The following is a 124,039-nucleotide window of genomic DNA, read 5'->3' as shown; positions in this document are numbered from 1 at the left end:
GTTAATATAGAGTATTTGATATCCATATAGTGTGTTAATATAGTGTGTTAATATAGAGTATTTTATATCCACATATAGTGTGTTAATATAGTGTGTTAATATAGAGTATTTGATATCCATATAGTGTGTTAATATAGTGTGTTAATATAGAGTATTTGATATCCATATAGTGTGTTAATATAGAGTATTTGATATCCATATAGTGTGTTAATATAGAGTATTTGATATCCATATAGTGTGTTAATATAGAAAATTTTATATCCATATAGTGTGTTAATATAGAGTATTTGATATCCATATAGTGTGTTAATATAGTGTGTTAATATAGAGTATTTGATATCCATATAGTGAGTTAATATAGACAATTTTATATCCATATAGTGTGTTAATATAGAGTATTTGATATCCATATAGTGTGTTAATATAGTGTGTTAATATAGAGTATTTGATATCCATATAGTGTGTTAATATAGAGTATTTGATATCCATATAGTGTGTTAATATAGTGTGTTAATATAGAGTATTTGATATCCATATGTGTTAATATAGAGTATTTGATATCCATATAGTGTGTTAATATAGTGCGTTAATATAGTGTATTTGATATCCATATAGTGTGTTAATATAGAACATTTTATATCCATATAGTGTGTTAATATAGTGTGTTAATATAGAGTATTTGATATCCATATAGTGTGTTAATATAGAAAATGTTATATCCATATAGTGTGTTAATATAGAGTATTTGATATCCATATAGTGTGTTAATATAGTGTGTTAATATAGAAAATTTTATATCCATATAGTGTGTTAATATAGAGTTTTTGATATCCATATAGTGTGTTAATATAGTGTGTTAATATAGAGTATTTGATATCCATATTAATATAGTGTGTTAATATAGAGTATTTGATATCCATATAGTGTGTTAATATAGTGTGTTAATATAGAGTATTTGATATCCATATGTGTTAATATAGAGTATTTGATATCCATATAGTGTGTTAATATAGTGCGTTAATATAGTGTATTTGATATCCATATAGTGTGTTAATATAGAACATTTTATATCCATATAGTGTGTTAATATAGAGTATTTTATATCCATATAGTGTGTTAATATAGAGTATTTGATATCCATATAGTGTGTTAATATAGTGTGTTAATATAGAGTATTTGATATCCACATATAGTGTGTTAATATAGAGTATTTGATATCCATATAGTGTGTTAATATAGTGTGTTAATATAGAGTATTTGATATCCACATATAGTGTGTTAATATAGAGTATTTGATATCCATATAGTGTGTTAATATATAGTGTGTTAATATAGAGTATTTGATATCCATATAGTGTGTTAATATAGAGTATTTGATATCCATATAGTGTGTTAATATAGTGCGTTAATATAGTGTATTTGATATCCATATATTGTGTTAATATAGAGTATTTTATATCCACATATAGTGTGTTAATATAGGGTATTTAATATCCATATAGTGTGTTAATATAGAGTATTTGATATCCATATAGTGTGTTAATATAGTGTGTTAATATAGACATATAGGGCTATATTTTAACGGTCTGAAACGGAAGTGTCTTTGCGCAAAACGCAAGTCACTTTGTGGGCGGATCTTGGGCGCTGATGCTATTTTACCGGCGGGATATTTGACTGTTGCGCCAGGCGCAAATCTAAAATGGGGTGGTCTGAAGTAGCTACATTAATCATGGGTGTGGTTTGGGCGTAACGTGCAATAAACCAATCAGGTCGTCATCTCACATTCCCTTTAACAACAAGCACGCTTGTTAGAACTGTCAGCTATTGATTAGCAGAGTTAGGAACTGTCAGCTATTGATTTTTCCTCTTGACAAAATGTAATACAGAATTGTCACAAAGACATACTTTCCAATGTTTTGGGATCACTCTCACTGAATCACTAGATTATTAATGCATGGTTATATTTTTGCTATGTAGGCTACAATGTAATCTAACATTACCTCTCTATAGACAATGCATATCTTCTGTCAGTTAATCTCTTCTCTCCCGTGCTGCCGCTGGGGCATTTGGGTTAAATGGCATCGGCATGCAATTCAACATCACGTCTCCTTAAGTCATCTAATATTTCCTAATTTATGTCATCAACACATCCGTGATTCGTGAAAATGTGTACGCTAGATTTCACATCTTAATGGACACCACACTGTTTTCCCTCGAGTGGTAATATTTTTCTCTGAAATTATGTATGGTTTACCGAAATGGGAACTATGTTGTATACTGTAGATGAGTGGAGCAAAGTGTGCGTTGCGCAGCACAGGCGGCCTGTGAGAAACAAAGGATAGAGGGAACATAAAGCTTGGAGTTATTTCAGATGGGCTACAACAAGGTAGGCAAAATTCTGGTTAAAACCTTAGCGCAGCTGGAATAATGCTTAGGCTGATGTTAAAGCGCACGCAATGTTTAAAGGAGAATTCCGGTGTGATATTGACCTAAAGTGTATTGAAACATGATACCGAGTGTGAACGTATGTCTCATAGCCCATCTCGACTTGTCCCCTGCACTCCAAAATCTGGCGCTAGTTAGCCGATGCTACCAACAACTTTTTCAGTAGTGGTGCTTCGGCATCGGGCTAGCCATGCAAATAAATCACTGTTTTACACCCATTTACGAGGCTCAATGTATCTCCACACTTCATTGGTAGACTTCCTAGGGCCCTGACATTTAAAACGAGACATTGAGAACTTTGAAAAAGCACTGGTAGTTTACTTACAAGACGATTTATACAGACAGTATCTTCACGAAGTTTAACGTTTGCAGCCATCTTGAATTTAGTCACGATAAGTCGAGCAACGAGTAAGAATGAACAGGTATGATAAGGGATCAGATTCCAAAAATAATTCAGTGGAAATGCATGGATTCCAGTTTCTTCCAGTAGCAGCAACTGGAATCCATGCATTTCCACTGAATTATTTTTACCTTATTTGGCTCTGGCCTGTACATTTGTCACGCCTCAAAATTTACATACAGACCAGCCCACTGGTGCTCTGAGCCCAGGAACGTGAATGGAGAGCGAAGATGAGACAAACATTAGTTTAGCTGCCTGCTCGTTTACTTCCACAGGAATTATAAAGCAGACAGTTCTTCAAGGATATCGAAAATGAGCCACGGTCGTAAATGCAGTGTTCCAGGCTGAAACTTAGGCTACAAATAAAGCTGAGACTTTCCATAGTCTTCCCAAGGATTCAAAAGTTCGAGGGGCATGGATAATGTTTTTCTACCAGAAGATCCCTGTAAAGTTTGACACTCCGTTATTAATTTGCAAAACATTTCACCGAAGGCAGTTTTCAAAACCTTGTACAGTTAAGCAGGATTTGCTAAGCTGCTGTTACTGAAACGAGGGGCTGTTCCGACCGTAAGGTCATCACAACCGCATGCTGTAAGTATTACTCTGTCGCTAAGCAGTTATTAACCATGCTAACGTGTATCTAGCAAGTAGAATGTGTGATTTAGTTCATTGGCAAGGCTATTTAATTGTCCTGTGTGTCATTCGGATAAAACTAACTAACTGAAGCTGAGTAACACGATAGTTTGGTTGCTAAGCTGTAATATAACCCATACCCATATAACACATACGTTTTTGACGTCAGAAGTGGAAACAACTTCACGTTATCAATTCAAATGATATCTAGTCGATATGTTGAAAACCGTGTTGTCTAGATACAATGGATTTATTTGCACGTTCTTATTTTAGAACATTAGAAGAACGGCAGCATGCCAAACAGATGCCCCAAGTGTGGCATCTTGCGGGGCTTAGAATATTAGCAAATGCTTTTGCTGTGAGAACAGCTTGGTGTGTGCATGCAAAAGTGACTTTCACTTGTGTTACAACATTTCTGTTGTTTGGTTTAGGTTTTACCTAGCAGCCATGCACTTCAATGAGAATGCTGAGTCCCCACAACAGAAGACAGCCAAGGAGAAACTATGTACAGACTTGCCAAACAATTTGTAAGTTTAATAAAATATGTTTTTATTACAAACAAATCAAAATGTGCAACAGTATAGGCACTAAAAAGAACTTATCGATTCACACACAACAGGCTGTCTTAGACCTGATGCTACTGGTGTCAAAATCAGGGCCATACAATTTGTTTATTGTACAGTATACAGCCTACAATGCACTGTATTACAGTATACAATATAAGTCCTCTTTCTTGTCCTCTTCGAGATAATCAAAGACCCTCTTCCTTATTGGGATGCCGTCCAGCGGATTCCTGTGCCCCAGGACTTGTGTGCTCAGCTTGACAGACCTTCCATGGAGGATGCGGTTGCTGAACATGAGTCACGGTTCAGTCGAAAAGGGGTCTGAATCCAACGTACTGCCCTGAAGTATCCGGAAGCTCCCTCCATATGCGTAGCACCACACACGAGGGGATCATGACACGGACGCTTCCTCTAAGGAAACCCCAACTCCTGCTCACAAAAGACCTGTAGGCCAAGTCACTTCATTGCCTGCAACGAGAACAGGGTGGAAAAGCAATTTTTTTTTTACTATTTTACATCAGAGTATCACTGGACGATTGTTGAAAAAAAAAATAAAGTTGATCATTTTGTGGTGTTGATCAAACTGTGTTTTTGCAATATGCTGAACCAATAATGAATGTGTATTGGTTAAAAATATTTTATTTATATACTGTAACTGCTAACACTTGTATCAGATTGTCCTCACCTTTCCATTCCTCTGATTCTCAAACAGCCATGGTCAGCTCTGTAAATATTCATTGCATTTTGCAAAGAATATAGAGGCACAACGGATTGAGGCCATAATGGTCATTCAGGTCAGCTCCTCAGGAACCTGGGTCATTCTTTTAATAACCTGTAAAAACAAACATAATTTCCCTGCTGTTATTTTGTAATTTTGAATGAGCAGGTAGCACAAAGTAGCAAATGTCTCCAGTTTTAGTTACCAGAGTTGTAAGATCACATATTAGGCTACTACATGGAAAGAAGGTAATAATCTCAATCAGATGTCAGCAGGATAGTTACAAGATTACATTACACTGACTGTACCTACTGTATTTTAAACAGTGATATTTATAGGATTTTTGATTATTGTACTCTACTCCATTGTAGCCTACTATGTAAATTGCCCCTTGGGGATAAATAAGTGTTTTTGAATTGACACAAATTGGCCTAGTAATATTTTCGTTGACCTCGTTTCACTTCAGCCATAGGCTACAAACTGCACAGAGCTCCTGCCCAGCTAACTGGACGTCCCGTTGTAAGATCATACATTACTACATGGAAAGAACGTAAAAATCTCGATAATCAGATGACTTAATCAGCAGGATAGTAGTTACGCGAGTACATTAGACCTACTGACACAAACGTAATATTTTCATTGACGCGAGCAGTAGGCTACTCGTTTCACTTCAGCCATAACATTATAGCCTACGAACTGCAGAGCTCCTGCCCAGCTAACTGGACGTCCTGTTGTAAGATCGCATATTACCACTACAATAATGTATGTAACTCCTAATCAGATGACCTATTCACCAGGAGAATATACTTACTGACTAAAACGAGTACTTTCCTTGCAAGCAGCACTCCTTTCACTACAGCATAGCCTGAACTGCCCACGACGGGCTACAAACTTTTCAGCTAGTTTCTAACTGGACATCTTGACAAAAAATGCACAAGGGTACAAGTTGTAAAACATCTGTTTGTGTGCAAATGAATAACTTCTGTTGCTTACAATGCTAAAAACGAACCTAATGCAATGTTTAGCTTAGTCTACGACACTAACGTGCGAGTATTACAGCTAGCTAACTGGGCTACGTGTGGCAAACTCAAGTAAATGACAAAACTTACCACTCTGAAGTAGTCATTTCCAATCTATGGGCGACTGGTTGCTGCTCTATTTCAGATTCTTCCTCTGATTCAGGCTCAAATATGCTGTTCAACACCTATGTCTCCATAGTATTTCCACCTTGGCTGTTTCAGTGAGTGCTGTCGGCCATGTTTGCGTCTTTGCTCCGGAGCTTCGCTAGTTGTAAACCAACCAATCAGCACGCAGTTTATCTAAATATTCATGAGCATACCATAAAAGGAAGAAAACCTCTCGTTTCATTCTAGGGCTTTTAACCAGGTTTGCATTAGGGCGCATAGAACAGCACATATGCCATTTTCAGCCCAACCAATGTTACACACCCTATTCAGAGACCTTAAGGACCAGCACAAAATACCCTATATCATCATTCTATCCTATCACCCCTTTAAGGCAAGGAGATGCAGGTAAGCACATCATTAATGTCAGCCTTCTATTTATTGTCATCAAAACTGCAGAGGAACAGACAAGTTCGTAGGGCGTCTCTGGTGTCTGCAGACATGAGTGTGGCATCTGGCACAATATGCTGTGTGAGGGAGGGACTGACTGGCATCTGGCCCAATATGCAGTGTGAGGGAGGGACTGACTGGCATCTGGCCCAATATGCTGTGTGAGGGAGGGACTGACTGGCATCTGGCCCAATATGCTGTGTGAGGGAGGGACTGACTGGCATCTGGCCCAATATGCAGTGTGAGGGAGGGACTGACTGGCATCTGGCCCAATATGCTGTGTGAGGGAGGGACTGGGGAAATAATAAAGTAATGCAATAATACACTGGGGGGACAAAATAACGTTTTCACAATATTCTATTTTTTTAGACCCACAATCACATCAGCAGTGATGGTTTGCATTGATTTCCGAGGTGTTCACATCAGCAGTGATGGTTTGCATTGATTTCCGAGGTGTTCACATCAGTAGTGACGGTTTGGCCGCTGCAGAGAGAGCTTGTCTGAGGAGTCAGTAAACAGGCCTCAGGAGGTACAGTAGCAGGGGATATGTCGCCACTTAGTGGTGATAACAGAGAACTGCAGCTGCCCTGCTCTCACTCAAATTTATGCAGCAGCAGTATTTTGTGAAAGTAAAAAAATGTGTTATTTGATATGGGAATGTTCTTTCTATTCATCTATGGATTTTAAAGACAATAAGCCAAAACTGTAAATGTAATATAATCAGGGCTTTGAACCGGTTCAAGGAACGAAAACCGGTAACTTTTTGTATTTTACAGGGAACAGAAACGAAACCGGAAACGTTATTATTTTTTATGTTCTGGAACAGGAACACTTATTTAAAAATAATGGTAACCGGTTAATACCGGTTTTATTTCGTTCCTCGTTGCCTAATTAACTAAAAAAAAAAAAAGCAATTATTTTCCTGCGCACGTTACCATGACGGCTGTGGTTCACTTCCTGTGTGACATCACATCAGACATTCGCTGACTGAATGGAGAGAGAGCGGTGGATTACAAAGTCTCCACTCCACATCTTAAATAAGAGGTAAATTACGATCCATCGTTAATTAAAACGCTCATTCCAAACACAATATCAATAGCTATATTTGTCGACTCCACGTTAATGATGGACTAGTGAACATTTGGCTACATGGCCTTTCCCCCGACAGTTGGAATTTGTTGTTGCCCGAGTGGCATAACCACGTGGTTACATTTGTGTGGAAATTCTCTTTTAACAATAAACTACACATTTCAAATAATTGTAGGCCTATTTATTATTATTAATAATATAATAATTATTATTTAATAATGGTTGTAATATTACTACATTTGGTTTAAGTTGGATGAGAAAGATGTGACATAATTCTATAGCATTAAACAGCTGACAGGAACGAAATTAACCGTTCCGGGAACAGTATTTTTTTGTTCTAACCGGTTCGGGAACGTCAATTTATTGGTGGAACTCATAACCGGAAACGTTATAATTCCGTTTCTGTTCGGAACGAACCGATTGGGAAAAAAAAAAAAAAAAAAAAAAAAAAAAAAATTCGGTTCAAAGCCCTGAATATAATATAATCATATCATAAAGGTCACTGTTACGAGACACAGACTCAAGGCACAGAGAAGTCAAGTTCGGAGATTTTACTTGTTGGTTTGCAGGAATTCAAACATAGAAACTGAAAACAGGACTCTTCAATTCTCAGAGGAAGGAGTAGTTTCAAACATAGGAGTTACTGGATCAATTCAAAGGGAAACAAGGCAAGAGTCCAACGATGTCACAGAAATGCAAAGGTCCAAAAGGCAAACACAAAAGTCAACTTAACTCGTGGGTTTCTTCTCTGCAAGATTCAAGCAGCAAGGAGCTGAAGTCCGTGTAGCTCAGTGTGAAGTCAGACAATGAGTGAACAAACACAGGGGTTTACATAGTGCTGGCAATTAGGACAAACGAGGGACAACGAGGGCAGGTGTGGCCTGTTAGTAGACAGGGGAGAGTGAGCGGGAAGCAGTGTTTTCAGTAGAGTCAAGAGTGGGCGTGGTTGATGGAGAGCTTGGTGTGGCTGTGACAGTCACACACCCCATCCTCATCCATGAGACTGACGTGGAGCATGTCACCAGCTTCAAGTTTCTGGGTGTCCACATCTCTGAGGACCTCTCTTGAACACCTCTACCCTGATCAAGAAGGCTCAGCAGCGTCTCTTCTCTGTAAGGGGACCAAAGATGGTCCAACTGTCTCACTAATGTCATGGTTATAGTGTGCTGTGGGAGTGATATCTTTCTGATTAAGCACAGTTAAACTATATGTTCTACTGTTAAAGGAGAACTATGCAGGGCTCTCAAGTGTCACGCATTGAGCGTGACAGTCACTCATTTCGGTCTTTAGTCACGCACTACCGCCACACATTTTATTTCTCACGCAGAAAAACTACTAATATATGCCGCAGCGCCCAAAATTTCTATGGCTGCGCCGAACTTACTGTGGAACAGACAGGGATCAAGCGCGTCTCCCCTGGAGTTCTTAGACGAGTCTGCCACTAATCAGCCAATCAAAAAAAAAGAAAGGGGCTGCACAATAGCCAATCAGAAAATAGTACTATTGTATCTGGGTAAGATTTAACACAACAACCAATGAAAAAAAGCATACCCTGGATTTGTTCACGTGATTCTGCTACCGAAGTTTCGTTCACCCTCAGAGCAATGGAGCTTCGAGCATCACTTTGAGATGAAGTCATCTTTTAATGTTACAACAAATTCACAACTTGTTGGACACAAACAATGACAACTTGACTCCTGTTAGAGAATGTTTCCCAGATAATTAGCATCAGTTGTTCATGTCTGAAACTTAGCCAACAGTTACCTGCTCAGAACACATTTTCGTTATCACACGATGACTGACATATTGTCACATTATCAGGCTTAAAGTGTTCAGGAACCGTGCCTGACGTCCTCATAAATGTCTGATAACTTCAGGCACAGATTATTGCTTTAAGCCAGGGGTCTCAAACACCTGGCCCGCGGGCCAAATGCGGCCCGCGTCCGGCCCAATTCCGGCCCGCGACGTATGTCAAAATAATAATGTAATCCGGCCCTTGAGACTATTTTTAATTGCGACAAACAACGATACTGATTAAAATAGTCGATAGTTCCAAGTACGGTGACAAATCTCATTTGTACTCTGCTCCACTATGTGCTAGACATCCAGAGCTTCATTCAAACCCAAAATCGCTGCGCAAAGTTTTCAGGAAATACTTGTATTAGGCTACACGCGAGAAACACAAAGACATGCATTTGTAATGAGGGAGGGAAAGTAATCTCATCGCCATCTAGTGGTTGCGTTCCTAGAGTTTAGCGGAGTGCATGGGATTTTTTTTTAGAAAAAATATATCTCGGTGCACATTGGGATCTTAATTTAATGCCTTCCATATGTTAGGCACTGGGGTCACCTCTATTGCTTCAAGTGGTCATACCTTATTTTTAGGATCAGTTGAATTGTTTTGAGTTTTTGTCGTAACACGGTGATAAGGAACTACAGCTGCATGTGACTGCATCTGTCTTTCAAAAATGTCAGGTAGAAAGCAATTAAGCATCCTCTCATTTGCCCTGAGGAAAGCCCCCTAAAAAGTCCAGGTTAGTGGATGCTTGCACAGAGAAGGTGGGGGAAAGGGTAGGCCCATTATTGAATCGTCAGTGTCATGTGTCAAATATTTTCTTCTGCAATTCTGAGCAATTATAAATTATACTTATGCCCCATTTTGATTGTTTTGCCCAATATTGCACATCATACACTTAGGAGGGCATTGCTCCTACATACTTTGGCCTATAATCAAATGCCTGACCTCTTTGGAAAGCTAAGACACTGCAATTTTTGTGTGTGATGTACTGACAGAGTTATCGACAGGGAATGTGCCCCTTGCCTGTCCTCAAAATTTGAGAGCCCTGACTATGCAACATTTTCACAGCCCTTGCTGTCGAATGCGTCATCTGGTTCGACCGTGGAACTCCACAGCGGACTATGCTGCCCCCAAGCGGCTGCAGTTGTACTTACATTTCACCATTCACCATGATCGTGAATGAAGTGTCAATTTTTAACTGGGACCCACTGTACAGGGACAACTGCTCATAACTGGTCTGGAATGGTGTGATTTTGTTGTCTATGCAGAAGATGACATGTTCGTTCAAAGAATATATAGAGATGGCAGAATCATAAAAACAATGAAGGAAAAGGTTGATTACTTCTACTTTTACTTTTATCTACCAATGCTTTTGGCTTAAACAAATCCATTCCATTTACAGTACTTGTTTCAATCAGTTTTTTCAATCAGTTTAGATTTTAGTGTTCATTTTTACAAATCTATACAAAATGCACCTCTCATGTATTCTTCGCAGTCACTTTGTCTGAGATGACATTTTTCAGACTGGAATGTATATAAATTGTTTACCATAGAACATGTCACCTGCAATTTATTAAATTATATATTTTCTTATGTTCATGTGTTCTGAGATTATTCATTCGTATCTAAACACAGTATTGTGTAAGTGCTGCTTGTAATGACCACAGTGAAATACACAATGTGTTGTGAGAGCCTTAAAGAAAGGCTGTGCTATCATTTTATTTTAATTTCATTGTAGCAAAATTATGTATGTGTTCTATATACAGTCAATGGGAACGATTATAACAAACAGTTACAACATTAACAACAACAACAACTACAATATTATTTGAATGCTCTGCCCTCCACAGTACCACTTCAGAGAAATCTTGACACCTCTACTTAGACCAGGCTTTTACAAGTGGACCATTTTGGTAATTTAACAGAAGGCATGCTACTACATAGAGCTGGTTAATATTACCAAACATGTTTAGGGGGATAGCTGTGTCAAAGAATTTGTGCTCCTTCAACCGACGAATTAGCCGCTCAACATGCACCCTAAGGCGTGCGATAGACTGGGTCTCCCTGACCTCGTTTGCTGGCATCTGAGGTCTTCCGGCTAGGAATGCAGGCCTGTACACTTTACAAGGCACACAGTCATCCACCAGGAAGCCTCTGTCCACCATGATTGCCATATCCGGCCTGAGCAGTTTACATAGTCCTGACTCCACAAGGATCTGCTTGTCACTGACTGAGCCAGCAAAGAGGGGAGAAACAAAGGTTACAGCACCATGAGGGGCCATGCCAATCATCCCCTTCAATGTACAATGGGACTTGTAACTGGAATAAACTTTCTGGAGTAAAGGAGAGGAAGGTGTTTGACATCTGAGCTCTGTGCAGTCCAGGATCACTGTAGTGTCTGGGTAATCTTTGAACTCTGCTGGCAAGTACTCACTGATTTTGTTTTGGGGCATCCAAATTCGGTGTGAGCCAAGAACACAAAACAAAAAATTGCTCCACGTCTGAATGATCCTGCTTACAGTAGACTGATGTACCCCATACCGGTCAACCAGGTCTTTCTGCTTCAGTCCCAGGGCAAGGTAGTTCAGGAAGAGGAACAGTTCATCTACTGGCTGTAAAGACTGTGTCTGTACCATTGTTGTACTTTGCCTTGAGTCACCATCTGCAGCTCTTGTTCTGGTCACTCGAACCATGTACTGCAGTGATGGTTCGATGACTTGCCAAAACCGCATCAGGTGGTCATAAGATGAAAATCTGTAAATAACATAAGTAGGGAGCTTTTATTAAATCTACAATTGTACCATGCTCACAGGCCTACATATGGTTAGAGGTGAACCTGAGGTAGGATATAACCTGCAATTGTCTGCATAGGCATTATTTGTTCACATAGTCTACAACAGTAGTCTTATAAATTACGTATGAGAACAACATTTCCCATTCAGTTAGCTATAAGTTGTATGCTTCTGCTTGCTAGCTGTAGTCTAACTGTTACTGTAGCCTACATATTGAGCTGTCATGCAGCGTTGTGAATGATCATACAATGCATAGGCTACGCCTGTGCAAATGCTAATCATCAACAACAGCCATTCTGTCATTTCAGTTTTATGCTACATAGTGTAGGCTATGTTCATTAAAGCTGCAACTTAGACAAATGGACGTGCATACAGGAAAACAAATGCTACATTATGCATTTCTGAATTAAACAGACATAACACTATAGTTTCGCAGGTATTAGTATAGCCTATTAAATTACGAAAAAAGCTAGGTTTACATACCTTGTGTAAAAACGAATGTCTGTGTCCGAGCCACCAAATCGCTGTAACCCGAAACGTTGCGTGAGTGACATCTTCTCCAGCTGCTGCCTCAGCTGGGCAATGTGGTGATTTTATCTAGACATAATAACTTGTGTGTGTGTGCATACTGGCTTATTAGAAGCATGCTGGTTTATTAGAAAAGCATTCCATCTTATATAAGGATATTGTTTATGCAACTGTTATGCAACATTTACTGGAAGTCATGAGACTGAGCGGTCAGAGACTAAGAGTGAAACTGAGGAGGAATGGTAGTGAAAGTAAAACCAGACAGGGCTGAGAAGAAGTGGAGGGGTTTACAAGAAAAGGAGGCAGAACCAAAAGTGAAAGTACACATAGAACCAAAACAAACGCATACTCTGCCTGGCAACAGATTACACATAGGACCTGGTCACATGTATTCTGCCTAGTAACACACATTTTTTTAATGTTTAGATGAGAAGGGTTTTCCACCAATATCTCAAGTCCCAAAACGTTCTGATTGGCTAAAAGGGGCCTGGTGACGTTCCTGAGGATAGGAACGCCTCCCAGGCCCCTAAGAGCATAAAAGAAAGAGCTCAGACACATTCAGATCAGATCTCATCGGGGTAGCAGCTGCCACTCATCACTCTATTGCCTGACGGTCCAGTCCTGACGCTGTTTGGATTGTATTATCACTGCAATACGGTGAATAAAGGATCAACAGTCTTCAGCTTCTCTCGTCTTGGTGTTCTCCTTCGGGTCTTTGACATCAGAGTGCTAGTTGGATTGGAGGTTTCGGGAAGTGGATGATTTCCACGACAGATCTGGAGGGTCCTACCGAGATTTGAAAGGATTCAACAAGGGAAGCAGTTCCGTCCCGGGTGAAGCAGACTTCTCCAGTGCAGCTCTCCGGGCCCAAAAAAGGTAAGCACTTTTGCTTATTATTAGGGAGAGCTGTACTGTGGGAGTCGGTGGGTAGGCTGGGAAGGGGTGCTAACCTGAATCCTCAAAAGGATAGTGGAGACACAAGACAGAGATTGGGTTGTACTGTTGGTCTTTAAAAGGCGTTTTGTAATTTTAAGAACCGGTTAAAATAGTTTTCAAGGAGAAAACTGAGTCAGATGGCCATGTAATCATTTCCAAGGAGGAAATCTAGTTTTCAAGGAGAAAGCTAACATTTGTTTTAATTTCCAAGGAGGAAATCTAGTTTTCAAGGAGAAAACTAAAATAATATTTTGTGTGAAGGGAGCACGGGCTGCCGTAAAATATGTATGGTTCAGAGAAAAGAACGGGTTAATAGGTAAACTGCAATATTAGCTGTGAGTTAAATGTGTGAGACTGTCCTGAGCAAAGGGTGATGAACAAAATATATTTTATTATAATCTGCTGTTGTTTCTGTAAAAACTGAGTGTGCGCCGTTGTGTTTTCTTTTGTTGCCTGGGCATGGGCCCACAATAGATGCGAGACAAGCGTACATACAAATTTGAGGTAGAGGAGTTCGGCGAGGGAAGGAGGATCGCCACGCTGACAGACGGACGTCAAACTCACATAATAGAAGTTGCGGCTGCAATATTCATAAGAAGGTTGCACAGCAACCATAGTCTGAACATAAGGAGATTGTTACAGTTGTTGGAGGTCTATGCAGATGCCCCCCCCCGAGCCCCCTGTTAGAGCAGCGGTGCCCAAGCTTAGAATTGTGAGGGACCACAGGCCAGGGACCCTAGGAAAAGTCCTCTACCGCTTTGAAATCTCTGATGATTCAGGTGAGGAAGAACCGGACACAGACTCCCCAGAAGAGTTCACTCCAAACAGTAGCGTGAGAGAGGAGGAGGCAGACATTGAACCAGGGGAAGTAAGTGCCCCACCAGAAACAGGTTACAGCAGCCTAGGGTCAGAGGAAGAGGAGCGCCAGGAGTCAGGTCAAGGGGGTCTAGTGAGAGCTCCAACTCCCTATCCAGGCAACACCGTATCCCACCAGCTGATTCGCAGCCCATTCCGTATAGTTAACAGCCCAGCCATCCCCCGATATAGCTCACCGCCCTCTACAAGCTATAGCCCAACCAACCCCCGGTCTAACTCAAGCTACAGTCCAACTGTGCCCCAGCAGGAGGAGGTTCACGGCCCGACTGAGCCCCAGCCAGTGCGGGATATAGAACAGGTGCTGAAAGAGATAGTTGGCCGAGATAGAGGAAGGCTGGCCGATTTTATGAGAGAGTCTTTATCAGTGTCAGTGTTCTGGAACAAGGAAGGGAGCACTAGGGATAAATATTCAGTTCATGTTGACCACCTTGACAAGTACGGAGGAACCCACTCAAGACTAGGCACCAGCGTAGCGCCATTGGCACTGCAGACAGTAATAGAACAGGTAGGAAAGTTTGTGGGGGTGAACACAAGGCCAGTGGTTGACCAGCTCTTTGCCCCACCTGAGGGAAGGAAGCGCAAGTTTGAGAGGGATTCCCCAGCTGCAAGAAGGAGAAGGACAAATAGAGATTATAGATAGAAAGCTGGTGAAAGGGGAGGCACTACTGCAGGGCCTCTACAGCAACTGCTTGAGCTGAATAAACTCCACAGTAACGGCTTAGCAAAAAAAAAAAAAAAACTTGTAATCCGCGAACTTTGCTTAAATTGAAAGTGTTGTACCTGCTTCAATAAAATAAAGAGAAAATAAAGCCAATAAATGTACTTTGTAAAAACAAAATAAAAGGTTAAAAGGTAATCGTGGGTGAAGAAGTATTATTGAAAAGAAAAGATAAGGACTCAAAGCCCCCACTGATACAGCAACGTTGGTGAAATAGGAAGGATAGTTATAATATTAAAGTAAAAGCAGGGGCTAGAGAGAATAAACAGAGTAACGCCCACAAATAGCGAATGAACTTAGAAAGTAAGTGGCATATCACTTTCATTCGGCTACAGGATAATAAGTGGTGCATATTTACAAGAAACCGAGAGGGTCTCGTGAACGGAGCATATCGGTGCCACAGTTATACAGAGCTACTAGAGAAAATAGAATATCTGATAGGGAAAGCTTACCCGTTAGAATTAGGAACACCTATGGACACAAGGAGCGACGATAGCGATACATCGGATTAACAAAGCTCAGGAGCCTACTAGGCAGGTCCAGGAGAGACGTTGAAAGTGAATGAAACGTCAACAACAAAACATGATCTGGACCATAGATATCACTGAGTACGGCAAACACGATTGGGAAATAAGCATCCGAGACCGAGAGGGTCAGGAACAAGTGGGGTACGTAGGGCGGTTCCCCTTTGGGTGCAGATTTCCTTTCAGGTGCAGAAATCGGGACGAAATAGACGAGGAGGCAGCACTTCCCTTGGTGCATGAGCTGACCCCTTTTACCCTGCTGCAGGAAGAACCAGAAGGGGCACAGCCCCAAGCGGCTGGGAGCAAAGAGGGAGCCACATCTGGCAGCTCAGAAATAAAAGAGACGTGGACAATAAAGGTCGCTGAAAGCGGAAATAGAGGGTGGAACGTGAGCGCCACAAACAATAAAGGAGAAGTGCTCGAAGGAGGAAGGGCTGAACTAAATACTGTCCTTGAAGATTGGGGAGAGGTAAGGGACACCATATTATATACGGTAAGCGACCTCCGACTGGACTGGGAAGAGAAGGACCAGAACAGGTGCCAGAGGGAGAGAGAGAGGCAGGATAGAGGGGACTCCCTCAAGCGCAGTCGGAGGGAAGAAGAGGACAGGGAGTTTGAAAAGGACTACTTCAAGTCTATCTGGGGCAATAAAGTCCACCCCGTCACCGGAGACGCTGACATCTAAAAAGAAGGTGACACATCAGGCTGGCAGAAACTCAAGGGCTCCTTGGAGAAGGACAGAAAGGATTCTAAGAAGTATATGGAACAGGGACAGCAGAACGTGCTCTGGGCCATAGATATCGTTGAATACGACGAACACGGCTGGGAGACAAGCGTCAGAGACGGAGAGGGCCAAGAATACGTAGGATACGTGGGTAGAGTCCCCTTTGAGTGCACATTCCCGTATAGGTGCAAATATCGAGACGACATAGACCTAAAAGCAACGCTTTCTTTATTGAGGGAACTGACCCCTAATAGCCTGCCAGTGAGGAAGCAGGAGGAGCCACAGCCCCAAGCAGCCGGAAGTAAAGGAGAAGCTACATCGGGTGACCTGAAGATAAAAGAGAAGTGGACAATAAGAATCTCCGAGCACGGGAGTGACGGGTGGAGCGTGAGCGCAGTGAACGATAGAGGAAAAGCGTTTGAAGAAAGGAGAGGCAAACTGAATACTGTCTTCAAGGAGTGGGGCGACGTGCAGAACTCTATACTGTACTTAGTGAGCGACCTACGACTGGACTGGGAGGAAAAAGACCAGAATAGGTACAAGAGGGAGAGGAAAAGACAATACGAAGGGGACTATCGCATGTTCTGCACTGACCGGGAGGACATAGACGAACTGGACTACGGCAAAGATCTCCATTTCACCGAAGACAACGACCTCTAAGAGAAAAATGGCAACCAGAGTAATGACACCTCTGGAGGAAGTAGTAAAGGAGAATGCCATTGCTGAGAAAGACGTGAAGAGCATCAACCACAAATGGTTCCTAAGATACAAAGGAGACCACACAGCATGGCCGAAAGAAGGGTCACTCAACCCGACAATAATTGCTCAAATGAGGGAAAAAATCATGAACTACAAGGGCTATGACAAAGGCACACGGAGGCAGGAAAAAAGAGAGAAGGAATTGAATACTCTGGAGGCCTTCGCTAAGATATCTGAGAGAAAGAGAAGGCAGAGGGCGGACCAGAATGACACGCCGCCTACGACGCCCACCACAGAGAAGTGCCCCCAATTACAGCCCACAAAGAGAGAGCTGGACACCCTGACCCAAGCAGCAGAGCCAGGAGCTCCGCCCATGGAGGAGCCGCGTCCTCCCCCATACAGGGAAAAGGACAAGCTGTACCCGGAGGTGCCGCAAGGAGAGGACAACGTGCGGGAAATAATCCGGCGCCTGGAAGAGAGGGACCCACGGACCCTGGCAATACAAGCACCGGGATACGGGTCGCAGGCCCCAACGGTGCACCTGGCAGTGCAGGCCCCACTAATGGTGAAGGGGATCACACTGGAAGGGACCTGCGCGGAGGTGCTGAAAGAAGTAAAGAGAATAAGGTGGGAACAGGCCAACCCCCAGCCGAGACTACCAACATCTCAACCGGCGTCCGCACAGTCATCGCCACCATCATCCCCCACCAGGGAAACGCTCCCAGAACACCTTCTGGGAAGAACAGAGCCGGGTGGAGGAAAGGCGTGGGATGAAGAAGAAGAAGCTGCAAGGGAGTTGGAGGAGCAGGTGGTGAGTGACTTCCACACAAGCATAAGAGGTCACTGGGAAACAGACGAATCTCCAGTGACCAGCCCCCAAGAGCTCTGTTGGGAGGGCCAGAAGACGCGTGCAGGTGATCCAGAAGCTGGAGGAAGCGAACCCCTACGCCTTCCAGGCCAAAGGAAGGAGCAAGCCCCTGAGGAGGGAGAAAAGGAACAGAGACAATGGTATGGGAATCTGTGGGACCACCTGGAGACAGTCATGAGAAAGTGGGTAAAGGCCACAGGGGAGGAAGAGAGAGAAGCCCGAGATAGAGAGGCCCTGAAAACCCTGGCCTGGGTGAGGTCACAGATGGACAAGGAACCGGTGAAGGAGGGGTGCAGAGATTCATGGCGGAAGCTCGAGGAATACACCCAGATGTGCTGGAAGAAAGTGGAAGAAGCCATTAGGCAAGCGGAAGAAAGACACCGAAACAAAAGAAGAGAGGAACAAAGGGTTGAAGAATGGTATGAGGAAAAAATGGAGAGAATGGAAAAGGGTCTGAAGGAGTTGAAAGCCGCTAGAAGGATCGGATCAAAAGAGGTAGAACTGGCCGAGGAGATTATGGAGGAAATGACAGAGATGGAGAAGTGGGGAGACAAAGGGACAGGCCCAGGAAGCACGCCAGAGCATGCCAAGTACAAGAGGGCTTGCAGGAACTGCGGCGAGAGCCTGAAAAGAGAAATGACAGAAGTCCTAAAAAAAATGGAGGCCATGGGAGCGCAAGAGGAGAGAGAAGGAAAGCTCAGAGAAGAAGAGATGAAGAAGAGCGAGGAACTGAGAAGAAAACAGGAGAGTAGGGAAAAGGAGAGCCGTCAAGGACCCAGACGAGGGTCCTCCGACAAAAGGGGGACCCGCAGACTAACCTTCGAACTGACCTGCGGTCCAAACACGATAGCGGAAGAAGAGGAGGAAGATACGGACGGGGCAGACAGCCAGGCTGGCTCAGGAGAGGACTATGAGTCAGCGGAAGACGAGGAGGCAGGACTGAGAGTCGTAGAACGGTTCCTCGCAGAGCAAGCTCAGAGAGGACTGCTACAGGGTCCGAGGGGAGCGGACCCCTCAGTGTGTCTCGGCTGCGGAAGGATGTTCAAAGGAGAAAAGGGTGTGAAGGCCCACCAGCGACAAACAGAGGCATGTAGAGGGCGGGCCGGAATACTCCCAGTGATGATCCCACCCAGTGTGCTCGCCACAGGACTGTTTGGAATCAGCAGGGTGAAGAAAGGAGTGGAGAAAGGCCTGGACGAGATCAGAAAAGGAGTGCGAAAGGGACTCAACGAGATTGAAGGGGGAGTCAAGAAAGGCCTAAAGGAAAACAAGAAGGAGCTGGAAAAACTGGAAAAGGAGGGAAAGAAAGAAAGAGAGAGGGCACGGAAAGAAAAAGAAAGAAAAGAAGCCATCCCAGAGGAATCGGATGGGGAAGAAACGGTTGTGATGGCACCATTAATAACAAAAAACCAAACGGCCCACTACCAGCCATGGACCCACTCAGATGTGAATGGCCTCATTTCACGGCTCCCTGTCCTGCATGAGGGAGCGGGCAGATGGATAAGTCGGCTAGAATCAGAGACTCAAGGCCGAAACCTGGCCGTAGGAGATATAAAATATCTGCTCGGCCTGATATTGGGAAAGGCTGACACAGAGGCTGTACTGGAGAGAGAAAACCTAGGGCGGTTGATGGATGCCAGCAGAGACGCCCTGTGTTTTGATAGCGTCCGGAACGACGTGTGGAAGGCCCTAAGGGCAGCTTACCCCAACCACTACAGCCCCTCAGCCGTCTGGATAGAGAAACTCAAGGACAGTGATAACCCCGCAGCCTTCGTGGAAAGGGCAGCGCAGGAATGGACGATAAGGATGGAACAAAGACCAGAAGACTCAGGTCCCCTCACCATGCAGTTCAGAAGAGCGGTTATGGACGCACTGCCAAAAGAAGTCAGGACGCAGCTGGAAAGCGACTGGCGCCTGGCAGCCATGCCAAAAGAAGAATTCAGACTGGCAGTGGTACACCATGTAACTCTGTACAGACAGGGGAAAGACAAGGAGGAGCAACAGGAGAAGGAGGCTATAAGGAAGCTGACCCATGTACAGCTCCAGGAGGCAAAGGGGGCAAAGAAGGCAGCTACCCAAGCTCCGGTAATGCCTGCTACAGCTCCTACCACACAGCCACAGCCACCAGTAGTACAGCAACCAGTAATGCAACAACCTATAGTGCAACAACCAGTAATGATGCAGCCGCAACCTATGCAGCCCATGATGCAAACATGGCAACAAGCGCCATATGGACCCCCCCAACAGCAACAGAGACAACAATGGTACCAGCCAAGAGGCAGAGGAGGATTCCGCCAGGGAAGAGGAGGACAAGGCAGAGGAGGCTATGGAAGGGGACAATACCAAGGCCAGCAGAGTCAAGGAAACAGCATTCAATGTTGGGTGTGTGGAGGAACGGGACACATCTCCAGGGATTGCCCGACAAAAACCGGAGGCCAGAACAACCAAGGAGGACAGACAAATCAAGGACAAGTGCAAGGAGGGAATTATACTCCCCAACAAGGGAGAGCCCCACAGCAAATGCAGACGCCCTCTGGCCCAGTCTCCCCTTACGGGGGAAACTGGAATTGACGAGGCCCAGGAAACCCAGGGGAGGGTCAGTTCCCCGCCCTGACCAGGGGGGCTGACGCAGAACCAATGCTGCAGGTTCTAATCGAGGGCATGGAAGTCAAATGTTTAGTGGATACAGGGGCAACGTATACTTGTCTTCACCCAAAAGATGCCCAACACCTCCCCAGATCTTCAGGGAAGTTTATGAAGACAGTGGGTTTTTCGGGAAAAACGCAGCTAATTCCAATGACGGCTCCAGTATCGATCCAAATAGAAGACAAGGAAATCAGGATACCAGTCTTAATAGCAGAACACACGCCCGTCAACCTATTGGGACGGGACGCACTGTGCAACCTAAGACTCCAAATTGAGTGTTCCCCAACAGGAGTACAAATAACAGGGCTGGCAACCCAAATGGCCCTAAGGATAAGTGCCCCAACTCAAACTGAAACTCACCAGGTCTACTGGATTGGACAATTGGAGCCAAACATAGAGCGAGTAGTCTACAACGAGTATGCTTTTCAAATAAACAGCCTTCATGCTCGACTGAGGACGCCAAGATGCCCTTTTCATTGTACGATAAAATTCGACCAAACGCCAAGCAAGGAAAGAGAGGAAAGATGGAATAGGGACGTGAGTAAGTGGGGACGCATCCCACTCGACATACACGCACTGGTGGTGGCCAAGGAAGGAGTGGCCGCTGAGGTGAAATTTGCGGAAGGATGGGATCTAGGCTTGATCTTCGACATGCCTGGAACAATGCCACACATTACTCTAAGAGTGGCCAGAGGTCACAGAGCAAGAGAAATGGGCCCAGTGATGCTCAAGGCCCTGTGCGTCAAGTGGAAGGACACAGGAAATGATCGGCTCCAAACGGCTGTCAGTAGAGGAGGAGAGCCAATGTTCAGGATAAAATTGGACAACCCAGTCACCGTGTGGGGAGTCCCACAGATAATCGAAATCATGGACACAGAACCGCAGGAGAGAGAGGAGATACCATATGCTGGAGGATGTCCGTATGGGAACCAATTCTGCCTCTACCGCCTATTTCCGGGAGCGGGACGCCGCTGCTGGGACAAAACAAGACATGTACCATTCAGCAAAGAAGATGCGGAATGGAGCGCGTACATGCGACACCTGTCATGGTGCCCAAAGAAGAGGGCAGCACAACCAGCAATGTATCTCCCGGAGGAGGTTCATGACATACCCTACGTCAAGGGGTGCCCCTATGGCAACCCATACTGCATGTATGGCCTGCTGGGAGGAGCAGGATATCGATGCTGGGATAAGGAGAACCATGTGCCCATCAACAAGTCCGACCCAGAGTGGGAGGAATATAAGAAGTGCTACCTAGACGGCGAGACGGACAAGAAGACAGGGAGGCCGGGACCGACCCCCTGGAAAATGATGATGCTGCAAGAGGCGACAGAAACAGACGCCGAACGGACGGAGAGAATATTGAGAAAAGTGCCGCCTGTGGTATGGTCGCAAGGAGATGGTGACATAGGGCTGGTCAAGTCAGCAAGCCCTGTGGAGTTCAGACTGAAACCAGGAGCGACGCTGCCTTTCCAGCCACAGTACCCCATTTCAGCAGAGGCAGCTGAAGGGATAAGAGGGACAATTGAAGACCTCCTGGGAGCAGGAGTCTTAGAGGAGGTCCCAAGTGCAAGGTGCAACACACCCATATTTCCCGTGCTGAAGGCGGATGGAGTGCGATGGAGAATGGTCCAGGACCTCAGGCCCGTCAACGAACGCATTGAGGACTATCCAGCGGACGTCCCACATGCTAACGTACTAATGACCAACATCCCGGCAAGTGCAACAACGTTCTCCGCCATCGATCTGGTTCAAGCATTTTTCACAATACGGGTGGCCCCCGCAAGTAGGGAATTTTTCGCATTCAAGTATCAGGGCAAGACGTTCCAGTACACAAGGCTCCCACAAGGGTTCAAGCACTCACCGCACATCTTCAACCAAGCCCTCAAGGAGGACTTAAAGCACATCGCATGCCGGAGCACGATTCTGCAGTATGTTGACGATGTCTTGGTATGCTCACCGGACCAGGAGACGTGTGAAAGGGATACAGTCCACGTGCTGACCGTTCTGGCCGAAGGGGGGTACAAAGCATCAAGGAAGAAGCTACAATTTGCACAGCCCCAGGTGATCTACTTAGGTCGCCGGATCTCACATGGGCACAAGGGCATCGCCCCAGAACACATTGAGGCAATTACCAAGGCACCAAAGCCAAACACGGTGAAACAAATGATGTCGTTCATTGGACTCATAGGTTTCAGCAGCGACTGGGTGGAGTGCTATGAACAAAAGATAGCCCCACTACGAGCCATGATCGTGCAGGCTGGAACCAGCCACCTGAGGAATCGTCTCACATGGACAGTGGACGGAAACGAGGCGTTTGAACGCATCAAAGGAGAATTACAGCAAGCACCGGCACTTGCACTGCCGGATTACAGGAGACCCTTCTATCTGTACGTGTCGGTCAGGAAGGAAGCAGGAAAAGACGCATACATGACCGCAATCATGGCACAAACACAGTGCCATGGACGTGGCAAACAAGCAATTGCCTACTACAGCTCAAAGCTGGATGCGGTGGCCCAGGGCTACCCACCATGCTTCCAGGGTCTTGAAGCCGTATATTCGGCTTACGTCAAAGCCTCTAACATCACCATGGGATGGCCAGTGGTGATACACACCAGTCACGCAATAGCACAGTTGGTGGAACAAGGAAAATTCTGCGTGACGCCTCAGAGGCAACTGAGGTATTACAACCTGTCACTCTGCCCAGATGTCACTATAAAGGCATGTGACACAGCAGGAAACCCGGCGGATCTCATCCCACTTGAATATGAGGGCGAGCCATATGACTGCGTGGCTGATTCAATCACCTTCTCAAAACTGAGGGAAGACCTGCAGAGCGAGCCATTAGGACAGGGAATCACCTACTTTGTGGACGGCTCTAGCCATAACTATGACAACAAGACGCATGCGGGGTTCAGCGCAGTGCAGATGACAGGTCTAGAAACATTTGTGACAATTATGAGTGAGCCATGCACACAACCCTGTTCAGCGCAATTAGCTGAATTAAAGGCGCTGACAGCAGCGTGCTCTCTAGCGGAGGGACAGGATGCAACCGTACACACGGACAGCGCCTATGCCCACAACGTCTGCCATGTGCATGGCGCTCAATGGAAACAGAGAGGGTTCAAGAAATCGGATGGGAGCCCCATCCAGCATCTGGAGCAGATTCAGTTGTTGTTAGCAGCGATGATGCGTCCAAAGACACTGGCAATATGCAAATGCAAGGCACATTGTAAGGGACAGGACTACATTACTCTAGGGAATGCACAGGCAGATGAGGCAGCAAAGGAAGCGGCGTTGGAGGCTAGAAAGTCAAATGCCGCCCCTAAATCTCCACAGGATAACGAACCACATAAAATACTGCTCAAAAGGGCGGTGCACAGCGTGCCCTGCCCTACAAAATGCCCCTACCCTTACAACACATGTATGTGGTGCTCCCAATGGTGCGATGACGACCACGAGCACCAGGTAGATCCCGTCTGTTGCGCGCTATGTCAGAGGGCCAGTTGCCCCGAGTGCTGGGACAAGCCCTGTGAGGCCAGGTACTCGCCAGGCGTGATTGACCGTTTTTTTACGGCAACCGACACAGTGATACAAGCCCCAGTGGTCCGAACCTTGCCTGACGGACGGACGCTTAGAATTGTGGATCCCATGCTCACGCTTAGCGCTATCAAAGACGCACAGAGTGCGGCACCGCATGCCGAAACACTGCTGTGGGAGGAAAGGGGTGCGTCGAAAGGCAGGAATGGGGTGTGGAGGAGTCATGATGGAAGGGTGGTGGCCCCAAGTAGACTCCTTGATCTCCTCATTCATGATGCGCATGATGTGGATCATTGCGCAAGGGGGGAGGTCAAGCGGCAGATACTTGACAAAGGGTTCTGGGCCCCATGCCTTCAAGATCGCATCAATTACGTGCTAAGAAATTGCCACACCTGTGCCACACACAATTACAGAAACAACATAACAATAGGCATAGGACCACGGCCCCTGGGACACGTGCCACTCCCAGAGGGGCCGTTCAAACACCTGGTAATGGACTACATCGACATGGGTCGAACGGTAAACACGTACAAACACGTGCTGGTGATAATATGCCGCTACTCACGGTGGGTAGAAGCCTGTCCAAGCCGAGGGCAGGACGAGAAAACGGTAATTCGATTCCTAGCGAGGGAAGTGATACCCAGGTTTGGAATTCCAGAAATAATCAGTAGCGACAACGGCCGAGCGTTTACGGCCAACACGTGGAAAAAGATTGCGCAGGCGCTGTGCATCAAGACTCGGTTTGGTTGTGTTTACCACCCGCAGTCTCAGGGGATGGTCGAAAGGGCGAACGGAACGCTGAAAAATAAGATAGCGAAGATCGTCCGAAGCGCACATGACGATCCAGATCTGCCGAACTTAAACTGGGTCGACGCGCTACCAATCGCGTTGATGAAAATGCGTTGCGAAAAAAATCGAACCACGCATCTGACCCCGCACGAAATGGTGACGGGGCGGGCAATGCCCACACCACGGTTCAGAGGGGATCAGAGGCCTCCGCTGGAAATTCTAGAACAGGAAGTGAGCAGTTACATTAAACAGCTTTCTCAAGTTCACAGGGCAGTTTTCAACGAGCAGAAGAGAAGAGAGAGAGCTCGGGAGCAGAGGACCGATCCAAGTGGGAGACTGGGTGTACCTGAGGGTGTTTAAGAGATCGTGTCTCGACCCCAGGGCAGAAGGGCCCTACAGAGTGACCCAGGCTACCCCCCGGGCGGTAAGAGTGCAAGGATCAGATTTGTGGTATCACCTTAACTCTTGTTACAGGGCGGTCCCACCAGAAGGAGCAAGAGGTCCGGAGGAGTCGGAAGACGATGACGGGGACCAGGGCCCGCCAGGACCCCCACCAGACTCCCCCGGGGAGGATGATGGTGGTGGGGAACAAAGGGGAGGACCAAGTGCGCGTAGGAGTACGAGGCGGAGGATACTGCCGGCTCCTGCTGATGACCCTGGGCGCAATGTACCTAGGGTGCCTGCTGTTTTCCCTCCCCTATCTGTGCCTACAGGTGCTGGCAATGCTGGAGCCGAGCCAGGCTCGAGGAGGGGAAGGCGACATCCACCTGAGGTGGGAGCCACTCCCAAATCCCAAGTATCCAGACCTGCCACCGCCTCAACCAGCGGTGACCCACCAGCTGACCCCACAGCCCACCCTCATGCCGCGACCACACCCGACCTCACGGGGAGCAACGCCGAAGAAACGCCAGGGCCGGAAGAAGAAGCGCCGCCACCGCCACCACCGCACCAGCAAGGGAACGACACCATCGACTTTGGGGACTTCTACGCCGACTGGGATTACCCATACCCAGCCGACGCCCCCGCTGACGACCAGACTGGAGCACAGCCATCCGCCGCAGAGATTGCCGAGGCCCTCGACGCGCTCAGGCTACCCGCTGTCCTTACGCCTCCCCCCCGGACACCTCCTCGACAGGGCTCGCAACTTCCTGCGGAGCCTGTGGAGGGGCCGACGGACTCAGGGCACACCACGGGCGGCCCCCACTTCAGGGACAGCCACCCAGGGACCAGCCAAGAGACAAGACAAGTACTCCAAGGGATCGGCCTGGACGGCTCCCTCGATGCCCACTGGACTGGGGGCTTCGAAGAGGCCCTTGATTGGCCTCTCCGGAGACTCCCAGAGGACGACGAAAGCAACGAAGGGGGTACGGACTGCCACCCCCAATGACGCTCTGCGAGGGGACGAAGAGGGGCTGCTCGACGACAGTGCCCTAGACACGGACAATATTCTGTACATAGGGGAATCAGGAGGTGAGATGCCCACACCAGAGCCAGAAGCATCGGGAAGTAACGAGTACATCCCGGTGCGGGACAATGCAATGACTCAAAGCAAGAATGAGAGCAAAAATGTAAATAGTACAAGCACGCTTCCAGAAAACCTGTCAAAGAACCAGACTGATGGGACTCAGGCCAGGAAAAGAAGAAAGAGATCAACAAGCGCTCTGGAGGCGTGGGAGGACAATTCATGGATGCAATGGGCCAAGTACACAGCAAAGACAGTGAAGCCAGAAGGAGGGTGTTATGTGTGCTCAGCAGTGAGACCAAAGCTGACCATACTACCAGCACCGGGAACTGGAGAAGAGGATGCGGTATATCAAGCGTCGGGAAAGCAATACGAAGAAAACAAGCTGTCTCCTTTTGCATGTCTTGAGCGATTGGGAAGTGAGGAGTTACGTGAGGGGTGGACTGGTATAGGCCCCTTATATACAGAGCGAACAAAAGGAAAGGAAGCGCACAAGATCCAAGAAAATGAGGCAAGATGTAGAAAAGACTACCCAGGCATGGGAGCCAGGGTAGCAAGGAAAACCCACCGCCTTTATGACATACCAGAAGACGTAGAGTTTGAATGCTTTGAAGTACCCCCCACGGAAAACACAGTCAAGGGGGGCACGACGGATGTAGGAGCATTTGAAGGACGCTGCGCAGCAAAGTGGGTCCACGAATCCAACAGCCTCTCGTTTCGCCTGGAAGAGAGGAGCGAAAACGGGAAAAGGATTGGAGTCGAAGCAAACATCACGATGCTGAGTGTAAATTGGATGTGCGAACGGGATATTCCGCTGGCAGACTTATGGTGGGCCTGTGGAAGACGATGGGGACTGCGAAACACCCTTCCAAAATACTGGAGAGGAAAGTGTGCCAGGGTCACCTTGGCCCAGCAAACCTACATAGTCCCCTGGTCAGAACGCAACTCAACATTGAACTCGACCGGCCCAGGGGACAACCAGCAGGCACCCGTAAAAGGGAACCTGAAGAGAAGTCGAAGGGACGCCGACGATGGAGTATATATGGACGTATTCGGACAGCCCCACAACGTCCCGAGACAGTTCAAAGCCCGGGACGAGGTGCTCGCCGGGTTTGAAGCCGCCATCCCCTTCTACGGAGCATCCGTAGGCGTCGCCAAGAATGTTCAATGGATCAACTACATCCACTACAACGCCCTACTGTTCATGAATGCCACTATGGACGCGTTCAACGCATTTGATAGGAGGCTGAACGCCACCACAAAAATGGCAATGGAAACCAGGATAGCAGTGGACTGGATACTGGCGAAGGAAGGTGGAGTGTGCGCAATCGTCGGAACAGACTCGTGCTGTACGTACGTCCCAGGTGAAGACGAGAACATGGATGACTTCACAAACGCGATGAACAGGCTCAAGGCCGTCAACAAGGAGGCCCACGAGAACTCTGGAAAGGGACCGTCGTTTGCTGGAATCCCGGATATTTTTGCCCCCGTAACCCAGTGGCTAACGGACACCTTTGGGTCATGGGGGGGTAAGATTGTAGCATTTCTGGGAAAGTTATTGTTTGGAGCAGCCTTAGTGGTAGGAATGTTTTGCTGTATTACTCAATGTTGTGGTAAGGTTTGCTCCAAAGTGGTCGCTAGACAACTAGTGGTCCAAAATGCAAGGATGCCCTGGGACGAAGAGGATGCGAGTGAGAGGATCCTTTTAGTACAAACTAGTGTGGGACGAATAATGGAAAACGAGTTCAACGAGGGTCGTATAATGGAAAGCGACTTCCTCGCCCGGATGCTGGAGCAGGAGCGGAAGCAGGGGCAGGAGTTTCCTCCCCCGGAGTTCCCTCTCCCGGATATGTACGAGTAGGGGTGGGGTCCTGCGAGTCGCCCACCTCTGCACACACACTGACGCACACTCACATACACAATACTGACAGGTAATTCACAAGGCACATGACTGCACGCCCAGGTGACAGAATCAAGGGGATATTAGGGGCTGTGACCTGATACGAATGAGTCGCCTTAAGTGATCTTGATTCAATTTTATATCTTAGTGCTTCGCTATTCATAAACGGTAACTTAGGTTTTATGGAGGTTTAGCCCTCCACTGCAAGGCCATCCGAACCTGGATAGACGTAACCAAAGCTTGCTACTAGAAGTGATCACCTCACCCCAAGTTACCGCACGCCGGACCTGGCCCGCCTAGTGGTGTGGCAGGTGTGTGGCGCGGTCAGTGCTCGAGGACGGGTACGACCCCATTGGCCAGCAGGGGCAACCTAAGGCAGAGCATGGCGGCCCGTCCCCTCGGTGTAGCGCGCCTGCGGCCGGTGTGCTCACCCATTCTCACGCTAGTGTGAATGCCCGGAGGACTCCGGAGGAGAAAGGGGATGACGTTGCAAGTAACGAAGGGGGGTGTAGTGTGACGCATAAAGGCCAGAAAAGGGCCATATATACCATTTACTACTAAAGGAGCCATTAGGGGATGGGCGAGTGACGAACAGGATCATGAAATTGTTATGTAACTCCGATCTGGCACCAATGGCCGTTGCATGAAATTTCTTTATGCTCAAAGTGACTAGCACATTAGCCGCTTTGGGGACAAATCCGTCTCGGGTCCTAGCCATGTGTTCGTAACAAGGAATTGGTCGTTCACTTGCTCCAGGCGTCCGGGGCTCTTGATTTATTATTTACTCGCATACATAAGGTTTGCAGGACCCATGCGTCCGAGTAGGGTATAGATGAGTGACGGATCAGGCCGCACCAATGCCCTGCATTGAGTGCCATGAAGCACGGGGTTTTACCTGACCTCGTGTACTTAAGGTGACTGGTTGAAATATATGAGGTTTCAGGCCACTTTTGGGACATATCCGTTTCGGGTTCCAGCCATCATAAATGGGGGAGGTTTCACAGCTCGTTCTTGAACGAGCAATTGGTCTTTCTGTCACTTGATCTGGGCGTTCAGGGTTTGCTTACCGATGTTATTTACTCTCGTAAGGGCAGTAATGCCAACGCATTTATTACTAGTTCTGACATAAGGTTTAAGATTTTACGTACGCAATAAGGATTGTAGCAGTAGACACCATTCCCCTGTAACTCGCTCATGTGCACATAGCCTGAGGTGTCATGACAATATACGGGGTTATGACACACTCCTGTGTTTAAATATTGCTTATGCTGCATAGTGAGGCTGGTTCAGCCTCAAAGGGGGGAATATGTGGTGATTTTATCTAGACATAATAACTTGTGTGTGTGTGCATACTGGCTTATTAGAAGCATGCTGGTTTATTAGAAAAGCATTCCATCTTATATAAGGATATTGTTTATGCAACTGTTATGCAACATTTACTGGAAGTCATGAGACTGAGCGGTCAGAGACTAAGAGTGAAACTGAGGAGGAATGGTAGTGAAAGTAAAACCAGACAGGGCTGAGAAGAAGTGGAGGGGTTTACAAGAAAAGGAGGCAGAACCAAAAGTGAAAGTACACATAGAACCAAAACAAACGCATACTCTGCCTGGCAACAGATTACACATAGGACCTGGTCACATGTATTCTGCCTAGTAACACACATTTTTTTAATGTTTAGATGAGAAGGGTTTTCCACCAATATCTCAAGTCCCAAAACGTTCTGATTGGCTAAAAGGGGCCTGGTGACGTTCCTGAGGATAGGAACGCCTCCCAGGCCCCTAAGAGCATAAAAGAAAGAGCTCAGACACATTCAGATCAGATCTCATCGGGGTAGCAGCTGCCACTCATCACTCTATTGCCTGACGGTCCAGTCCTGACGCTGTTTGGATTGTATTATCACTGCAATACGGTGAATAAAGGATCAACAGTCTTCAGCTTCTCTCGTCTTGGTGTTCTCCTTCGGGTCTTTGACATCAGAGTGCTAGTTGGATTGGAGGTTTCGGGAAGTGGATGATTTCCACGACAGCAACTTCATCCCGAAGACTCTCATTCTCAGTGACCACCAAGTCCACAAACGCAGGGTCCGGCCTTGAACAATAATCATGATCGCTGGCACAAAGAGGGCCAACAACTTTGTCGGTCTCCATCCTCTCCTGTCTGGTTCTGATCCGCTCCTGTACCCCTTGTCTCACTTTCCCGAGAGAGAAGTTATTCCAGGGAAACAAGACAGGAACAGCACCTGCTTTAGCCTCCTTCTGCCCCCTTCAGCCGCCGGCTCGACGACGTCCTCTGACACAAAGTGTCGACTGCACACACGAGTGTGGTGAGAGATCACAAACTTTTCTCTTCTGATCTTCACAATCCATGTTTGACGTTGTTGATGGTCGGAGGGGAAAGTGTGGAAGCTGAACGACGAATTAAATTTCGCTGACGACGAACACAGAGGTACACAACAGTGCTCAGCTGTCGTCGTCCCCTCACGACGCTGAAATTTATATGACTTACTCATCACTTTATTAGGCCTACTGCTATGAAATAACTATACAACTATACTAAACTACTATACTTCACTACTATAATATATATTTACTGTCCTGTCCTGATCGTATCCTCTCACAAATGTACTGTCCTGACCGTATACGCTACCTCATACACATTCAAAGATGCCGCCACGGCTGTTGCTAACATTCCACCGGAAATGAATGAACTGGCCTACATTGTTGCGGAAGTTCTAAAGAGCCTACCGTGCATAAAGCGAATTGACCCAGATTGTATGCTTAAAGCCTGAGGCTGCAGGTGGCCTGAACACCTGCCATAGGATTCTAATTGCTTAACAGCCGTATTATGGTGTCACAATCGGCAATGTTAAGTCTATGGGGATTTTTAAAAAGTTTTTCTTTAATAGTTTAAAAAGTATAAAAGTTTCAAAGTTGAAAAGTCATACCAACCCGATCTGTTTGAAGACCTACGTAACAAAGTTTGAATGAAGTTTCTAAGTTAAACTGTTCAAGAGAAATAGCGTACGGAAAAAGTGGTAAGCGGAATAATAATAATAACTAGAAAAGCATTTCCTGAAGGAAATACAGTGCATGAAAATGCAAAAAATATGATGTAAAATATCATACAGAGTAAAAACAAACTATATTGGTTGCTAGGTAGATGAGGTTTAATATAGTTGGAATGATTGAACGGTTAAATAGGTGGATAATTTAAATGGTTAAATTATTTAGGTAGATAATTGACGATAACTGACAGTTGGAATGGCTCTAATGTTTGCTAGCAGTTATGCTAACTATGTTAACAAAGATAATAATGTTAACCAAGTTACTATGCTAACTAGCATGCTAACAATGTTAAAATGCTAAGTATGCTAACCATGTGACTTAGCTAACTTAGCTAATCATTTTTAGCAGTTATGCTAACTATTCTATCTAACATGCTAACTATGCTAACCATATTACTTAGCTAACTTAGTTAATCATGTTTAGCAGTTATGCTAACTATGCTAACTAACATGTTAACTATGCTAGCATGCTAAATATGCTAACCATGTGACTTAGCTGACTTAGCTAATCATTTTAAGCAGTTTTTAAAAAACAATGCTAACTAGCATGCTAACATGCTAACCATGTTACTTAGCTAACTTAGCTAATCATTTTTAACAGTTTTGCTAAAAATGCTAACAATGTTAGCAATGCTAACATGCTAACCATGCTAACTAGCTACAGTGGGTAGGAGTCATCCCAGATAGCAAGGTGACATTGATATGATGTTGATTTTCCATCCAAATCATCATTTTGGTTGAGATTGAAATCTCAATGGTAAATAGACATTGAATCAGCATTACAATCCTGACAAAACCCCGACAGTGCATGAGCATAGATAGAGAGACATCAAAACAATATTGGTTTATAGTTTATATTGCCATAATCGATAGAGCATCGATACATAGAAAAGTCATGGATGTATGGTTTACTGGGAAATTTTGACGTGGTGATTGAAAAGTAGTGGATTTTTAGTTGACCGCGTGACGACATTTGAACTGTCCGGCGGGAGATCATTTTGAGCTACGGTTCAGTCAGACCAACCGTGTTCAGCTCTCTGTCAAGTTCGCCGCTCCACCTTAATGGTAAGCAAGCATTTATTTATCTAACGATAATGTTTCAATGTGAAATTGTACTACATTAAATTCGGGCATGTTTACAGTCTATGTACATCGTAGCCTACTGTCTAACTTACAAACTCATTCATGCTTGAGTCAACTTAGGCTAGCTACGTTATCGTTGCTGGTCAAATTAATGTTTTACGTTAACGTTAGCAGTTCATCATAATGTTATGTTAACGTTAACGTTACTCGGCAGTCTGATTTATAATTAGGCCTTCCTTAACGTTAGTTGTCAGTAAGTTAGAGTTTATTATATTCATATGATTTACATATAATGTTTGTTGAGTTTAAACTTTTACTGTCAAAATGATAGGCTGAAGATGATGTGCTGCTGGCTAACGTGAACCATTACTTACCAGCTAGCTAGCCTAAGTTGACTCAAGCACAGGCTCGGACTGGTAATCTGTACAACCGGGCATTTGCCCGGTGGGCCGGTCCATATGTGGGCCGGTGACCTCCGGGATTTTTTTAAATTTATTTTTTTTAAGTTATTTAGCCTATTTGCGGCCCGTCATGTAGACCTAGGCTTAGCCTATAAATGCAGTTGCATCCATTTGGATTGGGGGGTGACAGGTCAATCATTTTGGCCTCTTCATGACAGGTTCAGTGTGTGTTACGATCGCGCCCCCTGCCCCACCCCTCAAGTGGATTTGTCCAAGCAGCCGCTTGGTTTGTGGGGAAATATAGCCTACGAGTCCATGCATGGTAGCCTAGGCTATATAAGTGCCCTCCGCTGGCTGGTGTTCACATCATCGCAGTTTAACCGTAAACAGCAATCAGAGGTGTCTAATTTTATTCCATAAATATATTGTTTTCATAGACGTAAGTTGCACGCGCTACGAAGAGCTTCCATTTACTGCACCATGTAGGCTACTGTAGTGCGGTTTGTCTGTCAACATAAAAAAATCTCCGGGTACCTACAATTTTCGCACAACTTGGTGGAAAAGTGTAGCACAGGTTAAAGAAAATGCTGTAACTTTAGGCTTAGGCCTACTCATTAAAATCAACAGAGAGCCCACTACCTGTATATTGTAACCCAAAACATAAAGACATGTCAAGATAGGCTACACAGTGCAGCTACTGGCCATTTTGGTCCCCTAACTGATGAAATACAGTATTAACCTAAGTATGTCATCATATGGCCAACTATAAAGATGTAATCTGCCTGTTCCCAGGGATGGGTAGTATTTCTGAAACATGTAATATGTGTTTCAAATGCAAAATAGTATTTTGTCATTTGTATTTTATTGGGTTGAAGGAAATGGCTCTGTATTTTGTATCAAAATACTTTATTGGTGTGTATTTTTGTATTTTAAAAATACTGCAAAATACTAAATGTGAAAAACACAAAAAAAGTAGATACTACAGACAGGTGTAATGAATAATTGGTAATTAGGCAACAATGGTTTATGTTTATCGCAATCAGCTAATGTGAGAACAGCTGTGTTCAACAGCACTTACAGATTTTCAGTGACGGCTATTGCTGAAGCATCAGCCCTGGTCTGAAGCACTGGTGTGAAGTGGTACGCAAGTAAAGATGAGCAAGTTGACCTTTGCAAGTTCACATAAGGACACTGACAAAGGCAACCATGTCCCATTGTCTCCATGCCAATCTTTAACAGAAAAATGTCAGATATCTCAACCACAATGACATCAATAGATGGTAAGGTGTTGAGTGTGTTTGAATTCCCTTCCTTGTAGCATCCTTTTCTGCATTCCACAGTGGGGAGAAGTTCACCTTGTTTAATTAAATAACAATTCTATTTCCTTATTAGCTGCATACTTGAGGTTGGAGATATTAAGGCACGTCAAGTCTCTCACATACTGGAACTTCAAGATACATAGCCGTATGATTTTCTTATTCAGTTCTGCACTGGACTTGAATTACGAATTTTGGCACAGATACACAATTGTGCCTATTGATTATAATGTGGTTAATTGAAAGCTCTGTCAGTCATTTGGATAAGCATCAGCTAGATGACTAAATGTAAATGTAAATTCTTGAATTATTCTTAATTTTGATCACACTACATGAACTTGCATATGGTATACGACAGGGGCCAAATTGTATTGTTTTTTACTATATAGTTTTAATAGGCTAAATGTTTGGGATAAAAAAAAACTTTTTTTGCAGTGCTTCCATACTTCCTTGAAAAAAGTATTTTGAGTATTTTCTAAATACAAAAATACAGTATTTTATTTTGATACATACGTAATATGGTTAGGCCTACTGTATTTTGTAGTTTATTTTAATACATTAAAAATGAGGGTATTAGGTATTTTATTTAGAAATACATTCTGCCTGCCCATCCCTGCCTGTTCCCAGCATTAGCACAACACTTTGCGATGATTAGCTTGTCACCTGTGACGATATATGGTAGGCCTAAGTGACTGACCTATCTGGGTACACTCAACACCTTACCATCTATTGATGTCATTGTGGTTGAGATATCTGACATTTTTCTGTTAAAGATTGGCATGGAGACAATGGGACATGGTTGCCTTTGTCAGTGTCCTTATGTGAACTTGCACAGGTCAACTTGCTCATCTTTACTTGCGTACCACTTCACACCAGTGCTTCAGACCAGGGCTGATGCTTCAGCAATAGCCGTCACTGAAAAGCTGTAAGTGTTGTTGAACACAGCTGATTGCGATAAACATAAACCATTGTTGCCTAATTACCAATTATTCATTACACCTGTCTGTAGTATCTACTTTTTTTGTGTTTTTCACATATAGTATTTTGCAGTATTTTTAAAATTACAAAATTACTATTTTGCATTTGAAACACATATTACATGTTTCAGAAATACTACCCATCCCTGGGAACAGGCAGATTACATCTTTATAGTTGGCCATATAATGACATACTTAGGTTAAAACTGTATTTCACCAGTTAGGGCACAAAAATGGCCAGTAGCTGCACTGTGTAGCCTATCTTGACATGTCTTTAAGTTTTGGGTTACAATATACAGGTAGTGGGCTCTCTGTTGATTTTAATGAGTAGCCTAAAGTTACAGCATTTCTATCACAATTGACCAGACTTTGACCTTTTGTCTTCTTTTAACAAAATTCTGGCTATGATTGTTCCTTGTATTGCATCATGAGCCATCACTGCACCTATTGCATTCTACTGTAGCCTTAAGCCTAGCTCAGTCATTATGTTGTACCACATCACCCTCCATTAGAAGTGCAATGAGCTGCATTGAGCATAATAAACTGCATTTAGAATTCCAAATCCATATTTCCAGATATTTTGGTAAAGTAACTTAAAGGTGCCATGTGTAATGTCCGCCAAAAAATCAATTCATACTCCACATTCCATAAAAGATGGGGCAGTATACCTCCAGAAAGTGAGTTGGTCTACCCTAGAGTAACAACCGAGACACGTGTATTGCAGTTTGGCTGGCGGTTATGTTGCCCGCATACCGCCTCCCATGGCCGAAACTGGTATTATGACACCTGTCGGGCTGTGGCTAGTAATTTAGCATGCTAATTTAGGTTGATCTCTCTGCAGCACTATACCTTGTCATTTTTTTAATGACATCATCGCCCTTATTTCTTCTCATTCTTTTGATGCGTGTAGCTCATTTTTTGGATATTTTTACCTCAATTCTTACACATGGCACCTTTAAAAGTAATACAATAGTAGTGTAATGCCTTACAATTCAGAGACAGTAATATTATAATGTAATGAATTACTTTGAATAAGTAATACATAATATATTACGATTTTGAAGTAACTTGCCCAACACTGATTAAACCACATGTCACTGCTTGACTAAATAAAAAATATAGGCTACTGAACATGCATGGAGATCGTCATAGTTGACAGAAATTACGATACTGATTATATAATAACCTATAGGTCCAAATCTAAATGTTTGGGTTCAGTTTATGAAGTGTTGCTACAGCATGATACTGTGTGTTTGTTATTTATGGGGGGGAATCAGGGGGGAATTTTGGTATCGGTGGGCTTGTGTGTGTGTGTGTGTGTGGGGGGGGGGGTCGTCGGTCCAGTAGTGGGCCAGTCCAGGAGAAAATTGCCAGGGCCGAATTTTGTTCCCAGTCCGACCCTGCTCAAGCATGAATGAGTTTGTAAGTTAGGCTACGATGTACATAGACGGAATATGATTATTCTAAAGTTTCACTTGTAAGTAGCCTTCAGTTTAACATATTTATCTAACACTGTATATCTTTCTTCTATTTCTGTTAGGTGCCGCTTCACTCAACTGGATGGTCAGGCTGACTGCAACCGTAGGCCTACTGAATAGATGGCAGGAAAGCACAGCACACGGGAATTTATAAATGAAGAAGAGTGAATAAATGCACTTGCTTTTCAAACTGATAACAAGTTGTCAATGGTTATTTATGCAAGCTTGTGTAGCCTAAACCAGACATACCTAGGCCTAGCCAAATGTATCCTGGCTGTAGATAAAGCAGGGTATGAATTTCCCAATATTTTGCCAGATTTATAGTGGTTTACTGTGGTTTAATATGAATTGAAATACCATTGAAATCGCATTGATCTTTAGTTTGGTTGTAATTTCAACATTGTTTCAATATTTATTTTAATTGAAATACAATTGAAATTCCGCTGGTCTATAGTTAATAAATCAACATTGTTTCAATATTAACTGAGGGTGCAAACTGATGTTAAATCAACATCGAAATCCGACATTGATTCAATGATTTATGGTTGACAATGTAATGTTGATTCTACATAGTTTCAATGCCCGTCTGCTATCTGGGATAGTTGATGACAAGTAACAGTTACAATGGCTGAACAGTTCAAAAGTTCAGTAGTTTAAAGGGTTAAATTGTTTAACAGTGAAATATTGTAGTGAGGACTTTTATTTTGAAACAGTTTTTGGCAGAGGAAGCAGTTGAATAGGGTGTGTAGTCTTAATAGGGCCAGTTTGTATGCTTAAAGCCTGAGACTGGCAGTTGATCCAGGTGGCCCGAACACCTGCCATAGGATTCTAATTGCTTAACGGCTCTATTGTGATGTCATCAGCCCATGTTAAGTCTATGGGGAAATTTTGAGTAGTTTTTAATTAATAGTTTAAAAAGTATAAAAGTTACAAAGCTGAAAAATACATAGCACCCATGTCCTAAGTAAGACCTACGTAACATAGTTTGAATGAAGTTTCTACGTTAAACGGTTGAAGCTGCATTAAATGCGTTAGAAGAAGAACTAGAAAAGCATTTCCTGAAGGAAATACAGTACATGAAAATGCAAGAATATGATGTAAAATATCATACAGAGTAAAAACAAACTATATTGGTTGCTAAGTAGATGAGGTTTAATTTAGTTGGAATGACTGAACAGTTAAATAGGTGGATAGTTTAAATGGTTAAATTATTTAGGTAGATAGTTGACGATAACTGACAGTTGGAATGGCTCTAATGTTTGCTAGTAGTTATGCTAACTATGTTAACAAAGATAATAATGTTAACAAAGTTACTATGCTAACTAGCATGGTAGCATGCTAACTATGCTAACCATGTTACTTAGCTAACTTAGCTAATTGTTTTTAGTAGTTTTGCAAAAAATGCTAACTAGCATGCTAACATGCTAGCATGCTAATTATGCTAACCATATGACTTAGCTAACTTAGCTAATCATTTTAAGCAGTTTTGCTAAAAATGCTAACTAGCATGCTAACATGCTAGCATGCTAACTATGCTAACCATGTGACTTAGCTAACTTAGCTAATCATTTTAAGCAGTTTTGCTAAAAATGCTAACTAGCATGCTAACATACTAGCATATTAACTATGCTAACCATGTTACTTAGCTAACTTAGCTAACTAGCTACAGTGGGTAGGAGTCATAGTTGATGACAAGTAACAGTTACAATGGCTGAACAGTTAAAAAGTTCAGTAGTTTAAAGGGTTGAATTGTTTAACAGTGAAATATTGTAGTGAGGACTTTTATTTTGAAACAGTTTTTGGCAGGGGAAGCAGTTGAACAGGATGTGTAGTCTTAATAGGGCCAGTTTGTATGCTTAAAGCCTGAGACTGGCAGTTGGTCCAGGTGGCCCGAACACCTGCCATAGGATTCTAATTGCTGTGATGTCATAAAGGCCCAATGTTAAGTCAATGGGGAAATTTTGAGTAGTTTTTAATTAATAGTTTAAAAAGTATAAAAGTTACAAAGCTGAAAAATACATAGCACCCATGTCCTAAGTAAGACCTACGTAACATAGTTTGAATGAAGTTTCTACGTTAAACGGTTGAAGCTGCATTAGCTGCGTTAGAAGAAGAATAATAACTAGAAAAGCATTTCCTGAAGGAAATACAGTGCATGAAAATGCAAAAATGCAAAGATGTGAAATTGAATTCAGATGTAAAGTAAGAGATTCAATTTATAATATAGTTCATGCACCACAATGAGGGAGTAAGAGAGAGAGAGAAATTTAGTTTTAACATCCAATGTCATTTTCCTTCATATGGTATCAAATGAGATCAGTAAAAAATATATGGATTGTTTGTTTAATTGATTAATGCAATATATAATTTTAAAGGTTATGATTTGTAGACAAACTTCTATTTCAAATTGTCAGCGTGTCAGCTAGTTGGGGTTGATTGGACAGCCCTTAAAAGATGGGGTTAGTTCAGTGCCTTTTGAGCCCGCCAGCATTGGTTGTGTGAGAGCCATGGATGGCTGTGTGTAGTGTGTACAGTATGTTTTATATTGGGTCTTGTCCTCAGCTGCTGTCATGCTGTGAGATCTTGACCTGCTCATTTTAAAGGTACTGTACTACAGTGGTAGTGTGTGCTGAGTGCCGCAACTACTCTCCCAGTGGGGAGATTGAGTGACTATGATGTAGCACATCCTGGCCTAGTGTGGCAAAAAGGCTCCTCGCGGGGAGTTTGTGTGGCCATTTTATAGCCTGGATGGCTTGTTTGTTTGTTGATTGTTACGGTATGTGTACATTGTCTTGGGCCAAGCCTACAATTACCTTAGCTTTGTTATTGTCCGTTTGAACTTTTATTTTGATTTATCAATAAACCGGTCAATTAATTCATTTACTTCCTTGTTTGTGTTTTCTACTTACAAGGTTGGTAGTTTGGTAGGTCAAATGTTCCAAACAGTCTTCTTTTGCTTTATTCATTATTTGCTGACACGTTTTCATGCATTGTTGGTGTTTCTGGATTGAACTTTTAGTTTAAATCAGCAGAATTCTTCATTTTGGACTTCAGTAGATGTTTGTCCCACTACATTATCAACATGATTACATTAAATTGGTTGTTCATACAGTGTTCTATTAGCATACTGCATATTTACCATTATGTTGTATTGCACCTCTGGACTGTCATCTAGTTGGCAAGTTTCATTGCAATTAAATGCTATGCCGATTCTAAAAAAACAAGAATTGCCCTTAATAATGCTGAAAAGCAAAAGTTACTTTATTAGTTTCCCCAGGGAGAAATTTGACCTGGTCACCAGGAAAATTGCTGCAATAAATGCTAAACAGATACACAACCAGCACAAAAAAAGAAAAAGAAAAAAAAACGTTAAAGGGAAAATGTTCAGTAAACATTTGGGCTACTCAAAATGTGCTGTGTAAATTGCCATCCTTCATGTATTATTCTATTCTATACGTTACAAATTTTCATAAACATCCATGCATTCAGTCTTACAAATACCTTCATTTATCCATTCATAAATATTCATATATTCAATCATAGATATGCATTAATTCCTGTATTCATAACCATACATACATTGTCAGTCATAAACATACATTCATTCATACATTCATTGACATACATTCACCGAAAGGGAGAAATGAGTGTTTATACCTATTATATTTGCACAAAGGAACACTGTAATGTCTAACAATCAATCTTTAGTAGTGAGTCTGAGACACTCAAGAAGATATTTGCAAGTAAAAAGGCTTTATTGAGCTTGACTATCAATTAAAATTGTGACAGTATGTTTTGGTCAAAGAACAATCAATCTAGCAATCAATATTCAAATTTATTTTATTTTAGTTAACTCTGCATAATATACTTTGTGTAACTTGTTTAATGTTGATCTGTATTTGTCAGCTCCACTATAAAGGCACAACTCTTCCATGAATACCTCCCCTCCTTGTGCTTTTGACAACCTCACACACCGTAGTCTTCTCTTCATTGTAGTTTAAATTTTGTTTTAATGCTGTAGTTATAACTGCTGTTTAAAAGTTTAAATGTTACAATTCTTGAATGTTAATAGCTTAAATGTAATTATATTGTTGTAGTTATAGCTCTGTATCTTAAATGTTTAAATGCTTCAATGTTAATAGCTTAAATGTTATTCTATTGCTATAAGTCGCTTTGGACAAATGCATCTGCCAAATTAATGAATGTTATCATACTTCTTGACACACCATGCACATCGATATTTCATACATTGTGTCTAACCTAATTCTGAAGCTGATATAATGGATTGGAGGAATGTAAAATTAGCTGATGTATTTAAATTAATGAAGAATACAGAAAACAGGATCATGATAACTGTAATATGTTTGTAGAACACCTGAATGGGCACAGTGCTGAGGATCAGAGATGAAGATATTATCCAACAACCTGTTCTTCTCAGTGGTGGAGGTGGTAATGAGATTTGTGAATCCTTTTGACTGGAACAACTCATAGATTGGCTTCCTTCCATTGGTCAACATGTCCTCATTAAAATCCCCACAGACTATAACTGGACTATCAGCAATAACATGTAAAGACTCCAGTAGATGGCAGAGATTTGGCAAAAATAGATTTGTATTGTAATCCGGCGGTCTGTAAATCACTGCAATTAATAGTGGAACTGGAGCAACAACTTTCAATACCAGGAATTCGAGATCAGTCACACCCTGTATGTATGGAATGTGATGGGCTAGAACATGGCTTTTTACAAACATAGCAACTCCCCCACCATTTTTCTGTACAAAATGTGAAAGAGTAGTGTATGACACATGTCTATTGCGCTTATACATTTGATAGTTCTCCAACTGGATATTTTCTGGGACAAATGTGCCAAAAAGGTGTGTTTCAGTAAAGCACAAAATATCTGCGAGGCACAGTTCATGATGTCTCTTCACGTCATCGATGTGGGCTGACAGTCCTTCAGTGTTGTGATGGACCAGTGTTAAAGATGGTGATCTCAGAGTGGGGAGGCAGTGAAGAAGGGGCATGGTGTTTCCAAATTCAACTTTTTGCATACTGTCCACAGAAACCGTGACTTCTGGATCAGCATATATTTGGTTTTCATCAAAATCAACTATGTGTAGACCATGTAGTGAGGTCGTTCTGCTGAGAGCAACGTATGCCATACCAGGTTCAAATATGCGCTGCAACGAGACCACTGCAGAAACTGTCGTCATGCCTTGACATTTGTGTATGGTACAACCAAAGGCTAGAGTCATTGGAAATTGGTGACGAACCACTCCCTTTTTACTAAGAGGTTCCTCTACTCTTTCAATGTACACCAAATTGTCCGGTCCTTCTGGTCCTTTATTGCGATGTCTTTGCCCTGCATTGGGACTGTCCAATTCAACACCAAGCATTTTTACAAGTGATCTGCCATCTTGGTCGTGATAAACAATTTTACCAATCTTTCCAAATGAACCATTCACAAGTCCATCTTCCACATCTATGTTTCTCATGAGCATCACACGGGCACCGTTAGCAACTTGTAGTCTGTCTGGTAAATCCCCTTTACGTCCTTCAAAAGGTGCTCTCTGCCTTTCCATCCGACCAGTTTGTAGATCTTTCTTATAGTCATGTGCATTAATGTTGACCAGTTCAGAGTATAGAGCAGATATTGTGTTTGCATTGTGTTGGTTTACTTGTTTATTTGTAGCAAAAACATGCAGAATGTCTTTGGGACAGTCATCAGCTTGACATATGGCCTGGCCAAGTAGAGCTCTGTCTGCTTCAGATAATGCCTCTCCTTTGCGTTTCACCCTTATCCTGTTGAGCAGCTCAGCAAATGGCACATCATCTTTCTGGCGCATGATTTCTGTGAGAGTGACTACTTGGAATCGATCTTTCCAGATATCAAGAACATGATCCTCAAACACACAGAGAGGTTTGGCTTTACCAGGGGGACTTATCTGGTTGAAATCACCACAGGCCAGGATTGAGACTCCGCCAAAGGGTTTCTTGCTGCCTTTGATTTCTTGCAATCTCCAATTGACATATGCAAAGAGTGATTTTGATATCATGGACACTTCATCAATGACAATTATTTCAACATTGGACAAGGTTGCTCTCACTTCATCTAGACGGTTTCCAAGGCACTGATAAGGTGGTTTAAGGCTTCTTGGCAGTTTCAGGACAGAATGCAGTGTCTTGCCAGATATGTTAAAAGCTGCTGTGCCGGTAAATGCTGTGAGAAGGACAGTGGGCATGGACATGTCTCTTTCCTCTGTGATGCGGGGTAACTTGCGGAGTATCTTTGATGCCTCTGAGTAGATGCATTTGATAAGGTGAGATTTGCCAGTTCCAGCTCCACCAGTGACAAAGTAAAAAAACTGATCGGCACTCTGTCCACACACTCGTCTCATGCACCACTTACGCACTGTATAGAATATAGATGCCTGCGTTTGATTTAGATTTTGATACATGTTACGGACTACAGTAGGGTCTATTTGAGGAGCCTCAAACATTGGTGCTGCACTTCCTCTGTCTGTGGTACTTGAGCTATATTCAGGAATGTCATCCCGTTCATTCATTTCGTCTGGATTTATTTCCTCACGCTCAGAAATGCACTCAAGCCGAAGAAGCTCTGTCTCAGGTGCAAGTGTTGTCCATGCATCCTCCATAGGTCCATTTTCTTCTATGTTCTCAATAGCTTTCTCTATTGCATCACTGTTCTTTTCAAATTGTGACCTGTTCTCCTTGACAACAGAAACTACTCTCTCATTATAGTCTCTTCCAGGAAGACGTATAGAACCCGATGTGTAAAATGACTCATATGTTGGAAAACCTCTGGGTTTCAGCTGTGAATCTGAACGATAAGGGAGGTACAGTTTGAGCAATGTGCCATAGAATTTCTCTGGAGCTTTTTGCTCAGAAAATCGGGCATATCTGATAATGGCAGGCTTTCCTTTCGTTCGCTTCTGAATGAAGCCCATTTCATTTTGAAGTGGCAAAACCTTTTTTCCTTGTTTCTGCCTTCCATACACAACTCTATAAGTGGAAGCAAACTCTGCCATAAACATTGTCGCAAACTCTGGTGTATCTGGTCTGTTTTTGTATTTGTCTGCCATTCCGGACATCCAAACATTCTCTGAATCAGGGATTCTGTCATTCAGGTACCTTAAAGGGACGCTCATTTTCAAAGCATTGTCATCAGTGGGTATAAATATCACGTTTCGAGAGCAAGACTTCAGTTTCAAGCTACAGACTCGTGCAACAGCCTCTTGAACACTAACCTCTCTGTTTTTGGAGTATGCTTGCATGATTTGTTTCATTTCCTCACAGTCAGAGGTATTGGATTGAGAACTATCAGTGACAACTCTTTTCAAATACTCACTCATCTCATGTTCAGCTTTGGAAATGTATGACAAGATGTACATCAGACAGGAATAAGGGTTCAGGATGAACTGAATATCAATGTTTGCATTCCAGGCCCTTAACAAATGTTCATTATAGCCATTAATCCAGCAGTCTTTTGGTTGACGTTTCATTACTAGCACGCTGGATGTTGTTAATGAACTGACACAGTTTAGGTATTCCCTATAGCTTAAGTTGCATTGGGCAAGTAGCTGTGGGATGCTTTCAAATGATGTTGTTGGATTATTCAGCAATTCCCATAAAGGCCTCAGCTTATTTTTGGCGTCTTCAGGAGACATGGAAGAGCGGTCATGATCAGATTCATCGTCAGATTCGTCCATGAGCTCTGCTGGCATTGGGCGTGTTATAAATGTGCTCTCGACAGGCTGTTTCGGAAATCCAAACCGACAGTGCTTATTTCCTTTCTTACATGACTTGGAGTGCCTTTTGCTGTGGGTTTGCACCTCTGTCACTATTTTGAAAAGCTCAGGGTCTGTATTTGGGTCAGGCAGCTGACATGTTATGTACTTGTCCACAAATTCACACACTTTCTCATCTGGGTCCTCCTCAAATACAGGTGCGTTCTTACACCAAACCAACATATGTATATGAGGCGAACCTCTAGCTTGATACTCCACTCGAAAAAAGTAGTCAATGACCTCACCGATGGGCTGTGCTGGTGACAAAAGTAGGTGTCTGAGAAGTGCATCAACACGCTTGTCAAACATGCGCATGGTGGTGACAGGGTTGCTACGTAGAATCTCACATTTTGATGCCCAGTCGAGCTCAGAAAAGTCAACCTGCTCTCCTTGCTGTGCCTTTATTGTTTGTATGACCTCTGGCCATCTCATTTCGGCAGCACTAAATGTACAGAAGAATGTTGGGGTACCCAGCTGGCGAAGCATTGCAAAGAGGTCTCTGAGGGTTTTTTCCCAGTAGGCAGGTGTTCCTCTCAAAGGCTGCATGAATCGAGTGGCATCTCTGTTGCGTACCAGTTTTTCCACTTCACGTTTGTCTTGGAGCATTCTTGCAGTGATTTTGCGTCCATCTCTGGTCATAGGTTTTCCTTTACGCAGTTGAATAGACATAGAAGACTTTGCCAAATGCATTTCTGCGATAAATTGTGCGAAAAAAATATAATTGGAGTCGAAAGCAAATCGATTGTCAACACAAAAGAGACGTGCATTGAAATATCTGCTTGGCGATAATTTCATTGGTCTTTGTGTTTCATCCAAAGTGTTCATTCCAGTGGGGAACTGCACAGGGAAAGCCATTGCCTCTAGTTTAGGAACTCTGAAAAAACTCACTGGTCTGTTTCCTTCAGCTGGTGCCACAGTGAATATACCTTCACCAAATGTTATCATTTCCTGTGCAATATCAGCTGGCTGTAAGCATGAATCTATAGAGCATCCACCATTTTGCTGACTTGTGTCCTGCTCAGTGTCAAGTGAATCTTGGTTATCATGTAACTCATGGGTTTCATTATTAAGCTGATTGCCTGCACTATTTATCTCTGAATGTCCTGGGTCAGTAATGTCACACTCATCCACTGCATCAGTCTCCATTAGATCAACCTCCCCTGCAGCACTGACATCATTTTCATCTGTCAAGCTACTCATTCCATCCTCAAAAGCTTGTGTTTCATTAGTTATGGTTATGTCCTTGTACTCTGAATGCATCTCTTTCAGTTTTGATAAGGCACGTAATACTTTGGTCATGTCTACAGTTTGGAACTGGTAATGCCCTGTATAATTCATTCTTCTTTTCAACTTCACTTTCAAAAGCTGCGACTGACTGCTAGGTCTAGGCAAAGCATTGACTGTTGATTCAATGTCTGAAGGTACGCAAACAATTCCACCATGTATTAATTTCTGCTGGCCTTTGGGAAGACTGATTATTTTTGCAAATGGTATGTACCGTGCAATGATGTGCCTTTCAAGTATATTAAGATTACTGAGCTCTGGAGGAATTGGTGATAGCTCTAACAAATTGTTTACAGCAATGGCCGGCATTTTCCCCATCTTCAAGTTTTCATGACAGCTGTAACAAATCCACTCTGTCTTTTCATCTGGTGCACAACATGATTCAAGTGCACTGCACTGCTTGCTGCATGTAGGCCTATGTAAATATTTGCCTGTTAAGCATCGATCAACCATGGCTCGATTATTTTTATAACATTCATGATTGCACTCTTTTACCTGATTATAAAACAAAGCTCTGTGACACACTGTGCAAACAAAAGTAGGACCGTTCTTTACATCCATTCGAAAAGATATGATGGCATCATGCAAAAGGGTGCTTTCTGTTGGTGTTGACTGTTGTTCAACCTCATGCTCTGATTGAAGTCGAGACAGGCGTGTAAGATTTCGGTATTTACGTTGTATATGTAAAGCACAACGCATTTTGTGAATCATTCTCTGGAAACTGTTATTTAGGCCCACACCTGCATTCTTCTTTTTTTGTAGAGAACGATAATGCCTGAATAAAGGGTCATTTCTGTATCTGTCATTGTAGGTTTTATTTGTTTTCTGCCTGTATGTTGGATCATTTGCATAGTGATGTTTCATGGTCAACTTCTGTCTTGAACGATACGCTATATCATGGGCATAACGTTTCTGTACGTAAGCCTGTTGTCTTGCTCTAAAATTCAGGTCACTTGAATAACGCTTATGTATGTAAGCCTGCTGTCTTGATTTAAAACTCGGGTCACAGGAATAGCGGCTGTTGATGTATAACCTTTTTTTTAACTTATAGGTAGGTTCATGCATGTAACGGTCTCTGAGGTGCAATTTCTTACTGTGTTGAATGCAGTTTGCATACCTCTTTCTTTCATATTAAATTTTTTTCATTCTATTCTGTTCATAATATTTTCGCTGTCTTATTCTGTTGTTCTCACTGCAGGGCATATCCTTTTGTGCTTTGGCAGCTTTTCTGCGCCTGCGATTCTTATTACATTTAGTAAGTGAATTCTCAGAAATGGCTGGAGCTGGGAACTCAGCAGTCCGAGCAGGTTGCACATTGTCAGTGTGGCTCTCTTGTTCATTATTACACTCAGATGTAAATAACACTGGCATTAACTCATAAACCCATGCATCAGATGATTCAAGTAATGTCCAGAATGCAAGCAGATGATCAATCACATCACTCAAGCTGACAAAGGTCAACATCACAGCAGTGCCATTGTTTGCTGGAAATCCATGAGGTGTTCTTGAATGTGGATCAAAAACTCCATATTTATCATCATCTCTAAACAAAGCTATTGTTGAGCTACCTACAGTTAGCAGTGCAAACTTTACATCATTTGACAAACAATGCAGTCTTTCAGAGAGCTGTAGGAAGTCCACACCATCAGGTCCATCTTGCCTCAGATAACCAAACCGTGACGGGCACTTTTCAATATGATACATCTGTCCATAGATCTCAACACTATCAGGTAATTCATCAAGAGCCAAGTGGTCGGGTGCTTCATTGCCTCCCGCGCTCAACCTTACCAGTGCTTCACTGTACATCAAGTTACTTTTTTGCAAAACGTAGTCAAGATCATCACTGTTGAGCTCAGTTCTGTAATGGAGAGTTGCCAGAAATACCAGGGAATTGCAGGTGCACTGCTTGTTACTGTTGTTCCCATACCTTACATCACGTTGGCTATGAGTTGCTTGAACACATGTGATGGCTCTCTGCTCCATGTTCATGCAGAAAACACTAGTTACCTCATTTACCTGTTCTCTCTCATTCAAGTCACTCTGGTCTAATGAAGACTGATGTGGTTCAACTTCAGAGAGGTCCAACTTACGCCAACGTCTCTTTTGAGCCTCTGAGCGACGGCCTTTCCTTGGCATGTTTCAAAATGCTACAATCTTCGCTTAATATAGTCTACTGGTCAAGTTTACTTAAGTCTAATATGGGTTGTACAAATTATTGTTTATCAGATTATACAATAGCACTTACTGTTCTACTCACAGGTTACTTAATCTGAGTATACAAAAACAGTTGAGATGAGATTGAATGTTAATTAACTCAATATCCAAACACTAGTATTTATTTCAGTGGTTTATTCCAATAAATAGAGGGCCCAAAAATGAAATGTTGCTAAGCAAAGAATTAAAACAAAATGATTACAATATGTTTGACACCCAATAAATAACAAGCTGGCTGTCAAAAGTACAAAATGCCAATTTTCACCTTCACACACAATATTTACTTTAGTTTAATTATTGATTAAATTCTGAATTTATCCTCAATTTTATCTTAATGCGTATTTTGTTTATCAGTGGCAATTCTGAATATGGCACTTGAATGGCTAGGTAGAGGTAACACTTGATGACACTGATGAAGAATGAGAGGAAGCTCTTGAGATGATCAGTTTTATGCAGAACTAGGATGGAATCTCGAAGTCCTCACACAGCTCAGGTTCAGTCTTGCAGCACAGCCCAGGTCTAAAAGTAGGCATGTAACAGCAAAGACAACTTTGACAGGTATTATTGATATATATATAAACGTTAATTTAAAGGAGGTTTCAGTCTCAAAATGATTCCAAATAGGGTTCAAAGGAGGTTTCAGTCTCAAAATGGTTCAGAATTTAAAGGTTTCAGTCTCAAAATGGTTCCGAATAGGATTCAAAGGAGTTTTCAGTCTCAAAATGGTTCAGAGTTCAAAGGTGGTTTCAGTCTCAAAATGGTACAGAGTATAGTAGCCAGGTATGTGTGATCAGAAAGTGGTCAATTCTTGTCAGTAATATGTTTGCAGGTATGTTTAGAGTGGGTTTGCTGGTTCAGAGTGATATTCAGAGTCTCAATATGATGCACAGTAGTATTCAGAAAAGGATTCAGTTTCAAAACGGTTCAGAATATGATTCAAAGGGGGTTTCAGTCTCAAAAGGGTTCAGAGAATCAAAGGCGGTTTCAATCTCAAAGGCGGTTTCAATCTCAAAGGCGGTTTCAATCAAAAGGGTTCAGAGTATAGTATGTGCAGTCAGATATGTTCTCAGCAAGTGTTTGGTTCTTGTCGTAGATATGTTTGCAGGTAGGCGTTAGTGGGTTCTGTTGTATATGAGTGCAATGTAGTGCAGTGCAATGTAGTGCAGGGTGTGCAGACGATGACAGGCAGCGTCACAAGTGACACGCAGACACCACTCTGACAGGGCTGGTCTGGAACAAGCCTAAAAGGCAAACAAAGAAGAAAAAAACAACACACGTTAAACACTTCCAAAAATAAGCAGCAACACACACAGCAACATAGGTTGGTTTTAGTGATGTATGATGAATTAAGTGAAGTGAACAAAGAAAACAAATACAAAATTCAGCACAGCAGTATATTATGCAGAGCAGGAGCATATTTTGTAGGCAGCTGAACATTCGATTGTAGTCATCTTTTATGGGTTAAAGAAAAAAACAGGACTTATGTGATGGTTGATTGTTATGATTATGTGATATGATGGTTACTTTTAATAAAAAGAAAAAGTTTGTAGTTGTCAATGCCGATATGGTAGGCATTCTGCCATCAAGACAAGCAACCTGCAAGTCAACTAGCCTCCATAAGTTACAGTAGGTCTACACCAAATCAGTGAAGTAGCTATTTTTCTTCAACGTCAATAAAAACACAATTTACATGTTTGTGTAACCAAAAAAGTGTAAGCAAGCAGCATAGCTGGTCTAGCAGTAAAAATAATTAAGATGACATACCTGAAAAGTCTGCAGCACAGCAAGGGAAGACAGGATGGGAGATGGGAGTCTGAGTATTTCTGTGGCAAAGACTGCCGCACAAGGGAAGGTGGAGATGGAAAAAGTCTTTAAAAAGACTATTGCTTGCTGTTGTGAATAAAGAAACGTGTGAAATCGTGACCACTGCTATAACATTACAATGCAACACAAGTATGTTAATTTAACAAAAGGCAGCACTACTTCTCATATGTGTGACCAAAAGTACTCAACACAAGTATTAGGGGCACACTTAGAAATAAGTTTGTTTGCTGTAACATAAGAATCAGAAAATGATTGGACTAGTAGGTTGATATGTCTTTTCTCGCCACCAAGTTAGAAAATATGTGATAGCATTGGATTCAGGGTAGATTTTTGTGTTTTATTACCCTGTTGTCCATTGCCCATATGGAGGTTTATATTACAGGCATGTTGGCAACATCTAGCCTACGTTATGTGCTTAACGTACTAGTTCAAGGCATACCGTAAAACGCCTCATTGGCCAATTGTTTCTCTATGGAGACGCCTTCATTTCGGTCTCGGCTTCACGTTGTGGCCGGCGCCGGCGTTTTTAATGCGACGCTCAAAGTTTACATTTGTTTAACTTTGACCCCGCTGGCGCTGACCTTTCAGTGTTGCTGCAATGTTTTAACGTAGCTGCTAACTACCGACAGTTTCCAAATGTCAGACTTCACCAATCAACTACTATAACGTTACCCGACCAATGGTCGGACATAATTCATAGAAGTTGTTTTTGACAACACATACGTCGAATAAAAGTGATAATGAACGTCACACAAAGTACACGTCTATTGAAAGTAAATAATAGCAAGACATAACGTTAACTTAGTTAGCAGCCAAACTTTACCTCAGATAGCAATGTAGAAGTCCTAGCTCTAGCTAACTACGTTTCAATAATTTCCAAATGACAGACTTTGTGTCAGCTAACGTTATGGTACGAATTGTCGGAAACAATTCGTAAACATTGTTTTTGACAACATAAGTCGAATAAAAATGATATGATTAGAGTAATTTACGTGGTCGTTAGAGTTAACCGTAGTGCTAGCTCGAAAGTTAACATTAACGTTAGCTAGCCGCTAGGTACCAGGCTCATTTAAGATAGCTATCGATACAAAGAACGCTGTTGACCTTACCAAAATACCTCTAGTGTTAACGTTAAGAGAATAAAACTTACTTTTGTGGTAATGTGAAAAGTCCCGGTAACTTCAGGGCGAAGTTTTTGAAGGCTCCAAACTCGACAGAGGCGACGAGACCACTCAATCAGCTCAGGCACAACGACAGTGAAGCTAGTGGAGTAGACGAGGGATTGATTCCGAGTCAAAGTAAAGGTGTCAAGCGCGAGACTAAGCGACGTCATTGACTGAAGAGCATGGGCAGGTTTGGTCAAGTCAGGTCACTTAATGCACAACAGAGTTGATTCAAAGTGCTTTAAAATAAACAAAATAGTAAAAATAAACAAAATAATAAACAACAATAATAATATCAATAATAATGGGATTAAACTAAAGTAAAACAAAATAAAACAATTGTCAGCAATCAAAATGATGGTGGTTTAAAAAGACAAAAAGAAAATGATATAGGCCTAGTGTAATCAAATCAAATTGAAGGCTGGGCAGTTAAAATAAACGAGGAACATTATCAGAGAATATTAAAGGCTAAGGAAAAAAGTATAATCACACGTCTTAGTTCCAATGAGTAAACTAGCTGCAGCATTCTAGATCTAGTTGAGCAAACCAAAATAAAGCGAGGTACAATAGTCAAGTCTTGATGTAATAAATGCATGTAATGAATGCGACCAGAGAGGGTTGAAGCAGAGCAAAATATTGCACTTGATGCAAACACTCCAGCAGACAGTTTGGAAGTAAACATATACTTATGAAAGTATTGTTTAAGAGTTGTAGGGGTAGATTAGGCGAATACAACATTATCTGACTTTATCAAGCCGGCTACAGCCGCCTGCAGCCTGCAATGCATTTTAGGTCACATGACCTTGAGTTATTGCGGGAAGTGGTTGAAGAGCTGTGCACGAGTCTCGACACATCGTCATGATGTCACATACTGTAATTTCTGACACAAATCGTACTGAAAGATTTGTTCAACTTCTTCTGCTGTGGTCTTATGCTCCTTCAATTTGAACCGGCAGATCTTGTCAGTCAGATGGACTCAGTTAGAGTTCATCTTGAATGTGCCTATTGATACTATGTTCCAACAAGCAGAAGACAAAAATAAAATAGTAAAAGATCAAATTATGTTTCAGCATTTCAAACGACTATCTTCTCCAATTTCACCAGTGTTACAATTTATTTTTTCCTTTCCTATTTCACTTAAAATGCTGCAGATGGTGTGTAAATTTAAGTTTCATTCTTTTCATTTTAATTTAATTTTACAACAGTAAATCAGGTCTTCCTAAATCATCTATACAGCTCTAATGTTGAACTCATGCACAAGCAGATATTCCAGCTGATTTAAGTCTGGTTTAAGTGAACAAGAAGCAGATGCGGTTAACTCGGGTTAGTAGAATAGCTTCAGCCTCATGTTAAAGTTGATGCTACTTCAGACAGGCTTAATCATGTTGGTTGTTATGTTGGTTGCTAGGTTGTCATTTCGAGAATGGTTGCTAGGCTTTTGCTTGGGTACATTAGGTGGTTGCTAGGTTGTTGCTAGGGTACTTATGGTGGTTGTTATGCTGGTTGCTAGGTTAATCATGTCAGTTGATATGTTGGTTGCTAAGTAGGTGGTGGTTTAATATAGCTGTCTGGAGACATAGCTGATGACAACTGACAGTTGGAATGGGTGAAGTTGTTATGGTGGTTGCTAGGTTGACATTATTGTGGTGGTTGCCATGCTGTTGCTAGGTTAGTTGTGGTGGTTGCTCAAAGTCAAAGTCAAAGTCAAAGTCAGCTTTATTGTCAATTTCTTCACATGTTCCAGACATACAAAGAGATCGAAATTACGTTTCTCACTATCCCATGGTGAAGACAAGACATATTTTACCAATTTAAGTCCACAGACAAACATAACATTCAACTAAACAAAAAAGTAAGTAAATAAGTAAATAAGAGGGCACATATAATAATGAAAAAAATAAGAGCAGCAAAATTTGGTTGAAATTGTGCATAGACAGTCAATAAAATACTAGTGCAAAGTCAGGCCAATAAAAGGCTTGGGTAGTTCTGTTTGACCTAAGTAAGAAAGAAAGTGGCATAGTGGTGCAAGTTATGTAAGAGCAGCAGGACAACAACAACAAGTTGTAAAGTGTACAAGTGTGCAAGTGTGCAAGTGGAGTAGTGCAGGCGGCCATTGTGGGTCCAATGTCCAGGAGGTTATGTAGCTGAGGGTGGAGGGGGGAGAGGAGGGAGAGAGTTCAGCATCCTTACAGCTTGGTGTATGAAGCTGTTGGTGAGTCTGGTAGTGCGGGAGCGCAGGCTTCTGTACCTCTTCCCAGAGGGCAGTAGATCAAACAGATTGTGAGCGGGGTGACTTGCATCACTCACAATTTTGGTCGCCTTGCGGGTGAGGTGGGTGGTGTAAATGTCCTTCAGGGAGGGGAGTGAAGCACCAATAATCCTTCCAGCTGTGTTCACTATGCGCTGCAGGGCTTTCCTGTTGTATTCAGTGCAGCTTCCGCCCCACACAGCGATACAGCTGGAGAGGATGCTCTCAATGGTGCCTCGGTAGAATGTGGTCATGATGGCTGGTGGAGCACTTGCTCGCCTGAGTTTCCGCAGGAAGTACAGGCGGCGCTGAGCTCTCTTCGCCAGTGATGCAGTGTTGGTGGTCCAGGAGAGGTCTTCACTGATGTGCACCCCCAGGAATTTGGTGCTGCTCGCTCTCTCCACCACAGCACCGTCGATGGTCAGTGGCAGGTGTTGGGTGTGACCTCTCCGGAAGTCAACAACAATCTCTGTGGTCTTGCTGACGTTCAGCAGGAGGTTGTTGTCCCTGCACCACGTGGTCAGATGGTCGACCTCCAGCCTGTATTGAGTCTCGTCGCCCTTGGTGATGAGACCCACCAGAGTTGTGTCGTCAGCAAATTTCACTATGTGATTGTTGCTGTAGGTTGCAGTGCAGTCATGCGTCAGCAGGGTGAAGAGCAGCGGACTGAGCACGCAGCCTTGGGGGGCCCCTGTGCTCAGTGTGATGCTGCTTGAGGTATTGTTGCCAACACGTACTACTTGGGGCCTCTGACAGAGGAAGTCCAGTAGCCAGTTGCAGAGGTAGGTACTGAGTCCCAGTTTGTCAAGTTTGCAGATGAGTTGTTGTGGTATTATGGTGTTGAATGCAGAACTGAAGTCTATAAACAGCAATCTCACATATGAGTCTCTTTTTTCCAGGTGGGTGAGGGCTGGGTGGAGGGCAGAGCAGATTTCATCCTCTGTGGACCGTTTGGCTCGGTATGCAAACTGGAAGGGGTCCAGGGTGGGGGGGAGAATGGATTTGATGTGTGACATGACAAGCCGCTCAAAGCACTTCATGATGATGGGTGTCAGTGCCACGGGGCGGTAGTCATTGAAGCAGGATGGAGCAGTTTTCTTCGGCACAGGTATGATGGTGGCAGCTTTGAAACATGATGGGACGATGGCTTGCTTCAGGGAAGTGTTAAAGATGTCTGTGAAGACATCCTTAAGCTCCTCAGCGCAGTCCTTCAGCGCCCGACCTGGGATGTTGTCTGGGCCTGCTGCCTTACGGGTGTTGATAGCAGCAAGTGTCCTCTTCACGCTGTCGGCAGAGAGGCACAGGGGCTGCTCATGTAGAGGGGGATGGGTCTTCTGTGGGCAGGTGCTGTTTTGTGCTTCAAAGCGAGCAAAGAAGCGGTTCAGGTTGTTGAGCAGAGGGATGTTGCTCTCACAGCTCTGTGGCGCGGGCTTGTAGTCCGTGAGGGCCTGAATGCCCTGCCATAGGCTTTGTGCGTTCCTGCTGTCTTTGAAGTGGGTGGTTATCTTGTGAGTGTATTCCTTTTTTGCTTCCTTGATGCCACGGGACAGGTTGGCTCTCGCTGTTCTCATGCCAGCTTCATCCCCAGCTCTGTAGGCTTTGTCTCTGGCCCTCAGCAGCCTGAGGACATCCCCTGTCAGCCATGGCTTCCAGTTAGCCCGAGTGATGATGTCTTTTGTGTGGGTCATCGATGCACTTGGTGATGTAAGAGGTTACAGTGTCTGTATACTCCTCTATGTCTGTCCGGTTGTTGTAAGTGGCTGCCTGCTTAAACATTTCCCAGTCTGTTGTGTCAAAGCAGTCTTGGAGAGCATCGGAGGCTCCCTCAGGCCACACTTTTACCTGCTTACGAACCGGTTTGTTCGCTTTTACCCTTTGTCTGTATGCGGGCATTAGCATAACAGTGATATGGTCTGAAAGTCCAATGTGGGGGAGGGGGGTGGCTTTGTATGCTCCTTTGTGTGTAGTGTAGACCAGGTCCAGGATGTTATCTCCTCTTGTTGGAAAATCAACATGCTGGTGTAGCTTTGGAAGTACAGTTTTAAGATCAGCATGGTTAAAATCTCCAGTGAAGATGGTGAAACCGTCTGGGTGTGCCGTCTGTTGTTCACTGACAGCCTGGTACAGTTCACTAAGAGCCGCGTTCTTATCGCTGTTGTTGTTGGTAGGCGGGATGTATACTGCGACTAGCAGAATCGCAGTAATTTCCCTTGGTAGGTAAAAAGGACGGCACTTTATGATCATAAACTCTGCCAGTGGTGAGCAGTGTTTGCATACTACTACAGTGTCCCGGCACCATTCGTCACGGATGTAAACACAGATTCCTCCTCCTCGTGATTTACCTCCCTTTACAATGGTCCTGTCTGCTCGATAGCATGCTAGCTGCTCCAGTTGTACAGCAGAGTCCGGAATGTTGTCATTTAACCAAGTCTCAGTGAAGACGTGCACACAGCAGTTACTTACTGTCCGGTTCGTTGATCTCAGCAGTCGTATGTGATCCATTTTGTTGTCCAGTGATCGTACATTTGCCAGGAGAATGGATGGTATGGCTGGGCGAGTTGGGCTGGCCGCTAGCCTGGCCCGGACGCCTCCGCGCTTGCCCCTCTTCTGCTTCCTCGCACACCGCTTCCGACGCTTTCTTTCCGGGGGAGGAGTAGCAGGCGAGTCCGGTGTTGTTGCAGGCCGGAGTAGTCCGAGTTCCTTTAGCGTCTCTGTTGCAAAGTCCAGAACGCTGCAAAACTTGCTTTTGCAGATGTCAATTAAAAACTGCCTGCTGTAATTGTAGTACGACGTAGTAAGACGAGACGAACACGTAAAACTTTCGGACAAACACTTTTTAAACGAACAAAAACACCGTACGGTTGGGATAGAGAGAGGTCGCTGCGTGTGTACGCGCCGCCATCTTGATCGGTTGCTAGGTTGCTATGCTGGTTGCTAGGTTAATCTCATTGGTTGCTATGTTGTAATTGTGGAAGTGGTTGCTAGGCTGTTGCTAGGGTATTTGACATGGGTGCTAGGCTGTTGCTAGTTTAGTTGTGGTGGTTGCTATGCTGGTTGCTAGGTTAATCTCATTGGTTGCTATATTGGTTGCTAGGTTATAAATGTGGAAGTGGTTGCTAGGCTGTTGCTAGGGTACTTGAGGTGGTTGCTAGGCAATTGCTAAATTAATTGTGGTGGTTATTATGCTGGTTGCTAGGTTAAACTCATTGGTTGCTATATTGGTTGCTAGATTGTGACTGAAGTGGTTGCTAGGCTGTTGCTAGGGTATTTCACATGGTTGCTTGGCTGTTGCTAGGGTACTGGATGTGGTTGCTAGGCTGTTGCTAGGGTAGTTATGGTGGTTCCTATGCTGTTGCTAGGGTACTTGAGGTGGTTGCTAGGCTATTGCTAGGTTAGTTGTGGTAGTTGTTATACTGGTTGCTAGGTTAAACTCATTGGTTGCTAGGCTGTAACTGTGGAAGTGGTTGCTAGGCTGTTGCTAAGGTATTTGACATGGTTGCTAGGTTGTTGCTAGGGTATTTGACTTGGTTGCTAGGCTGTTGCTATGGTCCTTGAGGTGGTTGCTAGGCTGTTGCTAGGTTAGTTGTGGTGGTTGCTATGCTGGTTGCTAGGTTAAACTCATTGGTTACTATATTGGTTGCTAGGTTCTAACTGTGGAAGTTGTTGCTAGGGTATTTGACATGGTTGCTAGGCTGTTGCTAGGGTACTTGAGGTGGTTGCTATATTGGTTGTGAGGTAGATGAGGTTTAATGTAGTTGGAATGCCTGAACAGTTAAATAGGTGGATAGTTTAAATGGTTAAATTATTTAGGTAGATAGTTGACGATAACTGACACTTGGAATGGCTCTAATGTTTGCTAGTAGTTATGCTAACTATATTAACAAAGATAATAATGTTAACCAAGTTACTATGTTAACTAGCATGCTAACAATGTTAAAATGCTAAGTATGCTAACTATGTGACTTAGCTAACTTAGCTAATTATTTTTAGCAGTTATGCTAACTAGCATGCTAACATGCTAATTATGTTAACTATGCTAACCATGTTACTTAGCTGACTTAGCTAATCATTTTAAGCAGTTTTGCTAAAAATGCTAACTAGTATGCTAACATGTTAGCATGCTAACATGCTAACTATGCTAACCATGTGACTTAGCTAACTTAGCTAATCAGTTTAAGCAGTTTTGCTAAAAATGCTAACTAGCATGCTAACATGCTAGCATGCTAACTATGCTAACCATGTGACTTAGCTAACTTAGCTAATCATTTTTAGCAGTTTTGCTAAAAAATGCTAACTAGCATGCTAACATGCTAGCATGCTAACTATGCTAACCATATGACTTAGCTAACTTAGCTAATCATTTTTAGCAGTTTTGTTTAAAATGCTAACTAGCATGCTAACAATGCTAACCATGTGACTTAGCTAACTTAGCTAACTAGCTACAGTGGGTAGGAGTCATAGTTGATGACAAGTAACAGTTACAATGGCTGAACAGTTAAAAAGTTCAGAAGTTTAAAGGGTTAAATTGTTTAACAGTAAAATATTATAGTGAGGACTTTTATTTTGAAACAGTTTTTGGCAGAGGAAGCAGTTGAACAGGATGTGTAGTCTTAATAGGGCCAGTTTGTATGCTTAAAGCCTGAGACTGGCAGTTGATGCAGGTGGCCGGAACACCTGCCATAGGATTCTAATTGCTTAACGGCTCTATTGTGATGTCATCAGCCCATGTTAAGTCTATGGGGAAATTTTGATTAGTTTTTAATTAATAGTTTAAAAAGTATAAAAGTTACAAAGATGAAAAATACATAGCACCCATGTCCTAAGTAAGACCTACGTAACATAGTTTGAATGAAGTTTCTACGTTAAACGGTTTAAGCTGCATTAACTGCGTTAGAAGAAGAAGAAGAAGAACTAGAAAACGCAATTCCAGGGAATTACCAGTGCATGAAAATGCAAAACATATGGTGTGAAATATATTGTTAAAACAGATGATGTGCTAATTGGCAACCAACATGATGAGGTTTAATATAGTTCAAATGACTGAACTAGGTAGATGAGGTTTAATATAGTTGGAATGACTGAACAGTTAAATAGGTGGATAGTTTAAAAGGTTAAATTATTTGCTAGGTAGACAAAGTTTAATATAGTTGGAATGACTGGACAGTTAAATAAGTGGATAGTTTAAATGGTTAAATTATTTGCTAGGTAGATGAGGTTTAATATAGTTGGAATGACTGAACTAGGTAGATGAGGTTTAATATAGTTGGAATGACTGAACAGTTAAATAGGTGGATAGTTTATATAGTTAAATGATTTGCTTGGTAGATAAGGTTTAATATAGTTGAAATGATTGAACGGTTAAATAGGTGGATCATTTAAATAGTTAAATTATTTAGGTAGATAATTGACGATAACTAACAGTTGGAATGGCCCTAATGTTTGCTAGTAGTTATGCTACTATGTTATCAAAGATAATAATGTTAACCAAGTTTTTTTGCTAAAAATGCTAATTAGCATGTTAACTGCTAGCATGCTAACTATGTTACTTAGCTAATCATTTTTAACAGTTTTGCTAACTATGCTAACTAGCATGCTAACATGCTAGCATGCTAACTATGTTAACCATGTTACTTAGCTAACTTTGCTAATCATTTTTAGCAGTTTTGCTAAAAATGCTAACTACCATGCTAACACGTTAGTGTGTTAACTATGCTAACCACGTTACTTAGCTAACTTAGCTAATCATTTTTAGCAGTTTTGTTAAAAATGCTAACTAGCATGCTAGCATGCTAACTATGCTAACCACGTTACTTAGCTAACTTAGCTAATCATTTTTAGCAGTTTTGTTAAAAATGCTAACTAGCATGCTAACATGCTAGCATGCTAACTATGCTAACCACGTTACTTAGCTAACTTAGCTAATCATTTTTAGCAGTTTTGCTAAAAATGCTAACTAGCATGCTAACATGCTAGCATGCTAATTATGCTAACCACGTGACTTAGCTAACTTAGCTAACTAGCTACAGTGGGTAGGAGTCATAGTTGATGACAAGTAACAGTTACAATGGCCGAACAGTTAGTAGTTTAAAGGGTTAAATTGTTTAACAGTAAAATATTATAGAGAGGACTTTTATTTTGAAACAGTTTTTGGCAGAGGAAGCAGTTGAACAGGATGTGTAGTCTTAATAGGGCCAGTTTGTATGCTTAAAGCCTGAGACTGGCAGTTGGTCCAGGTGGCCCGAACACCTGCCATAGGATTCTAATTGCTTAACGGCCGTATTGTGATGTCATAATCATAATGTTAAGTCAATGGGGAAATTTTGACAGTTTTTAATTAATAGTTTAAAAAGTATAAAAGTTACAAAGCTGAAAAATACATAGCACCCATGTCCTAAGTAAGACCTACGTAACATAGTTTGAATGAAGTTTCTACGTTAAACGGTTGAAGCTGCATTAAGTGCGTTAGAAGAAGAAGAATAAGAACTAGAAAAGCATTTCCTGAAGGAAATACAGTGCATGAAAATGCAAAAATATGATGTAAAATATCATACAGAGTAAAAACAAACTATATTGGTTGCTAGGTAGATGAGGTTTAATATAGTTGGAATGACTGAACAGTTAAATAGGTGGATAGTTTATATAGTTAAATGATTTGCTTGGTAGATAAGGTTTAATATAGTTGAAATGATTGAACGGTTAAATAGGTGGATCATTTAAATAGTTAAATTATTTAGGTAGATAATTGACGATAACTAACAGTTGGAATGGCCCTAATGTTTGCTAGTAGTTATGCTACTATGTTATCAAAGATAATAATGTTAACCAAGTTTTTTTGCTAAAAATGCTAATTAGCATGTTAACTGCTAGCATGCTAACTATGTTACTTAGCTAATCATTTTTAACAGTTTTGCTAACTATGCTAACTAGCATGCTAACATGCTAGCATGCTAACTATGTTAACCATGTTACTTAGCTAACTTTGCTAATCATTTTTAGCAGTTTTGCTAAAAATGCTAACTACCATGCTAACACGTTAGTGTGTTAACTATGCTAACCACGTTACTTAGCTAACTTAGCTAATCATTTTTAGCAGTTTTGTTAAAAATGCTAACTAGCATGCTAGCATGCTAACTATGCTAACCACGTTACTTAGCTAACTTAGCTAATCATTTTTAGCAGTTTTGTTAAAAATGCTAACTAGCATGCTAACATGCTAGCATGCTAACTATGCTAACCACGTTACTTAGCTAACTTAGCTAATCATTTTTAGCAGTTTTGCTAAAAATGCTAACTAGCATGCTAACATGCTAGCATGCTAATTATGCTAACCACGTGACTTAGCTAACTTAGCTAACTAGCTACAGTGGGTAGGAGTCATAGTTGATGACAAGTAACAGTTACAATGGCCGAACAGTTAGTAGTTTAAAGGGTTAAATTGTTTAACAGTAAAATATTATAGAGAGGACTTTTATTTTGAAACAGTTTTTGGCAGAGGAAGCAGTTGAACAGGATGTGTAGTCTTAATAGGGCCAGTTTGTATGCTTAAAGCCTGAGACTGGCAGTTGGTCCAGGTGGCCCGAACACCTGCCATAGGATTCTAATTGCTTAACGGCCGTATTGTGATGTCATAATCATAATGTTAAGTCAATGGGGAAATTTTGACAGTTTTTAATTAATAGTTTAAAAAGTATAAAAGTTACAAAGCTGAAAAATACATAGCACCCATGTCCTAAGTAAGACCTACGTAACATAGTTTGAATGAAGTTTCTACGTTAAACGGTTGAAGCTGCATTAAGTGCGTTAGAAGAAGAAGAATAAGAACTAGAAAAGCATTTCCTGAAGGAAATACAGTGCATGAAAATGCAAAAATATGATGTAAAATATCATACAGAGTAAAAACAAACTATATTGGTTGCTAGGTAGATGAGGTTTAATATAGTTGGAATGACTGAACAGTTAAATAAGTGGATAGTTTAAATGGTTAAATTATTTAGGTAGATAGTTGACGATAACTGACAGTTGGAATGGCTCTAATGTTTGCTAGCAGTTATGCTAACTATGTTTCCAAAGATAATAATATTAACAAAGTTACTATGCTAACTAGCATGCTAACATGCTAGCATGTAAACTATGCTAACCACGTTACTTAGCTAATCATTTTTAGCAGTTATGCTAACTATGCTAACTAGCATGCTAACATGCTAGCATGCTAACTATGTTAACCACGTTACTTAGCTGACTTAGCTAATCATTTTTAGCAGTTTTACTAAAAATGCTAACTAGCATGCTAACATGCTAGCGCTAGCATGCTAACTATGCTAACCACGTTACTTAGTTAACTTAGCTAATCGTTTTTAGCAGTTTTGTTAAAAATGCTAATTAGCATGCTAACATGCTAACTATGTTAACCACGTTACTTAGCTGACTTAGCTAATCATTTTTAGCAGTTTTGCTAAAAATGCTAATTAGCATGCTAACATGTTGGCATGCTAACTATGCTAACCATGCTACTTAGCTAACTAGCTACAGTGGGTAGGAGTCATAGTTGATGACAAGTAACAGTTACAATGGCTGAACAGTTAAAAAGTTCAGTAGTTTAAAGGGTTAAATTGTTTAACAGTAAAATATTATAGTGAGGACTTTTATTTTGAAACAGTTTTTGGCAGAGGAAGCAGTTGAACAGGATGTGTAGTCTTAATAGGGCCAGTTTGTATGCTTAAAGCCTGAGACTGGCAGTTGGTCCAGGTGGCCCGAACACCTGCCATAGGATTCTAATTGCTTAACGGCTCTATTGTGATGTCATCAGCCCATGTTAAGTCTATGGGGAAATTTTGAACAGTTTTTAATTAATAGTTTAAAAAGTATAAAAGTTACAAAGATGAAAAATACATAGCACCCATGTCCTAAGTAAGACCTACGTAACATAGTTTGAATGAAGTTTCTATGTTAAACGGTTGAAGCTGCATTAAGTGCGTTAGAAGAAGAATAATAATAAAATGCCTTGGAAGAACAGTACAGTGCATTTTCATGCACTGTAATAAAATGCCTTGGAAGAACAGTACAGTGCATTTTCATGCACTGTAATAAGAAGAAGCCTAGGAAGAACAGTACAGTGCATTTTCATGCACTGTAACTAGAAAAGCATTTCCTGAAGGAAATATAGTGCATGAAAATGCAAAAATATGATGTAAAATATCATGCAGAGTAAAAACAAACTATATTGGTTGCTAGGTAGATGAGGTTTAATATAGTTGGAATGACTGAACAGTTAAATAAGTGGATAGTTTAAATGGTTAAATTATTTAGGTAGATAGTTGACGATAACTGACACTTGGAATGGCTCTAATGTTTGCTAGTAGTTATGCTAACTATGTTAACAAAGATAATAATGTTAACCAAGTATGCTAACTAGCATGCTAACAATGTTAAAATGCTAAGTATGCTAACCATGTGACTTAGCTAACTTAGTTAATCATTTTTAGCAGTTATGCTAACTATGCTAACTAACATGCTAACAATGTTAACCATGTTACTTAGCTGACTTAGCTCATCATTTTAAGCAGTTTTGCTAAAAATGCTAACTAGCATGCTAACATGCTAGCATGCTAACCATGTGACTTAGCTAACTTAGCTAATAATTTTAAGCAGTTTTGTTAAAAATGCTAACTAGCATGCTAACATGCTAGCATGCTAACTATGCTAACCATGTGACTTAGCTAACTTAGCTAATCATTTTTAGCAGTTTTGCTAAAAATGCTAACTAGCATGCTAGCATGCTAACATGCTAGCATGCTAACCATGTGACTTAGCTAACTTAGCTAATAATTTTAAGCAGTTTTGTTAAAAATGCTAACTAGCATGCTAACAATGCTAACCATGTGACTTAGCTAACTTAGCTAATCATTTTTAGCAGTTTTGCTAAAAATGCTAACTAGCATGCTAACATGCTAGCATGCTAACTATGCTAACCATGTGACTTAGCTAACTTAGCTAATCATTTTAAGCAGTTTTGCTAAAAATGCTAATTAGCATGCTAACTATGCTAGCATGCTAACATGCTAGCATGCTAACTATGCTAACCATGTTACTTAGCTAACTTAGCTAACTAGCTACAGTGGGTAGGAGTCATAGTTGATGACAAGTAACAGTTACAATGGCTGAACAGTTAAAAAGTTCAGTAGTTTAAAGGGTTACATTGTTTAACAGTGAAATATTGTAGTGAGGACTTTTATTTTGAAACAGTTTTTGGCAGAGGAAGCAGTTGAACAGGATGTGTAGTCTTAATAGGGCCAGTTTGTATGCTTAAAGCCTGAGACTGGCAGTTGATCCAGGTGGCCCGAACACCTGCCATAGGATTCTAATTGTTTAACGGCTCTATTGTGATGTCATCAGCCCATGTTAAGTCTATGGGGAAATTTTGACTAGTTTTTAATTAATAGTTTAAAAAGTATAAAAGTTACAAAGCTGAAAAATACATAGCACCCATGTCCTAAGTAAGACCTACGTAACATAGTTTGAATGAAGTTTCTACGTTAAACGGTTGAAGCTGCATTAAACGCGTTAGAAGAAGAAGAAGAACTAGAAAAGCATTTCCTGAAGGAAATACAGTGCATGAAAATGCAAAAAATATGATGTAAAATATCATACAGAGTAAAAACAAACTATATTGGTTGCTCGGTAGATGATGTTTAATATAGTTGGCATGACTGAACAGTTAAATAGGTGGATAGTTTATATAGGTAAATGATTTACTTGGTAGATAAGGTTTAATATAGTTGGAATGATTGAACGGTTAAATAAGTGGATACTTTAAATGGTTAAATTATTTAGGTAGATAGTTGACGATAACTGACACTTGGAATGGCTCTAATGTTTGCTAGCAGTTATGCTAACTATGTTAACAAAGATAATAATGTTAACCAAGTTACTATGCTAACTAGCATGCTAACAATGTTAAAATGCTAAGTATGTTAACCATGTTACTTAGCTGACTTAGCTCATCATTTTAAGCAGTTTTGCTAAAAATGCTAACTAGCATGCTAACATGCTAACTATGCTAACCATGTGACTTAGCTAACTTAGCTAACTAGCTACAGTGGGTAGGAGTCATAGTTGATGACAAGTAACAGTTACAAGTTACAGGTGAAAAATACAAAGCCCACATGTCATAAGTAAGACCTACGTAACATAGTTTGAATGAAGTTTCTACGTTAAACGGTTGAAGCTGAATCAAGTGCGTTAGAAGAAGAACTAGAAAAGCATTTCCTGAAGGAAATACAGTGCATGAAAATGCAACAAATATTATGTAAAATATCATATAGAGTAAAAACAAATAATGCAGATATAGTTGCAATAGTGTTGCTAGGGTACATATGTTGGTTGTTATGCCAAATTAAGTGGTTGCTATGCTGGTTGCTTAGGTAATCGTGTTGGTTGCTATGGTGGTTGCTAGGATATTTGACATGGTTGCTAGGCTGTTGCTAGGGTATCTGACATGGTTGATAGGCTGTTGCTAGGGTACTTGAGGTGGTTGCTATTCTGGTTGCTAGGTTAGACTCATTGGTTGCTAGGTTGTAACAGTGGAAGTGGTTGCTAGGCTGTTGCTTGGGTATTTGACATGGTTGCTAGGCTGTTGCTAGGGTAGTTATGGTGGTTGTTATGCTGTTGCTAGGGTACTTGTGGTGGTTGCTATGCTGGTTGCTAGGTTAAACTCATTGGTTGCTATATTGGTTGCTAGGTTGTAACTGTGGAAGTGGTTGCTAGGCTGTTGCTAGGGTATTTGACATGGTTGCTAGTCTTTTGCTAGGGTACTTGAGGTGTTTTCTAGGCTGTTGCTAGGTTAGCTGTGGTGGTTGCTAGGTTAAACTCATTGGTTGCTAGGTTGTAACTGTGGAAGTGGTTGCTAGGCTGTTACTAGAGTATTTTACATGGTTGCTATATTGGTTGCTAGGTAGATGAGGTTTAATAGTTGTGCCGGGGCACACTAGTGTGCCGTGAGACAGTGGCGATTCTAAACATTTTTAACAAGGGTGGCACTAGTAAGGCACTGATTAATTCAAGGGTGGCATGAGGCAAAACATCCAGATAAACAGAAACAGGCTCAAGATGTGAAATTAGCACAAATACATTAGGGAAACCAGATGCAAACACCATACTCATAAATTGAAGGACAAAAAAACACAAATACCTTACTCTCACATAAAATGTCTTTGTATTTGAATAAAATGTAATACAAACATATTAAAGTTAATTATCTAAGTTGCCTGTCACTGGGCTATGCTGTTCTAAAACAAATTCCATCATGGGGACATTAAAATATAATCAATTTTATTATATTACTGTAAATGAAGATATACAAAATATACTCATCCAAGACATTTCCCCCACTCTATGGCCATCTATTTTTGTAGCTGTTACATTAATTGGACCTGCTTTTTGTCTATTTTCTCAAGAAACTCTTGAGGTTGGTATGAAGGAGTGTATTGTGTATGTGAGCAATTTCATCTTCCTGAATCTCAATATTATGATCACAACAAGTCTGGGCAAATTATTATTAATTACATTTTCACGTGGGGTAACTTGTTGCAGGGCAACCATAACCGGTTCCATGTCTTCCGATTAGATGATTAATCATCAGTTCTCAAGAAACTTGAGGTTGGTATGAAGGAGTGTATTGTGTACTGTATGTGAGCGAACATTGTGCACGTTGCACATGGTGCAACTTTTTGCAGGGCAACCACATAACCGGTTCCATGTGTTTGAATTGGATGACTTCCATGTGTTTGAATTGGATGACTAAAGTTCTCAAGAAACTTATCTGCCTGAATCTCAATATTCTAATCACAACAAGTCTTGGCAAATTACAAGTGAGCACCAGTGCTGCATTCATTGTTTTGCACTTTTATAATCACATCACCAAAAGTAGGTTATTGGTTTTACCAAAAGAATTTGGCACTATTTTTAAACTACAAACCTATAAAGTATTTTGATACAAAATATGATGCCATTTTTTTCCAACTAAATAAAATAAAAATGACATACACAAAACATACTATTTTGTATTTTACATACATGTATCAGACATACTGCCTATCCCTGGCTGTTGGCTGCAGCAACTCAAGCTAGGTAGTACTGATTGTTTTGTGTTTGTTTTGTGTTCATGTTAGTTTTGATCCAATTTGACAGCTTTGCTATGTTGCCCACCCAAAATTTCTACCAGCCCACCCAAATATAGTAGCCTAGCCTAGGTTAGAACCAGCCCTGCATGGAGACATATTTTACGATAATAATGGAGAAAATGTTAGCCAAACTTTTTGTTAACGGAATCTCCCGACTCTCATTCATCTATTTGCGCAACATCCCACATTCTGCCTTCAATCCAGCAAGACAAGTAAAATAAATGTTTTTTTTTTTAAAGCCGTCATCGTCATAGACACGATATTTAGGCTACCTCTGTTAAGCCTACACAAAGTTGCGTATTAAGGAGTATTTCCTGATCGGGGAAACCTTTCGTTCCGCAGTTCAATTGTGCCACAGGCCAATAAAGGCAAGCGTGTTTGCCACTTACAGTGATGGCCAAAAGTATTGGCACCCATGCTAAAGTTGACTGAAAAGAGGAATATAAAATCATCTTTTGGAAATTGATCTTAATGCCTTAAGTGAAAAATGAGGAAATATCTAACCTTTAAGGACACCAATTTTCTTAGTGAATGAATAATGTATCATAAATAAATAAATGTTCTTCCTTAAATTACAGTTGTCATAAGTATTCCCACCCCTATGTTAAATTCCCATAGAGACAGGCAGATTTTTATTTTTAAAGGCCAGTTATTTCATGGATCCAGAATACTGTGCATCCTGATAAAGTTACCTTGGCCTTTGGAATTAAAATAGCCCCACGTCATCACATACCCTTCACCATACCTAGAGATTGGCATGGGTGTTATTTCAGTTAGCCTATTAGCTGGTTTGATTTGCATTGAGCTCAATGAGCATCAAACTAGCTAATAGGCTAACTGAAATAACACCTATGCCAATCTCTAGGTTTCGGTAGACTTAATAGAGCCATATTGTATGCTTAAAGCCTGAGACAGAGTATATAGTTTAAAAAAATGTAGATAGTGTAATGGATGTTGATAGACAGAAAGTTGAATGGATGTTGATAGGCAGATTGTTTAATGGATGTTGATGGATAGTTTAATGGGTGGATGAGTGAATGGTTTGAAGAGGATGAATGGATAGAAAGTTGGATGAAATGTGCCTTATATCCTTGTAGAATGGAGAGACACAGAGAGAGTTGGCCTAGGTCAGCAGAAAGCAGTTGATACAGGTGCAATCAGTTGAACTGGCCCTTTGATGGGGCCTAGACGAAAAATTGGGTATTTTGCACGTTTATTTTGTAAGCATTGCGCCCAGGGGTGTGGCAATTAACAACCTAGGGAGGGGCCTAGCGCGTTGTCTAGAAATCGCTATCTTACACCACCTAAACCTGGTCAGAAGTCAATGGCGAGTTGTTCATATGCTATTTTAAGAGCGCATGTCACCAGTCATATTGGCAGGTGCACGCACCATCCTTCTATCATTCATGAACGCACACCAGCGCACATTTGCAAATTGGTAATGACGGTTAAAAGTGATTAGGGGAGAGGCGAGAGTGTATCACTTCACTATCTGACAAAAGGACCCTGAACAAACTGATCAACATCTTGGACAATGAGTGTCACCCACTCCACAGCACTATTGTCAAACAGAAGAGCCTGATCAGCTGGAGACTTCGCTCACTGCCTTGCACAACTGACAGACTGAGAAAGTCATTTGTCCCCAGGGCCATTGAACTGTTCAATGCCTCACTTAAGGGAAGAGGAGAGATAGACTTCTCTGCATAGTCTGTCTGCCTCTTCATCCCCTCCATGTTTGGTACTGTCTGTCCACTAGCCACTTGTACCACTGTCTTGCGTGCTATATTAGCACATTAGCACATATGCATAACCCCCCCCCTCCATGCCACAGCCGAACTGTGGCCACACTTATACATTTTCTTAAATAGTTAAATATATAGATATATAGACTTTACTTTACTTTATTTATGCATTGTTGCACTGTTGACTTACTCATTTGCACTATCACCATGACCACTATCACCATTGCACTACCACCATTACACTCATTCACACAGAGTACCTTACCATACCTTACTATGCACAGAGAATCACAGGCTCAGTCCCTGCCTCAGTCATTGCAAGCGCCTCTGATTTATTAATCACCACTATGTGGATACTGTTTTTAGAATTGATTTAGATTAAGTGTTAGTTAGTATAATTTGTATTTTAGTATATTTAGCATATTCTTTATCTTCTACTGTCCTTACTGCTTAGTTGTGTTTTTATATTATACTTTAATTACTCTTTCTGCTGTTAAAGAATGTGTTTGTGTTGTATGTATGCTGCTGCTGAGACCTTGAATTTCCCCTGGGGATCAATAAAGTATCTATCTATCTATCTATCTATCTATCTAAACTATCCACTTATTTAACTGTCCAGTCATTCCAACTATATAGGTCTTACTTAGGACATGGGTGCTATGTATTTTTCAGCTTTCTAACTTTTATACTTTTTAAACTATTAATTAAAAACTAATCAAAATTTCCCCATTGACTTAACATTATGATTATGACATCACAATATGGCCGTTAAGCAATTAGAATCCTATGGCAGGTGTTCGGGCCACCTGGATCAACTGCCAGTCTCAGGCTTTAAGCATACAAACTGGCCCTATTAAGACTACACATCCTGTTCAACTGCTTCCTCTGCCAAAAACTGTTTCAAAATAAAAGTCCTCACTACAATATTTCACTGTTAAACAATTTAACCTTTTAAACTACTCAACTTTTTAACTGTTCAGCCATTGTAACTGTTACTTGTCATCAACTATGACTCGTACCCACTGTAGCTAGTTAGCTAAGTTAGCTAAGTAACATGGTTAGCATAGTTAGCATGCTAGTTAGCATTTTTAGCAAAACTGCTAAAAACAATTAGCTAAGTTAGCTAAGTAACATGGTTAGCATAGTTAGCATGCTAGCATAGTTAGCATAACTGCTAAAAACAATTAGCTAAGTTAGCTAAGTAACATGGTTAGCATAGTTAGCATGCTAGCATAGTTAGCATAACTGCTAAAAATGATAAGCTAAGTTAGCTAAGTAGCATGGTTAGCATAGTTAGCATGCTAGCAATGTTAGCATGATAGTTAGCATTTTTAGCAAAACTGCTAAAAATGATTAGCTAATTTAGCTAAGTAAAGTGGTTAGCATAGTTAGCATGTTAGTTAGCATTTTTAACAAAACTGCTAAAAATGATTAGCTAAGTTAGCTAAATAACATGGTTAGCATAGTTAGCATGTTAGCATGTTAGTTAGCATTTTTAGCAAAACTGCTAAAAATGATTAGCTATGTTAGCTAAGTAATATGGTTAGCATAGTTAGCATGCTAATTAGCATTTTTAGTAAAACTGCTCAAAATGATTAGCTAATTTAGCTAAGTAACGTGGTTAGCATAGTTAGCATGCTAGCATATTAGCATGCTAGTTAACATTTTTAGCAAAACTGCTAAAACTGATTAGCTAAGTAACGTGGTTAACATAGTTAGCATGCTAGTGTGTTAGCATGCTAGTTAGCATAGTAACTTGTTTAACATTATTATCTTTGTTAACATAGTTAGCATAACTGCTAGCAAACATTAGAGCCATTCCAACTGTCAGTTATCGTCAACTATCTACCTAAATAATTTAACCATTTAAACTATCCACCTATTTAACTGTTCAGTCATTTCAACTATATTAAACCTCATCTACTTAGCAACCAATATAGTTTGTTTTTACTCTGTATGATATTTTACATCATATTTTTGCATTTTCATGCACTGTATTTCCTTCAGGAAATGCTTTTCTAGTTAGAGTGCATGAAAATGCACTCTACTGTTATCCGAATTATTCTTAATATTATTATTCTTCTTCTAACGCTTTTTGTGCATTTAATACAGCTTCAACCGTTTAACTTAGAAACTTCATTCAAACTGCGTTGCGTAGGTCTTACTTATGTGACTTCAGCTATGTATTTTTCAACTTTGTAACTTTTATACTTTTTAAACTATTAATTAAAAACTACTAAAATTTCCCCATTGACTTAACATTAGATTATGACATCACAATAGAGCAACTAGAAAACGCAATTCCAGGGAATTACCAGTGCATGAAAATGCAAAACATATGGTGTGAAATATATTGTTAAAACAGATGATGTGCTAATTGGCAACCAACATGATGAGGTTTAATATAGTTCAAATGACTGAACTAGGTAGATGAGGTTTAATATAGTTGGAATGACTGAACTAGGTAGATGAGGTTTAATATAGTTGGAATGACTGAACAGTTAAATAGGTGGATAGTTTAAAAGGTTAAATTATTTGCTAGGTAGATGAGGTTTAATATAGTTGGAATGACTGAAAAGTTAAATAGGTGGATAGTTTAAAAGGTTAAGTTATTTTCTAGGTAGATGAGGTTTAATATAGTTGGAATGACTGGGCAGTTTAATAGGTGGATAGTTTAAATGGTTAAATGATTTAATAGGGAATTATTGTAGCGAGGACTTTTATTTTGAAACAGTTGTGGAGAGAGGAAACAGTTGAACAGAATGTGTAGTCTTAATAGAATGATTATGAAACAGTTGAAGGCAGAGGATACAGTTGATGGGAGTCATAGTTGACTGACAGTTACAATAGTTGAACAGTTGATAACAGTTGAACAGTTTAAAAGTTGGATAGTTTAAAGGGACTTTTAATTTGAAACAGTTGTGGGCACAGGAAGCAGTTGAACAGGATCTGCAGTCTTAATACAGCCATATTGTATGTTTAAAGACTGAGACAGCCTGAGACAGTGGCTGCAGGTGGCCTGAACACCTGGCATAGGATTCTAATTGCTATTGTGATGTCATAATCCAATGTTAAGTCTATGGGGACATTTTAGTAGTTTTTAATTAATAGTTTAAAAAGTATAAAAGTTACAAAGTTGAAAAATACATAGCTGAAGTCACATAAGTAATATCTACGCAACACAGTTTGAATGAAGTTTCTACGTTAAACAGTTGAAGCTGTATTAAACGCACAAAAAGCGTTAGAAGAAGAATAATAAGAAGAAATCGGATAACAATAGAGTGCATTTTCATGCACTCTAATAAGAAGCCTAGGAAGAACAGTACAGTGCATTTTCATGCACTGTAATTACCCCCCCCCCCCCACACACACACACACACACACACCTGATTTAGGGGATAACACTGTGAAGTGTCACCCACATACAGCCTTGGCCTACTGGTTAGCGCTTCGGACTTGTTACCGGAGGGTTGCCGGTTCGATCCCCAACCAGTAGGCACGGCTGAAGTGCCCTTGAGCAAGGCACCTAACCCCTCACTGCTCCCCGAGCGCCACTGTTGTTACAGGCAGCTCACTGCGCCTGGATTAGTGTGTGCTTCACCTCACTGTGTGTTGACTGTGTGCTGAGTGTGTTTCACTAATTCACGGATTGGGATAAATGCAGAGACCAAATTTCCCTCACGGGATCAAGAGTATTTATACTTATACTTAAGTAATGCGTCATTAAGAAACGTATACATACGTTTCCCATAGGAATGAATGTAAAACATACCCTCCAAAACGAGACCTCCTGAAATTCAGAAAAATTAATAAATTGATATCGGGCACCGTTATTACCATTGGTAGACCATAGGGTAGCTGTGATATAAATGCTGTGACGAAATTCGAAGTGTAAGTGCTAGTTAGCATTTTTAGCAAAACTGCTAAAAATGATTAGCTAAGTTAGCTAAGTAACATGGTTAGCATAGTTAGCATGACTACTAAAAATGATTAGCTAGGTTAGCTAAGTCACATGGTTAGCATAGTTAGCATTTTAACATTGTTAGCATGCTAGTTAGCATAGTAACTTGGTTAACTTTATTATCTTTGTTAACATAGTTAGCATAACTGCTAGCAAACATTAGAGCCATTCCAACTGTCAGTTATCGTCAACTATCTACCTAAATAATTTAACCATTTAAACTATCCACCTATTTAACTGTTCAGTCATTCCAACTATATTAAACCTCATCTACTTAGCAACCAATATAGTTTGTTTTTACTCTGTATAATATTTTACATCATATTTTTTGCATTTTCATGCACTGTATTTCCTTCAGGAAATGCTTTTCTAGTTGACACTTGAGATGTTATTGTACCTAAATGGCTCCAGTGCAGTAACACAACCAACTAGGTATTCTCCCTTGACTCCAGTAAAGCAGGTTCAGCCTCTTCTAGTGGGAAAGAAACGCTGTTTTAGCCTTGGCACTGGTCCAGCAACTTACCAGAAGCCCTTATGTGATACAAGGATACAAGGAAGTTTATTGTCACATGCATATAATTACTGGAAGTAAGAAATGCAGTGAAATTATGGGGGGGGGGGGGGGTTAAGTGGCAAGGGCTGCATAAGAAAGGTGGGGGAGGATTGGGATTGGGGGGGGGGGCACCAACAAGGAGCACCCAAGAGCAACAGGGGCAAGGAAAAACTCCCTTAAACCTTGGGCAGATCCACGGCTCAAGGGGTTAACCCAACTGCCAGGGGTCTTGGTGTGTGTGTTGGGGGGATGACAGGGGAGATGGGATAGTGTGCTGTGTATGTGGGGAGAGGGCAGTGTGCAATATGTGTGTTGGAGAAGTTTCCTCATGAGACAATGTGCTGTGTATTGGGGGGGGGGGGGGGGGGGGCAGTGTGCTGTAAGTATGTTGGGGATGTGTGTTGGAGAAGCTTCCTGAGGAAATAATGTGCTGTGTAGGTAGGGGAGAGGGGGGGGGCAGTGTACATACTGTATGTATGATGTATGTGAGTGATGACAGTGAAGATGTGTGTGTGGGCGGGAGGGGAGTGGAGCAGTGACTGTGTGTGTGTGTGTGTGTAGTGTGTGTGTGGGTAGGTGGGGGCAGTGTGCTGTAAGTATGTAGAGGATGTGATGATGATGATGGTGATGAAGACCATGCCCTGGCTCCAAACCCATTGGCACATCCCACACCCAGCTCAGCATCCTCACTATAAAAGCAGCCAATCAGCAGGTGCTCAGGCAATCTTGGTCTCTCCTCTGAAGCACAATGCTGGCAACAAAGCTCAGTCTGGTGGCCTGTAAGTCATATTTAATCTGGTATTGATTATTTTAGTCTGGTGGTAAATCATATTTAATCTGGTATTGATTATTTTAGTCTGGTGGAGTAAAAGTTTGATTTACTCTGTTATAAAATATTTTAATGTGATGGCCTGCAAGTCATATTTAATAGGTATTGATTATTTTAGTCTGGTGGCCTGTAAATCATATTTAATCTGGTATTGATTATTCTGTAAATCATATTTAATCTGGTATTGATTATTTTTGTCTGGTGGCCTGTAAAGAGGGCTTAAAGCAAGGACAAATGATGTACCTGGAGTTAATATTTTTTAAAGCTGTTACAAAACAATGACCTAACTTTCAAATCTTTAAACTGTGATCAACACTGAAATCAGACAGTGAATGAGGACTTTAAGCCCTATGTAAACCTCCTTCACTCTTTTGTTGATTATTTCACTTTTGTCTGATGGCCTGTGAGCCTCTTTCACTCTTTTATTGATTATTTTAGTCTGATTGCCAATTTGTCTCTTTCACCCCGTTATTGGTTATTTCAGTCTGTCACCCTCTAATGAGGCCTTCAACTGCTATTAGAAATAGTGTAATATAAACACATGAATACTTAAACAAAGTTGTATTTATGAGTAATTGCTAGATACTCAAACATTTCTCTGATACACAAATTGTGATGTTGGGAGGACATGCCAGTATCAGAAATGGCTAGGAAGGACGTCAGTCCCAGTAATGATAACTTCTGTTCTTCTGTGATAGTGTTGGTTGTCAGTGTTGAAGTTTGTGTCCTAGTGTTGATGTTTGATTGTGCTAACTCTGTTCTTCTGTCCTAGAGTTGGTGTTTGTGCTAACTCTGTTCTTCTGTCCTAGTGTTGATGTTTTTTTGTGCTAACTCTGTTCTTCTGTCCTAGTGTTGATGGCTGCATGCTCGGTGTACACTGATGCAAGTGAGTGATTTTGCTGATAAACTGAAACTTTGTTAGAAAAGGGTGAAATATTGTGTAGGTTACACAGCAAAATGTCCAGAAAATGATTACATGTTGATTTTCAAGTGAATTAATTCATAATTAGCTGTGATTTTGAGCAATATTAGAAGCCCCAAAATGGTTTTCCATTTACAGATTGATTGTATCAAAGTCAAATGATGTCATTATGTCACTGCATTTCTCTCAGATTATCGTGCTGACTTTGTTCTGAGCAGGCGTCACAGTATCTCACATGACTCTTAACCCTTTTCCATCGCATTTCTGTTAAATTCATTCTCGCTAATCCACCGCAAGAGCGAGTGTATTAAATCAGTTAGAGTGTTGTCAATTTGTTTCCATCAACCGTGCCGCACTTGGTTTTGCCCTCCTTACCCAAAATCACAGCCAGTTTAAAAGCTTTTAACAACATGTGAAGCCATGTTTAGTACTCAAAGCCCCAGGTTGTAAAGAAAATGGAGTAAAAGTGAAGATGTAATATGGGTGTTGAGATGTGGGATGGGTGTTGATATGTAACACTGGTGTTAACTGATAGAGTTATGAGGGCCTCTTCACACTCTGGGTGTTGATATGTATTAACTGAGAGAGTTATGAGGGCCTGTAACACTCTGGGTGTTGATATGAACACTGGTATTAACTGAGAGAGTTATAAGGGCCTTTAACACTCTGGGTGTTGATATGTATTAACTGAGAGAGTTATGAGGGCCTGTAACACTCTGGGTGTTGATATGAACACTGGTATTAACTGAGAGAGTTATGAGGGCCTCTTCACACTCTGGGTGTTGAGATGAACACTGGTGTTAACTGAGAGAGTTATGAGGGCCTCTTCATGTTGTGCTTTCTGTGTGTCTCCTACAGAGAGCAGCATTGCCTGTGAGCACACTCCAGTCAACCTGACCTGTGGTGAGTACAGCCATCTCTCACAGTCACAACCAATCACAAACACAGCTCAGAGGTCACATGGTCTCTCAGAGCCAATCACAAACGCAGCTCAGTGGTCATTGTTTCTCTCAGCCACTACTCACTCACAATCCTCACTCAGGAGTCACATCTCTCAGAACCAATCACAACCCCACCTCAGAGATGTTAATCTCTCCTACAATGTGTACCGGTAGTTTGCTGATTCACAGCGCAGACATCCCAAGTCTCCCGGAAGTTCCGGGAGTCTCCCGCATATTGATAGCGGCTCCCTGACGCCCGCAAATTAGATAAAATCTCCCGGAATCTAGAGTGAGCGATCAAGAGCGCGCATGCGAGACCGCGTGTGCATCTAAGTGTAGCGCGCACACGAGGGGAGAGAGAGAGAGAGGTGGTGCGTGTGTGTCTGAGTGCATCAAAGACAGAGAGCATCCTGATTGGCCTGTTTCACTAAATCAACCAATCAGTTTTCAGTGTAGGCGGGCTTTTATGTCTTTTCTCCCGAACTTAATTAATCAGTTCAGTAGAAACAGGAGCGTCATGGTAGAGTCAGTGCCTCAAAAAAAGGAAAATGTAAGACCCATTTCAAAGTGTAGGCTACCCTTGTCTCATAAGAGTAAAACATAATGATGGACCTAGTCTTGCACGCTGCACTGTTTGTAAACAGTGACTTTAGCATTGCCCACAGCGGGTTAAATGATTGCAAAAGACATGTTGAGGTGAGTTTAACAAGTGTCAATTCATGTGCATATTATTCAGGCCTATAGCCTACTAGATGGCTAGTTGCCAAGGCTACATGAAAAGACCAAACTACCAAATCTACATATTTTATTTTCCCAATTTCTATCTATAGGCCTTCCTTATTTGTTGTACTGACATTATTGTATAGGCGAAAGTTTTATTTTTTATTTTTTTTTGGGGGGGGGGGGGGGGGGCTTCGTGATGCCTCCCTGAAATGACTTTTTGCAAGTTGGGATGTCTGACAGCGTAAACATCTCTCTTTTTACCCATCAGAAACTGGACAGATCGTTGTTTACGCGGCTAACTACGGACGAACAGACGCAACCACGTGCCCAGGTGGACCTATTCAAACCACCAACTGTGCTGCCTCAAACAGTCTCTCCATCGTGGCAAACAGGTCAGTTTCTAAAGACCTTGCTACAGTTGCCTGGTTTAACCTGATTCACTACTTTATTTCACTTCTTAAAAATAGTCTCACCACTCACAAATCATGATTGGTAAACATTTCCATCTTCCAACATTGACCATGGATTCCTAAGGTTACTTCCTACTTTGCCTAACTGATTCTGAAACGCATTGGCAGTCAGGAAACAATGTATTAGGCCTACCTTTACGGTACATTAATGTACACATTCTTCTGACTGCATTTTGTTGATGGTTGCAGGTATTGCTACTGCCGTTTAATACGAATTAGTACTGTAATAGGGTCAGTCAGGGATTTTGCAGGAAGTGTTGTTTGTGTTTATATTTAAAATTATTACCAGATGCTTTTGTGCAAAAAAAACATACTCTATATTTCTATATTTTAACCACAGACAAAACAAAACACGCTAGAGAGGTAGCTCACTGTTATCTTCAGTATCCCCCCAAGAAATTCCATGCAGGGTTTCATTTTTGTTTGGGGGACAGGCTGCCCTCACATTGTTTGGGGTCCAACAGTTATTACGACATAGCGTTATTACGACAACCCTCTATTACGACATGCCTCTATTTAGACATGCCCCTACTCCGTTTTTTTTTAGTACCACTATTGCGACATTACCAATCCTCATTTTCAATTTATCTCTGCAGTACCTGTATCCTATCAAATTCCAACATCCTAGATGCATGGGTGAGCTGTAGTCATGTCATCTGCACCTGCAGCTACATCAACAATCCACCCGCCATCCACTCCAAACAATGTTTTTCCCAATAATTGATATCGGCACACATTTCAGTCAAAACCTTAGGTGATTTTGAACTGGCCATGTGAATAAATGTTACACATTATGTAAAACACAGGTAGCTCTCCTCATTTTTATTCTCTAAGCTCTCAGGGGAAAAAGGTTGGAAACTCCATGAATAAAACAAACTCTGTGCGTGCAGGCCAGGCTACTTAAGAAGCATGAATAAGGCTCTAGGACCTGAAGTTTGGACTTTTTCGTTACAAACATAGTCCTTGACTGATTCTTGTGTGTTTTGAGGGAATCTTTTTTATATCACGACTCTCGTGAGACAGCATCAAGAACAGAATAGGCTAATCTATAGCACACCCGCTGTCCAAACCCCTTTCGGGAAAACTAATTGACTGAAAGAAATTACATATTTTTGTGTCGGTATGGTTAAATGAACCCCATGATGGTCATTGTAGAGCAAACAACCTACTTTACATTTCATTCGTTGTCTTCATCCTTTTTTTAAATTCAAAACAATTCTTAGGTATCCATAGGCTACTCAAGTTTAATTACCACCAGACACATCACCTAGGTTATATGCTCTCTCTCTCTCCAAAATCTCTTACTCTGAGATGCACGCGCTATAGGCTATAATTTAGGCTACCCGATATTCAATTGTGACTCACTAATCAACTTTTTTTAGCTCTTAAACACAAAAAATACACTGTTCAACAGAGCTAACCTTTCAGTTTCATTCGGTTAAAGTTCTTGTGCGTATGCTATTAGGCTATAGAATCCAATCCAGTCGATGCCCCTGCTATTTATCAATGTAGCCTTTTATTGTTTTTTTGCCATAAATCATCTGAGCTGTGATGAAATCGTGTGTTGTTTAAAGTTGGGACGATTACTGTAGGCCTAGGCTATACTGCCCATATTGGAATAAAAAAAATAAAGGTCCACCCTACTTCGCAAAAGTCCACTCTGTTGAAAAATCCTGGCTACGCCACTGTTAATGACCTCATGTCGGAATGGCAGGACGTTTGAAAAAAGGTCAAGTGCCGCTACTCCGACAATGGAAAAAAAAATTGCAGTAGTGGGACGCTTGAAAATTAATGTTAATGCCGCCACTTCGACAATTAGACGCCAATGTCTACACTGTAAGTAGCGGCATGTTGGAATAGCAGCATGAAACCACATTGTTTGTTTCCAGTTTTTGGAGCCTGGGCTGCCTACAGTAGTATAAGAGAGAGTTTGTTGTGTTTGTTGTGTTTGTAGTGTACTGTTAACAGTGTGCAAATTTAACAGCAACAGGAGTTGACTCAAAGTGTGTTTCAGGTGGAGCAAGTGAGTTGAGGATAAAGCATAGATCAGAAGGAGTGAGTTGAGGATACGAGTGAGTTGAGGATACAGCATAGATAAGGAGTGAGTTGAGGATACAGCGTAGATAAGAAGGAGAGAGTGAGTTGAGGATACAGCATAGATAAGAAGGAGTGAGTTGAGGATACAGCGTAGATAAGAAGGAGAGAGTGAGTTGAGGATACAGCATAGATAAGAAGGAGTGAGTTGAGGATACGAGTGAGTTGAGGATACAGCGTAGATAAGAAGGAGAGAGTGAGTTGAGGATACAGCGTAGATAAGAAGGAGAGAGTGAGTTGAGGATACAGCATAGATAAGGAGTGAGTTGAGGATACAGCGTAGATAACAAGGAGAGAGTGAGTTGAGGATACAGCGTAGATAACAAGGAGAGAGTGAGTTGAGGATACAGTGTACAGTAGATAAGAAGGAGGAGCAAACATTTAAAGGGGAATCACAGAGGAATTACGTAAATGGATACATAAAATGGATGAAATATGAGGATAAAATAAGGAGTAAATATGGATAATATGGAGCAAAACCTGTTCCATGTCTGAACATTTTGTATTTTCATTTGAACTGTTGAATTGTATTAAAACAAAACATTTTGAATAGTATATTTTGAAACGAATTAGCTTGGAACTATATCCCAGTACATTTTTTTAATTTAATTAGGTACATTATCCTCACTATCCTCAATACTCTGCACTTCAACATTCAGTTCTCTGGTAACTAATTGATAACTAATAATCATTAGTATTCTTAATTAAGACTTTAATTAACAAATGTGTGGTCCAATAAACATCTCAGGATCACTATCAGGACAACTAGGAGCTCACCTAGAGCTGTGTACAGGCTGCTGGTCCAATCTGCCACTCTTTATCAACAGGTGTGATGGAAAGACTTCCTGCTCGGTGCAGGCCTCCAACAGCATCTTCACTGACCCATGCATTGGCACCTTCAAGTACCTGAACATCTCATATAGCTGCATCAATACCAGTGAGTACAAACACACACACACACACACACACACACACACATGCACACACAAACACACACAGACAAAAATAGCTTGTAGCAGTGGGTGTAGAGCTATCAAAATAAATCGCTATTTTCAAAACGGATCAGTCTTCTAAAACGGATAATTCCGGCCCTAGATTATGAATAAATCCTAAATCATGTTGTAAAACCCAACACAACCATTCACGCTGACCGCACTTTATTCAATATCAGGAAAGGGCAACATTTGAATGATATTTAATAATTAATCTGCGAGCCGCATGCAGCCCTCCTCACTCAGTGCTGCACGCGGATTAATAATCAATTATCATTACAATATTGGTTTCTACCACATCGGAAACGGATCAGTAATCAAATGTCATTACACTATTGGTTTCTACCACATCGGAAACGGATCAATAATCAAATATCATTACACTATTGGTTTCTACCACATCGGAAACAAATCAATAATCAAATATCATTACACTATTGGTTTCTACCACATCGGAAATGGATCCTTATCGTAATGTTGTCGTACCAGATGATCTTTTTGCAGAATTCAAAGGCAAACCTATGTGTTTAGTATGTTTGGAAACGAAATCAGCCTTGAAAGATTTCAGCTTAAGTCGCCACTACAACACCACACACAGAGATCACTAAAAGTAGGGAACACCAGAGCTTCTAGCCATTTCAAAGGAAAGATAGACTACACAACAAAAGAGACTACACCACTTGGGCAGCCGTGGCCCACTGGTTAGCACTCTGGACTTGTAACCGGAGGGTTACCGGTTCGAGCCCCGACCAGTGGGCCGCAGCTGAATTGCCCTTGAACAAGGCACCTAACCCCTCACTGCTCCCCGAGCGCCGCCGTTGAAGCAGGCAGCTCACTGCGCCGGGATTAGTGTGTGCTTCACCTCACTGTGTGCTGTTTGTTCAAAGTCAAAGTCAGCTTTATTGTCAATTTCTTCACATGTTCCAGACATACAAAGAGATCGAAATTACGTTTCTCACTATCCCACGGTGAAGACAAGACATATTTTTCCAATTTAAGTCCACAGACAAACATAACATTCAAGTAAACAAAAAAGTAAGTAAATAAGTAAATAAGAGGGCACATATAATAATGAAAAAATAAGAGCAGCAAAATTTGGTTGAAATTGTGCATAGACTGTCAATAAAATACTAGTGCAAAGTCAGGCCAATAAAAGGCTTGGGTAGTTCTGTTTGACCTAAGTAATAAAGAAAGTGGCATAGTGGTGCAAGTTATGTAAGAGCAGCAGAAGTGTTGTGTTTTCAGGACAACAACACCAAGTTGTAAAGTGTACAAGTGTGCAAGTGTGCAAGTGGAGTAGTGCAGGCGGCCATTGTGGGTCCAATGTCCAGGATGTTATGTAGCTGAGGGTGGAGGGGGGAGAGGAGGGAGAGAGTTCAGCATCCTTACAGCTTGGTGTATGAAGCTGTTGGTGAGTCTGGTAGTGCGGGAGCGCAGGCTTCTGTACCTCTTCCCAGAGGGCAGTAGATCAAACAGATTGTGAGCGGGGTGACTTGCATCACTCACAATTTTGGTCGCCTTGCGGGTGAGGTGGGTGGTGTAAATGTCCTTCAGGGAGGGGAGTGAAGCACCAATGATCCTTCCAGCTGTGTTCACTATGCGCTGCAGGGCTTTCCTGTTGTATTCAGTGCAGCTTCCGCCCCACACAGCGATACAGCTGGAGAGGATGCTCTCAATGGTGCCTCGGTAGAATGTGGTCATGATGGCTGGTGGAGCACTTGCTCGCCTGAGTTTCCGCAGGAAGTACAGGCGGCGCTGAGCTCTCTTCGCCAGTGATGCAGTGTTGGTGGTCCAGGAGAGGTCTTCACTGATGTGCACCCCCAGGAATTTGGTGCTGCTCGCTCTCTCCACCACAGCACCGTCGATGGTCAGTGGCAGGTGTTGGGTGTGACCTCTCCGGAAGTCAACAACAATCTCTTTGGTCTTGCTGACGTTCAGCAGGAGGTTGTTGTCCCTGCACCACGTGGTCAGATGGTCGACCTCCAACCTGTATTGAGTCTCGTCGCCCTTGGTGATGAGACCCACCAGAGTTGTGTCGTCAGCAAATTTCACTATGTGATTGTTGCTGTAGGTTGCAGTGCAGTCATGCGTCAGCAGGGTGAAGAGCAGCGGACTGAGCACGCAGCCTTGGGGGGCCCCTGTGCTCAGTGTGATGCTGCTTGAGGTATTGTTGCCAACACGTACTACTTGGGGCCTCTGACAGAGGAAGTCCAGTAGCCAGTTGCAGAGGTAGGTACTGAGTCCCAGTTTGTCAAGTTTGCAGATGAGTTGTTGTGGTATTATGGTGTTGAATGCAGAACTGAAGTCTATAAACAGCAATCTCACATATGAGTCTCTTTTTTCCAGGTGGGTGAGGGCTGGGTGGAGGGCAGAGCAGATTGCATCCTCTGTAGACCGCTTGGCTCGGTATGCAAACTGGAAGGGGTCCAGGGTGGGGGGGGAGAATGGCTTTGATATGTGACATGACAAGCCGCTCAAAGCACTTCATGATGATGGGTGTCAGTGCCACAGGGCGGTAGTCATTGAAGCAGGATGGAGCAGTTTTCTTCGGCACAGGTATGATGGTGGCAGCTTTGAAACATGATGGGACGATGGCTTGCTTCAGGGAAGTGTTAAAGATGTCTGTGAAGACATCCTTAAGCTCCCCTGCGCAGTCCTTCAGCACACGACCTGGGATGTTGTCTGGACCTGTTGCCTTACGGGTGTTGATAGCAGCAAGTGTCCTCTTCACGCTGTCGGCAGAGAGGCACAGGGGCTGCTCATGTAGAGGGGGATGGGTCTTCTGTGGGCAGGTGCTGTTTTGTGCTTCAAAGCGAGCAAAGAAGCGGTTCAGGTTGTTGAGCAGAGGGATGTTGCTCTCACAGCTCTGTGGCGCGGGCTTGTAGTCCGTGAGGGCCTGAATGCCCTGCCATAGGCTTTGTGCGTTCCTGCTGTCTTTGAAGTGGGTGGTTATCTTGTGAGTGTATTCCTTTTTTGCTTCCTTGATGTCACGGGACAGGTTGGCTCTCGCTGTTTTCATGCCAGCTTCATCCCCAGCTCTGTAGGCTTTGTCTCTGGCCCTCAGCAGCCTGAGGACATCCCCTGTCAGCCATGGCTTCCAGTTAGCCCGAGTGATGATGTCTTTTGTGTGGGTCACATCATCGATGCACTTGGTGATGTAAGAGGTTACAGTGTCTGTATACTCCTCTATGTCTGTCCGGTTGTTGTAAGTGGCTGCCTGCTTAAACATTTCCCAGTCTGTTGTGTCAAAGCAGTCTTGAAGAGCATCGGAGGCTCCCTCAGGCCACACTTTTACCTGCTTACGAACCGGTTTGTTCGCTTTTACCCTTTGTCTGTATGCGGGCATTAGCATAACAGTGATATGGTCTGAAAGTCCAATGTGGGGGAGGGGGGTGGCTTTGTATGCTCCTTTGTGTGTAGTGTAGACCAGGTCCAGGATGTTATCTCCTCTTGTTGGAAAATCAACATGCTGGTGTAGCTTTGGAAGTACAGTTTTGAGATCAGCATGGTTAAAATCTCCAGTGAAGATGGTGAAACCGTCTGGGTGTGCCGTCTGTTGTTCACTGACAGCCTGGTACAGTTCACTAAGAGCCGCGTTCTTATCGCTGTTGTTGTTGGTAGGCGGGATGTATACTGCGACTAGCAGAATCGCAGTAATTTCCCTTGGCAGGTAAAAAGGACGGCACTTTATGATCATAAACTCTGCCAGTGGTGAGCAGTGTTTGCATACTACTACAGTGTCCCGGATGTAAACACAGATTCCTCCTCCTCGTGATTTACCTCCCTTTACAATGGCCCTGTCTGCTCGATAGCATGCTAGCTGCTCCAGTTGTACAGCAGAGTCCGGAATGTTGTCATTTAACCAAGTCTCAGTGAAGACGAGCACACAGCAGTTACTTACTGTCCGGTTCGTTGATCTCAGCAGTCGTATGTGATCCATTTTGTTGTCCAGTGATCGTACATTTGCCAGGAGAATGGATGGTATGGCTGGGCGAGTTGGGCTGGCCGCTAGCCTGGCCCGGACGCCTCCGCGCTTGCCCCTCTTCTGCTTCCTCGCACACCGCTTCCGACGCTTTCTTTCCGGGGGAGGAGTAGCAGGCGAGTCCGGTGTTGTTGCAGGCCGGAGTAGCCCGAGTTCCTTTAGCGTCTCTGTTGCAAAGTCCAGAACGCTGCAAAACTTGCTTTTGCAGATGTCAATTAAAAACTGCCTGCTGTACTTGTAGTACGACGTAGTAAGACGAGACGAACACGTAAAACTTTCTGACAAACACTTTTTAAACGAACAAAACACCGTACGGTTGGGACAGAGAGAGGTCGCTGCGTGTGTACGCGCCGCCATGTTGTGTTTCACTAATTCACAGATTGGGTTAAATGCAGAGACCAAATTTCCCTCACGGGATCAAAAAAGTATATATACTTATACTTATATACAACAGAGCCTTTTTACCAGAGCCACAATTACGCAAAGGATAAACATGTTTATTGTTGAAATGTGTAATACTTTTTTTGTTTATGTTAAAAGTTCATTAATGAATAGAAGCAATATTAAAAATGCATTTGAGTATAGAAAATATTAAATTAAAGCATGTTTGTTTAATACACATTACAGGCACAGATACATTACACGCCTAGATATATTTTGTTCTTCTCTAAAATTGAAGCTTTAACTCTCCTATATCCCAGTAGTGGAAGTGCCAGCAACAATAGATGATTTGTGGCTCTATCGTCAAAGTTGCCCATCCCTGCTCTATGTTACTACCCCCTCTATCGTCAAAGTTGCCCATCCCTGCTCTATGTTACTACCCCCTCTATCGTCAAAGTTGCCCATCCCTGCTCTATGTTACTACCCCCTCTATCGTCAAAGTTGCCCATCCCTGCTCTATGTTACTACCCCCTCTATCGTCAAAGTTGCCCATCCCTGCTCTATGTTACTACCCCCTCTATCGTCAAAGTTGCCCATCCCTGCTCTATGTTACTACACCCTCTATCATCAAAGTTGCCTATCCCTGCTCTATATGACTGCATTTAGCGGACGTTTCGGCTAAACTCTAATAACTTGACTATTATTCTACTTTGCTACGGAAATTCAAACAGAAATGTCGGACGGCAATGATATTTGTCATTCTTTATTATTCCTGAATAACAAATGGTAATTTAACACTGACAGTCGGAGGCTTTCTGGTGGAGAATCCTCCATCGCTCTGTCACCGACTCGTATTCCCTGGCTTTCAACCATGCTGCCCGTTGACGTAAACATGTTGTTCATGTTCATCAGTTCCGAAGTGGGGCGTGGCATTTGCATTCAAGGCTACAGACCCCAGAAACAGCCTATTCCGAAAGGGACTGAAACAGGCGAGAATAGAGCTGGTGATAATGTGTAATCTGAGAGGAATTTTGGGCAAACAGCTTCAGGGACATGTTTTGTGCAACACCTAGGCCTATTTTGACTTGTTGAAAAAAAAGTATAATATGGGACCTTTAAAGTTCCCATGTGTAAGAACTTCTCCCATCTAGTGTTTAGGGATTATATTGCAACCTAATAAAACTACGGTAGTTATCGCACATCAAACACATAACACCCAATTCATACCAAAGATCCACGTCAAGACGAAACTAGCCAACTAGCTCCGCTGGTGGGAAACGCATGGGACTCATTGCGCTGCCGCTGTCCTATTGCGTGCAGAGGGAATTTGAAAGACAACTGATTATCCTGCCCCTCGGACTGAGCACTGCGAACGGTGAGTGCCCAGACCCTACATTTTAATGTGGGTCTGGCTCGTCAGGCTACTGTAGCCTTGTTATGACCGCCGCGCAGGGAAGCGGCGGTCATATAGGTTTAGTCAGATTTATTTTTTTTTTTAAAAATTTTCGCATGCCCAAATTTCCGTCAATGATTCCCGGGACACTGAAAGACCGGGGTACATGAAACTTGGTGGGCATGTAACCCCACATGGATAGCATGGAACCATCGTTTTTCGTTTTGATCTGTAGCCCCCCTGCTGGACTGGACCCCCCGAAAGGAGGGTAGGGCAGACACAGTTTTCTGTGAATATCTCGAAAACCGTAGGGTTTAGGAGGACCATTTTTTTTTTGTATGTTGATCTCAAGGGGCCATGTCAACCCATTCCATGTGCACACATGTGCATAAACAGATACACACGCACACTCATACATTTACAGTAATCATACGTATGACACATACTCACACAGTAGACATATGTACGCATGCATGCACATGCACAAACACACATACGCAGGGAAACACACAAGCACGCACATACACACACACACACACACCCACACACATAAACATAAACTTGTACACGCACACATGCACACAATTCAAGAATTTTTCCCGTCATCTACTTCCTGAATTTTTGGTAATTGATACCCGGGACACCGAACCACCGGGGTACATGAAATTTGGTGGGTATGTAGCCCCACTAGACTTTTACGGAAAAATTTCATTTCGTCCCCTTCGACCACCACCCCCCCCCCCCCCACCCCCCGTGTTCTCTGTGAATCTTTTATGGTATGTTGGTCTCGAGGGCCCACATCAACCTGGCTCATAATCACTCATTTGTGATTTGCACCCCCACCCCCCCGGTAAAAAATTAAAATGCAATAGTATTCTGCTTTAATCGCCCCTATCTTCAGTTAAGATGTTCAGAACTGCACCAAATTTTATGTGTATGATTGACCTGGCATTCTCTGGGGGTATGCCAAGTTTCGTAGAATTTCATAAATGGGGGGGTCTAAAAAACTTAGGTTAAGTGTACATTTAGTGACTGTACACTCATTGGCCTGTAAATGGCGGTGCACACATATACACATGCACACACACAGGCACCCACATACTATCGGTATTAGAACGGCCGATACATAATTACAAATTCAGTAGGATTAAAAGAAAGCCAAAATAAATATTCATCATCATCATCATGGCTGCATTTTCAGTATTGGCGATAAGTATTCGTTTGTCCACTAGATGGCGCATCGTTGCAGTGAGACGTAATTTTGTTGGAAGATAAAAGTGGGTTGGAAAAACAATGGACGCTTCTTACAAGGACTGTAATTTACCGCAGCGAACATCTAATAAGGATAGGACGATGTTCACATGAAGTGTAATTCCCATTTCTTCTTGAAGCCGAAATAAATCTGAGGATGCTTATCGGACATGCTTGGTTTTTACTGCAGGTACGTTAATCTTGTAATATCAATAAGGACCTAGGTAATGTTACCGTTAGCGTTGGTTGAGTGATGGAGGCCCATTTGATTGATTGCATTTGTAGAAAACTATAAATGCGGTTATACCAAGCAAATTGATAGCAGCACTGTTTGTATCTTTCGACTGTCATTTATTGCACGTGCTACAAAATCATTCTGTGCAATGGAAGATTTACCAACGTTACACCGGTCTGATACATGTGTGAGACTGAGACGCCTGTTTATTTTGTTTTAAGTGCGTGCAGGGTGTGAGAGGGGAATCGATGTGATTTGATTCCAGCTTGGTAGTTGTAGTCTGTGAAATTAAAAAGCACGTGTGTGTGAAGTATCCAAACAATGACACCTTCATTTCATTATGGCTGCTTTAGCAACACACCTTAAGCTACTGTGTAGTGGGTCCCATTTAGAAGTGACTACTTCATTCGCGCTTTCCTTGACTCATGGAGCTGCGTGAATGTTATTACAACTTTTCGCCACGATATGGCAGTTTAAGTCCGCTTGATACTGTAAGGTTTAAGCCATTGGTTTCCAAAGGAGATTTTATTTGTGTCGCCAGCATAGCCTATTGACAATTTATGTTGTAAATAGGCCTACCTTATAATCCTACCTGTAGCTTAGGGAAGCTAACAGCTTTCTATTAGGATCTAGTTTGTTAGTTACCGTTTTGTCATAACTCCCTGATGCATTTTTGCATTTAGAATAGCCAGAGCGTGTATATCTCAATCGGAAAATTAAACAATATCGGGTGCCTATGGACTAGGCTGGGTGAAATGTGTATGAACAGTCTAGCGACGCATTTCATCAAGGCCCATTTGGACATGTCAGTTATTTGCACCACTGGTTAGATGTAAAACAGCATTTCGTTTCAGACTACTGTTACTTAATTTGTGCATTAACAATAACGTTTCAGACTACTGTTACTTAATTTGTGCATTGACAATAAAGTATTACATGAACTAAAGATGACTAAAATCTTATGTAGAAGAAGAAACATTCACAAAAAATCCATCCATCCAAAAATGACCTTTGTTTTTGATAGCTGTGGAAAATGGCATGGAACTGACAGAGATGTTTTTGTTTATAAATACATAAAAAAAAAAAAAAAAAATAACATTATGCTGATACCTTTTGCTTTTCCCAAATACAATGTAGCCTACAGGTGTAAGTGACCTTTCATCAATCCAGTTGCAATGGATGAACTGTGATGAACTGCCCTACTTGTGATTGTTTAGAGATTTTAAAGGTTTTATAACAATGTTACATCTTCTTTGGCTATTCTACAATCTATTCACCTTTTCAGCACCAGTAGGCTACTTTCTGTGCAGCCGCACACACACACACTCAGGCATGCCAAACAAGCATACACAAAAGTTTCAAGAGTGGGGGATGGAGTAAAATATGGAGACAAATTGAAGTGTGATTTATTTTCGCGGAACGGATGTACAGGACTGCGCGGCGGTCATATTTTGTACCGCTATGCGGTACATCTAGTTTTGGTTTAGAATGGCCGCCACTTCAATAAGGCAAATTGAGAAAGTTATAAGGGCCTCTGGGTGTTGATATGTATTAACTGAGAGTTATGAGGGCCTCTTCACACTCTGGGTGTTGATACAGTGGGCAGTGCTTCGACTTGGCCAGCTTCCCTCGCGGTCCGCGCGTGGGATCACGCGACTTTAATTTGTATTTTTCCAGTGAAGCTGCAAAGACGCTGCAATAACCGGCAGAGGTCTCAAGTGAGCAGGGTGTCTCGTAAAAAGAAATAGAGCTGGAAAACCCTACACAGACTTCTACGACGGAGTATTAGGGCCACACATGAAGGAAAAAAATATTTTTGCCATGACGAGATTAAACTCAACATGTCGACTTTAAAGTCGCCATGTCAACATTAAACTCGACATTTCGAGAATAAAGTTGAAATGTAATATCGACTTTAATCTTGACGTATCGACTTTAATGTCGCCATGTCGACATTAAACTCAACATTTCGAGAATAAAGTTGAAATATCATGTCGACTTTAATCTCGAACGTGTTGACATTAAACTCAACATTTTGAGAATAAAGTTAGTTTGGAGAGAGAACGACCGCTCGGGACGATTGAAAGGGAGGACGAATGAAACAAAGTGCAACAATGATTCAGAGTGTTTGAGTGCAACAATGATTAGACATAGGCCTATATCATGTGGACAAAACATAGAACATATTAACCTACGTTGCTCAGCCAAATACTTTGCTGTTAGGTCCTTATCACGGAGTTACAGGCGATAAATGCGATGGTCAAAAGTAGCCTAAACGTCATAGCGGTTTATTTATTTATAGGCCTATTATTAAAGTGTTGTTCTAAACATTTAGTTATTGCATCTAAATGTTCAACTTCATGCTTATGCACTAGAGGCATACTAGGCGCTCTCCCCAATCCTAGACTTTCACGTTGCTTGTTTGTAATGGATGCAAAACAGCCCATTGCTGAATGTCTATGGAGGGACGAATGAAGCTGTCCTCCCGACCACCCCATGTAGGCTAGTAGCCTACTTGCACACATATGCACACAAAGTGCATAAATGAAGTGCATGCACATTCTCTCACGGGATCAAAATATGCTTAGGCTATACCTGTGTTTCTAGCCTCCTATAGGCTACGTATTGCAGGTGAGACATGGAAAAGCAGTTTTAGAAAAATGAGTTTTGCCATGTTATCCTATGGAGAGTGACGCCCGTGGGTCACGAAGGGCAGTTATTTGGATGTGCAGTAGCCTTAACCACGTAAAACAGAGTGAAATAACATTTTGTATAGAAACATTATATCATTGGATACATATATTTTTCTAGCTATTTAGCCTAAACGGCATAGTATTTCCATAACCGCGAGACAGCACTTCACGATGACGGCAATGATAGTTAACAGACAAGACGCAATCTATCTGAATATCTGCAATATAACCTATTGAAGCCCATTTTTCATGTAACATATTGTGTATTAGTGTAGGCTACATAGCTTAAACTGTGAGGCTAAGTTTAAACAGTAGGGCCTATTGCGAGTTTAATGTCAGCATGTCGACTTTAAAGTCGACACGTCGAGATTAAAGTAGATATGATATTTCAACTTTATTCTCGAAATATCGAGTTTAATGTCGACATGTCGACTTTAAAGTCAACATGTCGAGTTTAATCTCGCCATGGCAAAAATATTTTTTCTCTTCATGTGTGGCCCTAATACTCCGTCGTAGACTTCACTACAGACTTTAGCAGACTGGTTTAGAAATAATTTAATAGCCAGAAATATGCCTGCCCTGCCCTAATAAAGAAATATTTGGTTAACGGCGAGTGAATCCCGTTTGCAGCCGTAAAAGAAATGCAGGACAAATTAAATATTCTGTTTTTCTCCGAGTGCAACGATGATAGACAGACATCATTTGGACAAAATGTAGAGCATATTAACCTCCGTTGCTCAGCCAAATGCCTTCCTGTTACGTCCTGTTATCACGGAGTTACAGGCGATAAACGATTTTTGATGGTCACAAGTTTACTTCATTAGCGTTTATTTTTTTTGATTATTAAAGAGTGTTTTACATTTAAAGGTTTGACTTCGTGCTTATTCAGAAGAGCATTTAGTGCTCTCCCCAATCCCAGACGTTCACATTGCATGTTTGTTTGTAATGGATGCAACCGCGAGATACTATAGGCTACGCTTGTCATAGGCACCGATACCGTGGGTGCTCCGTCTCTCGGGCACCCACTGAAAACATCGAGCACCCACGTGTGCCAGCTTACAGTCCCGGCTAAATTTACATTAATTTAAAATCAAACATCGCAGTTCATGTTAAATTCAGCATCTCTCATAATGTGATTGGATATGTTGCTGTCAATTCCCTACTCCATACTAACCACCAATGAGAGCGTCTCTCGTATGAAAATTCCTGACACTTCCCACCTGAAGAATTAACGCAAGGCTTTGTCGGGTCTTCAGCCCCGAATGTTTAAAATGTATATAGCCCTGAATATCATTTTAAAAGTAGTCTGACAAAGCTTATTGTTTTGTGACACAGCTAAACACTGGTACCTCATTGAACGTCTATAACAGACAGCTTTATGCGCAGGGGAGAGAGCGCGCGCGCACTGTGCTTTATGATTGTTGGCTTCTGATGGTATCTTGCTAATTCACTGAACTGCATTAGGTGACACAAATGGTATTGCCTTTATCTTATAACTCCTTGTCTGAGCGACTACCAGGCCTATGGTTTTTAAAAGTCAGATGTTCCCTGACAAAGACATTTGAAAATTATGAATGTTTATTGACTTGAAAAATACACAAATTTTTGCAAACTCCCTTCATTCAACCCTTGAAGACATCGCGGTCTGGTGCGCTATGTAGATAATTTCTCGTACCATTCAGTTTCTCAGAATGTAGGTTTACTAGGCCTACAATAACGTCATCACCAAATACATCTTTTATTTTTAGTTGATCAACCACAAAGAGTAGCATAGGCCTACTGTGCACAGTGCACTGACGACTGTAGCAGCCCAAGGTAACCAGTTGTTGTGGATGAGAGGCAACCCCTTGTTTCAGATAGCCTGGACAACATGTTACCTGGGTGTTGCCTACGTTATTAATTATTGGTAGCCTACAATAGTTAATTAATTCGCGTAACATATTAGTTGGCTCAAAGAGTAGGGAATCAGGATGGAGAGAGTCACGTGTGTGTTGCTTTTGCGGGATCGAATCCAGTTTAATGCTAGTTTTCAAAACATATATTTTTTTACATGTCTTTTGTCCGAGTGGCTGTAATGTAGCCGAGTGCTCATGGCGTATGAAAAGCGACTTCAAACCGCTTAAAACAACTCGTTTGTGAATGTCTGACAACTGCTGCAGCGCATGCACGCGCAAGGAAACCAGTAGGTGGAGAAACCAGAAGGCACACAACACCGGAGAGCACGATTCATTGGCGCTTGCATGTTCGGCCGTATGTCTACGAGCGCACCTGCCTACCATCAGGCTACTCAGCTACTAGATAAATAATTTCCCCTGTTTGTATGTTCACTCCAAGTTGGCCTACCATAACTTACCAACTCTGCACTGTAGACCCTAAACTGGCTATTTATATTTTTCTGTGAAATAAGCAAATGTAGGCTATTTGTTCAACTTTATGAAGCAGAATGCACTAGGCTACTTGGAACGTAACACATTTGACAAAGGACAGATGTATGTTTCTAGTGACAAAATATTAACTTTCAGTGTTTTACGATGTCTTTGTCATGGGGAAGTGTTTTCCCCCATATTTATTCTAGGCTACTGTCAGTGACTGCCGCGAGAGAAGCGGGTTCTACGTTTCGTTCATTTCAGTGACTGACGCGAGAGAAGCGGGGTCTGTGTTGTGTTGCGTTGCGTTGGGTTGCGTTAATTTATTTTCATTGGGCATGCCCTGCCGTAACGTCCACAGCTCTTCAGTTCCGACAAAGCCGAAATTACTCCTTTTGAAACAATAAGTGTCGCTTGACGGGGGGATCCCAAGCAGCTTTCAGCCATAGGCTAAGGTTACTTTGAGAACATTTCCTAATTTACCCAACACTAATATTCAAAATGTTGAAAACTATTTCGGCATAGCCTATAAGCAGTTTAATTAAATGTAATGTTAGTTGTAAACAAACGGGCTACTAGGTGAGGCTTGGCCTCACAGATGCGCTCGTGCCTTAGATGGCAAGAAAAATCTTAACGATATAGCCTAGGCTAGGCCTATTAACTGACCACCCGATTCACGTTGGCTGGGGGGCAGGGGGGCCATCAGACATTTGTGCCCAGTTAATCCGACCCTGCCCCAGCGTCGGCGTCAAGGGCGGGCCATAGGGGGCCGAAATTACTCATTTTGAAACATTTGTATGGTTATATTGCTTGACTTAAATCCCAGAGAGTAGGCTACCGCACCCCACAGTGATGGGCCTTTAGCTAGCGGTCTTACGCGTTCAGTGTGGGGTAGGCTATAAACAAGCTGAGAATTTAGCGGCAGTGCCGGCGCTCCGCACACGCACATCATGCACTGCGCGTAGGGCACCAAGTGCCTGGGGGGGGGCACCAAAAAATCTGGGTCGTGAAAAATCACCACAATAGGCTACTAGTGTTAATAACAAATAAAATATGTCTAAAGCATGTTAATATGCAAAAGCAATACAAAAGTAATATAGGCCTAGATCAAATTAGTCGAGAAAAAGGTGAATCTCCTGTGCAGCCCTCTCTCCAGTCTCCCTCTGGTACCCCCTTCCCCCACCTCCCAGTGGTCTGTTCGATTATTCCTCAATCCCAAATTTGGCAGAGAGTAGACATCGCCTTGAAAAGGCACTAAGAGTCGGGGGCGGAAAAAAGGAAAAAAAAGGAGACAGCGGGATGATGCTCGCGCTTGCAGTTAAGACAATGTTTTAAATCAATTTAAAAAAAGGTTTGTAGCCCTTGCGTGTATGCATGTCTATGCTTATGCCAGGTAATACTACTACCGTCAATAGGCCTACACTTTGTAACGTAAACTCCTACTAGCCATGTTCATGTTCAAGTGTTAGGCCTACATTGCAAATGATTTGATGCTGGCTAGCTAGTTATTTTACGTTGTGGATATGGATATGGATTATGGGTTATTGAATGCAATTCAACACTTTCCTTTAACGTTAGCAATCGGTGCATAAGACTAGCAATCCTTCCTCAGGTTGCTAGCTAGCAATGCTATTTCTGATTATGCTATGGCAATAGCAATGCTATATCTGGGTTTGCTATTTCTTTGAGCCATCAGAGATATAGTCAGGTAACTTTAGCCTATTAGCCTAGTTTGCTTTGCATTTCAGGACGCTTTTTTGGCGTTTGTTATCAATTATGATCAAACGATCTAATTGTGTAGTGAAAGTGTCACTTGTAGCGTTACTTTTTCACAACGTAATGAAATGATTGGGAACAACTCTTGGTAAGGTGAACTTTGGAAAAACCCTGCAACTGAACATGATGCACCACGGGCACCACCAAGCATTTGTGCTTAGGGCACCCAAATGGCTAGCGCCGGTGTTACCAGATATACGGTTTCTGAGATTCTGAGTTTCCAGGGCGGAGTTTAGCGTGAATATTTATGAACGGAGGATGTCGTGCGCGAGTGCCTAGACGCCCATTGCTGAAGCGTGAATGAAATGGAACTGAAAATGTTGTCAAAGAAAGTAGAAGACCACGGCCTTTAACACGTTTTTGGATGTTGTCATGTGTTATTAATGGAAAGTATGACTATGTGTTCGAGTTTAGATGCAATTTGGCGTCAATGTTGTTATCTTGTGTCGCAGCCAGTCAAACAAAACTTTGTGTCAGATTCAGTGGGTCGCTTACCATTAAGGATATTGGCGATTTTTACACAGTAGGCCTTGATGGTAGTCTTAGCCTAGCTAGGCTATTATGTTTGTTTTTTTTATCGTTTTGATTGTAGCCTAGGCTCTGTGCATCTGTAGTGACATGTTAGCCCAGGCAGCAACATAGCCTACATCAAATTGACCCACTGTATAGCCTACAACACAAATGTCTGTGCAATAAATAGCATGTTATACATGCCTGTGTGTGTCCTAACTCTGACTAATTTGGGGTTTGAAGGGCCAGATTACTACCTGTTATAATCAGCCCATATGTAGTCATTCACCTCAATCTGATGACTGATGAACTTTACGTTATAGCCCCCCCCCCCCCCCCCCCCCCATCATCCTCATTGAGCACATAGGTTCTTGTAAAGTACTACTTAATTTGTAACCATTAGCCATTCATACCCATTCACCACACCATAACCCATTCATCTTGTGTATCTGAATGACTTCTCTTACAGAAGGCATCATCCATGTAAAGCTAGACAGTGTTTGTAAGGTAATAAAGCATATTGACTTAATGCAGTTATGACCTTTATGGATAAACATAACCAATATACTGTAAGTGCATGGACCATATTAATGCCCTGCTTCCCTAATGGTACAATAACAACATGATTGTATAAAACAAGTTTTATTATTTCACAAGACTCCAAGATATCAGAATGTCCAATAAAGCATTTTTGGCAACAGAGGTAGCTAGCTGGGCATTGTAATGCAGCACAAGTACATTTGTCAAACTAGGCTAACATGTTTGTGTAGGCAAGCATGCATGACCAAACCTCGAAACTCATTGGACATCACACACAAAAACAGATGATGTACTAACATTTTCAAGACATTTACCATGATGTCCCACTGACATTACAACCTTAAGTGCTAAATAGCCCATTTAAACAGGGCTAAATGAAAGTAATGACAATTTGATAGGCTGTAGGCTAGCCTGTCAAAGCTACACAAGATCAAAACTTAGACGCCAAATTGCCTAATCATACACTTACTCGACCACCAGTGGTCGTCGAAATTGTCACGTTTTTCCACAATATCCCATATCAACATTTAAAAACGATTTAAAATTGCTGTAGTCTTCTAGCTTCTTTAACAACATTTTCAGTTCCATTTGAGTCACGCTTCATGAATGCTCTCTAGGCGCGCGCGCACGTCAACCTCCGTTTATAAATATTCACGCTAAACTCCACCCATGGAAACTCAGAATCTCAGAAACCGTATATCTGGTAACACCGGCCCTGTTTAACGGTGTCACGTCTGCCTGTCACAGACGTGGGGAGCTTGGGATACAGTTACAATTTTGCATTGCATAACTAACATGCAATCAACAACAACCAAAACTAGGCTACTCATTGTCAACATGTTAAATTAAATGTAACATTATTGTGAATCAAATTAAAATGTTCTCTTTTGCAAACGTAGGCATAGACATAGTAACAGAGTAGGCTAATTTAATAATGTTACAAAGATACTACATCAATCCATATGTTTCATTAGGCTACTAGGCTATTTGTTTTTCCTTACTCTTGATTCATTTAGGCTAGGCCTTTTTATTCAGTTATTCATCATCTTCTGTCCTTGTGTAGCGCACGCATTCTCAGACCTGTCACCTGCCACTCATCATAAGGGAGGTGTTTGGAATCATTCCAGCGTTACAATCATCAGCCAATCAAGGTGGTCACTTCAGTCAAGCTCGTGCATGAGTAAAAACGTCATCCATAGCAACGAAGACTCACTCACTCTTAGTCAAAGATTCTAGAGCGCTCAGCATCAGAATCTGTTCAGGAGTTGTCATTTTTCCTTACTAAGAGTAGCCTAGGCTAGTTCTGAAAGGCTTTGTGAATAACTTAATAAGAGAAACTCCTAGCTAAAATCTTTTATTGCTATTTAGGAGTAGCCTACTCCTAGTGGTAAGATAAAAGGCTTTGTGAATATGGCCCCTGGTGTCTAACCCAATGTTGACCACCTCACACATTTCTCTAGATTTTGCAACGACCTTACATGACACAATGCCATAAAATGCCAGTTTTTAGGACACAGAATAATGTTTGTAATGATACCAGTTAGGCCTACGTTCAACAGTAACATAAGTGTAATGAGCTATTCATTGTCGAAGGTGCATGGTGAAGTGAAATTCTTACTTTGGAAAACAGACATTTGCCGATATCATTGGATAGGGGATAGGCCTAGGCCTACTTGTATTTTTTACGTAGCCTACAATGGCCAGTTCAGACAAAGCCGAAATTACTCATTTTGAAACATTTGTATGGTTATATTGCTTGACTTAAATCCCAGAGAGTAGGCTGCCGCACCCCACAGTGATGGGCCTAGCTAGCGGTCTTACGCGTTCAGTGTGGGGTAGGCTATAAACAAGCTGAGAATTTAGCGGTGTCACGTCTGCCTGTCACAGACGTGGGGAGCTTGGGATACAGTTACAGTAACAGTATTTTATTTTACTTCTTATGGAATATTTTTTTTTTTCACTTTTATAAAGGCTTTGTTTGAATGCTGTTGGAACAAATAGTAGTTGATTATAAAGGCAACTTTCTGTTGCAATATTCTGTGTGTTCTGGACTGCAGGTAACTTGTTAAGCCAGTGGTTCTCAAACTTTTTCTTTCATTCCCCACTTTGATCAAGGAGGCATTGACTGATGATAGTGGAGATAACGTGTTATCCCGAGGCCTTTGCAAGTCAGCATCTCCGACGGAAGTCTACCCTATTAAAAATATAAGTTTTCGATGTCCCAAACGGAGAGCCATACTTTATTGTTTTAACGATCTCTATGCTACTCACCAAAATGTAGGCATGGGAACATGATGAAGTATCCAACTGTCGTGTGTTAAATTATTGTGATTACGAGCCAGTGGTTTTCAAACATTATGCGTGACTCGGACATCTAACGAAATGCAACAGACTCATATCGTCTTTGCGCGTCTGCAGAAGTTAGCCAAATATGAATGTAGCCTAATTCTGCGGCATAAAGCAGATGTATTTGTTTATTCTACAGAAAAATAAAAATGACATGTCAAGCAGTCAATTGACTACATTTTGTTATTGAATTCGTAGGCTGGGATTACTCTCGGCAACAATTATGTTTAATGGTAGATCCTGCTTTTTCAGTAGGGGCGGCAGGCAGAGCGATGTACAGTGGCAGAGCGACGCACAGTGGCTGAAAGTGGTACTAAAGCTTCCCGCAGCTTCACGCCTCGTAATGCGCGAATGAAGTGGTCATTTGAAAGCGATGCCCACTGTATGTATTAACTGGTATTAACTGAGAGTTATGAGGGCCTCTTCACACTCCTGCTGATGTTGTGCTTCCTGTGTGTCTCCTACAGAGAGCAGCATTGCCTGTGAGCACACTCCAGTCAGCCTGACCTGCGGTGAGTACAGCCATCTCTCACAGTCACAACCAATCACAAACACAGCTCAGAGGTCACATGGTCTCTCAGAGCCAATCACATACACAGCTCAGAGGTCACATGATCTCTCAGAACCAATTACAACCGCACCTCAGAGATGTTATTCTCTCAGAACCAATCACAAACACAGCTCAGAGGTCACATGATCTCTCAGAACCAATTACAACCGCAGCTCAGAGACGTTAATCTCTCAGAACCAATCACAAACACAACTCAGAGGTCACATGATCTCTCATAACCAATCACAAACACAACTCAGAGGCCACATGATCCCTGAGAACCAATCATAACCCCAGCTCAGAGGTCACATGATCTCTCAGAACCAATCACAACTGCAGCTCAGAGATGTTAATCTCTCCTACAGTGTGTACTTTGTCTGCTGATTCACAGTTTTTACCCATCAGAAACCGGAAAGATCATGGTTCACACTGCTAACTACGGACGAACAGACGCAACCACGTGCCCAGGTGGACCTATTCAAACCACCAACTGTGCTGCCTCAAACAGTCTCTCCATCATGGAAAACAGGTCAGTTATTCCTAGCGTAACTGCCTGCAAACAGTCTGTCGATCATGGAAAACAGGTCAGTTACTCCTAGCGTAACTGCCTCAGTCTCTCAATCATGGAAAACAGGTCAGTTACTCCTAGCATAAATGCCTGCAAACAGTCTGTCGATCATGGAGAACAGGTCAGTTACTTCTAGCGTAACTCCCTCAAACAGTCTCTCAATCATGGAAAACAGGTCAGTTACTCCTAGCATAAATGCCTGCAAAAGTATCAACAACTTAGAAGAGAACCATCAAAAGTACACTGTTCAAAAAAAATAAAGGAACACTTCAGTCACAGATTCTTGAAAGTAGCCCAATTGTAGCCACATATACTGTATTCCTTTATGGCCCAAAGTGTCAGTTAGCTTCAGAGAAGCCTGACAGAGCAGTGATGCCCAATAGTCCCAAGTTAGCTTCAGAGAAGCCTGATGGAGAATGCTAGAGCAGTGATGCCCAATAGTCCCAAGTTAGCTTCAGAGAAGCCTGATGGAGGATGCTAGCCCAGCTCCTTATCCACTACGTTACCACTGTCAGTGTTGGGGAAGTTACTTTTAAAAAGTAGTGTTTGCTCGTTACTCTTTACTTCTCAAAAAAGTAACCCGTTACTTTACTTAGTTACCCTCTATGGAAAGTAACTTATTACGTTACTCGTTACTTTTATGTTACTTTTACGTTGCTCGACTTTGGGCAGAACCCAATATCGGTTCCTAAATGTGTAGGCCTACATAAAGTTCTACTATGGAGGACATAACAGGTATTTCTTTTGTGCTCTTTATTTTAAAAAATGCCACAAACAGAGCACTTGACAAGAAAACATTGGGCTTATAGGCTTCAACACCACCACTAAGCCCTATGAAACAATATCAAATATAACATAGCCTCGATACATCTTGGGCATATAGGTGAACACAAAATATATAAGGGCTTATTTTATAGCCTTATACTCTTTCATTAAAGAGGCGCTCCTCCAAAATTTGGTGCAAAACTAGTGCAAATCGTATCAATAGCTGGCAGTTGAGTTAACGGCAGTAGACAAAAAAAAACCAGTGGCGCAAAAAGTGGGTATGCGCTATATGCGGCGCAGCACCATGGGGGCGCCAAAGCGATGGTAAAAATAAATAAATAATATATTTGGTATTTTCTATATGTAGCTACTGCTGTCCGTTTCTAAATCATTATAGAACTTTTTCTCAATGTTCTATAACATTTTAGAGGACTAACAGGCTAGAGGACGCCCTATCTCATAAGATTCCATCATAGAATTTTGACATAGAAGAGGGAGTGGGGGCGCCGTCAGCGCTGAGCGAGCAGGTAGGCCTACGAGTAGTGAGTTGCCGTCTATGGAAAATGATGGATACAGCAAAAAAAAGCTGTTGACGACTAAAAATAGAAAAAGAAAGAGGGAAAAGGAGATGGCATGTCAAGGGATGCAACAGCAGTTAAATAAGTGGACGGTGAAAGGCAACAGGTAGGATTTAAAGCGATGACGTCTGTGCTTGGAGGCTTGCAAATATGAATGTTACAGCAGACTAATTAGCGTTAGCCTATTCCATTTAGATAGCTAGGTGGCTACCATGCTCATACTGCACTTTTAATGGCCAACTGCAAACAGAAATGTCACGCTAGCAGCAACTCATTACATGTTTCCATATCCTAACAATGAAGGCTCCTTGTAATAACTTAATATTGCGTTGGCAATGTGGTGCAAACAAACAAGGCTAGTTGGATCAGCCTTATCCATTGTGAACAATAGCTGGCAAAAGGACGTTATGAGAACCGTTTAGACAATGCAAGTGACAATGCACCATTAATCAATACTTATCAAGTATAACATCAAGTTAAGCATAAAATTGGCAGCATTTCTTTAAAAACATATCCAATACACGCTAATGCACAGTAATAGTGTAAATTATTGGCCTTTTGTTTTGCTTTAGTTGTTTGTGTTTTTTGGACGGGGGGGGGGGGGGGCAATATTGTTGTTGCATACCCCTTAAAAATGGGTAGCGGCACCCCTGCAGGGCACAGTGTAGGCTACAACTACTCACATTCCTCCCCTTAGTTTCAACGAGTTCGAGTAATGTGAATAGGCTACCTCCATCCCTCAGAAGTTAGCGTTGGCTCCGTCTCGTTTGCTATGATTGCTCTTCATTGCCACCAGCCTCTGTCACGTACCATGTGGAGCTATAATTGCACTTCATGCTACCAGCCTCTGTCATGTAGGCTGCCGTGTGGAGCTTGTGCCTATTGCGCAAGCGCGCAGCTGAGAAAGCAGCGTCACTGTCAAATCTGTCCCTGGGAAAAGTAACAGATATGAAAAAGGAACTACGTTACGTTACCAAATTTTCAGTAGTAGCGCGTTACATTACTTTTTACTCGAAAAAGTAGTTACGTTACTGTAACTCGTTACTTTGTAACGCGTTACACACAACACTGACCACTGTCAGTGTTGTGACAGCTTTTTGTGACAGCACCTGCTCTTTTTTCAACAGGTGTGATGGAAAGACTTCCTGCTCGGTGCAGGCCTCCAACAGCATCTTCACTGACCCATGCATTGGCACCTTCAAGTATCTGAACATCTCATATAGCTGCATCAATACCAGTGAGTACAAACACACACACACACACACACACAAGCACACACACATGCACACACACCTTAATGTCTCCACAGCTGTGTTTTGTCTGGATGTTAAAACGCCTAGGGGCATAAGGCTGCGTAACTAGTTAACTTAAATAAAGGAGAGCAGTAAACAGAAACAAGGAAGTAAATGATTGAGATGACCGGTTTATTGATAAATTAAAATAAAAGTTTAAACAGACAATCACACTAAAAGTAGGAAGATGGCTAGGCCTAAGCCAAATAGAAACAAACAAACACATACACATACAAACACACAACCTCCCCGCTGGGAGTAGTTTTGCCGAACCCGGCACACCCTGGCCACACTAGGCCAGTAATTTGCTACATCGTAGCCACTCTCCCCACTGGAAATGAGCAGGTCAAGATCACACTCAGAAGCTCAAGCTCAGAACAATACACAAAATAAACACAATACACACAGCCATCCACGGCTCTGGATGCTGGCAGGCACACACTAGGGTTAGGGAACACACTAGGGTTAGGGTTAGGGAACACACTAGGGTTAGGGGTTAGGGAACACACTAGGGCCGTAACAAGCTGCATCAATGCCAGTGAGTACACACAATAAAAACTGATCTGGTCCAGAATGCAGTGGTTAGTGGAAAGACAGGGCTCGCATGTACTGACACAGTGGAGACGGAATGAAGGGACAAGCGTCTGAGCCAGATACATTCTACAGCCCCCAGCGCCTGAGCTGATACATTCTACAGCCCCCAGCGCCTGAGCTGATACATTCTACAGCCCCCAGCGCCTGAGCTGATACATTCTACAGCCCAAGCGTCTGAGCCAGATACATTCTACAGCCCCCAGCGCCTGAGCTGATACATTCTACAGCCCAAGCGTCTGAGCCGATACATTCTACAGCCCAATCATCTGAGTCAGATTAACTTTAGGCACCACAGGGCAGAGGATGAGGATGAGGGACAGACTAGGGCAGTTGGCAGTCAACTCCCAAACACGCCACAGGATCAGTATCAATCCCACAAAGACTTTAGGAAGAGTGGACACATCTCAAACAAAACCTCTATGCCTTCCTTCTCAAGAACACACTACTAGTGTTCCAAAGACACTCCATCAGTAGAACAAGAACACACTACTAGAACAGTGTTCCAATGCCACCCCGTCAGCAGAACAAGAACACACTACTAGTGTTCCAATGCCACTCCATCAGTAGAACAAGAACACACTACTAGAACAGTGTTCCAATGCCACCCCGTCAGCAGAACAAGAACACACTACTAATGTTCCAATGCCACCCCATCAGTAGAACAAGAACACACTACTAGTGTTCCAATGCCACTCCATCAGTAGAACAAGAACACACTACTAGAACAGTGTTCCAATGCCACCCCGTCAGCAGAACAAGAACACACTACTAGTGTTCCAATGCCACCCCATCAGTAGAACAAGAACACACTACTAGAACAGTGTTCCAATGCCACCCCGTCAGTAGAACAAGAACACACTACTAGTGTTCCAAAGCCACTCCATCAGTAGAACAAGTACACACTACTAGTGTTCCAATGCCACCCCATCAGCAGAACAAGAACACCCTACTAGAACAGTGTTCTAATACCACTCCATCAGCAGAACAAGAACACACTACAAGAACAGTGTTCCAATGCCACCCCATCAGCAGAACAAGAACACCCTACTAGAACAGTGTTCTAATACCACTCCATCAGCAGAACAAGAACACACTACAAGAACAGTGTTCCAATTCCACCCCGTCAGCAGAACAAGAACACCCTACTAGAACAGTGTTCCAATGCCACCCCATCAGCAGAACAGCAGGGCAGTTAAAAAAAAAGAAGAGGGAAACGGTACCATCCATGATTCAATATTTCTGTCACAACAAAATTATGACAGTGATCTGAGTTGTGTGAAATGCCAGTAAGTTGATTGTGATGAATCTTAAATTGCTATAACATTTCAATGATAACTCAAACACCTAAAGTAATTCTAATTATTATAATTTACAGACCGTTACTGTGTGTTTTTAAACATTAATGGCTGAAGAAATGCTGTTTGACTAATAAATGGTGCCTTGTCACTTTAAGAGCATTGAGTCTCACATGCTCATCATGCCTTTTCACCAGCTCTTGTTTATTTGAGCAACATTGATAGCACAACAATAACATTAATATGCACAATATATGTTGTTATAAGTATATATTATATTAACATTAATATGCACAACATATGTTGTTATAAGTATATATTACATTAACATTAATGTGCACAATATATGTTGTTATAAGTATATATTATATAAACATTAATGTGCACAATATATGTTGTTATTAGCATCAACATTAACATGCACAATATATGTTATTAGCATATATTATATTAACGTTAATATGCACAATATATGTTGTTATTAGCAGCATTCATGGCTTTGGGAAGGGAAGTGTGTAATGACATGCTTCACATTTCTGTTTCTAGTTAAAAGTGAATTATGAGCCCGTTAGCCACCTAGCTATCTGAATGGAATGCAAGATGCGTTCCCAATTAAGTGGAGTAAGGAAAGTTAGATATGCTACGTGGTGTAGACTGAGAGGACCCAAAAAGTATCATCCTTGCATGTAACATGGTGCTGGTGCAATTTGACAGTAAAGCTAGTATTTATTGGCTAAATGTTGGTGCCCCCTCTGTCCTTCGGAGAGGGATGATGCGTGTGGTCGGAGCGGCGGCACTGTCTGTCAGGCATATGTAAATATGGATGGCAAACAAGCTGATACACTGGAACTTGAGACGAGGGGAGGAGAGGAGAGGATCTGTGGCATATTTCTAGGAAAATTAGAATTAAGGCCAGTTCAGCGAAGAAGGTGCCTGTACGTGCAAGTACAAATAGTTGAGGGTGAATGTGTCTTCTCTGTGGAGTGGACTCTCGTGTGATTTGCACAGAGAGCACCATTACCATCGTGATTGTGAAGGTGAATGTGTCTTCATGTGTAGTTGACTCTCGTGTGATTTGCACGGAGAGCACCATGTCCATCGTGATTGTGAAGGTGAATGTGTCTTCCCTGTGTAGTTGAGTCTCGTGTGATTTGCACGGAGAACACCATGTCCATCGTGATTGAGAGGTCTTCTGCCATTGGGCTGCACGAGGACCACCTGCGTCTCAACGATCCCCTCTGCACACTCTACTCCAACGGCACCCACGTACTCGCCAACACGTCCCTCAGCACATGTGGCACACAGATGGAGGTGAGACATACACACGCACTCACACTAGAGATGCGCGGATGGGCTATTATTTCAACCGTAACTGCATAGCAAAACTTATCATCCATCCGCATCAACGTTTTTTGACCAATTTTCAAAACCGCACCCGCCCGCCATCCGCTGGTTGTTTTAATGTATATGGGTGATGCGGCGCTGCTGACGTGAGGCTAGAAAGCTCTTGCCTGTTCTAGAAAGACTGATCCAATGCAGCAAATATATTAAAAGGCTAAAGTCCTACATTGGCTATGTTGTAGCCTATCCCCAGAATATCAGCAGCAAACTCTGTCTCGCAAAACAGTCTCCAAATAAAACGCACATCAGCCTGTAGCCTACAATTTCCCCATCCCCCATCTCTCTGTCCACGCTAACCGCTAACATCCTCCCCATCCGCCATCTCTGTCCACGCTAACCGCTAACATCCTCCCCATCCGCCATCTCTGTCCACGCTAACCGCTAACATCTCCCCATCCCCCATCTCTGTCCACGCTAACCGCTAACATCTCCCCATCCCCCATCTCTCTCTGTCCACGCTAACCGCTAACACCCTCCCCATCCCCCATCTCTGTCTTGGCCAGGATGATGGGGAGAGCCTCATCTTCAGTAACGAGGTAGTGTCCTTTGATGACCTGACGGACGTCATCACCAGGAGACACGACGTGGAGATCCAGTTCTCCTGTAAGTATCCGAAGCGCACCAACGTGACAGTCCAGTTCGACGCCCACCGGCCGCCCCTCACCTTCATGCAGCGTGGCTTCGGCACGTTCACGTACCGCTTCGAGTTCTTCAGCTCCAACGGCTTCAGCCAGATGCGCGACCCCAACTCCTACCCGCTGGAGTTTGACCTGGGGGACATGATGTTCATGCAGATCGAGTCCATCTCCTCCATCCCCAACACCGAGCTGTTCGCCGAGTCCTGCACCGCAGCTCCCAGCGATGACCCCCAGGAGGCGCTGTCCTACCCCATCATCCAGAACGGGTAAGACCTACTGCCCCCTCTTAGGTATCATATTTTGGGATCAAAGGATCATATTTTGGGATTCTACCCCATCAACCAGTGAGAAAACAAATAGTTCGCCACACAAATAGAACTTTACAGTTAAAGGTGTTGTGTAGCAAGACAAATAGAACTTGACAGTTAAAGGTGTTGTGTAGCAAGACTGAAATAGAACAGTTAAAGGTGTAGCCAGTGTTGCCAACTTAGCGACTTTGTCGCCATATTTAGCAAGATCAGACCCCCCAAGCGACTTTTTTTGTAAAAAGCGACTAGCGACAAATCTAGCTACTTTTATCTAGCTGATAGTCATTTAATCTAGCTGATATCATCACGGGTGACGGGACGGATCTGGTACTGAACTTGGCAGGGGCGGGTCTCCAAAAATGGACCCGTGCAGGACTCTGCTGCCAACATTGGGAAGGCCCATTCATGTGAACGGAACATTGGGAAGGCCCATTCATGTGAACAGAACTTTGGGAAGGCCCATTCATGTGAACAGAACTTTGGGAAGGCCCATTCATGTGAACGGAACTTTGGGAAGGCCCATTCATGTGAACGGAACTTTGGGAAGGCCCATTCATGTGAACGGAACTTTGGGAAGGTCCATTCATGTGAACGGAACTTTCTGCAGCAGTCTGAAGAGCCATATATTAATTGAATATAATACATGAAACAGAGTCGTCATTTCAGCATAAAATGTGATGAAACTCTTGGTTAAACTTGTTAAGGTCTCTCTCTCCCTAAGTTTGGTTTGTGAAGGTCTGTCTCTCTCTCTTTCTTTCTCTCTCTCTCTCTCTCTCTCTCTCTCTTTGCACACAGGTGTGAGGTGGATGACACGGTAGAGTTCTACTCGGGCCATCAGTCGAAGGTCCAGTTTGGGATGAAGGCTTTTAAGTTCATTGGACTACATGACCATGTGAGAAATACTGCCAGCCTGTTAGTATCGCGCTCAAAGGGTGGTGAAGACACTGGCACCCTCCTGACCAATCAGCACTGTGTATTACCTTTACATGTATCCATTTAGCAGATACTTTCCATCCAGTCAGCACAGGCTATTAGACTTGTCATCCAATCAGCACGATGTATTACACTTTTCATCCAATCAGCACGATGTATTACACTTTTCATCCAATCAGCACAGGGTATTGTCTCTACATGTATCTATTTAGCAGCAGCTTGGGGTTAGGTGCCTTGCTCAAGGGCACAACAGAGGATGGTGGGATTTGAACCAACATCTTTTCAGGTTACTGCATACTAGCCCAGTCCCTTAACTACTGCATTACCACCACCCCAATTCCACTGTGTAATACGAGTCATAATGAAATGCCCTGAAAGAGCAGTGTCCATCCGGAAGCTGAATGACTCACCTGTCAATCATGTGACTCACCTGTGTGACTCTCCTGTGCTCAGGTGTTCATCACCTGCTCAGTGATCCTGTGTGAGGCTGGCGTACCTGGCAGCAGGTGTTCCCAGGGCTGCACCAACGGCTCGGTCTCTGGACACCAGATCCACAAGAGGGACGTCCCTGTCCAGACAGCCAGCCACTTCATCTCCCAGGGTCCTCTGCGCCTCAGACGGGCCCTCGTCAACGCCAACAACGGAGCTAACACAGGTGATAGAGTTAACACAAACCAGCTAACACACATCAACCAGCTAACACAGGTGATGGAGCTAACACACATCAACCAGCAAATACAAACCAGCTAACACAGGTGATACAGCTAGCACACATCAACCAGCTAACACAAACCAGCTAACACACATCAACCAGCTAACACAGGTGATACAGCTAACACAAGTGACACAGCTAACAGACATAAACCAGCTAACCCAGGTGACACAGCTAACACACATAAACCAGCTAACACAGGTGATACAGCTACTGTAACACACATCAAACAGGTAATAGAGGTCTCTAAGGTAACACATCTAACAAACTTCACACAGGTAACACCTCACACAGGTAGGAGATTTAACACAGCCAACACACCTCATTCAACTAAAACTGATAACACAACTAATCCAGGCAACACAGGTAAAACACCGCATTCAGATAACACTGCTGACACTGCCAGCAGAGCTAACACAGCTAATCTAATTGTATTTGGGTTCAGTTTGGTCAGTAATCCAGCTAAAACAGCTAATCCAGGGGGTATTCCATCAACCTCGCTAAAGGCCAAACCTGGCTTATTTCGATAAGTCTCGCTAATTTTAGTGAGAAGTCCGTTCCATTAATGAGGTTAACGTGAATCCCAGCTTGGTAACCATGGGAATTTAAGCCACAGAACTAACCTGCTCCGTAGCAGGTTAACTTTCAAGCTAAATTAAGCTGTGTTGCTAAAAAAAACAATCAGTCGGAAAACAAGTCCAAAAAGATGGTTCCGTCAACCTGTGCTCTCGTCACCTGTAGCCTACAACTTCAAAAATAGAAGTAGGCCTATAGAAATGTTTTTTTTCCGACAGTGCACCAAGCATGGATTTACACATTCACTACCTCCAAAGAATGTATGAAGATTATACGATTAAACATGTTTTAACTTCACATGCGTGTGGTTCTAGGAATCGTGCTACTCTGCGTCACTACGTTCGGTAGTGGTGTAACGTGCAGCGAGACGGTATAGTAAAGGAATTACATTCTTGCGTGTTCGCAGGTTCGCTTCCGATACGAAGTATTAAGGCTACATTGTTTATCACCTTGATGATGGCATTTTTAGTTATAATCTTTGATGAAAGACATATCTCTACTGCTGATAAAGGGTCATGCACATTTGGTAAGCTGTTCAGTGACATATTATATCTGATGCAAGCCAAAGGATAATTATTCTGTAGCCTAGGCAGCGAATAATTAAAACTGCTTCATGTGTCGACGATTGTTCATGAATGTCAAATCAACTGTGTGCCACATAGATCAAAAACTAGGCATAAATTGAATTGAAAGCCATTGCATTTCAGATCATTTTATTTCAAACACTTTGGGACTTATGGGAGACAATAGGCTATTATGTTGATACTAATTTATTTTATGACCACCTACACCTAGACAATAATTTGGAGTGAACTCTTTTAATATAAGAACGTAGGCTATTGATAGTTTTGAATATATGGCAAAGTTGTTTTTGAGTTTATACTATTTATTCATTCACTCGTTTTGTTCAAGCATAGACTGTAGGCTATAGTCTATGTGTTCAAGAGTGAAGCCAATCAAACTCACAATTGATTTCAAACCATTAGCATTGTTGTTTTAAATGTATGCTTTCATTATTCTCCAATTTCTGTAGGCAATCTATTTTTTTCTCTCGATGTTAAATTTGATGACTTTCGATGAAAATCCTGTAGATGGCGCTTGCCTATCGAACAGAAATCATCTAGTATTGTCTTAATTTTACGACATATATCGTCTTTTCGTCAATCTACTGTTTTGGTCTACTTTTCTACCTCGTGCACGAGCAGAGATGAAGCTGAACTAAACCTCGCTTGAATAAACGAGGCCAAGATGCCGCTAACTTGAGTTAATGGAACGGCTTCAGCCCCAAGTGAAAGTCTACGCAAGTTCAAGCCAGGCTATTTCTGTTAAGCGCCGCCTTCATTAGCGAGGTTGATGGAATACCCCCCAGTTAACACAGCTAATCTAATCGTATTTGGGTTTAGTTTGGTCAGGAACCCAGCTTACACAGCTAATCTAATTGTATTTGGGTTCAGTTTGGTCAGTAATCCAGCTAACACAGCTAATCCAATTAACACAGCTAATCTAATCGTATTTGTGTTCAGTTTGATCAGTAACACAGCTAATCTAATCGTATTTGGTATTAGTTTGGTGACTGAACTTACGCGTCTCTCTTCTGTTTTCCAGGAGTGGCCAACAAAGGCCTGAGTCTGAACCTGGTGTTCGTTATTGGGGGTCTCCTGGCAGCTGTTGCTATGGTGTGTGGAGTCCTAATCCACAGGAACAGGAGCCCCGACATCAGATACGATAAACTGCCCTCCACTGACATCTGAGATCATCTCTGCTGAGAGTTTAACAATCAATGGGGGATTTCCCCCTGATTTTTGTCGTGTGTCTCCAACCATCCTCCATGAAGTGATTTTTATGATCATCGTGACAATAAAGATGCTCTTAGCAATATTATTGTGTGTGTGAGAGAGAATTGTTCTTCAATAATATAATATCAAACACAGCACCCTAAAACATATAGTTCATCACTAGTTCATTTGAATGATATCTTAAACATAATGGCAAAAGTCTAACAGGTAGTTTATCAGCATAGTTAATCAGCATCGTTTGAATGATAACTTTAAAGGGCCGTTCTGTAACTCCAGTTTTCTTCGCTGATTTTTGTTGTTGCATTTTTCTCTACGGAGCTCCCCCTATAGCTTTGGGGTGCATATTTCACAACCGTATTTTCACTGGCTCTGCCATGATGAACATGTAAAAATGAGGCCATCTAATAGCTAGCCGGCATGGCTAACCTGTGCTTGAGCTAGCCGGCATGGCTAACTTGTGCTTGAGCTAGCCGGCATGGCTAACTTGTGCTTGAGCTAGCCGGCATGGCTAACCGGTGCTTGAGCTAGCCGGCATGGCTAACTGATGCTTGAAGGTGCTCGTCACAACAGGTCATTTTACCATCACAATAATTTCTAAACTGTGTTATTAAGTTGAAAATGTTGCATAGTCAGGGCTCTCAAGTTTTGAGGACAGGCAAGAGGGACATTCCCTGTCGATAACTCTGTCAGTACATCACACACAAAAATTGCAGTGTCTCAGCTTTCCAAAGAGGTCAGGCATTTGATTACAGGCCAAAGTATGTAGGAGCAATGCCCTCCTAAGTGTATGATGTGCAATATTGGGCAAAACAATCAAAATGGGGCATAAGTATAATTTATAATTGCTCAGAATTGCAGAAGAAAATATTTGACACATGACACTGACGATTCAATAATGGGCCTACCCTTTCCCCCACCTTCTCTGTGCAAGCATCCACTAACCTGGACTTTTTAGGGGGCTTTCCTTAGGGCAAATGAGAGGATGCTTAATTGCTTTCTACCTAACATTTTTGAAAGACAGATGCAATGATTAATGCATCCATGGCCAGGATATAATTATGATAAAATATTATTATTATATTATTATTATTATAATTATTATTATTATAACATGACAATATTTTAAAAGTGACCTATAACATCGACTATGCAATACACTTTAATTGATTTAGTATTTATTTACTTTTATTTATTTAGTGATAATAAAATGATTAAGCATATTTGGTGAGAGAGAGTTGTTTATAATGCAGGGCTTAAAGCAGGGGTCTCAAACTCAAATGAGCTGGGGGCCAATTCTGCCAACATCATCTGATTGGAGGGCTGGCTATTTCTGAAAATGCAATGTTCTTTTTTTCAAATACCACACAAAACTGCAAACAGAAAGTGCAAGTGTTTTATCTAGTTTTAGACACCTGTGCTATCAACCTTAGCTTATAAATAAAAATATTTTAACATTTTTAAACCTGGCAAACTATAAGAAAGCAACACCATTGGATTTTTATATCAAAATGTCAGAAGGCCATGGCTTGAAAGTGGTCAGAGATAAAGTCCTACTGTAAATGTAAAAATCTTTGAGTAAAACAAAAGTTTATGAAGGGGGTAAATGTACCCATCTAATTTGGCACTGGATGGCAAGCACCTCAAATTATGCACCTTTCAGTAAATACTGGATGAACATATTTGAGCAGGTTTACTTTCCTTTTTTCATATTACCCACATAACAAATTAACAGGAAAACATCTAAGATGTATACCAACACATAAGATGTATATGGTTTCTAAACCACAAGGCCTACAATAAAGTATTCTGGACAAATCAGTTCCTATCGCGGGTAATCTGAGTACCCAGAAGTTCGCATCATATTGCGGGTGACTTTGTAGTTTAGAGCCCTATTTCTACTAGCCTTGCTGTCTGTACCACGTCCATTACGGACACTATCATCACGATTACCACTGCAACCTCCAAGCTATGTTGGGCAGAGGGTCGAAATAAGCATGGTATGCTTAGTGGGCGGGACACCGTCGTATAGGCTACATGCAGACGCACCTCCATTCAATAGACGATGGATCATAATCTCCAAAAGGATATTCTTGTTCAGATTTAGAATAGGTGAATAACATAGCCTAAGACCTCATCACACTTAAACGTTTTTCAACATTTGGTGTAGGCCTATTTCTGCTTAATTTCTGCAACACTATAGGGAGGGAAAGTGAAAACCAGCGCCCCAAGTGGTTGCGTTCCTATCGAAGAGCAGCTCCAATGTTAAGTCCCATAGACCTATTTTAAAAAAAAATATTGTGAAGCCAAATCAGCCATGTTATCCACCAAAAATATTGTTCAGTGTCTATACAGTAATAATATTCTAACTGTGAAAATGTCAGACCCTATTTTGCCTTATTTAAGAAAATCGAAATTGCTCCTTTTGTTTCATAAACGAACTACAAAAGAAGTCACGTGACTTTACCCTTCAACGTTACTCAAGGTAGCATGGTTTGTTTATTAGCCTGGTTAGCATTGACACTTAACACTTTGAGCTAGCTCTTCATGTGAGTAGAAGCACAACACCAGTTATCCTGACATAAAGGTTATCACCACGCGGTTTACATCACGATCCGTTATTACAAAAATATGTTAAGCCAGTTAAGCAAATTGCGTATTGATCAGTTAGAGATTAAGCGCCCAAACATGTGACGTCACATGCAGCTGTAGTTCCTTATCACCGTGTTACGACAAAAACTCAAAACAATTCAACTGATCCTAAAAATAAGGTATGACCACTTGAAGCAATAGAGGTGACCCCAGGGCCTAACATATGGAAGGCATTAAATTAAGATCCCAATGTGCACCGAGATATATTTTTTCTAAAAAAAAATCCCATGCACTCCGCTAAACTCTAGGAACGCAACCACTAGATGGCGATGAGATTACTTTCCCTCCCTCATTACAAATGCATGTCTTTGTGTTTCTCGCGTGTAGCCTAATACAAGTATTTCCTGAAAACTTTGCGCAGCGATTTTGGGTTTGAATGAAGCTCTGGATGTCTAGCACATAGTGGAGCAGAGTACAAATGAGATTTGTCACCGTACTTGGAACTATCGACTATTTTAATCAGTATCGTTGTTTGTCGCAATTAAAAATAGTCTCAAGGGCCGGATTACATTATTATTTTGACATACGTCGCGGGCCGGAATTGGGCCGGACGCGGGCCGCATTTGGCCCGCGGGCCAGGTGTTTGAGACCCCTGGCTTAAAGCAATAATCTGTGCCTGAAGTTATCAGACATTTATGAGGACGTCAGGCACGGTTCCTGAACACTTTAAGCCTGATAATGTGACAATATGTCAGTCATCGTGTGATAACGAAAATGTGTTCTGAGCAGGTAACTGTTGGCTAAGTTTCAGACATGAACAACTGATGCTAATTATCTGGGAAACATTCTCTAACAGGAGTCAAGTTGTCATTGTTTGTGTCCAACAAGTTGTGAATTTGTTGTAACATTAAAAGATGACTTCATCTCAAAGTGATGCTCGAAGCTCCATTGCTCTGAGGGTGAACGAAACTTCGGTAGCAGAATCACGTGAACAATTCCAGGGTATGCTTTTTTTCATTGGTTGTTGTGTTAAATCTTACCCAGATACAATAGTACTATTTTCTGATTGGCTATTGTGCAGCCCCTTTCTTTTTTTTGATTGGCTGATTAGTGGCAGACTCGTCTAAGAACTCCAGGGGAGACGCGCTTGATCCCTGTCTGTTCCACAGTAAGTTCGGCGCAGCCATAGAAATTTTGGGCGCTGCGGCATATATTAGTAGTTTTTCTGCGTGAGAAATAAAATGTGTGGCGGTAGTGCGTGACTAAAGACCGAAATGAGTGACTGTCACGCTCAATGCGTGACACTTGAGAGCCCTGCATAGTTCCCCTTTAACAGTAGAACATATAGTTTAACTGTGCTTAATCAGAAAGATATCACTCCCACAGCACACTATAACCATGACATTAGTGAGACAGTTGGACCATCTTTGGTCCCCTTACAGAGAAGAGACGCTGCTGAGCCTTCTTGATCAGGGTAGAGGTGTTCAAGAGAGGTCCTCAGAGATGTGGACACCCAGAAACTTGAAGCTGGTGACATGCTCCACGTCAGTCTCATGGATGAGGATGGGGTGTGTGACTGTCACAGCCACACCAAGCTCTCCATCAACCACGCCCACTCTTGACTCTACTGAAAACACTGCCTCTCTCTCACTCACTCTCCCCTGTCTACTAACAGGCCACACCTGCCCTCGTTGTCCCTCGTTTGTCCTAATTGCCAGCACTATGTAAACCCCTGTGTTTGTTCACTCATTGTCTGGCTTCACACTGAGCTACACGGACTTCAGCTCCTTGCTGCTTGAATCTTGCAGAGAAGAAACCCACGAGTTAAGTTGACTTTTGTGTTTGCCTTTTGGACCTTTGCATTTCTGTGACATCGTTGGACTCTTGCCTTGTTTCCCTTTGAATTGATCCAGTAACTCCTATGTTTGAAACTACTCCTTCCTCTGAGAATTGAAGAGTCCTGTTTTCAGTTTCTATATTTGAATTCCTGCAAACCAACAAGTAAAATCTCCGAACTTGACTTCTCTGTGCCTTGAGTCTGTGTCTCGTAACAGTGACCTTTATGATATGATTATATTCAGGGCTTTGAACCGATTTTTTTTTTTTTTTTTTTTTTTTTTTTTTTTTTTTTTTTTTCCCCAATCGGTTCGTTCCGAACAGAAACGGAACTATAGCGTTTCCGGTTATGAGTTCCACCAATAAATTGACGTTCCCGAACCGGTTAGAACAAAAAAATACTGTTCCCGGAACGGTTAATTTTGTTCCTGTCAGCTGTTTAATGCTATAGAATTATGTCACATCTTTCTCATCCAACTTAAACCAAATGTAATAATATTACAACCATTATTAAATAATAATAATTATATTATTAATAATAATAAATAGGCCTACAATTATTTGAAATGTGTAGTTTATTGTTAAAAGAGAATTTCCACACAAACGTAACCACGTTATTAAGACACGTGGTTATGCCACTCGGGCAACAACAAATTCCAACTGTCGGGGGAAAGGCCATTTAGCCAAATGTTCGCTAGTCCATCATTAACGTGGAGTCGACAAATATAGCTATTGATATTGTGTTTGGAATGAGCGTTTTAATTAACAATGGATCGTAATTTACCTCTTATTTAAGATGTGGAGTGGAGACTTTAATCCACCGCTCTCTCTCCATTCAGTCAGCGAATGTCTGATGTGATGTCACACAGGAAGTGAACCACAGCCGTCATGGTAACGTGCGCAGGAAAATAATTAATTGGGCAACGAGGAACGAAATAAAACCGGTATTAACCGGTTACCATTATTTTTAAATAAGTGTTCCTGTTCCAGAACATAAAAAATAATAACGTTTCCGGTTTCGTTTCTGTTCCCTGTAAAATACAAAAAGTTCCTGGTTTTCGTTTTCGTTCCTTGAACCGGTTCAAAGCCCTGCTTATATTACATTTACAGTTTTGGCTTATTGTCTTTAAAATCCATAGATGAATAGAAAGAACATTCCCATATCAAATAACACATTTTTTTACTTTCACAAAATACTGCTGCTGCATACATTTGAGTGAGAGCAGGGCAGCTGCAGTTCTCTGTTATCACCACTAAGTGGCGACATATCCCCTGCTACTGTACCTCCTGAGGAGGCCTGTTTACTGACTCCTCAGACAAGCTCTCTCTGCAGCGGCCAAACCGTCACTACTGATGTGAACACCTCGGAAATCAATGCAAACCGTCACTGCTGATGTGAACACCTCGGAAATCAATGCAAACCGTCACTGCTGATGTGAACACCTCCGAAATCAATGCAAACCATCACTGCTGATGTGAACACCTCCGAAATCAATGCAAACCATCACTGCTGATGTGATTGTGGGTCTAAAAAAATAGAATATTGTGAAAACGTTATTTTGTCCCCCCAGTGTATTATTGCATTACTTTATTATTTCCCCAGTCCCTCCCTCACACAGCATATTGGGCCAGATGCCAGTCAGTCCCTCCCTCACACAGCATATTGGGCCAGATGCCAGTCAGTCCCTCCCTCACACAGCATATTGGGCCAGATGCCAGTCAGTCCCTCCCTCACACAGCATATTGGGCCAGATGCCAGTCAGTCCCTCCCTCACACAGCATATTGGGCCAGATGCCAGTCAGTCCCTCCCTCACACAGCATATTGTGCCAGATGCCAGTCAGTCCCTCCCTCACACTGCATATTGGGCCAGATGCCAGTCAGTCCCTCCCTCACACAGCATATTGTGCCAGATGCCACACTCATGTCTGCAGACACCAGAGACGCCCTACGAACTTGTCTGTTCCTCTGCAGTTTTGATGACAATAAATAGAAGGCTGACATTAATGATGTGCTTACCTGCATCTCCTTGCCTTAAAGGGGTGATAGGATAGAATGATGATATAGGGTATTTTGTGCTGGTCCTTAAGGTCTCTGAATAGGGTGTGTAACATTGGTTGGGCTGAAAATGGCATATGTGCTGTTCTATGCGCCCTAATGCAAACTTGGTTAAAAGCCCTAGAATGAAACGAGAGGTTTTCTTCCTTTTATGGTATGCTCATGAATATTTAGATAACCTGCGTGATGATTGGTTGGTTTACAACGAGCGAAGTTCCGGAGCAAAGACGCAAACATGGCCGACAGCACTCACTGAAACAGCCAAGGTGACATACGGATACATACAGTAGGTGTTGGAACAGTATATTTGAGTTTGAATATACTTCAGAGTGGTAAGTTTTGTCATTTACTTGAGTTTGCAACACGTAGCCCAGTTAGCTAGCTGTAATACTCGCACGTTAGTGTCGTAGACTAAGCTAAACATTGCATTAGGTTCGTTTTTAGCATTGTAAGCAACAGAAGTTATTAATTTGCACACAAACAGATGTTTTACAACTTGTACCCTTGTGCAATTTTTTGTCAAGATGTCCAGTTAGAAACTAGCTGAAAAGTTTGTAGCCCGTCATGGGCAGTTCAGGCTATGCTGTAGTGAAAGGAGTGCTGCTTGCAAGGAAAGTACTCATTTTAGTCAGTAAGTATATTCTCCTGGTGAATCGGTCATCTGATTAGGAGTTACATACATTATTGTAGTGGTAATATGCGATCTTACAACAGGACGTCCAGTTAGCTGGGCAGGAGCTCTGTGCAGTTCGTAGGCTATTCACCCCTTGCAGACACGTGACTTATACATGAAGTGAGCTTCCGGATACTTCAGGGCAGTACGTTGGATTCAGACCCCTTTTCGACTGAACCGTGACACATGTTCAGCAACCGCATCCTCCATGGAAGGTCTGTCAAGCTGAGCACACAAGTCCTGGGGCACAGGAATCCGCTGGACGGCATCCTAATAAGGAAGAGGGTCTTTGATTATCTCGAAGAGGACAAGAAAGAGGACTTATATTGGATACTGTAATACAGTGCATTGTAGGCTGTATACTGTACAATAAACAAATTGTATGGCCCTGAACTTTGTTTACAGTACTGATTTTGACACCAGTAGCATCAGGTCTAAGACAGCCTGTTGTGTGTGAATCGATAAGTTCTTTTTAGTGCCTATACTGTTGCACATTTTGATTTGTTTGTAATAAAAACATATTTTATTAAACTTACAAGTTGTTTGGCAAGTCTGTACATAGTTTCTCATTGAAGTGCATGGCTGCTAGGTAAAACCTAAACCAAACAACAGAAATGTTGTAACACAAGTGAAAGTCACTTTTGCATGCACACACCAAGCTGTTCTCACAGCAAAAGCATTTGCTAATATTCTAAGCACCGCAAGATGCCACACTTGGGGCATCTGTTTGGCATGCTGCCGTTCTTGTAATGTTCTAAAATAAGAACGTGCAAATAAATCCATTGTATCTAGACAACACGGTTTTCAACATATCGACTAGATATCATTTGAATTGATAACGTGAAGTTGTTTCCACTTCTGACGTCAAAAACGTATGTGTTATATGGGTATGGGTTATATTACAGGTTAGCAACCAAACTATCGTGTTACTCAGCTTCAGTTAGTTAGATTTATCCGAATGACACACAGGACAATTAAATAGCCTTGCCAATGAACTAAATCACACATTCTACTTGCTAGATACACGTTAGCATGGTTAATAACTGCTTAGCGACAAAATAATACTTACAGCATGCGGTTGTGATGACCTTACGGTCGGAACAGCCCCTCGTTTCAGTAACAGCAGCTTAGCAAATCCTGCTTAACTGTACAAGGTTTTGAAAACTGCCTTCGGTGAAATGTTTTGCAAATTAATAACGGAGTGTCAAACTTTGCAAGGATCTTCTGGTAGAAAAACATTATCCATGCCCCTCGAACTTTTGAATCCTTGGGAAGACTATGGAAAGTCTCAGCTTTATTTGTAGCCTAAGTTTCAGCCTGGAACACCTGCATTTACGACCGTGGCTCATTTTCGATATCCTTGAAGAACTGTCTGCTTTATAATTCCTGTGGAAGTAAACCAGAGCCATAGAGAGAAAGAGTTGCGACACTCTTTGATGTCACCGCCAGTGCAGTCACGTGGTTCGTGTAAACCGCTATAGTTCCAAAACATACGCTGGCTGTCATGTTCTTCTATGGGACAGACAGCAGCGATTGCGTTATTTAACGGTATACTGTATATTACTTAGATACGTTTTACATTTTTGGAGGGAAAAGCTTATGTTCATGTTCGCATGGACAGAAGTACAGGCTAGAACGGCTCTAACTTAAGTTTTCTTTTCCATATCATTCATGTGATGACCGATGTCTCATGATTTTCATTTTATCGCAACTGGGCTGTATTATTGATTACCGTGATTTTGCTTATAAATTCCGATTCAGCCATTAGCTTACCTTCGTGGTAGCGTCTGCCGTGGTCCATTCAGCATTCGCCTAGCAGCTAGCTCACTTCTGATAAGTGGTCACCCCCCGACCACAACGTGAAACATGATCATGTTAAGACTAAGAATATAATTTTAAGATTAAGCCATTCACATATTATCAAAAGCATATGCTTATATGTTTGGGTCTATAGGTAAGTGCAGAGCTATTAAGATTTTCTCTACGGCTCTGGGTTAATGCACAGAGTAAGAGTAAGGTTAGCTGCAGAGAGAGTGATAGAGAACAGTGAGGCGACACTCCCATTGGACTCCGTTGTACCTTTTTGCTTTTTTGAGAAAGAACAGTCCATTCAGCATTTACACCCACTTCTTCTGATGAGGCAGGAGTTGACCACACAACCATGATAATTTTAATACTAAGCCATGCACAAAGAATCAAATATATTAAAGAATAACAACTCATTAAGCTTGGATGAATGAATCAAATATTGTTTAATAAAAAATATTGAGTGAGACAACAAGATGTGTGTGTGTGTGTGTGTGTGTGTGTGTAAATGTGTGTATCTAACTGGAAAAACAAGAACAAAGTGAAGGAACAGGGAGGAATATTATAAGTGATTAATTAATACATTTAAAAAAAATCCTCCACATACATCAGGCTTCAGAATGCATCAGGGCTGAAAGGAAGGACAACATTCATAATAAAGGTACCTGGCATAAGATAAAAATGAACAGTGTGGAACAAAAAAAATGGGAACAAGCATGAACAAGGAACAAGCATGAATAATATCAACAAACATACGTACAGTGGCCACAACAACGATACTGGTGGTCCAGCAAGATCTGTTGAGACAGGGGCACAAATATATTCTAACAAGCCAGTTCACTCAGGATTGCCTAGAAAATACTTTCTCTTGCATACATCAGACTCACACCTGTGCACTATGGCCAGTCACTGTAGGGCAGTTCCTCTCGACAACGCATACTAACATCCTCTTCATCTGTGTCCTGGACACTAAAAAGCAGATAAAGCGAAATAGGGCGACAATAGATTCAACAATGGACACTGCAGGTAACACTATATAAGCCACCAGCACCAGCCGCCACCAGCAGTAGCAGCTACCAGCAGCAGCCGCCACCAGCAACAGCCGCCAGCAGCAGCCGCCACCAGCAACAGCCACCACCAGCAGCCGCCACCAGCAACAGCCACCACCAGCAGCAGCCGCCACCAGCAGTAGCAGCTACCAGCAGCAGCCGCCACCAGCAGCAACAGCCACCATTACCTGAAGCCGCCACCATTACCAGCAGCAGCCGCCATCACCATCCTTCGCCAACACCAGCCAGCTCAAGCAGTCATCGCCTCCTTTTTGTGTAAAATAATTTGTATTCCTACATGCAATCCAACAGCCCTTTCAAGGATGTAATTAAACAAACCTTATTTCTTCTAGCATCAGATACACAGTACTCAGCTGACTAGCTAACACCGCCAGGTTCAGCAGATACAACCTAAAAAAAAACGTCCTTAATCAACCTTAATGATCCTAGTAATCTAACATCAATAATTTACTAAATAAAATATGTCAGAGATTCACTACTGAACTTCGTAATTTTTGGTGTAGCGATACCTTCTTCACAGCTCGCAAAATCGAGATAACTAAGTAGCAGGCAATGACTGAAAATCGGTTGTCTACCAAGTTAAGAAAATATATATAAATTGCACTGTGCACATACAAATAAATATAAGCATATGCACCATAAAGGGCCTATTTATATAATATACAGAGTTGACCATTCAAAAGAGGTAGCTATTTAATGAATTTACGCCTGGATATAACGTTAACGTTACCTTTACAGCGGGCGAAGTCAAGCTAACAAACTAGCAGGCAATCGGTGGTCTACCAAGATAAAACATATATATAATTACGCTGTGTACATACAAATAAAGATCAGTATATGCATCATAAAGGGCCTCTGATAAAATATAGACAGTTGACAGTTCAAAAGAGGTAGCTATTTAATCAATTTACCCCTGGATATAACGTTACCTTCACAGAAGGCAAGTCAAGCTAACAAACTAGCAGGCAATCGGTCGTCTACCAAGATAAAAAATATATATATATAATTACGCTGTGTACATACAACAAAAGATCAGTATATGCATCATAAAGGGCCTATGATACAATATAGACAGTTGACAATTCAAAACAGGTAGCTATTTAATCAACTTACCTCAGAAGTTACTCGACAGTCAGCAATGGAAGTGAATGATGTCCAACGCCATAGAATGGCTTTTTGGAACTACGCGAGGCTGCATACCCCGGAAGTAGGCGGCAAAAAACGTACAACGGAGTCCAATGGGAGTGTCGCAACTCTTTCTCTCTATGGCTCTGAAGTAAACGAGCAGGCAGCTAAACTAGTGTTTGTCTCATCTTCGCTCTCCATTCACGTTCCTGGGCTCAGAGCACCAGTGGGCTGGTCTGTATGTAAATTTTGAGGCGTGACAAATGTACAGGCCAGAGCCAAATAAGGTACCACCTGCGAGTTTGCGTAAACTCGCAGCTTCGTTTTGATTCGCCTGTTTTATGGCGGGAGTTTCGAATTGTGAGATTTGCATAGGAAGGAGGTGTCGGTGGGGTTTTGAAGTTCTCTGTATGTCCATTTCACCCACTGAACTATCACTATTCATCTATGACAAAGTAAACTCGGTTTTGCATTCTATGACCCCTTTAACTTTATAACTAGGCTACCCAGATAACGTGTAGCCTATTTGAAGCTTATATGATGTAGGCTACTTCCCCATCAATAATGTGTAAATTGCCATAAACACAATCATCTACGATAGGCTACTAGAATAAGGCTTGGTTAATAACTAACTTGTCGAGAACCTAGACCGTTTGATAACATTAGACTCACCCTCGATTACGGTCTTGTTCAGCCTGGCACGGTCTTCGTGAGGCTAAGCAGCATTCACTTCTCTAACATTTAACTTTATAACTTTAAGATAATATGACGTGTAGGCTAATATGAGATGTAGGCCTACTTCCCCATCGATAATGTGTGAATTGCCATGAATAAATAATCTAGGCTATGATGCACTAACAAGGCTGGTATGAATCAAACTTGCCGAGAACCAAGACAAGATAAAGGGTACAGCGGTGTTGCACGGTTACGGTCTCATTCTGTCTCCTCGTGACAGCCTGCAGCCTACAGTCATTCACTTCTAAGCATTTATTTAACATGACTACTAAGATAACATTAGGCCTATGTGTATTTGTAGGTATGTGATATAATACTTTCCCATCGATAACATTTCCATGAACAAGCATCTAGTTTGCACTAGAAAGGCTTACATGATCGGTTGATTACAACTTGCCGAGAACCTAGCGAACTGTTTGACTCGTGTGGCAGCCACGGTTACGAGGCCCGGAGAACCTAGCGAACTGTTTGACTCGTTTGACAGCCATGGTTATGACACCCAGAGCCATACAGGCTCATCATAGTTTGACTGATTATACTACCACTCCAGTAGAGGCGCTAATACGCGATTCATGAAAGAGTAGCGACAAGAACACACGAGCACAGCCAATCAAGCCAGTGTTGCTCTATGTGAAAATGAATGATGTTAGGAACACTGAGTCGGTTTTTGACGTTTGGCATTCGATTCTCCCGGCTCAGTGACACGAACCGGGTTATTTAACCGACACTTCGGCCAGTTCGTCAACACTACCTACTGGACGGGAGGAAAAGCGGCGATGATGAGTTTCCTGCCAAGACGGCTCTTCGACAGCGCGCTCGCCCATGGCCACCTGCTGGCCCCTGCAGCGTGACCGTAACGAAGAGACCCGCCCCCGGCCACAGGAGGAGACGAACCGGGCTGATGGCAGCATCCCGCCACTGGAACCCGCTCCACACGGGAGCGATGGAAACCGGCCGGTCCCCGGAGCGACGCCGGCGGTAGAAGGGCGGCCCAGCGTAAAGTTGCCCCACTACAATGGCGAAAGGCCGCTGGCGACATACCTGGCCTAGCCATATCCGTGGCCTACTGGTTAGCGCTTCAGACTCGGTACTGGAGCGTTGCCGGTTCGAACCCTGACCAGTAGGCACGGCTGAAGTGCCCTTGAGCAAGGCACCTAACCCCTCACTGCTCCCCAAGTGCCGATGTTGTTGCATTTCCACAGAATTTTTTTTTTAATCTGATCCCTAAGCCCCCCTCCCCCACCCCCTTCTTTCACAAGCAGTGCAGCTTTCTGAAACGGTGCTTTCTGAAGCTAATGTAACAACAAATACCACCAATATTGTTTTGTGGCAATAAAAGTATCCAGGGTTTGCGCAAGTAATAAATATAAATATATAAATAAATGAAAAAGCGTAGCTCAATGTCCCAAAACGGCAACAAGTCATTTTACTCCACAAGTCATGTATGCGCTCATTATAAAGAAAGTTTAACGTGTCCCAAAAACAGCTATCAACTAATCACCAAACTTCTTATAAACTCTTGCCAGGATCATCACCTTGTAAAAAAAATATATAAAAAATAAAAATAGGTCTAGGCTTAATAATGGTTGGAATGGACAGATGTAAGTTATGTTTTAAAAGCAAATGCTCCCGTTACCCTGCAGAAGTTTCAAAGTAGCCTACACCCAGCCTAAGCCTACTTCAGAACACCTAATCGACTGTCTGTAGTAGACTACAACTTTGATTCAATAAAAAGATTTCTAAAGAAAAATGTTGCATCATTACTCCTGCCTGGATTCGACCTTAGGACTGCCTGAAAGAACAGACCTGTTCTGGAAACACATACATTAACCCACTCGACTGTCAGATAACAGTAGCTGCATCAAGTATTGGGTAGGACTGAACACTGGTTGCTGTGGCCCAGCCTTGAGTGACCGAATTCATTTTCCTTCGTCATATCAATGCTGTCATTTTGTTAACATTACTGTTAAAGGAGAATTCCGGTGTGATATTGACCTAAAGTGTATTGAAACATGATACCGAGTGTGAACGTATGTCTCATAGCCCATCTTGTCCCGATGCTACCAACAGCTTTTTCAATAGTGGCATCGGGCTAGCCATGCAAATAAATCACTGTTTTACACCCATTTACGAGGCTCAACGTATCTCCACACTTCATTGGTAGACTTCCGAGGGCCCTGACATTTAAAACGAGACATTGAGAACTTTGAAAAAACACTGGTAGTTTACTTACAAGACGATTTATACAGACAGTATCTTCACGAAGTTTAGCGTTTGCAGCCATCTTGAATTTAGTCACGATAAGTCGAGCGACGAGTAAGAATGAACAGGTATGATAAGGGATCAGATTCCAAAAATAATTCAGTGGAAATGCATGGATTCCAGTTGCTGCTACTGGAAGAAACTGGAATCCATGCATTTCCACTTAATTATTTTTGGAATCTGACCTTTGATTGGACAACTGTGTAAGTCGCATTCAATCGTTACACTATGTTTGACATGTACAAATAGGCTACTGTACAGTGGACTAGCATGTTGCAGGGGCTGCTAAAAACACCGACAAACACACTGAAAACTCGGCCAGTCACAGTCGACCACGGAACGCCTCAGCTGACTTATGCTGCCCCCAAGCGGCTGCAGTTGTACTTACATTTCACGCAGCTGCGTGAATCATGTTTTTCGTGAATGAAGTGTCCATTTTTAACTAGTACCCACTGTAGCTCGCAACGCTGTGACGCCCCTGGTAGTTTGCCGCCCAGGGCAATTGCCCAGAATGCCCATGCCCTCCACCGGCCGTGATGTTTGTGTTACGAACTAACCCCATACATTTCTATGATTATTTGAGTGCTGTGTCTCCTCATTAGAAAGTCTCTGCCTGTATGGGGTTAGGTGTTTATGAACAGGTGTTCACACATTAGACAAGGTGTTTATGAACAGGTGTCCACACATTAGACAAGGTGTTTATGAACAGGTGTTCACACATTAGACGAGGTGTGGATGGCAGAACTTTAGCAAAACTGTTAAAAATGATTAGCTAAGTAATATGGTTAGCATAATTAGCATGCTAACATGTTAGTTAGCATAGTTAGCATGACTACTAAAAATGATTAGCTAGGTTAGCTAAGTCACATGGTTAGCATAGTTAGCATGCTAGCATGTTAGTTAGCATGCTAGTTAGCATA

The 124,039-nt window shown here is 42.1% G+C and overlaps 2 protein-coding genes and 3 long non-coding RNA genes across 6 annotated transcripts; 3 read left to right on the top strand and 2 right to left on the bottom strand.

Moving 5' to 3' along the window:
* The first annotated feature begins 2,974 nt into the window (after positions 1-2,974).
* On the top strand, positions 2,975-4,360 carry LOC121686350. The gene is made up of 3 exons (XR_006023894.1): positions 2,975-3,039; positions 3,121-4,005; positions 4,226-4,360. It is a non-coding gene; the product is annotated as an uncharacterized LOC121686350 (long non-coding RNA).
* An 18-nt stretch (positions 4,361-4,378) lies between these two features.
* Positions 4,379-6,414, bottom strand: LOC121686420. Its single transcript, XR_006023952.1, has 3 exons — positions 5,869-6,414; positions 4,727-4,873; positions 4,379-4,509 (listed from the first exon to the last, which is right to left on the bottom strand). It is a non-coding gene; the product is annotated as an uncharacterized LOC121686420 (long non-coding RNA).
* Positions 6,415-12,779: 6,365 nt separating this feature from the next.
* Positions 12,780-26,247, top strand: LOC121697688 (basic proline-rich protein-like). Its single transcript, XM_042079339.1, has 3 exons — positions 12,780-12,860; positions 13,274-13,416; positions 25,335-26,247. The coding sequence occupies exons 1-3, from the start codon at positions 12,780-12,782 to the stop codon at positions 26,245-26,247; spliced, it is 1,137 nt and encodes a 378-aa protein (XP_041935273.1).
* A 21,804-nt stretch (positions 26,248-48,051) lies between these two features.
* On the bottom strand, positions 48,052-51,604 carry LOC121686275. Of its 2 annotated transcripts, XR_006023822.1 has the most exons (4): positions 51,521-51,604; positions 50,822-51,073; positions 49,612-49,737; positions 48,052-49,088 (listed from the first exon to the last, which is right to left on the bottom strand). It is a non-coding gene; the product is annotated as an uncharacterized LOC121686275 (long non-coding RNA). The 2 variants fall into 2 exon arrangements; XR_006023816.1 differs by lacking the exon at positions 51,521-51,604 and having other exon boundaries at positions 50,822-51,134.
* Positions 51,605-73,222: 21,618 nt separating this feature from the next.
* Positions 73,223-109,051, top strand: LOC121685917 (ZP domain-containing protein-like). Its single transcript, XM_042066775.1, has 13 exons — positions 73,223-73,295; positions 74,196-74,231; positions 75,126-75,170; positions 76,200-76,323; positions 79,323-79,432; positions 97,428-97,472; positions 97,916-98,039; positions 100,549-100,658; positions 103,738-103,913; positions 104,507-104,907; positions 105,745-105,841; positions 106,336-106,537; positions 108,776-109,051. Exons 1-13 carry the CDS (start codon positions 73,265-73,267, stop codon positions 108,919-108,921), a joined length of 1,647 nt encoding a protein of 548 aa, XP_041922709.1. The 5' UTR covers positions 73,223-73,264; the 3' UTR covers positions 108,922-109,051.
* Positions 109,052-124,039: the final 14,988 nt, after the last annotated feature.

This window comes from Alosa sapidissima, chromosome 2, assembly GCF_018492685.1.
Source record: "Alosa sapidissima isolate fAloSap1 chromosome 2, fAloSap1.pri, whole genome shotgun sequence".
In the NCBI taxonomy this organism is placed as follows: Eukaryota; Metazoa; Chordata; class Actinopteri; order Clupeiformes; family Clupeidae; genus Alosa; species Alosa sapidissima.
This window is presented reverse-complemented; position numbering and strand designations above follow the sequence as displayed.

Coding starts and splice junctions, on each gene's coding strand:
- LOC121697688 (XM_042079339.1), top strand. CDS start 12,780: ATGGTAGTGAAAGTAAAACCAGACAGGGCTGAGAAGAAGTGGAGGGGT. Junction 12,861..13,273: donor AGGCAGAACCAAAAGTGAAA/GTACACATAGAA, acceptor TCAGAGTGCTAG/TTGGATTGGAGGTTTCGGGA. Junction 13,417..25,334: donor GCTCTCCGGGCCCAAAAAAG/GTAAGCACTTTT, acceptor CTCTTGTTACAG/GGCGGTCCCACCAGAAGGAG.
- LOC121685917 (XM_042066775.1), top strand. CDS start 73,265: ATGCTGGCAACAAAGCTCAGTCTGGTGGCCT. Junction 103,914..104,506: donor CATGTGGCACACAGATGGAG/GTGAGACATACA, acceptor TGTCTTGGCCAG/GATGATGGGGAGAGCCTCAT. Junction 104,908..105,744: donor TACCCCATCATCCAGAACGG/GTAAGACCTACT, acceptor CTTTGCACACAG/GTGTGAGGTGGATGACACGG.